General features: G+C 37.1%; 1 protein-coding gene across 3 annotated transcripts; it reads right to left on the bottom strand.

Annotated features, from left to right (window-relative positions):
- Positions 1-12,757: 12,757 nt before the first annotated feature.
- On the bottom strand, positions 12,758-107,527 carry LOC149956054 (anoctamin-5-like). 3 transcript variants are annotated; one of them, XM_090165389.1, is made up of 25 exons: positions 107,367-107,527; positions 61,341-61,748; positions 60,662-60,760; positions 58,697-58,738; positions 55,859-55,894; positions 51,285-51,451; positions 50,389-50,406; positions 45,002-45,114; positions 43,870-43,925; positions 41,749-41,799; positions 40,303-40,502; positions 29,766-29,871; positions 29,640-29,700; positions 28,125-28,207; positions 27,999-28,061; positions 27,438-27,512; positions 25,096-25,260; positions 21,428-21,464; positions 20,189-20,300; positions 20,045-20,099; positions 17,245-17,342; positions 16,281-16,414; positions 16,011-16,216; positions 13,894-14,078; positions 12,758-13,168 (listed from the first exon to the last, which is right to left on the bottom strand). In XM_090165389.1, exons 1-25 carry the CDS (start codon positions 107,376-107,378, stop codon positions 12,844-12,846), a joined length of 2,907 nt encoding a protein of 968 aa, XP_090021515.1. In that variant the 5' UTR covers positions 107,379-107,527; the 3' UTR covers positions 12,758-12,843. The 3 variants fall into 3 exon arrangements, with proteins under 3 accessions (XP_090021515.1, XP_090021513.1, XP_090021514.1); XM_090165387.1 differs by lacking the exon at positions 107,367-107,527 and adding an exon at positions 93,136-93,665; XM_090165388.1 differs by lacking the exons at positions 50,389-50,406; positions 107,367-107,527 and adding an exon at positions 93,136-93,665.
- Between the last annotated feature and the right edge of the window lie 6,652 nt (positions 107,528-114,179).

The following is a 114,179-nucleotide window of genomic DNA, read 5'->3' as shown; positions in this document are numbered from 1 at the left end:
AAATATATCATATATGCCGTTATAGAGCGTAAAAAGACCTTTCTAACCATATATAAGTATATTTGAGTATTTGTGTGTATAACGGCCATAAATGTATTTGAAAAACTGCAAGAAATACGGTTTTAGCGTTTAATCAAATCCGTAATCATGCACATTACATCTTAATAGACAACGTACTACACTTACTACGCGCAATATTACGCAGTATTACAAGGTAATTCACCGTTTTATACAATAATTCACTATACTACAATACTACGCTGTATTACAAAGTAATTTGTAGTAATTATTCGTAATACAAATAGAAGTGTACACCTACTACACGAAGTGTTTACCCCCTCGGTTTCAATATATCTCTGCCATCTATGATGAGGTATGATTAGAGATACGAATCGGTAATTTACCCTGGTAATTTACGCGGTAAATTACCCTGGTAACAGTAATTTACAATTTTCTCAGGTAAATTACGAAAATGGTAATTACCAGGGTAATTTACCATCGTATTCGTGATTCACTGTTTCTCAATTTCTTTGATCTTTCGGGCTAAAATGTACGTAAAATACGTCGCACAAGATTACAAAACTCAAAACCTAACGTTATTCGCGTTTAAGTGTATTTTTGCATCGTTTAATAAAGTAAATTCATTCCAGCAAACACTAAGAGCTAGGCATCGATGCGCCACCTAGATTCGTTTTGGTAGCGAATTTCCAAGGAGTCGAAGGCCGTGTTAGAATAGTTTGATACGTTTAATAGGAAGAATACTTAATTACTTATGTCTAGCCCTGTTTAAGAAAAATCACATTCATGATTCATCTGTCGTCTGCTAAAATGTTAGTTTTATTTTCACTTGGTTATTCCGAACATCTGCGTTAGTTTAGCGTTACTTCGAAGTAGTCTAGCGAAAGAATATAGTATTCTTTCTTTAAAGTTTTATTTGGTAAAAATGGGTAAAAGAGAGAAAGTAGACCTAGTTATTAAGAAATATTTTGAGCAACAAACGGTGAAGCCCGGTAAATGCGATTTGTTTACCCAATAAAAGCGTTTCTTCTTTGTATTCCTTGTTTTAATCATAAAAAAAACCTTTTTTTAAAAAAAATAAAATTAAGGTAATTTACCGCAACACGGTAAATTACGCTGTAAATTACCGCGTAATTTACTGATTTCCTAAATTACGGTAATTTAAGAACTCTAGGTATGATATGTAGCCACTAGGGATGCAACGGATAACCGTAACCAGAACCGAGAAGAACCGAGTAAATTCTAGGAACCGCGGAACCGAAACCGGAATTGATAGTATACAAATTTGATATCCGTATCCGGAACCGGAACCAGAACCTTTGTTTTATATGCTCCAGACGCTGATGGCCGTGATTTATCTTAATCGTTTCACTTAGGGCTTAAAGCCATTTTTAAGCGTTTTATATATTTAACATGCAAGTACGTGTTAAATCGAATTGGAGAAAGCGATACATGTTAGCCCTAACTCTAGATGGCGATAATCGCGACTTGGCCTTTATGATTATACGGGACCCTCAAAACTGTTTCGCGGGAGGACCCCGAACCCATAGCTTCGTCACTGAGGAAGCTACTATTTTTAAAATATAAATTATCAAAAACAAATTTTTCGATTAACTCGTAAAAACAAATTTTTTATTCTAAATAAATAAATGTGATGGATTTTATTTCTCTTTAACTTCATTGGAATGGCTTGTGTATTTAACTTCAATTAATACTAAACACACTGGAACCGTATAGGAACCGGAACTGATCGGTTCTAAATTTTGAAAACCGTAACCGAAACCGGAACCGATAAATTAAAATTTTAAGAACCGGAACCGGAACCGTAACCGGAACCGATAAAGCAAACATTTAGGAACCGGAACCGGAACCGTAACCGGAACCGATAAAGCAAACATTTAGGAACCGGAACCGGATCCGGAACCGAGATAGTCCAAAAAAGTGGAACCGTTGCAACCCTAGTAGCCACCGTACTTGCCACTCACAAAGAAAAGAACGATTATCGTTTAAAGTTCATGTTTAGAGATCAACTTACGAATGTCTTAAGTTGGCCTAAAAGAAAAGACGAATGCTTTGTTCCCCTTAAAGATATACTTTGCCTATTACCTGATCCAGAGCCAACGACCACTTCTGGCAGGTGTTTCATGTTTAACAGTGATTTTCTTAAACGAGCTCAAGAAATATTTGAAACGAAAATTTCAGTATTTAAAAAAATTTCCTAAACCAGATCGAATGCACGACCAAAAAATATTAAATAAATACGACATTTTCTGTATGTTTCTCGTTTTGTCAAATTTTGTTACGTAAAGTATATTATTTATAAGATACTTTCTAAAAAGTACGGAATTGATTAAACGTTAAAACCGTATTTCTTGCAGTTTTTCAAATACAGTTATTGCCGTGACACACTCAAATACTCAAATATACTAATATATGGTTAGAAAGGTCTCTTTACGCTCTATAATGGCATATATGATATATTTATTTTCGTGTTGGGCGTCTTGCGTTATTGTCTCAAAACAAACACCCCCCGAATCTACCTTTTCTTAAAAAAAGACTTGATAACGCAGAAAATATAAAAGATATGTCATGTTTGATTTCGTTTTCGGTTATAACGCTTTGTTTTACATAAACTACGTCAATGTCGTTCAGACTGTAGGTAAAAATAAGTTTTTACAGTGAATTATATAAAAGGGTACGGATTTGATTTAACGCTAAAACCGTATTTCTTGCAGTTTTTCAAAAACAGTTATTGCCGTTATACACACAAATACTCAAATATACCAATATTTGGTTAGAAAGGTCTCTTTACGCTTTATAACGTCAAATATTATATAATTATTTTCGAGTTGGGCGTCTTGCGTTATTGTCTCAAATAAAACACCCCCCGAATCTACGTTTTCTTACAAAAACGACATGATAACGCAGAAAATATAAATTATACGTCACGTTTGATTTCGTATTCGGTTTTATCGGTTTGTTGTACATAAACTACGTCAATTTCGTTGAGATTGTATGTAAAAATAGGATTTTACAGTGAATTATATAAAAGGGTACGGATTTGAGTTTTCAAAGAGATGGTTTTTCAGGGGTGGCGGCCATTTTGATATAAATCAAAAACCACTCATTATTTTAGAGAAATATTTGGAAATCTTTCATATTTTGGCAACTGAAATATGTGTTCCAAATTTGATGAAAATCCGTTGACTCATGGTGGTCGCTTTACCTGATTCTAAATGGAATGACCCTATAGTGAGGACGGTGACGAGAACAAGAACTGATCAAACCCAGTATCGCCTCGGCTATGTATAGAATAAAATCTTGGTCAACAGTGTTGCCGGATTGTGGAATAAGCTTCGTGCGTATTTTAAATTATCTCTGCGCCACAGCTGAAATTTTCAACCGAAAAACATTAATATTCAAAAGTCGTCTGCTATTTCTTCACATATTTAGTTCACGGATATTAAGACAGATGGCGCTATATTTCCTAAGCTCGAAGCGTATAGAGCCATTTGTGTTTTAATTTTCATTACTATTTCTATAAAACACCTACCTTTCCTATTGTAATATTTCGTTCGTTCTCTCGCGCAAAACCAAGCAGCACGGATTTTAAATACTGTTTAAGTTAATTTTTTTTACACTGGTTACCTCGAATTGTTTAAAAGTCCTTTTTTACCTTTCACACGAACCCAAACCTTAATGTTCGCGTTTCCCTGCCGCTTGGTTTTGCGCTTGTTTCAGCATACTTCCAGGGACTAGTAGACTACACTTTGAAGCTATCTGGCGCTCTTTTCACTCATCGTAGGAAAATGGGATAAAAATAGGCATACGTACTTCTCAACTCACCCCCTACAGCTCCTTAAAATTTGTCCATAACCTTTTGGAACACCCTGTATGTAGCTGATTTAATTTTTGAGAAAACTTACCTGTGATATTGCGGCTCCATAGATTGCCGTGTGAAGAACGGAATCATTTTCTTGAACCATGTCTTAAAGGTTTTCAAGAAATGGTTAAGTAAATTATGTAAAAATTTATGTCTAATTTCTATAGAAGAAAACACGCTACAAAATTTTAAATAAGAATTAAAAACGAGTAGTCTATGGATCTAGACCATTTCGACTACTTAAATAAATGAATACTGATATAGTATATTTCCTTTCTTTCCAATATTATGTCATTTAAAGGGAATGTAACCTCAATGCATTCTTTATAGAAGATCCCGTCACAATTTGAGCAAGAATTCACTAGCGCCTAGGGCTCGGCGTTCGGATAAGAAATTTTCCGTTCATTTCTTTTATATCCATATTCGAAAATTATTCGAATAAAAATTTATATGTTGGATAATTAATCGTTTAATAGTCGCGAATAATATCCATAAATAAACAGAAGGAACCCATAGCTCTACTTGGAAAATGCTTTTCGCGGCAGATTTTCGTCTCGAGGTGGCTGACGGTTTTTTTGACGTCACTATGTTAACAAATAATTACCTGGGAGGGGAGCGCGTGCAAAGGGGATTTTTTCTTTTGTAGGCGGAGCCAAAGTCGTTAGAGTTATCTTACCATACGTGATACGGCAGGATAAGCATTCCAAGTAGAGGTATGGATTCATGTAAACAGATAATCGTTTTTTTTTGATTAATTGAAAATTGGGTGTTTAATTTATCCGTTTCCCCGAACTCTGATTGCGCCAGAAATATCTAAAGCCAATGGAGCGTCCAATATTGGAAGTGTTGGGGTTCCATAACAAATACATGCGATTCTATTCACTTTAATATTAACAAAAGATTCTAACTAAAGGAAGATCATTTTCTTGGTAGCGTGATCTAGAATAATGTCAGAACTATTTTGAGTAATACCGAATGTAAATGGAAAAGCATTTCTATTACCAAAATAAATATCCTTCGAAATGCGTACCAGTCGGTCGGTCAATATACCGGTATAATGTAAACAGCGTTTATTATTCGTGCGTGCCAGATCATTACGGTTGGGCGGGTTCTTCATGATCATGGTCCTGACAAAGCCACGTGCGCCGAAATCGAATAATCGATTTTAATAGCCTTTCCAACAGTTTCCCTTTAAAAGTTTTTTTATGACGTTGTCTCCTGCAGCAAATAATTATAGCTGCATGACCCAAATGAGACAATTAAACTGCTTCATTTAAAACGGTGTAATTTAAAATCGAAAATAGCCAACTTTTCTTCGCAATTTCTCGTCAATTAAATTAAGTTTTCGCTAACGCCAGAGAATGTACATCTACAATATTAACGCTTTAACTTGGGTGCTTTTTACTCTTACCTCTTGGTATTGAACCCGCATCTAGATTGTGGACTCGTAGCTAGTGCTTCTAGGGTGATTCTGCGACAGTTCAACCAACCCTTTGAACCCCACCTTTTCCGAAAACCTTTATATTTGGTGCAAGGGTTATTTTGGGTCAGTTAAAACGATTTTGAAACTTTAACGGCGATTGGTTAATCCGTTTTTGAGATACAGTAATGGTCATTTTCCAGTAAATGACCACCACCCCTAAAATTTTTCTTTTCTTTTCTCTGCTCATAAATATCGTAAACACTCGTGCAAGAGCTCATTTTATAGAGTTTCTGCAGCCGAAAGAGAATATGTAGACAATGATTTCATACGTTAATAATTTTCAAAATTTTAAAATTTAAAATTTTGGAATTTTAAAATTTGAAATGTAGCTATTTTTTTAAAATTAAAATTCGGTTTTTTTCGAGTTTGTCACCCTCTAATGCATACGAATCACCTAAAATCTCAAAGTATTATTTTTAGTTCCCGAGATATTGATTTTTGAAATTTACCCCCTACTTCAAAATGTGAACAGATAACGTTTGATTTAAAAAAAATTATTCGTTTTTCTACGTTGGATAGTGGTTTGACACGACGTTTTACTTAGGCAAGACATGCATAATTTTTAATTTATCATCACTTTTTATAAGATAATCAGTGCCGTTGTAGGTAGGGGGTCGATTTTGAATAGCACACACTTATTCCCTTGGAACCCATCAAAAATAATTTCTTCTGGGCCAATGGTAATTATCTGATAAACCAGATGAACGCATAAACAAAGAATTTTTGAGTTCCTAGCCCTCTAATGCGAAAGAATCACGTAAGATTCGAGACAAATAGTTTTAGTTTCCACGATATTGTTTTTTTTTTTTAATTTTAGCCATATTTCAAAATCTCGTATTTTCAGCCCAGCCGCCCAGCGGGTCTGAAGTGTCGCGAAACACTGCTCGGGAGTTGATATTAGTTTGATTTAAATATTTGGGAGAGCTAAATGGCTCGTAGGAGTTGCCCGACTGAAAAAGCTATCCTACGTTAACTTGATTATTCAGTTAGTTGGGATTAGTTATTAGTCGGTTTAAAATAACTACAACGGTTTTTAACTAAATAAAAGGAGTTTAAGTTTTATTTTTCAGAGTTGGAGAGAAGAGACCCTTTTGGGTTGGGAACTCAGTTCGATCTGTCGTATTCAATATACAGAAATCGCGGAGGAGAAGCCTCCGATTTCAAAACGAGGTGTAACACCCCTCGAGAAATCCCCTTTTTTTTTGGAATTTTACAAGTTGGGTTAGAGAGAGAGCTGCCCTAGCTAGCCGCCTACAAATTTAACCTTGCGGAAAGTTTTGGGGCCGCAGCTCTCCGACTAACAATGCACTTTTCCCTTTCGGAAAATTCTATGAATTTTGTTTTACAAGCGGGTTTACGAGCCCTTTTATATTTTACAAGTTTACAAAATTATATTTTACGTTACACAGATATATATATATATATATATATATATATATATATAGAACATTGAGGAATTTTATACAAATTATATTTACGCGAATTATACAAATTTTAAACAATCTTTTAATTCTAGACCTTTAGTTCATTATTTCACATGAAGTAGTGTCGTCTGCTTATTTATCTGCTACGGAAATTTTAGTAATCGCGACAGCGCGTACTTAGAACATGGATCGTAAATGCTCTTTTTGGACTGTAGATAGTGCGTGCCATTTGGAAACGTTTGCACGAACGGTCGGAATAATTACACGTCTATCTGAAGAAGATAAAGTAACTTTAAGTTTCAGAACTTCAATACCTATAACTAAAATTCGTAACATATGCCATCATCACAATGAAGTGCATGTGAAAAAGTATTCCCTTCGGCAATTAAAGTGCGCGAATCCTTTCAAAATTCATGAAGTTGATAGACGGAAATCTCTTAAAATAATTTCCTTAGACTTGTACCAACAATTGAAGCAAGTGGGTGTCGATGTTGTGGTCGGAAAAAAGTTATGCTTCCAGTGTGTAGTGGCTGTTCAAAATAGAGTTAAGGGTGGATCTTCGGCGGACTGTGGCAATGAAACTGAATCATCAATGGAAATAATAGAAACCTCTTCTCAGTCCGAAACTCAGAAAAGTGACACATCAGGTCCATCTTCTTCGGGACTCCAAAGTCAAAGCGATAAAGAAACTGCTACGCTAGTGGTCAACGAAGTATTTCGGCAATTGGAGGAATCGCCGATAAAATCAATTAAAAGTTTATCAGTTTTGAACGCCCAACAGTGGCACACCCAGGAGTTTATACAGGTGTGAAAAAATTGGTTAAGACAATTCTATGTAAATTGTTAATTTGTTGCATTCTGGAGGAAGCCCGGCCTAGTGGCGTAACTAATGTCCTTCGGGCCCGCCCGCGAAACATAGATACCGTTTTTTTCGGAGTGTCTTTCGTAGGCCCATCCTCGCCGCGGGCCCTATAGTCCGTAATTTACGCCACTTACCTGTCTTGTTCTCTGGGTATGCCAATGGTTCGCGTTCTAGTATATTGTATTATTTCTATAACGAAAAAATGTGTTTTAAATTATCAGAAGGGCTCTCAGTAAATCACAAGGTAAACCTCGCAAAGAAAAAACTTATTTCTGGTAAAGAATCCCTTAAACGCAAACTGGAAGAATCTCTAAATATATCTCTGAAAGATGCGGAAATTGACGCTGATGATATTAAAAATAGAGTGATAGAACACAAACTGTATGAAAATGTTCTAAACGAACTGAAAGTTAAGTTTAACGATTCAAAAACATCGTACTCTGAAAAACTTCAAATACTTACTATATCCCCATTTGGAATCCAACGTACAATGACAGAAATTGGAGCAACTCAATATATGGTCAAACGCAGCAGAGAGCTTAAAGCTGAAAAGGGAATCCTTTCACTACCTGAAAAGCAATCAAAAGGACGAATACTTCAAATCTAAAGTCTCCGATTTTTATGAAAATGATGAGAATAGTCGTATGACACCGGGCCAAAAGGAATACGTATCGGTTAGAAACCCAAAAACTGGCGAAAAAGAACATCGGCAAAAAAGACTTCTTCTACTTAACTTGAAAGAACTATACCAGAAGTTCAAAGAAGACGGTAACGATCCTGTTGGGTTTTCATCATTTTGTTCTCTTCGACCACCATGGTGTATATTAGCAGGTCCAAAGGGCACACATTCTGTATGTGTTTGTACTTACCACCAAAATGTCAAATTGATGATATCTTCTTTTCCATCAACACTTCAATTAAAAACCGATTCAGATTTTATGGCTCTTACAGTTTGCGACATTCAAAATAGAAACTGTATGATGAGGGTGTGTAAATATTGTCCCGGGAAACAAGGTTTATTAGAAAATGAACACTTAAATCGGCTATTAGAAGATCATGATGAAATTAAATTCGTGCAATGGGTGTCCACTGACAGCACTAAACTAGTTACCTTGAACGAAAGTAGTGAAGATTTTATAATCAACATGGCTACAAAACTTCTTGAATTAAGTAGACATCACTACACCGCCGAAAACTATTCGTTCGTTATACAAGATGAAGCTCAAGGATTTCATTGGGACAACACGCAGGTCACGGTGCACCCATTCGTTATCTATTTCAATATACTTCCTAAAGGAAAACTAGAGCACAAGAGTTTTTGCGTTATAAGCGACACCAGGGTGCACTCAACTGCTACGGTCTACACCTTTATCTCGAAATTAGTACCAGAAATAAAATATCACGTTCCTGGAGTAAAGAAGCTCATATATTTTACAGATGGTTGCGCTGGTCAATATAAAAACAAGTACAATTTCTCCAATCTTTGTCGCCATAAATTTGACTTCGGTTTGGATGTAGAGTGGCATTTTTTTGCCACTTCACACGGAAAGGGCCCTTGCGATGGAATCGGCGGAACTGTTAAACGAAAAACAGCGAAGACAAGTCTTCAAAGGCCTGTATCTGGGGAAATACTAACTCCAACGGACATGTACAATTTTTGTTTGACAGCTTTTGAAAACATAAAATTTATCTATGTTGCAAACGAAGAAGTTGTCAAAAATACCGAGCTATTGCAAGAACGATTTTCTAAGGCCATCACTATAAAGGGGACGCAACGATTCCACAAGTTTGTCCCTAAATCTGTCACTGAAGTTATGGTAGCACCGTTGTCTGTGGACGACAATCTAAAAAAGGTCAAGGTATCTTGTGATGAAAGCGGAGACACCAGCTTAGATGAGTCGGAAAATCGGAAAATAGGTGATTTTGTTTCATGTTTATACAAAAACCAACTGTACATTGGAGTTATTGAAGATGAGTCAGTAGAGTTCGCGAACTTTTTCATCAAGTATATGCGTCCATCTGGTTTATCAGATAACTACCATTGGCCTAGAAGGAATGATTTTTGTTGGGTTCCAAGGGAAAATGTGCTATTCAATATCGACCCCCCTACCTACAACGGCACTGAATATCTTATAAAATGTGACGATAAATTAAAAATTATGCACGTCTTGCCTAAGTAAAAAGTCGTGTCAAACCACTTTCCAACGTAGAAAAACTAATAAAATATTTTTTAAAAATCAAATGTTATCAATTTATGTTCACATTTTGAAGTACGGGGGTAAATTTCAAAAATCAATATCTCGGGAACTAAAAATAATGCTTTGAGATTTTAGGTTATTCGTATGCATTAGAGGGTGACAAACTCGAAAACAACCGAATTTTAATTTTAAAAAAATAGATACATTTAAAATTTTAAAATTCCAAAATTTAAAATTTAAAATTTAAAATTTTTGAAAATTATTAACGTATGAAATCATTGACTACTTATTCTCTTTCGGCTGCTGAAACTCTATAAAATGAGCTCTTGCCCGATTTTTTACGATATTTATGAGCAGAGAAATGAAAATAACAATTTTAGGGCTGGTGGTCATTTTCGAGAAAATGACCAATGTTGTATCTAAAAAACGGATTAACCAATCGTCGTAAAAGTTTCAAAATCTTTTTCACTGACCCAAAAAAACCCCTGCACCAAATATAAAGGTTTTCGGAAAAGGTGGGGTTCAAAATTTAATTTATTTTGGTTGATCTGTCGTAGAATTACTAATCAATTCTCAGATTGCAGTTGCATGTTATAATGAAGCTACTCTGACGTTTATTAATGTTTAATGCTGACCACTTTATTTATATCAGGTATTGATTTCGAGAATAATCATAACTTCTTTAATAATTTAGCGACATGGATAAAATTTTAATTAAACAGATTAGAGTCACTAGGAATATCGGATTTTCTAGCGAGCGTGCAAATCGTGCTTGCTAATATTGTACTAATTGAGCTCTGTTTTGTGACTTAAGAGAAACGTTTTATATTGATATATTTTGTTAAATTTCTTTGAAAGAAACCTCTATTCCTATCAAACATTAGAAATCATAAAATCTTTAGTATGAGTTAATACTTCTTTCCTAAAATCCTTATAAAATGTTTTGATCCCACGCGTGCATTGCTGACAGAACTCTGACAGTGTGTCAGAATTTATAGCCCGGTGTACCTAGTAACAGAGACCATACCACCGGAGGCTTATCATCATAGTGCCCTACGCCAGCGTCCCCAAGCCCGGACAGGAGACAAATCCAGCATGGGTAGCAGAACCCTACTACTGATGGTCGCACCTTTTACGCACCCCAATCCCCACTTTGCACACAGCACTGGGATTAAGAGTGGATGCTATAGCAACTACAGCCGACACCCTACCTACGGAGGTAAGGAGTCAAACCCTTTGGAGAGAGCTCCTAAAGGGGAACGACGAGCACACAGCTGGCACCGGAGATCCCGGTGTGCCCCAAAAGGCCGGGAAACAGGACCGCCGTGCCCGCATATGGAGGCCCGCCGCCCCACAGCAGGCTACCCAATCCGCCGAGGCGACCAGTTTGCCTGGACCCTCTCCGTTAGCCTGAACCGAAGTTCAGTATCCAGCCCAAACCTGACCGAAGTCGGAGGTGGAGATAGGACCATTTGATCAGAGCTAACATCTCCCAGTGCGCCACCGCCCTTATGGGTTACAAGAGCCGGACCCCGACTCCCCGGTAAAGCCACCATTTATTTCACACCCTAACCCATTTAGGGCCACAGAACTCTGACAACAGATTTGCAGCTTAACCTGTTGCAAATCTTGGTAGCACAAACTCTATAATAGAAGCTTCAATAAAACATCTTCAACAAAATCGCCAAGAATTTATATTTCCAAGAACCAGGACATCCAAGCTACTGTTTGTATAGTGCTTGTTGAATTGATGGAAACTTTTCACCTGTACGGTATACGACGTATATTTTTTTTGCATATTAAAGCTTAGCAAAAACACGACGTTCTGTTAATGGGTGAAAAGTGACCAATATTACTTCTTGGCGATTTCCTTGAAGATGTTTTATTGAAACGTGAATTGAGTATAAGCAAACAGATACTCAAAATACAGGCATACTACGAACTCGAAAACCTCAAGGTAAGTTTTCCGAGGGTTTTTAGTGACCTGTATAGCTAAGTTTTGATACAAAGTTCCACTAACTTATCTGTCTGCTTTCGCTGTATACTATGTCGATATTACACCGGTTCAGCCCGAACCAGAAAACGGATACATGGGAAGTTGTAGAACGTGCAGGTTGATGAGGCAAAGGTACTTCAACGAGTTGCCCATACCCGTTTTAGTATGTTGGTTTAATTTATCTATTATTCGCAAAGAGCAATATTGAGACATTCTTATTAAAAGCAATTAAGAAAAATACATTATCGCATACAATAACAATTAAATTTTTACCATTCTTTGAGATCATGTGGATACCAACAATATAAGGAAACTCGACCGACACAGTCCATGTCTAGAATCTAGTAAATTCAATTATTTTCCGTTTTGACGGTTCGTATAATTTCTTTCATAGCAACATGCATGACGTACTGCTTAGAAATCAATTAACTCTTCAAGCTCTAGTTTCTCTACTGTTTATAATAATCGCCCATTTTAGAAAATGACCTTATAAGTCGTTAAGATTAAAAACTTAAGCATTAGGAGAATTATAACTTTTATAATAATGCTCAGTTTAAACCATATTTTTATTTAATTACTTTAAACGGATTTGCACGCAATTTTCGAAATATATAAAGTTCAATGTTAATAGTTTCGTGACACAGTAAAGTTTCCAAGATTGGACGTATGGCGCAGGAATTAGATACCACACCAATGGTTTTATTAAAGGGCCACAAAATAATTTGAAAAATTCGGCTAACTCCTCCCTTTCCAAAACCTCGTGATAGCAAATACGATCAATAAAATTAGAGCATTTTTCATGTTTTTGTTTCTTCTAAATTTGAACAATTCTGTTGGCACAAAATAAAAACTCTTTAACGCAGGTTATAAATAATATTCATAAATTATGCTTTATTTATACAATAAAATTAAATATACAAGTCGTGTTGTAATAAAATATATTTTAATGTCTGATCAACTTCTTCGAAAGGACGTGGTGTCAAACTGAGTTCTCCTCGTTCATGTGGCTGGAGCTTCCGGGCATCATGGAGTTGTTTTGAGTGGACTCTTTGACGACGGTGCTGCTAACGGTATTCATTTCGGCTTTGTACAGCGCTTCTTGAGCGAGCAGTCGGTGCCTTTGCACCTTCATTTGTACTGAGCGCGGGATGTCCGGTATTAGGTAAGCCATTAATCCCGTCACGAAGAAAATTAGGTGCTCAAATGCCACTACGAAGCTGAGACGAGCCGAAAAGATGTGCCAATACTCCATGGTTAAGTTGTACTTCCTCTGGTGCGAATTTGTTTCGCGGTAGTCTTGATACCTGGAGAACGTGAAACCATAGTTGTAAATTGGGCTCGACATTTGTAGGAACGCTCACGAAACCAGCGCACGTGTTAAAATTTTGATTCTTGCGGTAGGAATATTAGTTTCTACAGAGTTTTCACTCCTAGCGCCGAAAACATGGAATTCCTTGATCCACAATAGCCCTTCTAACACGCTCTCAAATAACAGCAATAGATTTCTACTTCGTAACTTAACTTACGAACACTCTTGGCCCCGTGAATTAACCATACTCAGTAGGGGATTAGCCAATATGCCAAGGGCACGGAGCTTGTCAAAAGGTAGGGTGAGCACGAGACGAGGCTAGAGCAAACGCCAGGGGGCTCCTAATAAAGCTCTAGCCTAAGGGCCCAGGTGGTAGATAATCCACCTTTCCGTTTTTCAAAACACGTGATTCTGTAGCTGCAGATTCAAAATCCAAATGATTCTACAACCATTTAAGGGCCCAGATGGTAGATAATCCACCTTTCCGTTTTTCATAACACGTGATTGTGTAGTTGCAGATTCAAAATCCAAATGATTCTACAACCATTTAAGCACTAGAGGAACCTCTTAAATGTTTACTAAAAATCTGGAAATGGCGCACATGGTTTCGTAGAGTAGGCTGCCTTTCAATTTTTAGAATCTTAATTTTATGGTAGTAGCTGTCCAGGACTTGGGTCAATTAAGCAGCGGGAAATCCAAGGTGGGGAATTAAACGAATACCTGCATATATCAACTGTGACGTTGTCTATTGTTGAAATCTCTGGCTTTGAGTTTTCTGTGAAATCGTCCGTCTGAAAGTACGACATGGAGTGGTTGATGTATCCGTCCAAAGTGCCGTTCGGGCTGTACACGTAACGGTACACCAGTTGAGGAATAAAGTCGCTGGTGTACGCAATCATGAAAGCCTAAATTGATAAATAATTTTACTTAATTTAATTTGAACAGAATGGTACAGGATGCGAGTACCCTAGACCAGGAAATTAAATTTGTATTAACGTGGATTATCTAAGGTTCCAGTGCCACGATTGCGCTTGGAGCAATTGGTTGGGCTTAAACATAGAGAAAAACCACTCACATAGAGTGGAAGGCCCTATGGAAGCGCATGAAACATTAATCCTAACAGGCCAACGTGTTTTCGAGGCGTGAATAAATATTAGTCCGAAGAGCGATGGTGTTGTGTTTACATTGTTTAGAATATAAACTTACTTTTTTTATCCAGATATTGTACAATAACTTTATACCAACTTGTTTATTTCACGCCTCGAAAACAAGACGTTGCGTACGAAAAGTGTGAACCAGTTTCACTGATAGCCTTCCACTCTATATGAGTAGGTTACTCTATGGGCTTAAACTACGTACGATCAAATTGATTGGCTGACTGCCGTCGCTAAGAAACCGCACCGGGGGAAGAAAACACTTCCTCGGCAAATAGACTGAACATTTTGAGAAACTCCTATTCCGTTTTCACTCTCCGTAAAATCACGTATTTACATGTAGTTGTTTTAAAAAAAGACTAAATGGAAATACCTTTATTCGCGACAATACTTAATATCTAATTAGAGCCGAATTTAATGTAGCACAACACGAACGAAACTTTCAGCTAAAAAACCCCGCCCGATTGCATGTTAATCAGTAGGCCACCATAGTCTTACTTATACAGGTTGTTCGAAATTGCGTGATCCGGGCATTTTTCTCAAGAACCAATAATGACCTTCGTCCGTAATAAACCGTAATGTAAATGCTGCTTTACAATCGAGGTCTAAAGCGTTAAAAACTGTGTTCTATTTTAATCGCTGTCTTATAATCGATTTTACCGAACCTTATTTCTAACAATTATTTAAATATTTCAAACCTTAGAAACAACAACATTGTTTTCCTCAATTTAATTTTTTCAATCAATCATTCTCAAGAACAGAAAATTATGCTTATAGTTTTCTGACAAAATAGTTATTGCCTCCTACTGTCAATTTGTGTTTTTTTAAGGCCATATCTTAGCGAAACAACGGAATTTTCCGACCGAACCAACGTAACAAATAGGTTTTCGAGTATGCTGTACAAGTTTTTCATTGAAACTTTTCAACTAGAATTAAAAAAATAAAAAACGTTATTTTTCTGAAATTTACGAAATAACGCCTTCCCTACGTAAAACGTAAATCATGGAAACAGCTAAATAGTTTTTGAGAAAAATGGCCGGATCGCGTAATTTGGAACACCCTGTATATGGGCGCGGCTATAGTTTCCCCTTTAATAATATAAGAACGACATTCTCAGTCTACACCATTGACTTTCCTTTAGCTAGGAAAGATAAAAGACCTGGTAATTTATCCAACAATTCACGATGTGAACATGGTGCTGCCCAAATATTCTCAGGTCCAGTTAATTCATTTCCTAGCTAGTATGAATTCTCGAAATTTAAAGCAAGTGGCGGTTCAATCATTGCCACCTGAATTATGAAAAGGCCTCTGTTATTGGATAGGGCCATGAATATATCCAATTCTTTACTGGAGAGCGTGGTGCCATCTATTTATGGCAAATGAAGCTAAAATTAAAAATAGCCAAATGATAACGTCGTCAGAGAGCCATTGTAGAGTATTATAGTTAGACAAATTATACTCTATTTAGTGGACTTGAAGCCTAAATTATACATCCCATGTAAATATATTGTTTATAACTGCTGTAATTTATGTTATTGACCAATTTACAAACGATCCAATCAACGTTAGGGGTACCTAGAAGTACCGCCTTTTTGATTTCGACGCTAGCGACATCTTTTGAAAAAAGAGCTACTTCACGTCGAGCCGCCACTCGCTTTAAGTTGAACAAAATGAAGAGCTTACGTTACTGATGACGGCACAAATGGAAAGACCTTGTATGATTGCCTGCCAGGCCCCAATGTTTGGCACTCGAGCCGCCAATGGCCTCTGTAACTGCGTCACGTATTTGTAGGCGTCAAGGCGAATCTCTACGACGTTGTTGAGCAAGGCAAATATAGGAGCTAGTGGAAAGGCAGCGACGAACAAGGTCACGAAGCCGTACTGAATGACTGGAAAGCAAAACATATGATTACTAGTACCGGTACCAATCAATTGCGCATTGCGTTAACTAACCCATTTCAAGGTATTCGTCAAACAGTGCTAATCTTCCGCAAGTCTGAAGATTGTAGTCTTGTTCCCATCTGGATTTGGCAATGCGACTATCTTCGTGGCCTCGTCTCCAACTCTTCCACCAATTGTAAAATTTACTGAAATTAGTTTTAAAAGTAAGGCTATAGCTGTAATAGAACGTTACTTTGAAATGCGACGAGTCCGTTGCTAAAAACTTTCAACAGTCTTTTTGAATCAACAATCACGGAAATACGGCTGTTTATATGACTGGGGTAGTAGTACCAATAATGTACTTAGAGACTATGTTTATTTGATCCGTTATAATATTCATAACATAATCATTACATGCGCTATTTAGAAGACAATTAAAGTTATTATTTCATTGTGCACTGCAAAACTTAGAGGTCGGTGATGGTTAACTTTTATTCAATAGATAAAGCTCTCAAAATTATTCGGAAAATGTTTTGATCAAGTAATTTATATTTCTGTATTATCCGATTAATTTTTTGATAAATTTTACGAATAATACATGTTTTTTAAACATTTTCCGAAATATTAACTGGTGAATTTCTTTGTTTACATTTTTTTCCCGAAACAAAATCAATTGAAACATGGATAATGATTAACCAAAGAATATAAAGCCCCAGGAATGGAAGGTGTAGCTCCGTCTAGTGGAACTTTTACGAATCTCGTTTTTAAAGAGAGACCGGGTTGCGTTAACCGTTTCCGGTTACTCTGATTGCTCTGCCGGAAGTTTCTATCTCGGCCAAAACACGCGGCCAAAAATATCAATCCTTCCATTCCTGGGGCTTTATATTCTTTGGATTAACCGTTACCGACCTCTAGCAAAACTGTGGCAACTTTGAAATATTTCAATTTGTCGATTACAAAGATTCCCACCAATGTTTTAAATCCTGCTGAAATTTTAATGCTTCTTAATTCTTTTAAAAACAAAATTACGACTTACGAAGTACTAAATTCCATTATATTGTTTAATATTTGTTTCCCAACCATTATTATTGCAAGTTGGATGCACACTTCATAAAGGCAACCTCCTAAATCGCACTGTAACGAAATAAATAAATTTGTATAACTACAGTGCATAAGTATAAAAGTATAACCGAAGTTAGTCACAAATTTACCAACGCGATGAAACATTATTATTATTTCTGGCTCGCAATGCAATCTCATATTTGCAATAAGAAATGGATCGCTGAAACTTAACTGCATTTAACGCAAAAACGTTCATAAGGTGTTATAATGTTTATATTATGTAAAATATTAAGTGGTTTCAAAGGTTGAAGAAGAAGCCATTTGCAGTAGCTTTAAAATGTTATTTAATGCGAGTAGATATTATAGAAGCTAATAAACTAGTATATCTTTTCAAACGTTTATGTCTGACAGTGTGTCTTGCTACAGACTATCGGCCTAAGCTTTGCCAAGGAGGATATCAAGGAGAGGAAACTCAGTAGATTTTTTGGAAAGTGACTAGTAGACTTACGGACAATACTGACCCCTGGTTAACATGCTGAAAACTATTAGTTTGTCATCTGCTAAATTGGCTGTTAAGAAAGGCTTAAGGGAAATAGGCTGTTAATTGAAAATTAAAGGTTGATATTCTAAACAACGACTCCACTCAGTGGCGTAAATAGGGCCCCCACAGACCCCACAATGCGGGGGGGCGGCGTCAAGGGGTCCCTTTAATTTAAGAACTCTAAGCATTAGTATGCATCGAAGAACGCATAATAAACGCCACTGATTATAGGGACCCCCCAAAAGGGTTTTGCGGGGGGGGGGCGAAGATCTTAGCTACTCCACTGATAGTCTCCACTTAATAAAACCTTTATCGAAAGTAAAAAAACTACAATATACTTTTAAAATGTAAAAACTCAGATTAATGCAGGTAGAAAAACGTTTTCTTATTCTGTACATCAATTTAAATGCAAAATATATCAATGAGCCAAGTCTTACGTGTTAAATAAATGATAAATTATTCCTAACCTCTGTTTGTCTTTTGGAAAGTCAAAAAAATAAATTACTGGCTTTGTTTTACCCTGTGCATTGTCGCAATTTAAAAAGGTGCAAACTTTACCACCGCAATATTTCCAATTTGAGGAAAAACTATTAGTTTGTTGACTTTGGTCAGCCAAAAAATATATTGGTTTTTAGCAGGGTAACCAGAGGGCAGCAGGCAAGGGCGTATTTAAGGGGGGGGGGGGTTTAGGGGTTAACCTCCACCCGAAATGCTGATGACTGGGGGGGCGGTGCCTAATAAAAATCAGTGAAACTTCCGTCAGCACCCCCCCACCCTTGAAATTTTCCCTCAAAACCTCCCCTGAAATAAAATCCTGGATACGCCCTTGGCAGCAGGTTCGCGAATCAAAAATCACTTTACACAGTCCAAAGGCGGAGTTGGCTCTCCCTGCTATCCTCCTTGGCTTTGCCCAGTTATTATCAACATAAGTTTTCATTTATTGTCATGTTTTTCGTGAATACAGAATATGATTAATAAATTAAGCAAGTGAATTTGGTAACCATGGTGATCTATGTATGTAGTTGTTAAATTAGGAGCACGCGGCAATATAAGAAGCTTTTAGATCTTGAAATCGAAACACGTGGATTTAATTGTGAGGTATATAGTCAAATGTCATGGCGGTTGTTTTAAGACGGAGCTTAGATATGACGTATGACAATGACGCGACGAGCAAGGAGATAATAGAGAGGTTAAGGAAAGTTTTCTAGAAGTTTTAAAAAAACGTCGGGAGTACTTCGACGTTCAAGGATAAACATTCTTTAAAATAGGTTAAGCGCGCTCTCAGTTCGCCGGCTAACGCGATCAAGTACTTGGAAATCAAATTTTCATAAATTGCACCCCTTTTGCTAACAGGCGTTACTAAAACAGGCTTTTTGTATGGGTATGAGTATTGTCGAAATACAATTATTTATTTCTACGTGTGCCCGGGTGTACCGAGAATGTCTCTCATTGTATACTCGTCCTTATTTCGCCAAATTTGTGTTAATTATAACAAATAAGCTGCTAGATAATAAGTTGTCATACCAATTTGTTGAGTTGGAAAATTATTATTATCAGTATTTGTATTTAAACACCATATATATATTACCATGATTAACTTATGATATTACGTAAGCTCAACAGAAATATGGCGTCGTCTTGAAGTTGTTAAATTTTCGACTCCAAAGTATAAACGGGAAAAATGAAACGTCTAAAATGTTCACGTGACTCCCGACGTTGTTGTTCAAACTTCTAGAGTGCTCTGCTTAACCTCTCTATTGTTAGTGTCTTAAATTTGTTTTATAAAATAAATGGAACCAAATATATAAATATGAAATGTTGCTCTTACGTCACAAGACAGAGCTATATTAGTATAATCGTAGCACGCGCGATTTGCACGCGCATTAGAAAATCCGAAATTAACTCCTAGACTTTTAAAAGTAAAATACAGTGACGTAAAAGAAACATTAAAACACGAAGGCTAAGTCAATTTACATAAATAACTATTGTCTCCTAGTGTCTTCAAGCTAGGAGTAACAAACACAGCACCCACACAAGGTGAAAGTAGCTAGCCTTTAAACACGCTAACGCAGTGTTGGGTAAAAATTTCATTGGACGAGTCTTTAAGCTGGACGTTTTACGGAAAGGGGGAAGATAATTTCTGACGGCATCAGGCGCTAAAGCGTCCAACCAATGAAAACTTCACGATCATGGCAACTATTGCGGAACAATAAAAAGAGAGTATAGTGCGAACCTGATCCTGACGAAATCCAAATAAGGTAATTGAATCACCCGGATGACCAAAAAACCTGAAATTAGAGAAATTTGCGGTCACATAGATGAAATGAGAAACTATTAATATATATTTATAATATTTAATTAATATAAATGAACGGACCTTCCCTTGAAGAAGGCGATATAAATAAGAGAAGAATATGTGTTGATGAATTGAAATAAAAACATTTTGAAAGTGAAGCTATCTTCATAAGCTCGTTGAGTCCTGGGTTGCTCTAGATTGAAATGCAATTAAATAAAGTTATGACCAAGAATGTATTTATTTATACTCAGGGAGAATGAATATGTCGAGACTATCGACGGACACGTTGAGCCCCTAAGCCCGTCACGCTAAGGGGGGCGGGGAAGGAGGCGGTCTTATTTTTTGCGTCCTCGCAGCAGCGTTAATCGCGTTGAACAACGTAATTTTTAAGAACCAATGAGATTAAAGCGGAGGAGCATACCGGGGGGCCCAACGGGTGGAATTGGAGAAACGCTAAAAATAATCTCGACATATTCATTCTCCCTGAGTATAAATAAATACATTCTTGTTATGACCGAAAAGTGTAAAGAAGAAGTAAATGAAAATACAGAATTAAAATAAATGGATCTGAAGGTTGATATATCAATGTTTTGGAATAACGATTTCATAAATTTTTTAATTCAATGTTTAAAAATTTAAGCAGAATTTGATCAATTTAATTGTTGGCTAATAATGTGTATTACAATTTTGGTAAAATATTTTCGCACTTTAACACAAAGATGTACCATTAGAAAGTTCAAATCATTGAGTTGGGAATAAATAAGGAAAAATGGTAAAGCGCGTGTATCTCGGGTGGTAAAGGTGGAAAAGTTATGAAATTGTTTATGGTGATACGTGTCATAGTACTACTTAAAACCTGATATGCCATTTTTCCCTATGGAGAAAAACGAAAAATCATTTAAAACGTCAAGTAAAAAACATATCTCGGTGTGGTTCCATATCAGGTTTTAAGTAGCACTGTGACACGTATTACCATAAAAAAATTCATAACTTTACCACCTTTACCACGCGAGCTACACGGGATTTACCATTTTTTATTACTAAAGTTGCGCAGATGCGGTGCAACGTAGAATATAATATTTTAAGAACACAATCAAACTAAGATTCGCGCGTCCTCGGCAACAAGGGCGTTTTTTGCTTATAAAAGTTTTTCCAGTCGGTTTTTTTGAAAAATAAAATTTAGGTAGTCGAGAGTATAGTTCAAGGCACGTGTATATCAATTTTCAGAGCTGTATACCAATTTCGAACAATTCGGGTATATTTTGTAACCATGCGCTCTCACTATTAACTTATGTCTGTTAGAAATGTGAAAATTGTTACCCCAATCGGTGAGCTTAATGGCGAGACGACGGTACACCTACAAAACACACAATATCATTACTATTAATTAAATTTATTTACATATCCTTAAGTATATCAATATAAATGTAAAATATATTAAGGTCTACGAATATTTTTCCTTTCGAGGTTTGGGGTGCTTTGTCAAGTTTCTACGCCCATTTCAACCTCCGCTGGAGGTACTCCGAATGCCCATTCTCATAAACCATGATGGGTTGAATGAAATCGTACAGAGTTACATCATACGCAAAGAACCCGTTGCCGGGGAATAAATTTGCTTTTCGCCTAAGTGCCTTTTTCGGAAATTGGCATTATGTCAGTTCATTAGCCCCCTAAAATTTTTATAGTGCCCCACTGGTTTCAGTCGATGACTACGAACCCTGTAGAAACCCTTTTATACGTCTGATTTACTACCGCATTAACATTTTGACCCATTTCTCTTTACCGACTGTTAAACTCAAATTGCGCGTTGACGTGAATTTATTCTGAAAAACCAATTTGAAATTTGCCGGTCAAACTATATAACCTGTTGACGATTGGCTCATAAATCTAGAGCTCTTACACTCTTAAAAATTGGAGTGTAGTTAAACACCTGTTTTTTTGGTCCAAATTTGTTCCGCCTTTACACTATTGAGTGCAGAGGCGTAGGAACCGGAGGGGGGGGGGCAATGCCCCTCCCTAGAATTTTGTTGGGAGGGGCAACTAATGTTATTGCTCCCTCCAACATTTTGGTCAGTTGAAATTTTCAAAAGGCTCAAATTATCATTTTAAAAGCATATACAGTTTATAGAACCTCCACTGTGTTTAAATTTCAGTTTTTTCCCGCCAATTTACATAGTAGTAAAAAGTACACATGCATTCGGAGAAGCTACACCCCATTAAAAATTCAAAACCATTCTCCAGACCACTTTACATTTCTCTTTGCCCCCTCCAACTTCTAGAACGTTCCTTCGCCCCTGATTGAGTGTGTTTTACTACTACAATGTAGCACCATAACCAAAATAAATATTAATTAGGCTACTTGAAAAGTAAACTAAAACCCCCTTTTCACAGCGTTTGGTAGCAATTTATCAATTTCAATTTAACTATTAAAGGAAAAGTCCAGGTTGGGTAAAACTTGGATCTATTTGAAAGATCATGTTTAAATATACTCAAAAATATCAGTCGTAAAATTGTATCTTTTTTTAATGACGATAAATTAATTTTTAAACGAGCGAAATTTACCGCCAAGCGATCTGCCATTTTTTGTTTCGGGGTGATGTTTTAGGACTTTAATCAAGCGCTGTTCGCGCTATAACAGCGCTCTGTTCCCTGCGCGCGCTTGCTCCGCGTGCGGTCTGCGGAGGGAAGACGAAAGAAAATGGCAGCTCGCTTGGCGGGTAAATTTCAGTCGTTTAAAAATTAATTTCTCGTCATTAAAAAAAGATACAATTTTACGACTGATATTTTTGAGCTCATTTAAAATAGACCCAAGTTTTACCCAACCTGGACTTTTCCTTTAAGTATTTAACACCTTTTAAGGGGTATGAGAGGTATTTACATCCTTTGTTTTTTAAATGAGTAATTCTGCGTAAAACAAGAGTTATTCGATAACTTCAAAGCTGTAAAACAATATTTTCCGTTACTTTTAAAGACGTGCATGTACAACTTTTATCTGATTTAACAGTGTTAAATTTAAATGTAAGTTATTTAAAAAAGATCTCTTATCAAAATAGTGCATCCCATTTTTTAAAGTACGTTTTCACATTTTAGAAACACTTAACAGTACTCTAAATTAAAAGGTGTATTGTATACATATACACCCAAGAAACACCATATCTAGATTTAATAATGTGTAAATTTCGTGTGTTCGAAAACAACACTTTTACTACATTTTCAAACTTTTCTATTTTTAAGAGTGTAGTAGCGACGTTAGACGATTCCGCGAAAAACACAAATTAGCGCCAAAGGGGTAGAATTCTCCGGGATTTACTAATTTGCTGAATTTCTGGACGTCTGGATCGCTGAATTTTGAAGGATTCCTCCTACATAGAAACTACTATCTTATAAACCGTCTGGACCAAATTGACTAATTTGCTGAATTTCTGGACCCGAATTTTTAACTTTATTTTCGAATAGTTTCTTTAATTTTCAAACCGTCTGTACCAAATTGACTAATTTGTTGAAGTGCTGAATTTCTGGACCCGAATTTTTAACTTTATTTTCGAATAGTTTCTTTAATTTTCAAACCGTCTGTACCAAATTGACTAATTTGCTGAAGTGCTGAATTTCTGGACCCGAATTTTTACTTTATTTTCGAATAGTTTCTTTAATTTTTAAACCGTCTGTACCAAATTGACTAATTTGCTGAAGTGCTGAATTTCTGGACCCGAATTTTTACTTTATTTTCGAATAGTTTCTTTAATTTTTAAACCATCTGGACGAAATTTAGTAGTTTGTTACCGTCTGAACCAAATAGTGTAATTTGCTGAAGTGCTGAGTTTCTGGACCGGAAAATTAAAGAAACTATTCGAAAATAAAGGAAAATTTTTCGGTCCAGAAATTCCGCTCTGCAGCAAATAAGTCAATAGATGTTTCTATAAATTAACGTGGCCTTCTTGTTTTAACTTAGCTACTACGTCACTGCTTTAACTTCGGTAACATTAAGAGCGCGCGCTTAAGGCGCGAGAAACCTCGGATTTTCACGTGCGCGTGAAAACCGCGTGTGTCAAAACTATTCGTATAAAGCTATGACATCATGACGTAAGAGCTACGTAAAACACGTTCGGCAAGCGTAGATGAATTTATAGAAAGGCTAATTTTGTCCAGACGGTTTATAAGATAGTAGTTTCTATGTAGGAGGAATCCTTCAAAATTCAGCGGTCCAGACGTCCGGAAATTCCACAAATTAGTCAATCCCGAATTCTCCATGGTCCCCATCGGCGCCGGCCATTCTCGAAGTTGCGCAAAATAGCTCTCGCAACCTTCGAATCGTTTGCTGGATGGATCCGAAATGAATAATAATGTCAGATTGGACCTATCCAGAGCCCTGCTAGAAAATGTTGTTGAGTTGAAATAAATAATCGTTAAGAATTCTTAAATGTTTTGTTCACCAACGACCCCAAGACCCGCCACCCTTACCGATTTCTAAGACCTTCAAAAATCTACTATTTCGGTTTCAAAAGTTGAGTGGCGGAGTGGTTAAAATTTTCGCCTCGCAGCAAGAGGAGCCGTAATCGATCCCAACTTGTGGCAATTGGTGAAAACTTGGAACAACTCCTTCCGCGTAGAGTTTGCCAATTCTCTCTTCACTGGTTAAAGGGGTTTTACCACGAGTTGTTCGGTTTCCCCTTTCCATAAAAACTTGTGGAGGTTAGCTGTAATAAAGAGCACGAAGGGCTTGCCACCACCCTCCTCCGCAATGTAACCCAGCCACCCGATTTAAATGGCTTTTAAAGTCGCTTGATGACTTGGGACTAGATTAGATTTCGTGGGTCAACGCAGTGGCGTAAATAGCGCCCCCGCAGACCCCACGTCGTGGGGGGGGGGGCGAGAACTAGGGGGTCCCCAAACGTTCATGATTAAAATCGGTGCTATTTAAAAGGGTCAAGAGTCGTTTTTCGCGGGCGGCCCCCGGAGTTCCTAGTTACGCCACTGGGTCAAGGCTATACCTCGTCCATGATCATGATGATGATGAGATTGAGAGTGGCCGCCGTGACGGACGTGATGGGTTTCGTGAGACTCCTCCACTCGTCGCTGTCGATGGCGTACAGCGTCGTGGCCACGATTATTCGGTACACGATTACTCCAAATACCGCTGCACCCACGACGAACAGCTATTCCAATGAAAAAATCAGTTAGGGCGTAAATATCTAATAAGAAGTTTCAATATACCCAGGCGTAATTTTAGAGAATATACCTAGTCGATACTACTAGCGGGAAAACGAAACATTATCAGCGTATTTAAAACCAAATAATCGGAATCTGGCAACACTGCTACATTGTATTGGCCGACTGATAATGATTTTGTCTGGCAGCGCTGTTACCCTATGTAACATAATTACTCATACGTATGCCACTAGCTCTATTTCTTCACGAATGGTTTGATTCACAGATATTGCGTCAATCGTATCGTACGTAATATTTGACGTCATCGAATCTCAAATGCCGATTATGCCGTCGCATAATTAGCTCTAGGTCTGAAAAACCGACGGCTATTATTTTAGCTAACAAACTTGTTTGAACAACCAAGGCTTAGGAGCTAAAATGAATGAGCTACAACATAGTGTCAAGTGCTGTTAATGCAATTAATATGCAAATTAATGAAGTTTTCGGAGACTCAGGTTCTAAAATAAATTTGCAATGTCAAATAAAAGAAGCAGGTTTATTGGGAAAAATAGTTTCAATTCAGTTTGAGCTTTTCTGGGTTGGAGCCCTTGCAGATTCTTTTGAGCCTAGACCTAACTCTTCTACGCTGGTGGAATATCTTACTTCGACGACTTGTTCCATTTTCATCAAACTTTCCTTTTACTAAACTACTCATTATTTAACTTCATTTTCTCAAACCGACCGATTTTATGAATTTCAATAAAGCTACATTGGGCTGAATAAAATTCCTTCTCAATTTAGAGGTTTTCCATTAAATACATATGTCAATAGTGTGACTCCCAAAATTACTAGGATGAATAAAAAGTTAAAATCTAACGTAATCCACCTTTTTACTGGTTCGTGGTGAAACAAACCACAAGTGAATATTTTTGAATGAAATAAAGGTACAGTGGCATACTTATGAGGAAATTGGTTACACGTGCTGTTACTACACACACAAAATGGAGGAAACTTGCGTCGCCGGAATAATTACTGAAACTGGTTGGTCTCTTTTTCGACCTTTATTGAGAATGATTGACTAAGACTAGGCATATTTTTTTGGATGAGCCTATCATGCTTGAGACAATAGTGGAATACCAGTATAAAGAATTAGGTACGTATAAAACGCCAAGTTGCCAACCTTTGGGGTGGTTCCTTAGAACGAATCCGGGGAAAAAAAACATGTCTATCTTTTCTTAGCTAAGTCGGAATCACAGTACAAAATATTTTCGGTTGGTCGGTGGACAGATAGCCTAGCTAGACAAACGAATTGACTTTGAGTCAAACCAAGTCAATAAGGTTCGACTTTCAATTTATTGGCTGGTTTTCATTTTTCAAAAGAGTTAAAACGACGACATTCAATGCAAACGGAGTACAGAGTAAATTTCCACCCCTCTCATCCTGTACTTAATTTATTGACGAGTGACAACTGATTGACATCTCTGACACCTTATTTGACAGCTCTGACACCTTATTTGACAGCTCTGACACCTTACTTGACAGCTCTGACACCTTACTTGACAGCTCTGATAACTTAATTGATAGTTCTGATGCTCATTATCGATATTCTATTCAAAAACAGTCCGAGCCGTCGGTCAAGCTGTCCACGTTGTAACTCCTCAAGAAATCGACAAGCTCAGTTTTGCGGGGTCAAAATCCACGCACGAGAAAATAAAATCTCTGTTCACAGCCTAGCACGCGTCATAATGTATTTTTCTCTAAAACGTTTGAATGTGCCGAAGTTGAGTTAGGAGATACGAAAACATTCGCGTTGACCCATTTTCAAGAGTTACTGGAACTCGTTAATATGGAACTACAGATATTCTCAACCACTCCCTCACATACTTCGTTGCCTAATTTCTTCTGCTTTCGATTTTTGGCGTCAATTTTCCACACAGACGATCGCCATCTATGTTTACGTTTTCTGATTAAAAAGCGAACGAACTTTTTCCACGAAGTATGCGAGGATAGTACCAAAGACTAATTAGATGCTATTGCCTCATATTCTTAGTAGATTGACTTAACCCTTGGTTTTATTGCAGAGTCATTTAGTCAAGGTATAATAGGGGAAAACACCGGGAAATTAAACCATAAATAAATTAAAAATTAAGATAATTAAGTATTTTCCGTGTTCTTAAATTCTTACCATAAAGACGACGACCGAATTTGCTGCGAGAAATTTCCCTATTTTAGTCCAAAATGGAAGATACGGCTCGAACGTCTGAAACGAGCATTTGACATTTTAGTTTTATTCTATATTTTTTAAAGCAAGTGTCGGCTCGAAGTGAAGTAGCTCTTTTTTCAAAAGATGTCGCTATTGTCGACATCAAAACAAGATAGTTAAGCCACATTTTTACCCAAAAGGCGTATACTTATAGGTACCCCTCGCGTTGATTGGATCGTTTGTAAATTGGTCAATAACATAAATTAATGTAATTTTAAACAATATTTTTACATGGGATATATAATTTAGGTTAAAGTCCACTAAATAGAGTATAAGTTGTCTAAATATAATTATCTATAATGGCTCACTGACGACGTTATCATAAATAGATGGCACCACGCTCTCCAGTAAAGTCTCGTTTTTCGAAGAATCGGATAGAGTCATAGCCATCTCTAATAACAGGGGTATTTTCATAATACAGGTGGCAATGATAGAGCCGCCACTTGCTTTAATTAAACAAATTGAAAGGAATGGGTTGATTACCATGGTAACTGGATTGATTCTATAGGTGAATACTTGAGCTTCATATTCTGGCCTAACGACTTCCTAAAAGACGCAACTTAAGTGAAGTTAACCGAACGAAAACGTACAATTGGTGATTGCTCTTACTTGGCTTAGTTCGAATGTGCCCAGATTCCATTCCCAGGCTAGGCGTGCTTGCCGGCGCTTCCAGAGTTCCATGAACATAGTTGCTACGTGCGAACAAAGTCATACCAATGTCTGAGGTTACTCACATTTATTCATTAGATAATGATGTTAAGGTGGAATCAAAAATATAAGCCTAAGTAACGAAATATCAATAAGTATGACACTTGTAGCCTTGTTCATACAATTATGTATTTTATACACCTTTTTATGCACCAATTTTTAGAGCTCGGGAAACTTTATTTAACCGGCCAAATTTCAATTAATCATAAAAAATTCGATTAACTGTTAATTTATGAATAATATTCGCGACTATTATACGATTTAATATGCATCAAATAATAATAATAATAATAATAATAATAATCAGCTAGGCTAATACCCAAGGCACCAACTTAGTCCTAAGTCATCAAGCGACTTTTGAAGCCTTCAATTCAGGTGGCCGGGTTACAATGCGTAGGAGGGTGGTGGCAAGCCCTGCAAGCCACACGATCGAGCCAACAGCTCCCTACACTATCTATTACCGTTAACCTCAACAAGGTTTTATTCGGTTGATTTTCGGATATGGATATAAATGACATTAACGGAAAATTTATTATCCGAACGCTCAGCCCTACAAAAATCGTCTATAGAAAATCTATAGAAATATATAGAGGTTTATATAAACCTCTAATTTATATAGATTTCCTATTGACGATTTTTGTACGGGTAGGAATTTTGTAACTTTTGTCAAACCTCTACTTGCGATGGACCTGAGACTGGAGACAAAAAGTGTTGTCGATCTATGCTCTCATCAGAAACATCACTGAGCATAACTGTTCTCATCATTTAGAACTTTTTTAGTTTCCGATTTCAAGGCCATTATGCATATCTGATGACCATCCGAAATACAGAAAAACCAGCTAACGAGATCATGTTTTGAAGTCGCGTTTTTTAGATATCGCCTCCATGTTTTAAAATACCGTTGACTAAAATTAGAAACCTGTGACGAACCGACCTCATCAAATCAAAATAAAAAAAACACTGATTCCCAACCTCTTTTCGTTACTGTACGTAACGTAGGCCCATTTGTTATAGCGTTTTCTATTTGATTGCTCAAGATTCGCTCTGAATCTATCTCTGACGTCATAGATCTCACCTCAATCGACTAGGGTAAAACCGCAAATGGAATATTCCATGAACATATTCCCGCGCTTTGTTGTTTTTCGTCTGCTAGTAATTTAAATTTTCGCGTCTAGGTCTGCCATTTTGCCAAAAAATCTAAAAATCGGCAGATCGGTTTTGGGCGATCTCGGAGCACCCGAGAGCGCGAAATTGAAGACGTGAAACTTGATCGGAGCAGATTCGAGCACGAAAATGGAACATAAAATGTTGATCAGAGCGATCAAGAGGGCTCGAGAGCAGTCAAATGGAAAACGCTATTAATTATTTAACGGTGTGATTCTATTAACGTGTATATTTAAAAGTCAAAATACTGACCCCATAACGACATGAATGCGGCGAAGAAGACTGTAGCCGGGTTGTCCACTACATGAACTACCTGTTTGTATGAAAGTTTCAATTCAGTTTCGACCGTTACAATTTTAAGCGAGGTTTAGTTCCTACTTCACTGTACGAACAGGCTGCTTTGAGTTTCCAATATTCGCACTTCTTATCACATAAAGGACACATTATTAAGTTTCCAGAAAGCGCAGGATCACAGATTTCTCGTCTGGAAATACCAAAAAATATTGTGCGAAAAAGCCCCGCAAAAACTATTAAAATCTTAAAACAACCAACTATGTAAAAACTTAGGTCGAATTAATATGTTTGGAATATTCCACCATTCACATACTCTAGTTTTTCTCTGTCACAAGTTAGGGGAAGTTTTAGTTTTCACCGGGGGGTTTTCAATCGCGTAACTTAGGAACCAATAAGCCTTTCTATAAAGTCATTACGCTTGCCGAAGTCTTGCTTTAATGTATCGCTTTCGTCACGAGATAAGTAGGAATTCAGTTCAGTTTTTAAGGTTAGATCTTCATAAAAAGGGCGACTCGTCGAATTTTAATTCGTGCCTTGTTCAACTTGTTAAAATGTTCCACGCGCTCTTTAATATTTTAGCGTAAAAGGCTCGCGCATTTTGTTTTATTTCAGAGAGCACGCGCGAAATCGCTCGAGCCCATTTACGCTAAAACATCAAGACGTGTTGAAGATAAAAAGCGTTATCGGCTTTTCTCGTTTAGTTTTTTTAATAGGTTAAAAAATATTTATTGTAAATAAGATATATTTTTAATCACTAATCTTATCTTACTATTTTTTAACCTTAAGTGTATATATATTCGCTTACAGCGTTTATTATTGCCGTCACTCCTAATATGTCGTTCATCTTGTAAAATACTCATTCTTAATAAACGTTTGTTTTTTTTTTTAAATCACTACGTTATGATTTTCTTACTAGTTTCATTAGTTAGTTAGTGTGGGGTAGCTTTGCTGATTAACATTGGATTTAAAACTCCAATAGGTTATGGGCCCAGCACGCTCCCACTGCGCCACTACTATGCTGATGATCTAGTCTGCTGTATCCCGGTTTCAGTTACCATCACCGTAATCCGTATCCTGTCAACAGTTCCCGAAAGCCACCATGGATAGCCTACTTCGCCAAGACGTCGAGAAGCTATCAGGTCCGGAGAATTGGAGGAGTTGGAAAAGACAAATAGTCGACATCCTCACCGTTCGAGACGTATACGAGATGCTTACTGGCGAATGGATTGAACCTACGGAACCGGTACCTGGAGCAACAGCAGCAGAGAAGTCCGAATACACTTCAAACAAGAAGAAGTACCGAGTGGCGTTCAGCACGGTCCGTGGTATCCTCTGGTCAACCTTATCCAAGAAGGTCCAAAACATGATTACCAATTGCGAGACACCAAAGGAAATGTGGGACAAGCTGCTCGAAATCTTCGAGCAGAAGTCTTCAAATCGTCTTCGAAAGCTTCTGGCGCAGCTCATGCGAACTACGAAGTCACCGGACGTCGACATGGGCACCCACATTGCCCAGATGTGTTCTCTCTGGACAGATATCTTGTCAACGGCACAGACAGAGAAGAACGTTACATTCGACGACTGCATCCTGATTGCCTGCATCTTCGAGTCTCTACCTCAGGATGAGTATCGAGAATTCGGTATGCTCTGGGACACGCTGCCAACCGAAAAACAGACGGTCGCCGAGTTGGAACGTTTATTGATTGGCCGTGGAACTCGAGAAGGTGACTCGTTCAGAGATTCATCTGGTCTGATGGCGAAACGCAATGCCGGAGGTCTTCGCAGTCACTCATCAAACGAGACGAAAGGTATGGGACGTAAGCCAAAATGCACCAATTGCCGAAAGTTTGGTCACATAGCAGAAGACTGCCGAGGACAAAGGAAAACTCCGAGAAGGACGAGCGTTGACGAAAGTAATCGCACCAGCATCGGGGGTCTGATCGCAGCAAACGGTCTCGTTGCTTGCTCATCGTCTGAAGCAGCATGGTACTTTGACTCTGGTGCTACACAGCATATCACGAACGACGCCACAAAGTTCCTAAACTTCCGCAAGTTCGCTACTCCAGCAACTCTTCAGATTGGAAACAAGCCGCAGATGACAGCGGATGGTGAAGGAGACATAAGGATTCAGTTCCGGATCGGAAAGAAACTCTATCAAGAGGTAGTCCACAATGTCTGGCACATCCATGACTTTACCTGCAATGTTTTCTCGCTAAAAAGCGCAATGAAGAGAACAAGAATCTAGAGTTCAAGGTCACAGCAAATTCTTGCGGTCTCTATGAAGTTGTCGGAGGCAAAAGGAACCTTTGTGTACCTGGCAAGGTCGAGAGTCTGTATCGTCTGGATATTAAAGTCATGCAGCCATCATGCTCCGCTCACATCGCAGCAGATCCGAGAAATGACCGGAAAGCAGATCTCCAAGTCTGGCATGAACGCATGGGTCATCAGGATAAACGGCATGTAGCAGCGACGTTACGGAGACTCGGATACGAAGTTCTAAACCAGACGTCTGACAAGCTCTGTGAAGGGTGCATCTACGGCAAGATGACTAGGCACAGTTTCGGCACTCGTTTGGAGAAGGCTACGAAACCAGGTGAAAGGATCCATTCAGATCTCTGGGGACCATCACCGACACCGTCCATGAAAGGGAAAAAATACTACCTCCTATTCAAAGACGAGTATTCCAGCGTTCGAGCCGTATTTTTCTTAACGAAGAAATCCGAAGTTGTCAACTGTTTCAAAGAATTCCTTGCCTTTTGCCGAACCCGCAATCACGAAGTACAAGAGCTGGTCACGGATAATGGAACTGAATATGTCAACGAAGAGTTCCGTCAATGGACGTCTCAAGAAGGGCTACATCACCGCAAGTCCATGCCATACACGCCTGAACAGAACGGGGTCGCTGAACGAGAAAATCGTACGATTATGGAGTCTGTAAGGGCCATGTTGCATTCCAGATCGGACTTACCACCGAAACTCTGGGCTGAAGCGGTGAACACAGCCGTCTATGTCCTGAACCGAACAGCACCTACATGCATTGCTGGGAAGACGCCGTTTGAATTGTGGACAGGGAAGACAAACCCATCGATCCAGCATCTGCGTGTCTTTGGCACTGAGTGCTTTGTCCACATACCAAAAGAGAAGCGAAAGAAGCTGTCTCGGAGTCGTATAAAGGTTTCCTGGTTGGCTATGAAGACAATGCAGACGGTTATCGAGTTTATGTTCCAGAGCTGGACGACGTACTAAGATCTCGAGATGTCAAATTCAATCCCGAGACGTGCGTTCCTGATTCCTGGATTCCTGTCTCTGGGGAGTCCTCCAGCCAGGGCGAGCAATTGACCGACGATTTCGTTTGCAAAAACCGACCTACCAGAGCCACCAACTCATCAAAAGACGGACCAACCAGAGCCACTAATGTACCATCGGGCATGCCATCCAGAGCTGCCGACTACTCAAACGACGAGACAACCAAATCCGTCGAAGCGTCGGAAGACATGGCTACCGGACACAATGAGGGAACAGTCTCTGACGAAATGTCAGACAACCGCTCTGAGAAGAGTGGTCCGGTACTCAGAGATCGTTCAACGCTCAAGAGAGTTCAGCTATGCCATACCTGTCATCCAACAAATAAAGCCTTCCTGATCTGCGACACATTACCACAGACTGCTAGCGAAGCACGTTCCAGTAACGAGTCCACAGAATGGCAGGAGGCAATGGCAGACGAGCTTACAGCAATGAAGAAACACAACGTCTACGAAATGGTCGATCCTCCACTTGGTCGAAAAATCATTGGAAACCGTTGGATTTTTCGTACGAAGCATGATGAAGATGGTACAGTTAACAAGTACAAAGCTAGACTCGTAGCTAAAGGCTTTACGCAACGAGAGGGTGTCGATTACGACGAGACTTTCGCTCCGGTCGCTCGATTCGAGACTCTACGAATATTCTTCAGCCTAGTCGCCCAGAAAAAACTTCATCTACGGCAATTCGACGTGAAGACGGCTTTTCTGCATGGCAAGCTATCTGAAGAAATATACCTACGTCAACCCGAAGGTTTCAACGATGGCAGCGGACAAGTCTGGAAGTTACGGAAAAGTCTTTATGGTCTCAAGCAATCCCCACGGTGTTGGAATGAACGAGTCGACAAGTCCTTACGTGACCATGGTTTCAAAAAGGCTGATGGAGACCGTTGCCTGTACATGCTGTCCACCAACGCCATTTTCTTGGTTCTCGTCCTCTACGTCGATGATGGTCTTATTGCTAGAAATACTACCGAAGCTGTAGACGAGTTCCTTTCCAACTTCAGTGATGAATTTGAAATCATCACAGGAAGAGCGTCAACCTATCTTGGGCTGAAAATTGATACGTTGAAAGACGGGTCTATATTTCTACACCAGAGCGCCTATGTCGAAAAAATCCTGGAGAGGTTTAACATGCAGAACTGCAAACCAGTAAAAACTCCCAACAGCAGTCCAGACACTACCGATCAGAGCAGAGAGTTTTTCGAGTCAACGACCATATATGCCTCGGCCATTGGAAGTCTCAGATACGCAGCGACAGGAACACGACCTGACATCGAATACGCAGTCAATCGAGCGTCCCAAGCAATGGCGAATCCAAAGGTCGCTGACAGGAATGGAGTTAAACGAATTTTTCGTTATCTCAGAGGGACCAAGTCACTGGGTCTCTTATTCAAGTCCGAGAATTCCATGAAAACCATCCCCTACAGCGACGCTGATTACGGTGGTTGTGAGAAAACAAGACGTTCAACGTCTGGGATCGTATGCCTAATTGGCTCAACTCCAGTTACTTGGGCGAGCAGAAAGCAACAATCTGTTGCTTTGTCAACCACGGAGGCTGAACTGGTAGCTGCCACTGAAGCGGCGAAAGATGTCGTCTGGATTGAACGAATCAAGTCTTTCCTGGGTCTCAACGTAGACGATGATGTACCCGTACTCCCGAGTCGACAATGCAGGGGCCATTAAACTCATCAGAAATCCTGAGTTCCATCGCCGAACGAAACATATCAGTATTCGTCAGTACTACATTCGTGAACTGGTCGAAGAGGGCGTCATCGACGTTATGTACGTCCCGAGTGAAGAACAGCTGGCCGACATTTTCACTAAGCCACTACCTAAAGAAGTCTTCACCCGCCACCGTCAGAATCTCAGTTTACGGCAGTACGAGAAAGTCGTCAACGAGGGCGAGTGTTGAAGATAAAAAGCTTTATCGGCTTTTCTCGTTTAGTTTTTTTAATAGGTTCAAAAATATTTATTGTAAATAAGATATATTTTTAATCACTAATCTTATCTTACTATTTTTTAACCTTAAGTGTATATATATTCGCTTACAGCGTTTATTATTGCCGTCACTCCTAATATGTCGTTCATCTTGTAAAGTACTCATTCTTAATAAACGTTTGTTTTTTTTAAAATCACTACGTTATGATTTTCTTACTAGTTTCATTAGTTAGTTAGTGTGGGGTAGCTTTGCTGATTAACATTGGATTTAAAACTCCAATAAGACGCCTACGTGAAACGTTAAGCAACAATAACAAGTTGAATATGACATTATGATAGCGTCTATTGGCTATCAAAGTGAAACGTCACTTCTACGTCACGAGTGACGCGCCCAATACATCTAAACAAGAGGGCCAATGTTACTTTATAGAAAGGCCAATTAGATATCGGGCCGATTTAGTTTGCACGTAAATTACCACAGAATCGTTGAGGGTGGAGCTGCGTAATAGATTGTTTGCAGAACAAGAAGGGGCGGAGCTACCAGAATTTGAACCCGAGATTTGGCCTAAGAATAAACGAAAATTTATTCAGATTAACAAAAGATCTACGGCCTGCACCCCGTTTCCATCATGATTCGCGGAAAGTTTTAATTTTCGCGTGCTTGAAAATAAACTTTTAAATCTCGCGCCGATGGCTAGTAAGCCTAACCCCGGTATGGATGATAAAATTAGCGAATAAGTAGATTAGGCCTAGTCCATAAAGAAAAGGGATAAAAAAGCTAAACCCTAAACAATATTGAAGAAATTTAAAAACTTACTAATAGCTCGTACCAATAGGTCTTCGAGCGAACATAAAGACGCGAAACTCGGATCAAATAGATCTTCGAGTGGAAAACTAAATAAAAATTTAATAAAATAGCCAGAAATTCCAACTGTAGACCGGTTTCGTCCTATTTGGGACTCGTCAGTACCGTGCGGGAAATCTGGCTGGCGACTGTTAACTGGGGTGACGGAAGTATAACAGCTAGTCTTGTTGTCCGTACAATTTCCCTTTTGTAAAACGTAACCAGCTCGATATTCGAAATATTTCAAATTAATTATTTAAAACAATCATATTTAATTATTATTTAGGTCAGTAAATGGCCAGCTAGCTTAGAAGGAACCCTTAGGTGTTAATTTGGAAATCGGTATTATTCGTTGAATCACGGCCAACTTTGATTGTCGATCGCTGTCGCGCCATAGCGGCCATCCCAATCGTCTAAATTTTGCAAGTATTATTTTTCCCGCCAGGGGATATTTTGTCGTCTTTACGAACTAACATTTTTCTTTACTAACGTTGTGATCTGTGGAAAGTAGGCCTAGCTGTCCATATTAAATGAAAGTTTGTTTTTCTTTAAAATAAATTATTACTTTTAATGAATGAAAAGTTAAATTTTTAAAACAAGTTCATTTTTTAAATTTCACTCTAGAGTTAAATTCTTAAATGAGATATGACAACTGAAAATGGGTAACTAATTTGTTTCTCAGCTAACTTTAATTAAAGTTTGTAGACTTTTCTAGATATTGGCTTGTTTACAATCTCTCTAACCTTTTCATGTTTTGCAGAAATTGTGTGGGTTAAATTATCAATAGCAGCAGGAATTAATGTTTGACAGACTTTTTTTGCAATGAGTTTGGAATGGTTTGGATTGTGACAAACAAATACCGGGCAAAGTTCAAGTTTTGGTAAAACACATTCCTCAATTTTAGAGAAAACCTTTGGAGAGTCACAAATGTAGGAATATGCGCTTTGCACGAAATTTACATTTGTGGAAATTACAGACACAAATGGTTGGTTAGGTTTTCAATACAGTCATTACAAAACTCTTCCTTTTCCAATTGTTTCAAAACATATCCAGCTACATATTCTCTACTTGCTAGGTTAATTGTAGCCCTCTGAGTTTCAGGATGTATTAAAAGAGCATCTAAAATTCTTAGACATTCTTTTGCGATGACATCTTTGCTTGATGAATTGGACGGTCCTGAATCAGTCTTAGAGACAACACAGTCATCTCTGTAACTGGTTTATTGAAGTTAAACTGTTAGCTCCTACATTTTATGAGCTTACTGATGATGTAATGGTACCCTTTTTAAGTATGTTTATATGTATGTGTGTATATATAAAATGTTTGTAAAAATACTGATTATTGTGTACCCGAGGATGCTCTGTTCGCCAAAACCCACCGGATATTGGTTAGGCAGAAACACCCCCAGCAATTGTAAGCTTCACACACAACCAAATGAACGTTTAGAACGAACAGGTCGGAATCGGGCTCACACTAAAAAGATAATTTTCAAATCGTAAATAAAGTTTTAGCAAAAGTGGATAGATATCTATCCACTTTTGGTTTTAGTAGGCATCAAAATCTTGTCTTTCTTCAACTGAAATTTAAATCGCCAATAAGATACATGTAGCTTCCCGGAAAAGTTTAGTTTTTATTTTACCGTCGGTAACAAATAATAATACTTAGCTCTCCCAAACCCGGTAAATATCACTAAAAATTCTACAAACAACAACATTAGCTTTTGCTATTTTTGGGTCTCTGATGGGTGGTAACAATTTTGTTTATGTTTTCACCAAAGTCAATCAGAAGAGACCTGTTCTTTAGTATCTTGATTGACGAAAAATCCTCAGATTTCCTATGTTAACCGACAAAGAACGTTTCTAGTTATTTTTAGAATATGACCTCTACTAGTACGAAATATATCTTTGCGATAGAGGTCAGACTACCTTATAGCAATTCTATATTTATGGTAGAAATAAATACTTTCATGCTATAACTTATCAAATGATTTTTTTAAACTATGATTTTTCCAATGTATTTATTTTAATTCATTAAAGTTATATATAAACAGCATTTTTGAGAAAAATAAATATTGCAGCCAAAACATTACATATTAGTCCTATAAAGCCATTGTTTAATTTACCTTTAGGAAACGCGTGTTTTTCTTATTTTACAGTTAATATTTTAAAACTTATAATATTACCTTTCTTTTATACCTTTCAAATGAAAAAAGTCGTCAACTGGTCGCAAAACTAACACATTCAAATATGGCGTTTCCTAACCTCAACGCGTCTTCTTTAATTTTAATACGTTAAATTATTTCATATACTGTTTATTATACTTGAATATAATAAAAAAATATTAAATTTTTACTTACTGCAGCTTATTTTGTGAAAAAAGATTATGTTAATCACGAAATAACTACTTTATTGTGATTAAGTTTAAATCGCCCGCCTTTGGCTTTTTAATACAGAAGTAGATTTTCGTTCGTAAAAGCGCCCCTAGCGCTATCACTAGGAACTAATTTACTCACGCAGTTTTGCGAAAGATAGGAAACAAACGGGATGGCCGCTATGGCGCGACAGCGAGCGACAATCAAAGTTGGCCGTGGTTGAATTGACGGATTTTGAAATGACGTTTTAGCGCGCGACACTACCGGTACATGTCTTGGGCACACAACCTTCTTTGCGTGCTTTTTTGACCATAACATGTAGAGGTATTTTCACGCGCAAAATGAATTTTAAAAGCCGTCAATAGCTCTTTCTATAAAATAATATATACGCGCACATGTATAAAAAGTGTTATTTTTTGGAGCGCGCGCTTCCTAATTTTTCCGTGTAGAGGGTCTCGTGCGTTTTTAAAAGTATAAAAAGTGCCAGATTTCCCGCACGGTACTGCTAAGGAGTCCCAAATAGGACGAAACCGGTCTACCGTTGGACTTTCTGGCTATTTTATTGAATTTTTATTTAGTTTTCCACTCGAAGATCTATTTGGTCCGAGTTTCGCGTCTTTGTGTTCGCTCGAAGACCTATTGGTACGAGCTATTAGTAAGTTTTTAAATTTCTTCAATATTGTTTAGGATTTAGCTTTTTTATCCATTTTCTTTATGGACTAATCTACTTATTCGCTAATTTTATCATCCTTTGCAATGCAGTCCATAGCCGTGGTTCCTTTTAACTTAACCCCGGTATGGCTGTCTCGACGCTTCTGAAAACCACAGTCTTCAACAATCGTACTCGACTGAAAGTCTTCTAATTCGACTCCAAATACGTTATTCTTCGCCTTTCAACTTTTCCTTCTCGACTGCAACCTACTCCAACTCGAATTTTCCCTCACTCGACCCGAACATGGAAGCGAGTCTTCATAATCAGAATCTACGATTCCACTTCTTATTTTGCAATAACTAAACTTTATATATTGTTCATATCTTACATCAATTTTTCATTTTTATTGTATAAAAAAATCTGATTTATTGTGTATATTGTTTTTTCACCATATTGTAATTCTTTGTGTTTAATTTTACTTTCCGACTACATTCGGTCTTAAATAATAATCCTGATGTGAACAAAAATTCTAGACTAGTGCATACCTTGGAGGAATAAAACAAGTATACAGGAGTTGCGGAGAGCTGCGAAATCGGTTTCGTCAGTGACCGTGAACTCGCGCGAGACGGAGGGATTCAAAAGCGACTAGCGCCAACTGCATACGGAATTTTGCAACTATTCTCATTTTATAGCATTGTTTTCTCGTTGTCTGGTTTGTTTTATTCCTCCAAGCAAATACGAGTCATTTTGCAAAAAGGCGCAAAGAATTTAGAAATGTTTCAAAACAAACCAGACGACGCGAAAACAATGATATAAAACGATAATAGTTGCAAAATTCCGAATGCAGTTGGCGCTAGTCGCGTTTGAACCCTTCCGTCTCGCGCGAGTTCACGGTCACTGACGAAACCGATTTCGCAGCTCTCCGCAACTCCTGTATACTGGTTTTATTCTTCCAAGTGCATACTAAGTAAATAAAAATAATTTACAACGATTATCGGTACACTATAAACGCTTCACAAAGTCATTAGACTTTAGCCAAATGATGAGGACTTTCGACATTTTACATATTATGCCTGAAAAAATTCAGCCCGGTAACAATTTTCCGAAGTGAAACTACAGAGCTACTTTAATAAATATATTCAAAAATTCAGCCCGGTAGCAATTTTCCGAAGTGAACCTACAGAGCTACTTTAATAAATATATTCAAAAATTCAGCCCGGTAGCAATTTTCCGAAGTGAAACCCCAGAGCTATTTTAATAAATATATTCAAAAATTCAGCCCGGTAGCAATTTTCCGAAGTGAAACTACAGAGCTACTTTAATAAATATATTCAAAAATTCAGCCCGGTAGCAATTTTCCGAAGTGAAACTTCAGAGCTACTTTAATAAATATATTCAAAAATTCAGCGCGGTAGCAATTTTCCGAAGTGAAACCCCAGAGCTACTTTAATAAATATATTATTGGTATAAATAAAACATGATTGAAACAACTAAATGCAAGTGGGTGAACTCACGTCGAAGCGTTCGTGGTCATAGTAGCGACGCCGTAGAGCATGATGAAAAATCCGAGCAGAGCCGCTGGGATCAACATGACGGTATAAAAGCCCAACCAGGCGAAATACAGGCCTATTTTCTCGCCGAAGTATCTCCTGATCATGAACAGTGGCTGTTTCTTGTACCAACAGGCGGGACGAGCCCACTGCGTGTACAGAACCTGATAGAAACACGCCAATTAAACACATAATAATAATAATACAATTTTACCGTTGTTGACCTTGTGCCACGTAAATAATCTTAATAAAATAACACGACTTCATGGCTTAAAACAATTTATTCTAGTGAAAATTGTTGGTCTTATCCTAGGGTCAAATTATTTTTGTAACTGATACTTGATTGAATATTGGCATAAGTTTGACCATAAGTGACATAAGACCCAAAAGTATGTCAACTCTACCTTTGCGTCCGTTAAAATATTTACTGAGAGCTAGTCTCACAATAGACTACATAACCTACTAGTTGGAATAGTACTAGCAACGGTATATTTAGTCTATGGTCTGTCGGGATTTCATCTCTTCGATTTATTCTCCCGAAGACATACGTTCTAAAACGCCTCACTCGGCGGCGCTGAAGTGGAGGAAATTTCCAATTTTGATGACGTAATTTCAACCCCCTCTCCCACTCCCTCTTTTTACTTCGCGACAAGCTCTCATTAAACATTATACCGTACTGACACACTTTTGGGTCTTATGTCGCTTTTGGTTTGACGAAATACATTATCCCTGTAATCGATTTGGAAATGTGGGTTTAATCAAAAACCAAAATGTTTTTAGGTTGCCATTTTCCAAGAAAGCTAAAATGGATTCAGTGGGAATAGTATCAAAATGGGTTTTACTAGGTAACTTAGGGTCCATCAAAATTCATGTTAGAAACATGCAATATTTGAATTAAGGTGAATTGAAAAATTAAGTGGATTTACACGATAATGTGTAAGTATTTGTTTTCAGTGGGTTCAACATGATGAGGTATGTTTTGGAGATTTCAAATAAGCCTTTCAATATTTATAGAATACTTCTGTAAAATATTCCTACTAAAACGTGTTTCATAACAACGATTCAAAGGTCAATTTAAAATTACAGTTTGAATATTTTATAAACATAGCTAAAAATATTTGTATTTCACTTCAATATTTAAAACCAAAACATAACTCAAAATATTCGTACGAAACTTATATTTCACATGTAACGTTATTTTAAAATAATCCTTTGAATATTTTATTATTATTATAAAATATTTGAACTAATATATTTCATCTTAACAATGTGTAAGCCAATTTGAAATAAGCATTTCAATATTTTTTAAATATAACTATAAATTATCCGTAATAAAATTTCTTGGAAAGCCAATTTAAAATAAGCCTTCCAATATTTTAAAAGCTCGAGTACAAAATATTCGATACGAACGTGTCTTTCATTTGGGTTTTCCGTTGTTTTGGCTTCTTTTCCCCATGGACCCTGAAATAATCGAAAGTGTGCATTAAATTTCCCACTAATTACTCAACCGCTGCTTACGTTATTATAAAGACCCTCATCTTTAATTTTCATAAATTCTGGGAATTAAACTTCTTTAAATATTAAATGGACCAGTCATGTCTCCTGATGGACGTTATTCTTATTTCCTGGAAGTAGAGGATTTTGGAGGATGATTAATAAAATTTGCGGACCAAACGATATTCCAACGGTGTTTCCATGCATTTTTGGCTCTAATTTATTTATTTAACCCTAACAAAATTACGGCAACCCTGTTTTCCAGTAATTGAAAAATAGTTTTGCCAAACATCTTTTGATTTAAAAGAACGATAAGTGCATGAAAACCCTGTTAAAATATCGACTGCTTCCCCAATTCTATTTATCAGCTTCCAAAATCCGCCACTTCGAGGAAATACGAATAATATCCTATTTGTTATAATGCACTTTGCAACGTCATATCTTATTTTGGTTCTCGACTCTTGAAAGTTGAAACCTTGCTGTTGCCTAGGTAACGGGGTTCAGATACGAGATAGCCTAGTCTCTTGCATTCAACTTGGTTTTACAAAAATTATCATTAATTACATTTTTTTAATTTTATTTCGACTTTAGACATAAACACGTATAAGCAGAACTGAATAAACTGAAGTTATGATAGAGCTGTTATGTAAGTGGCATTTTTCTTTAACTTTCTCGACATTCAAAGAAATCCCGTACACTTTCCAAGAAATCCGGACATTTTTTCAAAATCTCGAAATCGGGCACGACACCCAGAAATATGACATGAAAACGAGAAATTGAGAAATCCAGCGAGAAATCGGGAAATTGCAAAATCCCGAAATCCGGCACGAAATCGGGAAATTGCAAAATCCCGAAATCCGGCACGAAATCGGGAAATTGCAAAATCCCGAAATCCGGCACGAAATCGGGAAATTGCAAAATCCCGAAATCCGGCACGAAATCGGGAAATTGCAAAATCCCGAAATCCGGCACGAAATCGGGAAATTGCAAAATCCCGAAATCCGGCACGAAATCGGGAAATTGCAAAATCCCGAAATCCGGCACGAAATCGGGAAATTGCAAAATCCCGAAATCCGGCACGAAATCGGGAAATTGCAAAATCCCGAAATCCGGCACGAAATCGGGAAATTGCAAAATCCCGAAATCCGGCACGAAATCGGGAAATTGCAAAATCCCGAAATCCGGCACGAAATCGGGAAATTGCAAAATCCCGAAATCCGGCACGAAATCGGGAAATTGCAAAATCCCGAAATCCGACACGAAATCGGGAAATTGCAAAATCCCGAAATCCGACACGAAATCGGGAAATTGCAAAATCCCGAAATCCGACACGAAATCGGGAAATTGCAAAATCCCGAAATCCGACACGAAATCTGGAAATTGCAAAATCCCGAAATCCGACACGAAATCGGGAAATTGCAAAATCCCGAAATCCGACACGAAATCGGGAAATTGCAAAATCCCGAAATCCGACACGAAATCGGGAAATTGCAAAATCCCGAAATCCGGCACGAAATCGGGAAATTGCAAAATCCCGAAATCCGACACGAAATCGGGAAATTGCAAAATCCCGAAATCCGACACGAAATCGGGAAATTGCAAAATCCCGAAATCCGACACGAAATCGGGAAATTGCAAAATCCCGAAATCCGACACGAAATCGGGAAATTGCAAAATCCCGAAATCCGACACGAAATCGAGAAATTGCAAAATCCCGATATCTCGAAATCCAGCGACAAATCCCGAAATCCGACACGAAATCGGGAAATTGCGAAATCCCGAAATCCGACACAAAATCAAAAAATTGTGAAATCCCGAAATCCGACAAGAAATCGAGAAATTGCGAAATCTTAAAATCCGGCGAGAAATCCCGAAATCCGACAAGAAATCGAGAAATGGCGAAATCCCAAAATCCAACACAAAATCGAAAAATATATTCGATAACTTTGATCCATTACCGTCTGGTATAGGTTAATATTTTATCTTTAAGGTATGCGGGTTTTCTATCGTTTAAGTTTGAGAATAAATTTTAATTACGTCATGTAATGGAAAAGCAGCCTTGTAAACGTCCTCCGCCAACAGTCTAATAACGCCTGTAAAAATCATCTTTTAATTTCGTGCATTTCAATCAAGGTCTTAATAAGAACCCATAGAAGTAAATAGGAACTATGAAAATATTAAATACTGGAACCATGCTGGAACCATGAAGTTATATTTCTCAAACTCTGGGAATTGACTGCCGCCCTCTTGTGCCTAAATTTACACACCAGTCAAGGAAAATTAAATCATAATTTATTAATATTATTTATTGTTATTATCTTCATTTTTGTAATTATAAATAATTATTGTTCAGTCTGAGATTTTAATATAAATAACTATCTTCCCATTTTTTAATTTCCAATCAGAGTGAGGAAAAATAAATCCTTCTTTTGTATGGTCCAGATGGCGCTACAGACAAATATTTAGGGCTTCTCCATTGTGAAAAGTATTAGGTCATGGCAGCAGGGGATGGTGTTCTTAGTTACTGCTACGCGTTCTTAATAAGAATTATAAGAAAACCCGCAGAAAGGTAGAAAAGTCCGTAAAAGTGTCAAAAAAAGCTGCGAAAATACAAATAGAGGGATAATGGTGGAGAATAAAATATACGAAAAGTTAAAGTTAATAAGAATAATAATTATAAGCTAGGCTAATACCCTAGGCCCAAAGCCATCCATTAATTCGGGTGTCCGGTTTGCTATGCGTAGGAGGGTGGTAGCGAGCCCTTCATGCCACGCGAGACAACTGTACAGCTCCCTACACTCACTATCACCGTTAACCGAAAAACTCGGGGGAAAAGTACATTTTGGCAAAGATAATATAGAACTCCGTGAGCTATCTGATTGACGGTTTTGTAACTAAACGTTTACCCACTTCCGGCGCGTGACCTCCGTAAAATCAGCCTCCATCGGTCGCTGTACTGTCCTATCACGGCCAACTTTGATGACGCGCTAGTGCGCGAACAGCCCGTCATCAAAGTTGGCCGTGGCCTTATCTAGCTGGTTACCTTGGTAACTACGGAATCAGGAAGTGGGTAACCGCTATTAACTACGCGCGAGGCAGGTTTTTCGAATCTAGGGTACGAGGTTTATATTATCTTCGATTTTGAAAAACCCCCACCCAATATACTGACCTCCGGATTTGGCTCTTTCGTCTATTTCGTAGGACGTTCTCATCAAAATCTCCCAAACAATTCGACTCCTTTGCGCAGGCGTGAAAAATCGGTCTCGATCGGATACCATAAATCTAACGACAAAATACGTCATTAACGAATAATCTTTTGGATTGAAACGTGACACAGTGAGCCCCCTACAAAAACCCCTCCCCGGTAATGCATGATTGTATTTACAATTCTTTTTGGTTATTATAATATTAAAATATAATATAATAAAATATTTTTTTTGTAATTTGTGCATCCCTCCAACCCCCGAACCGTAATCCTGGCTACGTTATGTAGATACTTTTCACTTCCTCTGGGATTTCGGAGTAGTGTAAGAAGAGTAGCCCTATGACGTCATTTTACTTCGATGGATTTAGTCAGGATATAAAAGTTTTTCAAAAATGGCTGACTGTGGCCATTTTATCAGAACAACGAATAGTTTAATTTGGAATAAAGCCGGAAAAACGAATAGTTTAATCTGGAAAAAAGCCAGAAAAACGAAAAGTTTAATTCGGAATAAAGCCAGAAAAACGAATGGTTTAATCTGGAAAAAAATCCAGAAAAACGAAAAGTTTAATTCGGAATAAAGCCAGAAAAACGAATGGTTTAATTTGGAAAAAAGCCAGAAAAACGAAAATTTTAATTCGGAATAAAGCCAGAACAACGAATAGTTTAATTAGGAAAAAAGCCAGAAAAACGAATGGTTTAATCTGGAAAAAAAGCCAGAAAAACGAAAAGTTTAATTCGGAATAAAGCCAGAAAAACGAATGGTTTAATCTGGAAAAAAGCCAGAAAAACGAAAAGTTTAATTCGGAATAAAGCCAGAACAACGAATAGTTTAATTTGGAAAAGAAACCAGAAAAACGATGGGTTTAATCTGGAAAAAAAGCCAGAAAAACGAAAAGTTTAATTCGGAATAAAGCCAGAAAAACGAATGGTTTAATCTGGAAAAAAGCCAGAAAAACGAAAAGTTTAATTCGGAATAAAGCCAGAAAAACGAATGGTTTAATTTGGAAAAAAGCCAGAAAAACGAAAAGTTTAATTCGGAATAAAGCCAGAACAACGAATAGTTTAATTTGAAAAAAAGCCAGAAAAACGAATGGTTTAATCTGGAAAAAAAAGCCAGAAAAACGAAAAGTTTAATTCGGAATAAAGCCAGAAAAACGAATGGTTTAATCTGGAAAAAAGCCAGAAAAACGAAAAGTTTAATTCGGAATAAAGCCAGAAAAACGAATGGTTTAATTTGGAAAAAAGCCAGAAAAACGAAAATTTTAATTCGGAATAAAGCCAGAACAACGAATAGTTTAATTTGGAAAAAAGCCAGAAAAACGAATGGTTTAATCTGGAAAAAAAGCCAGAAAAACGAAAAGTTTAATTCGGAATAAAGCCAGAAAAACGAATGGTTTAATCTGGAAAAAAGCCAGAAAAACGAAAAGTTTAATTCGGAATAAAGCCAGAACAACGAATAGTTTAATTTGGAAAAAAAACCAGAAAAACGATGGGTTTAATCTGGAAAAAAAGCCAGAAAAACGAAAAGTTTAATTCGGAATAAAGCCAGAAAAACGAATGGTTTAATCTGGAAAAAAGCCAGAAAAACGAAAAGTTTAATTCGGAATAAAGCCAGAAAAACGAATGGTTTAATTTGGAAAAAAGCCAGAAAAACGAAAAGTTTAATTCGGAATAAAGCCAGAACAACGAATAGTTTAATTTGAAAAAAAGCCAGAAAAACGAATGGTTTAATCTGGAAAAAAAAGCCAGAAAAACGAAAAGTTTAATTCGGAATAAAGCCAGAAAAACGAATGGTTTAATCTGGAAAAAAGCCAGAAAAACGAAAAGTTTAATTCGGAATAAAGCCAGAACAACGAATAGTTTAATTTGGAAAAAAGCCAGAAAAACGAATGGTTTAATCTGGAAAAAAAGCCAGAAAAACGAAAAGTTTAATTCGGAATAAAGCCAGAAAAACGAATGGTTTAATTTGGAAAAAAGCCAGAAAAACGAAAATTTTAATTCGGAATAAAGCCAGAACAACGAATAGTTTAATTTGGAAAAAAGCCAGAAAAACGAATGGTTTAATCTGGAAAAAAAGCCAGAAAAACGAAAAGTTTAATTCGGAATAAAGCCAGAAAAACGAATGGTTTAATCTGGAAAAAAGCCAGAAAAACGAAAAGTTTAATTCGGAATAAAGCCAGAACAACGAATAGTTTAATTTGGAAAAAAGCCAGAAAAACGAATGGTTTAATCTGGAAAAAAAGCCAGAAAAACGAAAAGTTTAATTCGGAATAAAGCCAGAAAAACGAATGGTTTAATCTGGAAAAAAGCCAGAAAAACGAAAAGTTTAATTCGGAATAAAGCCAGAAAAACGAATGGTTTAATTTGGAAAAAAGCCAGAAAAACGAGTAGTTTAATTCGGAATAAAGCCAGTAAAACGAAAAGTTTAATTTGAAATAAAGCCAGAACAACGAATAGTTTAATTTAGTTTAAAAGGTGTACACCTTTTGTTCCAGTACAAATGAAAAGTATCCACCTGCGGTCGCTTCTATCGCGACTTAACAAGTAATAAGTTTCCAAAGTCCCTCGACTGGTTTGGTGAAGAAATCGCGTCTGCTTTGGTGTCTTTTTCGCACGCTTCTGGAGTCGGTCTGAGCGCGTTCTTTTCCAAATGATCCCCGTCGCGTGCATCAATTCCTATTTACGGGAGTGGAAAAATCCGAGTTTCACATTTCATCTTTTTCTCGCGATGCATTTATTGATTTCCCCCTCAAACCCAATCGCTACAAAAGGGGAGGTCTCTAGTTCTAAGGAAAAATGGATAACCGCCTAAAATACATACATCTTCCTACGGCAGAGAAAAGGCTCATTCTTGTCGTTATCTCGGCAAATAAACAGAGATTCCGGTAACGTCTTCACTTTGGGGGCGGAAACCCTTACTTAATCATATTTCCTTTTCAAAATATTCCGTCCATAGTCTTATCATAGAAAGTGACTGCTTATTTTTTTTGGAATCTCCTTTCACATCGTACAAATAACTACTGGTTACGAAATTCGTGTTTGCATTACGTAAAGTAATGTCTACGAATCTAGGGTTTCGAAAACGAAATATAATGCTTACACAATAAGGGTTTGTATCACGTTAGATAATGCTTAAGAAATAAGGGTTTTTATAATGTAATGTAATGCTTGCGAAATTTTGATTTGAATTTGATTTGTAACACGTAAAGTAATGCTTTCGAAACTTTGATTTGCAACGCGTAAAGTAATGCTTACGAAACTTTGATTTGCAACGCGTAAAGTAATGCTTACGAAATTTGGATTTGAAACACGTAAAGTAATGCTTACGAAATTTTGATTTGAAACACGTAAAGTAATGCTTACGAAATTTTGATTTGCAACACGTAAAGTAATGCTTACGAAATTTTGATTTGCAACGCGTAAAGTAATGCTTACGAAACTTTGATTTGCAACGCGTAAAGTTATGCTTACGAAATTTTGATTTGCAACACGTAAAGTAATGCTTACGAAATTTTGATTTGCAACGAGTCAAGTAATGCTTACGAAATTTTGATTTGCAACGCGTAAAGTAATGCTTACGAAATTAGGGTTTCCAACACGTAAAGTAATGCTTACGAAATTTTGATTTGCAACGCGTAAAGTAATGCTTACGAAATTTTGATTTGCAACGAGTCAAGTAATGCTTATAGTGAGAGCGCATGGTTACAAAATATACCCGGATTGTTCGAAATTGGTATACAGCTCTGAAAATTGATATACACGTGCCTTGAACTATACTCTCGACTACCTAAATTTAATTTTTCAAAAAAAGACTAGAAAAACTTTTATAAGCAAAAAATGCCCTTGTTTCCGAGGACGCGCGCATCTTAGTTTACCTTGTTTAAAAAGTTATATGATCTAAGCTGCTCCGCATCTCCGCAACTTTAGGAATAAAAAATGGTAAATCACGTGTAGCTCGCGTGGTAAAGGTGGTAAAGTTATGAATTTTTTAATGGTAATACGTGTCACAGTGCTACTTAAAACCTGATATGGAACCACATCGACGTATTTTTTTTACCTGACGTTTTTTACCATTTTTAATTTTCTCCATAGGGAAAAATGGTAAATCGCGTGTATCTCGGGTGGTAAAGGTGGAAAAGTTATGAAATTTTTTATGGTGATACGTGTCACAGTACTTCTTAAAACCTATATATTAATTTCGAACAATTTATCACCATGCGCTCTCACTATTACGAAATTTTGATTTGCAACGCGTAAAGTAATGCTTACGAAATTAGAGTTTGGAACACGTGACTTACCTGCTACAAAATTAGTGTTTGGAACACGTGACCTACCGACTACAAAATTATTGTTTGGAACACGTGACCTAACGTCTACAAAATTAGTGTTTGGAACACGTGATCTAACGGTTACGAAATTAGAGTTTGGACTTATAAGTACGTTTAGTAGATGTATAATAAAAAACAAGTAAACAGTCATTAAAATTTCGAAAGGAATTTAAACGGGGAATATATCAAATCGAAAACTGTGAGGCATCTGAAATCTGCTTGGGTACAATGAATTCAGATGCGTATAAACTAATCTGATAATATGAGGATAAATTGATATCAGTTTTTATCAGATTTATCACAATTATTTTCACGGTACAAATAACGCAACTGTTATCTGAAAATCGTCTGGGAGCACTACCTTCGAGGCCTCGAAACTATTTTGTTTACTTTTATTAATATATATTACAGGAATATTCTGTCTATCAGTGTAAAATGTAAATATTCCATAAAAAGTCTCAAACCATATTTTTACATTCAGATTTTCGGCCTGCATTATGTGTTCTTGTAGAACGAATTATAAAAAATCAGGGGGGACTTCCGAAGGCACAGGTTTTAAGCAAATAGCATAACAAGTAGCGGTTTAGGGAAATGGATTCGTATCTCGAAAGAATGATACACTTCTGGTAAAACAACTATATATTTATAAATATCTATATATATTTTAAGCAAATAGCATTACAAGTAGCGGTTTAGGGAAATGGATTCGTATCTCGAAAGAATGATATACTTCTGGTAAAACCACTATATATTTATATACGAGATACGAATCCATTTCCCTAAACCGCTACTTGTAATGCTATTTGCTTAAAATATATATATATATATATATATATATATATATATATATATATATATATATATATATATATATATATATATATATATATATATATATATATATATATATTTGACGACACGCATAGAAAAATTATTTTCTTTCGTAATGAGGGTCATTACCAAATTTTTGAAATGGCGTTTCTTTATCAACAGTTACGGTTTAAAAAATATCGAGCTACTTACTCGTTGTCGGAATTTTTCCTGGAAAGCATGACGAATAGAAAATTTAAAGAGGTCAAGGGTTAAAATATTGGGTATCAGAAATACCTGAACATATATTTCTGAGCATATAATACATTCTATTTTTAAACTATCATCAGAAAACCATTACCAAGAAATGAAATTGGATCCAATCACAACAAGTATCATTTTAATATGGTAATGGTATAATATGTACAGTTGGAAGCCAAAAACGTCGGCAGATTAAGGGGCCTCTTAGGGGTCGTTTTGGTAGTGGTCTTCAAAGGATATAAAAGTTCTGTTTGCCGATTTTACGTTGTGATATGAGAATAGCGTGCATTTGATGACCTTCAGCTCGATGAGCAATGGATCTCAGGGGCGCGTAACCCATGTCGATCTCGCAAATCGACCGAGCTGTTTTCATCAAGCCATTTAATAATACCGGCAATTGCCACAATCATAATTACCTTTCAACCCAATATCCGATGCACGATTTAATTTGTGCTGTTCATTGTTAAATAGTTTAAAAGTTTTTTTTACATATTGAAGTATTCGTAATTATTCGCGAGTCAATTATACGATGCAGAAAGTTTCATTGTCATCTTAATTATGTGCTAAACTGAAAAGGCTTAGTATATCTTCCCTTTCTATGGTATTTTACGTTATTATTAGAATCAGTTAAATTTTCATATAAAGTTCAAAGAGGGAGTATTTGAAAACCACTTCCATTTTAAACTGGAAAATACTCTAAGTTGAGAATTGTGAATAGCAATAAATTGAACGGGTATTTTTTCCCTCGAATTTCATTGCCAATAAAATTGTAAATTTTCCAAAAGGAAAATATTAGGTAAGATATCGCCATTAACCTACTCTGATAATAAAAATGGTTATTATCGTACTGCTTTTCGTTTTCACGGGTAAAGTTCGCCGAGACAAAGTTCGGGTTCTCCGTCGTCATGCTCTTGTCCAGGTCGAATGGGTTGCGACAATTGAAGCACCACAAATCCGTCAACTGGAACTCGTCGGGATCCGCTTCGTCAGGTGTCGACGTTTCTTTGCCATCCCCCTGAAATAATCCAGTTCATCAAGAAACGATTTCTTTCAACTCAATGCCCAATCAGCAAACAATTTATGCCAAAAATAATACAGATCTCGTACCCTAGATTCTAAATCTTTGTCTTTCGCATAGTCAATAGCGTTTACAGAGTTCCGGTTGGGACTCCGAAAACATTAGCTCCATAGTTATATTACCCAGGGATCGTACGGGGACCCCGACCCCGGGGTTTTTAAAAAAAAGTCGGGGTTTATTTTTTCGAAAAAACAAATATTATCGTTTTCTAAACGTCTAGACTAATAAAAAAAACTGATGCAGACAGCCAGTGTTCGTTGCGCTTGCTCGAAAAGGAGTCTGGGCAATACTCATTATTTTTAGGGTAGGATTGGTATATGATTGTCACCGGCACAGCCGTTCACTCCGGTTCTCTTTAAATTATTGTAGTTATTGGCAGTCGACACATCGGGACCGTCGGGTGCAACTGTTTTTGGACTTTTTTTAAAATAATCTTTAAGGAACATCGGCACAGTATATAATACCATGGCGCCTAAATTATCTGTAATTACATATTAATATTTACATTCAAAATTTAATTATTGTTAATAATTACAAATGCAAACTATCCCCGACCCCGACCCCGACCCCGACCCTGTTTTCCGGGGTTTTTATCTCCCCGTCCCCGACCCCATCCCCGACTAAAATCTCTCCCCGTACGATCCCTAATATTACCATGGTAACCAACTATACATTATCTTTGCTTTTTAAAGCTAGTGGCGTTTCTATCATTGCCAGGACCTGCAAGTCACTGTTTATATAATGCTTGTTAAAATAATGGAAATGTTTCACCTTTACGGTAGCAACAAGCGTTCCCTTTTAACCAGGTGGCTTTTTCGACATATTAAGGCTTGGAAAAACCCGACGTTCCGTTTACAGGTGAAAAGTTTCCATTATTTCCACAAGCACTTTATAAACAACATGTTGCGGGTCCTGGTTCTTGTAAATATTACTTCTTGGCGATTTCCTTGGAGGATGATTTATTTAAACGCCTATTACCGGTAGCCTGTATTTTCATTTTTTAATTTGAGTTGCTATTCATCTTGTATATTTTCTACGAATAAACATCGTGTTCAAGAAATCGCTTCCCTTTTCTTTCGCCTCAAATAAAGACCGCAAATCCAACAGGACTGAATGAAAACAGCCAAGCGTAAGATTAAGCAGAAACGTGTCGCCGAAGCTTGACTTGTCCAGTGTCTGTTTTCCGCTAAAACGTCGACCATGTCTACGATATTTAAAACATCTAAAAGTTAAAAGGCCTTTTATTTATTTTATTCGAAGATCGTTAAGCCAAAGTATCTCATAAGGATTTTTAAAAGGATTTTCCTCCGAATAATTTCGCATTCCATTTATTTTTAAGCCCCGTTTTCATGGTCGATTTTATCGGGAAAATCACAACAGAAGCGGAAGCGATTTGATTTTTTCCATTGCTTCTAACTTTTTTGTGTAATTGAATTGAGAGCGCAAAAATTTAGTTGATTTTCATCGCTTAAAGGCTGTATAGCTCTAGCAGTCAAGATCAAGCTTCCGTCAAAACTCACTCGTGGCGCTACAGTCTAGACCGTAGTAACAAAATCCTAATATCCCATCTTTCTGCTAAGCGTTTTGAAACATTGTGGGAAATATACGCTAGCGGTACGATTTTATTCTACGTTCTAAACTCTAGCGCCACGAGTGAGTAATGGTGGAAGTTTGACCTTCCCTGCCGGGGCTTTACTCCCTTTTAGCGCAAAATCGCTTAGCAGAATGAATTGGATATTTTCCGCTCAATCATCGATTTTACGCTTGACGTCATGGCACGTGTGCCTTAAATAGCCAATAGTGTCGCGGTAAATGTGCTCTGCTACACATATTCATCACCAATAAATGTCGTGTTCGCGGAATCGCCTGCATTTCTTTCACCAATGCACCAGGTCGAAATATTTTCCATGAAAATAGCGAAGCGTAAAATTAAACAGAAAAATGACGTAAACGTAATCCGCTTGACATTATTCCGTTTCTGTTAAAGCAAAAGGCGGCTTTATCATTGCCACCTGTATTATGAAAAAGCCCCTGTTATTATAGATGGCCATGAATCTATCAAATTCTTCGAGAAACGCGACTTTAGCGGAGAGCGTGGTGCCATCTATTTATGGCAAAGGAAGCTTTAACCTAAATTATATATCCCGTGTAAAAATATTGTTTATAATTCATGTTATTGACCAATTTACAAACGATCCAATCACGGCGAGGGGTACCTATAAATACCGCCTTTTTTATGTCAACGCTAGCGACATCTATTGAAAAAAAAGCTACTTCACGTCGAGCCGCCACTTGCTCCAAGGCTAAAATTTTCCACAAAGAAAATTAGACCATGAAAACAAAGCTTTATAGCGATGTTGGCTAGGCTAGAACTAAAGTGGTTTAAATTTCCCTGTATTTTCGTGAAAAAGGCTTGGGCTGTTGCAATGTTGTTTATAAACAAGTTGCCTAAGCCGTAATTGTAGTTCCCCATCGACATAGAAATATATTTAATGACAATATATCTGGTCCCTATTAGGCCATATTAAACTTGTGATCGCGAATGGTTTTAATTTCCTATCTATTGATGTATCACTTATATTTATCGCCTTATTTATGGCTTCAGGGACAGAGGTGGGCGCGCTCTGAGCTCCAAAGGGTGCGAGAGCTATTTTTGAGAGCGAGCTCCCCTCTCCGGCAAAAAAAGAGAAGAGCGCGAGTCGAGCTCCAGTCTCAGACCAAAAAGGGTACGAGTGTGAGCGCAAGCGCCGCCATCTAGCTCAATATAAAAGAGCGTGAGCTCGGAAAATTTTGTTTTTACCCATCTCTGTTCAGAGATAACAAATGCCCAAACTGAGGGGTCCGCAAGGATCCAAACGGGTCTCGCGATCGAAAGAGATTTTCAAACCCGATGTATCAACGTATCGTTTATATTTGCTGCCTCAGAGGTTACTAACAAATCAAGGTCCCAAAGTTAGGGGCCATGTGGGTCCAAACGGCTATCGCGATCTAGATAGATTTTAATTTTTAATCTATTGATGCATCATTAACACGTCACAGGGTGGACAACACCGCATAAAGAAGAAAATACTCTAACCGAAGTTTTTGAGATACCTGGTTTTGGAAATAAGGTATCTCTTAATCCAGGGTTGGCACAATTTTGCCAAGGGTGGAAAAACCGGCTGGAAAAAAACTAGATTTTTCTGTGGTTTTTTCCACCTATTGTTTTCCTGTTAAAAACCCTTTGGAAAATCGTACTTCCATGGTTTTTTCCACCTGAAGTTGCAAAATTCAATAAAAAAATAAATAATAAAAGCAGTATATTCTTCTATTCTATTCACTTTTCTTCTGCCCTTTTTTCATCTCACTTAATAGATATATCAATGATTAATTTAGCATTAAAAGAGTTTTTTTTTCACTTTTTACCAACCTTTCCCACATGCCCCGGCAAAAACCTGTTTTTGCCGGGTTTTCGCCAACTCTGTCTTAATCTGTCACCGCATCAAAATTAAGAAAACAGCAGCTAATAAATAGGATTTGTATTATTATTTGGAAACTGGTTTAAGCTGCTTTTCTCCAAAACTGGAAATTTCACATTGGTTATGCGCTAATTTAATCTGTTTGTAACTCAGTCACGTTATTAAGTAGTTACAGTAAACGTTTATTAAAATCTTCATAATTATGTCTTCACCGCAGTTAGGGTGGTGGTCACAACTTTTTTTCAAAGTTTTCACATTTCTAAAGCACCTTTTCAACGCTCATTGGTAGCGAGTAAAAATGTTTTTAAATCCGATTCCGTTGCAAGAACTTACTTTTACTGCTTAAACTTGGCAATCTCGTGAAACTGGAAATTGTCCGCTCCTAAGCGTTATTTTCATAACAACAATAATAATAATAAGCTAGGCTAATACCCAAGGAACCACCTTAGACCCAAGTCATCCAGTGAAGTTTAATGCCATTAATTCAGGTGGCTGGGTTACAATGCGTAGGAGGGTAGTCGTGGTGGAAAGCTAGGAGTAACAAACACAGCACCCCACACAAGGAGAACGCAACCCGTCAAAAATCGTGCATATTCTTGCGTACATTTTTCATTGGTTAGACGCTTCAGCGCCTGCTGCCGTCGGAACCTTGGGGGAAAAACGTTCGTCCAATGAAATTTGTACACAACAGTGCGTTAGCGTGTTTAAAGCCTATCTGCATTCTCCTTGTGTTTGTTGCTTCTAGATGGCAAGTAGCGAAAGCGGATTTTGAAATTTTTTACCCGCTACTAGCAATCATGAAAGGGGTGCTTTGGCATATCGAATCCCAAGTTCACCAAACTAAATTTGTAATTTACTCTGACAATATAAGAACGGAACTACTTACCCAAGCGGTTGTTGATCCTCGCCTATCCGGACCTTGCTGCAAAACAAAATTAGCATATTGAAAAAAATTAGAATGTTAGGATGAAATAATACGAATATATGTATTGTTATACTCTATACAGTACCAACTTTTATTTATTTCACTTAACTAGTCATGGTAACTATGGTGATTTGAATTTAAAAGTAGTCCAATTAATACCAAACCTAAACGGACTTATTTATTTAATCTCATGAAAAATAACTAAGGCTAACAACATGAAAAACATTACAGTATCCAAGATCGTTTCCGGCAGAATAAACTTGTGGTCAATGACATGACCCAGGAATCCATACCTCTACTTGGAATGCTTATCCTGGTGTATCGCGTATGGTAAGATCACTCTGACGGCTTTGGCCCCGCCTACGAGAGAAAAAATCCCCTCTGCGCGCGCTCCCCTCTCACGTTGTTGTTTGTTAAGTTAACATAGTGACGTCAAAAAAACCCTCAGCCACATCGAGAAGAAAATCTGCCGCGATAAGCATTCCAAGTAGAGATATGGATTCCTGCATGGCCCTATAATTCAAATATGAGGTCGATTGAGGTGCCAAAATTCAGGTGGCCGAGTTACAATGCGTAGGAGGGTGTTGGCGAGCCTTTCATGCCACGCGAACCAACAGCTCCCTACACCCACTACCGCCTTTAACCTCTACACGTTTTTATGGAAAATGGGAACCGAAAAACTCTAGGGAAAACCACTCAGTTTCATATTCCTGTAATCGATGTACAAAATTAGTTAGCCCCTCACTTTAAACTAAATCCTGAAATTTATTTAATATCTTTGCGTAAACTGTACTAGAATTTGGACTTTTTTAAGGGTGGATCTAAGCGAAGACAATTTACACCTGGACTGCAATGAAGGTAGGCAGGGCCGGATTAGGCCGACTTTCGCCCGGGGGCAATTTCCGAGTGGGCGCCCACTGGGACCCGAGGAGCGAAGGGGGGGGGGGTTCCAAACTTAGCATTTCGTTTATGTTCTGAAACCGCTTGGATACCAATTGAAGTAGCGTGTTTAATCATTTGGAGAGTTGGCAAATCGAGGCCCACTTGGCAAAACGGCGAGGACCATATTTGCTTAGTATTCGTTATCTAAAAGACTGACTGACGTCACATTAATAAAAATTCGCCACAAATGGAAACCTAAGGTGCATTTTGTAGTTCGGTTTTCAAAATACCAAACACTTATATCTTAATCCAAACCCTACAAAGTTGATTTCAAAATGTCAGGAAATGATTTTTTCGATGCGCTTTACATTAACATAAGTATTATTTCTATCACGGAAAATATTGCAATAAGCTTAGAGAAAATCCAATTCTAGAAGTCGAAGAATACGGTAAAAAGGCAAAGGTAGATAACCGTAGAATGTTTCTCATTATTTCCTAAAAATATTTCTTTGTATAATAAAGATAATATATTTTTTACAATAAAAATACATTGATATATATTTTTTGTATACCACTTAGGGGCCCATTATCTGACTGTTGTCTGTTGACTCACTGAAACTGTATTACTTGTTACCGATCTTAATGTCCAATAACCGTAATTAACTTAACAATTACCTAATAAATATTGAATGGCCATTTAACACGCGATATATTTAAAAATTGCATTAAAAAGTTTAGGTTGAGCTCGGAATTAAATAAACCTTTAAAGTTTTTAAATTATGATTAAAAGTTTACTTACATTTGCAAATCCAAATCCAAATAACCAACAATTATATTATATTATAACATTAACTGTTATAAAAAGTTTAATAAATAACAATCAAAATAAAACAAGGGCTAACATTTACAGCGACGAGTAGACGATTCCCAGATGACGTCACTAACAGTAGGGAAGTATAACCCGAGGAGAGACGCGATTGCCGTGGATGGTGCTGGGTGTCGGAACATTAGTGCCTCAACGCGTATTTGCTCGTTGGAGTCGTTGCTGTTATGCTAGCCTATAATCAAAACGGGGATACGTTCTTCCCTCTCAGTCACTAAAACCAAGAATGTATTGAAGTTACTAAGAATATTGGACTACAGGATTCTGATTCCCATCCTCGCAGCCTTTGTAGCTTAAATTCATCTGCTTTCCCATTCAAGTTTGCTATATGGTATAACCTTGAATGCCCCTTAAATGCAGACGAACTTTCTCCACAAAAGCTGTGAGGATGGTACCAAGAGTTTTATTGCTATGCTGAAATATTCTTAGTAACTTCAATATATTCTTGCTAAAACTGACTTTTAAAAAAGACTTTATCGCGCCAAAATAAAGTGTGTAACAATGCCATTATTCAAATTTCAAACGGGTAAATTTTATATTTAGATGTTTTTGTGTTTTCCTAAATCGCTATGGGTATAACAAGATTTCTTCAGCGCCCCTATTTGGATGGCGCCCGGGGGCAATTGCCCCCTCTGCCCCCCCCCCTTAATCCGGCCCTGAAGGTAGGCGTTGTTGTTAGGCTAGTGTCGCTGCTACTCCAACGCCACCATCGTTATTTAGACGCAACTCTCGTCCACAAGAGAATTCGGGCTGACCAATTTTCGCCAGTTATTAACGAACCGTTCGCCTCCTAACGAAGGGGGATAAAAAAGGGTAGTTGCTGCGTGTTTGTGGATTACTATCGCGGATTTTCTCCACTTGGTGGTGTTTTGTAGCGGACACTCTGAAATCGGAGTTATAACGTTGGCATTGTAGTCCAGGTGTAAAAGGTCTTAGATCTAAGTATCATTGATACGATACCATGTGTGAAAAGCAAATGTACACTGAGAAATGACCTCCAAATGACAATATTAAGAGGGTTAGTAATTACTTACCCATGTGGCTGTAGATTGCCTCCTGCTAACAATCTCGTCTATCTTTCAACGACAGCATGAATTAAAGAATTTAATTTTAGCTTATTTTACTATATAATCTAATGAAAATATTATTTACCATGGCAAACCAAACAGTAAATAATTTTGAGCGACCAAAATTTGTGTTTGATCATAACTTACCGTTTTATACTAGTCAATGAAGTAACCTGGAAAAATGAAGCTTTCCCTTAAATCCGCCCGAAGTTCAGTTTGCATTACTCCCACTACAGACTATTCCACTTTTGGTTATTTTGTTTAATCATTTTTAAACATCTACTACTAAGAAAGTACTTTACCCTTCGTAAGTCGTAACCATCCGAACTTCACTAAATCGGTTAAATGCTAGATAATTAGTGGGTTTCAAGTGTCTGACCCTACTTGCCAGGGGCGTAAGAACGTTTGAGAGGCTAGAGTGGACAAGGAAACTGGCGGTAAGATTTATAAATTTTTCCTTTTGAAATATTTTAGATGGTTTAAAACTGCTAATTAACACAAAAATATTATGAAAATTTTAGGTATATTTTTATCCAAAACCAAAATTTATTCAAAACAGATAATAAAATTATCGGAGGTGTCAAGGTTTCTCGTACGAGGTTAGTTTTGGCAACCGTAAACCCTTAATACATTTATTTATTTAATTTTAAGTTTTAAACCGACCAAAAAGAAAGAGGGGGTAATTTCATTATTACGAAAGAGAAGAGGACACCTTTGTTCGAACATGGATTGAAACTTTTTGCCGTTTTTGATATCGTTGATAAACAGAACGAAGTGAAATTTGTTTTTTAAATCACAAGGATATACTGTATACCTCTATAATGTAAAAGAAGTCCGACCAACCTCCAATTTTGTGATTTTTTTTCTGATTGGCTGACAAACGCGTGTCGTCAGAAACGGGTAGCTCACGTGATGTGAAGGGAAAAAGTAGTTATTTTTTAAAATATTAAATGGCCGACTTACATGTCGCAAAAGTGATCTGTTCAAGTAAATTTAATTACGCGGGGTAAAAGATTTAAATCTCTCTAGCCTTTAGCCAACCCCGGAGAGCTCTCGGGACTATGTTTTTTGGAGTAAATTGGATTAAAAAGTGTGTACTTCCGCCTTTTTGAGGTTGGTCGGACTGCCATTACACTAGAGAACCCTTGTGGTACAATTCCCCTTCATCTCCTTATTCTTCAGGATCAGAATCCGGCAAATGTGGCACTTGATTTTAGTACCGACCCTGATCTATCTTTAGAATGTACTAAACTAGTGAATGCAAATTTTGCGCTGAGAGTCAAGCGAGAGGTAGCTTCTATAATTATGTGGGATTGGCTTTATAGCATAGCTACTCATTTTACAGGCTGACCACTGAAAAACCCCAAAATATTTATATAAATATATGAAATTAAACAGTCGATTTATATATGAGAATATAGGAGTATTATCTTTGATAATATAGGAACATAAAGGAAATTTAAATTTTTTTAATTTAAAAGGAACTTCTTTTAAGCAGACGACGATATTCTTAATTACATTCAATGCAGTTCCTTAGAGAACAAGTTTACATTTTATCAAACGGATTTGGTACATCTGTATTACGAAAAGCGAACTAGGCACGAGGGGAAATCGAAAAAACCGCGCGAAATACAAAATAATGTCTAATTATAGGAAAAATGGTTAAATTATAGGAAAATAAAGGAAAGCATTGAAATATAGGAAAAATTATAAAATAAAGGAAGAATGGAATATAATCATTTAGACTATTTTGAACACAAGACGAGTGTAACGTTAAATGGAAAAATTAAATTTTCCTAGAGTTAATGCAAAATAAAAGAGTGGAACTGGAACTCGATAAAGCATTTGGAGAGTTAATGCAAAATAAAAGAGTAGAACTGGAACTCGATAAAGCATTTGGTCTTAAAGTTTTGAAGTAGGGCTTTGGCTTACCTTTAATGGCTTTTTCATATTAAGAAACTCGGCATATTTGGTTAATACTCTCCAAGGTGCGTACAGTTTGGCAAAATACGTTTTCCCATCTTGAGATAACTACCAAAAGAGAGGTTCGTATATTAACTGGGTATCATGGTTTGAATTGAAATTCAAAATATTATGATTTCAATTTAAAGCAAGTGGCGGTTTTACGTGAAGTAGCTCTTATTTCAATAGATGTCGCTAGCATCTAAATGAAAAAGGCAATACTTATTGGTTGATTGGATCATTTGTAAATTGACCAACATATTTTTACACGGGATACATATAAGAGGTTAAAGTCCACTAAGTAGAGTTTAAGTTGTCTAACTATAATACTCTACAATGACTCTCTGACGAGGTTATCATTTGGCTGTTTTGAATTTTAGCTTCCTTTGCCATAAATAGATGGCACCACGCTCTACAGTAAAGTCGCAGCCTTTTCCTCGGTCTTTGCATAATACAGGTGGAAATGATAGAGCCGCCACTTGCTTTAACTTAGAACACTCAGGGCTGGATTAAGACCTTGCGGGACCCTAGGCCCAAGCTAGTGACGAGCGAGCGAAGCAATCGACCCCCCCCCCTAGCTACGCCACTGGGTCTTACGCAAAGAACGCGTTGGAGTTGTTATATTCCCTTTAAAGAGCGTAATATTCACCGATTTGTGTTCGATTTCGACTTCGAGTCCTTCCTTCTTCAAGTGCTCGACGAAGAACTTCCTTTTCTCTTCTTTCCGGATGAGATCGTCGGCCCACGCCAACATGAAGTCGATCCGGCGCTTGCCGTCTCTGAAGAAGATGGCGTTTGGGCCGTCGGTGAGCAGGTCTTCGTCGCTGCCCCGCCTCGGATAAGGGGGCCCCGCGCCCATGCTGGACACGACGCCTGCGGACGACGAAGATCGCGGGTACGGCGAGGAATTGATCACTTTAATCGGCGAAGGTTGATACGCGGCCGGCAGCGAAGTCGCATTGAGGATCTCCGGACGAGCTGAGGAAGGAGACTGATTCTCTGAGGATCCAAAGATGGCGCCTGCTGCTGGGACCGTTAATTCGCGCCTGCTGTCAGTCTGTTAATTAAATGAAAGACATCATTCAGATATTTTCATAACGACGCAGTCATAGTGGCTTCCGCTTTCAAATTAACATATCATTCACTTCTACATTTACAATACATAGAACTTTCCGATTGACGGTTTTGTAACGAGGCGTTTACCCACATCCGGCACCTGACCTCCGAAAAATCCGCCTTCATAGGTTGCTGTAGGCAGGGGCATAGGAACGTTCTAGAAGTTGGAGGGGGCAAAGATAAACGAAAAGGGGTCTAAAGAATGGTTTTGAATTTTTAATGGAGTGTAGCTTCTCCAAGTGCATGTGTAATTTTTACTTCTATGTGAATTGGTGGGAAAAGACTGAAAATTAAACACAGTTGTGGTTCTATAAGCTTTATATGCGTTTAAAATGAGCATTTGATCCTTTTGAAGATTTCAACAGACCAAAAATTTGGAGCGGGCAATAACATTAGTTGCCCCCCCCCCCCCCGGTTCCTACGCCCCTGCTGTAGGGCGCTATCTATGGGTACGTTCAGTGGCTCTTAAAAAAAGGCATCGATGCGCATCGGGGGGGGGGGGGGGAAATCTACTGTACGACTTTTCGCGTTTCCGGTTTTGACGTCACGATGCCTATCGATGGCGCATCGAACACATCGACTAGAGGAGTCGATTTTTCCGATGCCCATCGGTGTTTTTGTTGTTTTCTCTGAGCACGCGGTTGGAAAGCACGTTGGAAATGCTTCGTAATGCTCATCGATGGCATCTTTTTTTTAATAAAACACGTGCAATAACTAAAATTTCGTTAGTACGATCTGACACTTAAAGATGTCGTTATCATTTGACGGAATCGATTTTAAAATGGAACGTACAGTAGTTTCTGACGTCACGATGTTCATCGGTGAAATCATGGGAGACCAAAATTCCGTACAATTGACACTGACGTCGGCATCGATTTTTAAGCACTGAACGTATCCACTTGTTTACCAGGGTAATTTTGAAGGGAATTTTCTCGGAGTTCCAGCAGGAAGTTGGTAAATGTTATGGATTACGTTCGAGGCATTGATTTCGAATCAATACGAGGTCTATTTTATATTTTATTTATCCTATTCATAGTTCTTTAGTTCTTTAGTTCTTTTATTGCTCAACAAGAGGTCTAAGACCCATCACGTTAAGACAGTGGACAATACAAATTATACATATACAGAGAAAAAATATATACAGTTTGTATGTACAGGAAAACAGTACAATGTGAGGGAGAAACAAGGGAAATAAAACAAAATAAAGGAGTTATATTACATTATTACATGTAAACGAGTTAAATATGAAGTTCTAGGAACTCAGTTAGCTCCTTGCGGAACTGTTTGGGGTTGGGAATGGACTTTAGGAAGTCCGGGAGAGAGTTCCAGTCACGGACCGAAGAGGGGAGGAAGGAGTGCCTGCGGACGGAGAGTCGAAAGCCAGGAAGAATGAGAGCCGCGGATTTCATCCCGCGCGGAGCACGACGCCAAGACGAGATGGCGGACGTAAGCGGGGCCAGGGCTCCGTTGGAGCGGTGAATAACACTGTTTACTATTGCGAGGCGTTTGACATGGAATGTGGCAGTTCATCCGTGCTACAAGGACAGGGACAGAGGGCATCCAGTGACCGTAGTATTTTTATTTATTTATTTAGCCTCATTTAGGCTTAGAACACTAAAGTCAAAGGTGGTCATCCTTCAGAGGATCGCAACATTCTTTGCTCCTAGACGCAGATGGAATTACACGAGTTTGACCTTCGTCTATTAGTGAAAACAATAAAATATATTCGTTCTCACACTTAAGTTCTTGGATAACTTATATTGTTCTTCACAAAAGTACAAAACTAATTTAGTTTCGCGTAAAATCAAGTATTTAGATAGTAAAACACAGCGAAGGAGGTAATGGAAGACAAGGCTTAACAGGGTTGGTGGATTAAACCATGGTTTAAATCATGGTTTGAACCCAGTGATTTTGTTTTTTTTTTATTCCAAAATGTTTGTACATTTTCTAACCGAAATGATTACATTCCTAAAACATTTACAAGGTGACCACAGTTCTTATATTTTCAATACCTTACTATAAATTCCTTTAGTTTTTCTCATGTAGTATAATATAACCCGAAAAAATTACGTCCTATATTTAACTTTATTTTATCTACTGTTTTTCGATCAGAAACCTTATTTTTGTTTATAGTTTTTCCTACATTTTCCTTTAATTCGCTTGAAAATTTCCTATTTTTTCTATAAAATTTTCGAGGCATTTTCCTGGTCACCCTGCATTGATACCAAATCAAAAATGAAACTAAAACATAAACTTCGTTCTGGTGAGACTTGTAAAAAACGAAACTAAAACTTTGTTCTGGTCACGTGACCAGAATTAGATTAGATCTAATTCTGATAATACTCATATTAGTTTCAGGGCCGGCGGATCGTGTTAATCTCGGGTGGGTAGTCAGAAGAAGGGGGGGGGGCGGATTTATTGGGTTATCCTACATTAAAAGATAGGCCTATATAATACTAATTAAGAGAAATTGATAGAGGTAAAAACTAAAAAAATTTAGTATTATTCAAATTTATTATTACATAGTATTAATTGCGCAATGCAAAAACTGTACTGCGCTTTGCATTTTCGGAAATGAACTGATTCAACAATTTTTCCAAATATTTTGACGCGTGATTTCATATAGCTATTAAAATTCATATGGCTACGTGTAACGATGTTTGAAGGATCTGAGTACTAATATTTAAACTCAATCATATAGAAAGGTAGAGACAACGTCATAAAACGTAGTACTGACAACTGTGGGTACTTTTACTACCCCAATTTGTGGTAGAAGACTTCGTTCCTTAAAATTAGGCACCGATTATTTAAATTACAATTATTTAAAAAATAAATTGAGACTTTATGGCTTTGGTGTCAAATAAGCAGTTTAGGGAGAATCAGTTATTTATTTTTTGAACACTTACATTAGAGCCCACTACTAACCAAATAATCAACTCAATATCATATATGTAATATACATTTAGTATCGTTTACCTTCTAAAATTTATAGTGTATGCATATGCACTTATAATTCCTACTTCACAACGGGAGGTAGCTAATAACTATTTTATATAAATGTTTGATACAAAGAGACTAATGACGACAAACATTAACGTTTAAATACACTTATGAAAATTATGCTTTTGTCATTTTATGTATTTTTACATTTTGATTTTGATGATTTACTTTAATCTATTTCAATCGGGGCAGTGCCGCGTGCATAGTTTTCAACAGCACCGATATTTAAAGCATGAGATAAAGATAGTGTTGTATTTAACTTCCGCATCACTTCCCGATAGAAGTCAGTCTTTACCGTATTTTCAGAAATAGAAAGGGGATGGACGCGAAGGAAATGAAAAGACTTGTCAAAGGTCTATGCTTAAGTTGTGATTTGCCCTTTTGGGAAGACTGCATTTTACTATTCACGCTTGTCTCATTAGAATTAAAAACTAATATTTAATAACCTATTTTACAAATTTACTTCTGCAGTTTTTATACTGAATGAATTAACTTAATCAAGGAGGGGATAGGAAAAATACGTAGTCCCTGGAAAATTGTGGAAACCTAGCTATTCTGTGACAATGGCCGTGGCTCTATCCCCATAGTACCGACTTTGATGACATCAATTCCGGGTGGGTAAAATACCCACCCGGAATTTCTTCTACTTCTACCCACCATAGCCACATTATCCGCCAGCCCTGATTAGTTTTTAGTTGATATGTATGCACGGTTAAACAAAAGCGAAAAATTGATTAAAAGTAAATAAAGCAGTGTTTTAAAAAACCTGGTTTAAACAAAAAAAACTTGTTTTTTTGGTATTTATTAAAAAAACGGTTTTTTTCCAACCTTAAAGCTTAATATCGATCGCGGGCAAATTTGATCGTAACACGTCGAGATCGAAAATCTTAGCTGTAAACCACGCCCTTTTCGAACAACATCTACAGTATAACGTTTTGATGGAAACTACTCGCCACAAACTGTTCAGCTAAGTGTGTGATCGAAAATGATTGGAATCGGCAATTTCCAGCATATGCTACCAGAAGCCAGATAATAAGATGAAATGCAAATGACAGGGACAAATATCTGGTCACGAAAACTGTCCCATCACCTTTCCCCCTCCGCCACTTTTCGCAATCGATCTCTTAAAGTTATTTCGTTGAAAATAGTCTTTTTACAGCTTCCCCCAAAACTTCAAGGATTTCTAATCATAGTGCCTTCAAATATTTACTTTACTGTCAGCTTTATGAAGCTAACGTCGTAAATGTACACAAAACTGACAAAACAAAACCACACTAGTCTATAAGGCATAGGATAATCAAACCAAAAAAAACTTTAATTTGCTGGTTGTACCTATGGGAAAAGACCTTGGAATAAGGCGATTCCGTATAAAACTGTCATAATCATATTTTGTAACAATATAAGATTTCCGATATTTTTTACTTTGAAATTTCCAAAGACATAAATAATGTAGGGACGATCTAAAAAAAATCTATTCAATAAGAAATGGGTCAAGAGAAAAAATATATTTTTGGAAATGCAGAGCAGAGGGTCAGTATATGAGCTCGCGTCTACGATTATGGTCGAACTATCCTTGAAAGCTTTACAAGATATCGCTTTTATTGAGCGTGTCTCGAAGATAGATTAGCGAGTGTACGCTATCATGGATATAAATAAAGGTCTGTCCCTGTACACTGATCGCTTCTAAAGGTCACTTATTGAATTCCTTGTGGACTAACCGTCTTCTCATATTCATTCGGCCATACTCTGCAAATTGGTAAATACCACCTCAGCAATATTGAAAACATTTTCATCGAGGATCAAATTGGTATCCCTTTGAAAAATTCACGGAAAATTGCTAATTAAATCGCACCATTAAATTAAAAAAAATAGAGTGAATTGCATCTGTGTTGTGATTTCTACATTATAAAGCAAGTGTCGGCTCGACGTCAAGTAGCTCTTTTTTCAACAGATGTCGCTAAAAGGCGGGTATTTATAGGTACCCCTCGCGTTGATTGGATCGTTTGTAAATTCGCCCATAAACTTAAATTACAGCAATTATAAACAATATTTTAACACAAGGTATGTAATTGAGTTTAAAGTCCACTAAATAGAGTATTAGTTGTCTAACAATAATATTCTACAATGGCTCTCTGACAGGGCCGGATTAAGACTTTATGGGGCCCTAGGCCAAAGTTAATTTTGGTGCCCCTTTCCATAGCGAGCGAAGCGAGCTAGGCGCTCCCTCAATTTAAAATTGAGAAATGGAAGGAAAATTCATTTTGCTGCCAGATTTAGTATGTCGTCAGGGGCTAGACGGCAGTCCGTCAGAGAATGTGACAATCAAACATTTTTGGTTCATAGGGGTGGACGCATTTACTAAATTTACCCTGGAAAATATTTTGTGAAAAGCAAATGATTTTTTTCGAACCCTCTAGGTGCCCCTTGAAGGCTTGGTGCCCTAGGCCCAGGCCTAGTCGGCCTATTGGTTAATCCGACCCTGCTCTCTGACGACGTTATCATTTCGCTATTTTGAATTTTAGCTTCCTTTGCCATAAATAGATGGCACCACGCCAGAGATGGGCAAAAAATCATTTGGCGAATAACGAATAAATTACTAAATAACAAAATATCTGATCATATTTATTCGTCGATTGACAGGGCTAAATATTTTAGGTATAGTTATTTGGCAATTAAACAAATATTTTGCCGTGGTCTTATTTGATAAATAATTTAAAACATAATATTTTCGATTATTATCTGGAAAATAATATTTTACGAATATTTCATGATCATTCATTTGTTAAATTGTTTTTTTACAAAATATTTTCAGTCATTTATTTCGCGAAATAAAAAATGGAAATATTTTCTTTAATTTAAATAACGAATAAGGATTTTAGTTAATCGAGTAAACGCAAGGTTAAAAAAAATGCTTATCGCACTATAAGGAGTAAACTGTTGCGGGATATTTGACTTCCTGATAATGGCAACTTTTAACGCTAATGCCACCGACAAAGCACCTCCAGTTAGAAGCTTTGGAGGCAGTGGCGTAATGAAAAATTTCGAGCCCCCCGCAGGATATCAAAAGGCCCCTTTATAAAAAAAATGTATTTGTTATAAAGTATTAGTAGTGTCGTAGTAAATGGAATGCAATATATAATATATCTATTTAAATTAAAAACCGCGAATTTCATTTATTAAAATTTGAAAATTAAAATATTATATTCAAAAGCTACCTTTAGATATTTTTTTACGATTTCTACCGTAGGATATTGAGTGAGATTGAATTTCAGTATTAGTTAAAGCCTGTCTTTTGTTCGTCCCGTAACCCATTTTTCTCCATTTTTACAAGTTTTTCTTGTAAAAATACTTAAAACGAAAGGGCCCCCTAGTTTGTGAAAATTAAACCCGCCCCCCCCCCGCGTTCGCGGGGTCTGCAGGTCCTTAGTTACGCCACTGTTTTAACGATGCTACGGAAATTATGGGGTCGGTGGTATTAGATTAATGTTTTTATTAATTTACTGCCCTTCCGTACTTTTTGCCTTGGGTAAATGATACCCCTAGCTACCCTGGCACCCGGGGCGGTCAGTCCTCCCCCTTATTCCGCCACTGCTACAATCCTTTTCTCGTGATCTACGAATTTCAATCTTGGAATGTCATATTATCGCGTGAAAACCAAATTCACGTATCTTCGTAAGGTTTGTGTATATAGTAAAGGCAAATGATGCTTTCAAGTAAAAATTAGTAGCATTAATTAAATAATTAATTAATAGCTACAGTGGCGTAGCTATAGGGCCGGCGCTAGAACAGGCGAGCGAGGCGAGCGTTTAGGGCCTCGCACTTAGCGACACGTTTTGTGGTCCCCACACCTAAGGGAACTTTTAGGGGTCCCCTTACTTAGCGGCACTTATTGAGGTCCGGCACTTTTTGGGGTTCCCGTACTTTGCGGCACTTATTCGGGCCTCTCATTTATTCCTTCGCAAAACATGTGTGTTGTGAGAAGGGGCCTCGCTCACATGTCGCTGCCTCCCCTCCGACCGGTCTGCTGTACCTTCGCTGTGCCATTAAATAGTGACCACCATTGCTGGGTAATATTGATACTCTTTGTTAAAATAAAAATGGTGTCGACAATTGTATTTCGTCTCTGACACCAGAATTAACTTTAAGTCTTTGGAATTTGTATTGCATTTTCTTACAAATTGGCCATATATTCAGTTATTTTCCTTGAGTCTAGCCCTGTCAAATAAAAATAATTCGTTATCTACAAAATAAAAAATAAACGGAAGCTATTTTTGACGATCTATTTGTTAACTACGCCAACCCGAAATATCTGATGACAAAATATTTCAGTCTTCTTTATTTGCAAAATACATTTATTTCAAATGATTTAATAAAACAGATATTTTGACCTTTTTATTTATAAACTTATTTTATTAAAAAATATTTTCCTACATTTATTTAAAATATTTTTCTCTAAATAAATTAATTGTAACGTTATTTATAAATAACAACTGACAAGAAAAAATTTATTCATTATTCGCCAAATGATTTTTTGCCCATCTCTGCACCACGCTCTCCAGTAAAGTCGATGAATCGGTTATTTTCCTGGCCATCTCTAATAACAGGGGCTTTTTTAGAATACAGGTGGCAATGATAGAGCCGACAGTTGCTTTAAATCCCTAAAATTTCATTCGTGCCTAAAAATGGTCGTCTTAGCATAATTAGGCGCGGTATGACCAGAAATACATGAACCGAAATTATCAGCGAGTGCTTTTTTCGGGGATACCTTTTCTTTGTACGCCAGGGGGAGGGTAGAAAATTTACCTTCGTTTATTTCGTCCCGCCCGACCGCGGGGAAAATATCCGAGTGCACCACGGGTAACTAGTTCGCCATCTAGTGAGGTAAAATGTATCGTTTATCTCAGAAAAAATTACGGGAAACGTCGTCTGTCAGCCGAGGCTTAGTGTATGTAAGCTAAACGTCTGTTAGTTAATAATAATGGAAAACGTACAGAAATTAATTCGTTATTTGTCCGTTTATTTTGAAAATAAGAGAGTTATTTTTAGTATTATTAAAGTCTGAAAATGTATGTAAATATCTTTTAGAGCTTCTGAAGTATACTCAATGCCGTTGACATTTTTAGTCATTGCAAAGTATCTCTTAACTGTAAAATCATCTATACTCGACATTTTGAAGGTTTTCGTATGAAATTTTAACAACTTATAAAAGGAAAGTTCTCGTGGTTTTTAATTTTTAACACAGACTAGAAATGAGGCACGCGAAGCACCTTTGTAGTTTGTGTTAACTCAAAGGTTTACCTAGGCAACACCAGGTGGCGTATTCAAACGCTCAGCCCGGAGAAGGAGATTCTCGTTTTTGGAGGATGACATACCGCGTTTAAGAAGGGGAAAACAGAGAATTTGGATCTAGCGTATAGAAGAATACACTCTTTATGAAGTAATTGTTCAACGGAGATAGCACAGCTTGATGAAGAAGCGTATAATGATATGAAACTGGTTTATTTACATATGTACAAGGTTACATGAGAACTAGGGGCCGGACACTTGCTATTATTTTGTATGGGATTTCTGGATTTAGTAGAGATTTTGGCGATTTTATCATTACTTTTTGAAGTGATTTTGGGATTTCAATGTTAATTTACCATAGAGAGAGTTAAAAGATTTTGCGATTTTAGACAAAGTGTACGGGATTTTGGTAAATGTCCGACCCCTCGCATGATAACGAGAAAATGAAACTGAACCAACTAACAACAGTTACAGGCGATTATATATGCAATGTTTTAAAAAACGTATTATCCCGATAATCTTGCAGGGTAGATATAATACGGGTCAAGAGTCCTCATCGTATTAAACTTTAACTTTTAGAAACGTTTACTGTGCGCCGCCATTATCGTACAGACAACCAACGAGCAAGCAAGCCCTCTACCGCAGAAATATCATCCCCCCAAAACCGGTTTTTTCCACACCCTACCCGTAGACTGTAAGGTAATGGCGGTCGATTGGGAAGGCGCGTTTAAGAGTCTATAGGTCGCTGATAATTCGGTTCATGTATTTCTGTTATGACGGAATGATTTCGGTCTTCATAGTCTCGCTACGTGTTGCCTTGATATCGCGTCCAAACCTAATCATTTTCACGCCAACAACTATGTGGTAGAGTCAAATTCTTCATCTTACATCATCTTGAGGATAATGATTATGTTGAAACGATCCAAGGTCACCGTGGTCATTTTTAGGGAACCAATGATATGCCACGGGCTGATTTCATTTCTTCTAGAGGGTAATGAACCTACTTTAGAGCTTGAATAGGATTTAGAGTAACGTTTATATAGATAAAGTTTAAGTCTGGCTAATTATTTCTAGTAGGATGTTCAAGTTTCCGGATTTTACAATTATTTCACTAATTGGTGAACACTTCCTTATTTCTGGCCACGGTGCTTTATGAAATTGGTTTTCAGTATCAGCGGAACATAAATTCGATAAAATTCTATTTAACGTTCGTATGTAAAACATATTGCGAGTGTAAAGATTTTGGGATATTATTTAGGATTAGCAAAACGAAGAGTTTGTAATTGAGAAATAGTTTATATAAATACAATAAACTAAAAACTTTAAATTCCGCAAAATTATTTTATTGGAAACATTTAAAAGCCAACCTAAATTGGATATGCATATTTCAATGTTCGATTGCATTCTGCTAATTACCGAAAACAATGCACGAGCTAATAAAAGTTGAGTTTAGTCTTTCGAACACACACAAATATTTTACACCTCAAATTAATCGATATTTTATACAACTGTTTATTAATTTTTTTTGCGGAAAATGTTCGATAAAAATGGAAACCAGAAAAAAATAACTTTGCTGCTAAGTCTTTCGCTTTGCTATTTTCATGGAAAATATTTAGTCTTGCTGGATTTGCGATCTTTTGTTTATTTGATGTGAAACACAATGGAGGCGATTACTCGAAGCCGGCGTTTATTCGTAGAAAATAAATAAGAGGAATAGCAACTCTCTAGGTTTGACAAGGCCTAAAAATGTATCTTCCGCTTCTAACGATTTTGGCTCATCAAAAATAAAAGCTGGTTTAATAAAAGTATGGGTATAAAGTGCCCTAAAGCTAGGGGTTTGTGTGGTCATCCGTCGGGGACTTCGGTCTCCAGTCTCCGATACTGTTGACCTGGAGACCGGAATTCCAAAGGCCCACCGGAGACTGGAGCTATTGATACCGGAAATCTCTAAAGCCACGTAAAATAGGACACCGTATCTGCAGTCCGCAATGAAGATTCTACCTACTACACTAGACTGGAGTACTCGAGACCGCAGGCCAGAATTTCCAGTGGAGACTGGAGATCAGAGGCTAGAATTTCCAGTGAAGAATGGAGACCGGAGGCCAGAATTTCCTGTGGAGACTGGAGATCAGAGGCTTTCATTTCCAGTGAAGAATGGAGACCGGAGGCCAGAATTTCCAGTGGATACTGGAGATCAGAGGCTTTCATTTCCAGTGAAGAATGGAGACCGGAGGCCAGAATTTCCAGTGGAGACTGGAGATCAAAGGCTAGAATTTCCAGTGAAGAATGGAGACCGGAGGCCAAAATTTCCAGTGGAGACTGGAGGACTGGAGACTGGAGGCCGGAGGCCAGACTGGCCAATGATGACTGGAGGACTGGAGACTGGAGGCCGGAGGCCAGACTGACCAATAATTACTGGAGGACTGGAGACCGGAGGCCAGACCGACCAATGAAGACTGGAGGACTGGAGACCGGAGGCAAGACCGAACAATCAAGACTGGAGAACTTGAGACCGGAGGCCAGACCGACCAATGAAGACTGGAGGACTGGAGACTATAGAGGCCAGACCGACCAATGAAGACTGGAGTACTGGAGACTATAGAGGCCAGACCGACCAATGAAGACCGGAGGACTGGAGACTGTAGGCCAGACTGACCAATGATGACTAGAAGACTGGAAACCGGAGGCCAGACCTACCAATGAAGACTGGAGGACTGGAGACAAGACTGACCAATGAAGACTGGAGGACTGGAGACCGGTGTACAAAAGTCTTGCTGACCTATGCTTCACGTTAATACATATTTCAATAATAATTAATAGGCATAAATCGCTCAAGTTGATATTCCTCTTTTATATGATCCATGGTATAATGTTGATAAATATGCACATTTGCCCCAATACTATTGGCTATTTATGGTACACGTGACATGATGCCAAACGTAAAAGTAGAAAATATTCAATTCATTCTGATCGCTTGATTTGGAACTATGTTTTTTTTTACAATTCTTAATTTGGTTTTCCAAGGAGAATTTTATACCACGTGATAACCTTATTCTCCTTGGTGTAACCCTGTGGTGGAATTTCGCTCTCATTCGCGAATTTTTCCTTTTTCTTAGCTCACCACCAACGAACCGAGATTTTAGGCTTAGCTTAATTTAATTTTTATCGAGAAAAGAACTGAGTTAGTTTCCGAGAATTGGACGTTGATATTTTCGATTTAACCATGTTTTCTAAAAAATTATTTGCCAATTGAATATTTTTAATTATGGGACCGCTAGCGTCACACACTTGGCCCAGTCTCCCATAACAATTTCCCAATCATTATACCCGGTCCGGACAGAATATGTATCTTTGTTTTATTACATATATTTGTTTAAAGATCCACTTTCCTCAGCCATTTTCGCGACTAAAGAAAGCGTGGATTCTGCTATCGCATAAAGGCCCATTTTCATGCTCGCTGGTAGCGGATAAAAATTGTTAAAATTCGCATCCGCCACTCGCAAGCGTGAAAATAAAGCTAAAATATCTGTTTGAAACAGATCGGCGCGGAAAGTGAAAAAGTGTGTAGCGGAAGCGGATTTTGTTGATTTTTACCCGCTACCAGCGAGCATGAAAATGGGGCTTTAGAACCGCGAGAGGCGCATTTATACAACATATAAGCGGAAAATATGGTTCTACTTTTTTACAGAGGGAAAGGCTATGGCAGATAGCGTATGCGCAGTCGTTCTTTTTATCTACTAGATAATTTACCCCCCTGCGTGGCCACTTGCGTTGCCCTTAAAGCAATGAAAATACACGAATTTTTTTTTGAGCTCTCAATACCAAGAAAATTAAAAAGTTGGTAGCTGAAATTGAAAAAAATAAATGTATTTCCGCTTCAATTGTGTTTTCTCCGCTCAAAATCGACCGCGAAAACGTAGCTTTCGCGGCTGTTTTGGGATTAAAGAAAGGAAATAGGGTACCGCCATGAAGCCATATTGGGCGAAGTACGGCGTTTCTAAAATTAAATTTGTACGGTGTTCTCTACCCTTTTGTTGTTTATCTACGAATGTGACCCTGTTTTAAGACGAAAGTGCCATCAACAATATAGTCCGTAAGGGCTAGATTCACCTTTCTTTATAGACAGATTTGTGCAATATATCTCTTACAAAGTTGGCCCTTTCATGAGCTATGAATGCACTAATAGAGATTGCCGCCCTTAAACCATGTATGAAGAAAAATGCTGGGTTGTAACTTGTTCAAAATGCATAATGCAAATATTTTGCTTTTACATTTTGCATTTTGAGTTTCTAGGAAACTATTTTTCATTTTACATTTTGCATTTTGTGGGTTTGATATGTAGAAAAACGTTTTCAAAATGTTTTTTCTTTGGTACCATCATAGCAGCTCATGTAGCGAAAGTTGGTCTACAGTTTACTCCCAAGTAATCATAGATGGCGATACTCAGCTACTCACTTACTCAGAAGCAAACGAACATTTGTACAGTGCCACCGCTTTATTTCCCACGCTGGCGCCGAGAATGGTTTTGAAATATCTTAATTAGTAATTAATTATTAATAATTAATTAATTCTTAATTAATAATTAATTATTAATAATTACAAACTAACTGTGGTAACTAATTAATTAATAATTAGTTGGCACAATTTGTAGAGTAAAAAGTAATGAGTGAATTTATAAAAACATTTTGCATTTTGAAAAGCCATTTTCAAAATGCATTTTGTATTTTTATTTTGAGCTGCCAAAACCTTTTTACATTTTGTATTTAGAAAAAGGAATTTTCAAAATGCCTTTTGTATTTTGCATTTTGAGTTATGGAGAAAGTATTTTGAATTTTGCATTTTACATTTTGAGTTAAGAAGAAAGTTTTTTACATTTTGAGTTATGGAGAAAGTATTTTACATTTTGCATTTTGAGTTATGGAGAAAGTATTTTGCATTTTAGTTATGAAGAAAGTATTTTGCATTTTACATTTTGAATTTTGCATTTTGAGTTATGGAGAAAGTATTTTGCATTTGGAGTTTTGAAAAAAAAAAAAGCATTTTGAACAACCCTGGAAAAATGTTTGCGGGTGCCTACGTTTGCGAAAGTATCAGGTATAATCATGAATGTATAATATTAATTTCAACCATGAATATCAAAGTGCTTTAGGTAGTCTAGCCTCAGTCGCTTAGTTATTATGTGGTTGGTCACGCGTCGATGCTCAACAATTATATTTAAGGGCAACGTTTTGAAATTTGACTAGCTTTCAGTGCCAAGGCTTAGCTTGAAATTTAGTTTATAAAATTTAAATACACATCTTTTTGATTGAACGAAAATAGGTAAGAATATTAATTATAGATTCCTTTATTCTTTCAAATATTTAAGCTCTATTTTTTTTAAAATACCAACCAAAACATTGGTTGAATGTTTTGCACATGAAGCCGTGGAAGAATACGACGAATCGCGACTCAAAAATTAATAAAAATTGATATTTGTGGATCTTAAATTAAATTTGCACGTGAAAATACGCCTCCATGTTAGGGTATAAAATCCAGTAAATAAACCTGCTATACCTCATGATGTAAAGGTAGTGTCGCGCACAATGACGTCATTTTGAAATCGGTCAATATCTTAAGATATACAGGGTGTTTCAAAAATTATGCAAAACATTTTTCGGAGTTGTAGGGGGTGAGGTGAGAAGTATGCCGGTTTTTTCCCTATTTTTATACGATGAGTTGAAAGAGCGCCAGAGAGCTTCAAAGTGTCCCCTACTAGACCCTGGAAGTAGGCTGCAACAAGCGCAAAACCAAGCAGCAGCGAAATGCGAACATTAAGGTTTGGGTTCGTGTGATAGGTAAAAACTGAAATTGTAAACAAATCGAGGTAACCACCGTAAAAAGATAACTTAAACAGTATTTAAAGACCCTGCTGCTTGGTTTTGAAACACCCTGTATTATAAACGTCTTTTATATTTTGAAAAATTTCATTTTTTGTATAACTTTGATGTATGCTTGAAAAGCGCTTTCGAAGATATACAGGATTTTTAATTTTTAATTCGTCAATCATCTACCGTTAAACCTTATTGGCGAACGCACTTGCTTTCGTTTTATCAGAAATTTATGAAATGAGAAGAATGTAGTTATGTCTTTAAAAAGGAACATGTACCTTCACAATGGGCGATAATTTCCCTCCAAACTGTGGATGTGTACACCACACAACGGTTGAAAATTTACCTCCTGTATTACTCCGCCTGAGAATGTAAAATGTAGAAATTACACGCAGTATTTATAAATCATATTTTAGCTTCTCTAAGTCATTATACATGTATAATGCATTTCGACCCACTTCTATCGTAAGAGATATATTACATAATCGCTGTTGTAGCTAAGCATCGAAAGACAGTTCAGTTGCTTTAAATCAAAGCAACGACTAAATTCAAATAGCCGAAACATGGCAAGCACTACTCACATCTCGTTCCAAGGACACCACTCTCGACAACATCCCCGGAAGCTTTGATTTACATCCAAACAGCACGTTCTCTTAATTAAGTCATAATTAGACGCTTGAAAGACATATCACGCGTCCTGATACAGAAATAATTTTAAGAGAGAGAGAGACCATCGTGAAAGATATAAGTAGAATGGTCCTAGACGGTGGATTAAGGTCGGTTTGTCGCGAAACGTCGAGGCACTCTAGAGAGCTATTAAGGAAGGATGTTCCCTCGAGAAATTTGGAAGCAATTTGCGGTTGTCGCCTCATTCATCGCTACTGAAGAGTCGCGGCCAGCGCGGATCATCGATTAAACGACAATATTTGTTCCAAGGAAATGAAATGCAAACTAGCGCGGCAACACGCGATGCACTTAACCTAGAGACCCGGCTCCGTCAATACGAGCTCAATCGTCCGCGACATCGAAACCGAAATATATTCGATCGATCGATCGGTGAACACGGGAAAGGACGATCTGATCGCCTATTTTAATATACTTTAATTACCTTCATATCTTTCGCAACACGTTCCGTCCTTGAAAGTTTACCGTTAACGATATGGCCAACTCGACTGACATACCCTCCTTCTCCAAACACTCGGAAACTCTCACCGCTTTAGCGTTTACCACGATTATATCCTAAATCTTATAAGCCGTTTTATCGTGCTCGCTAGAAGCGGGGAAAATCCGTTTCCGCTTGCAACGATTTTCACTTTCCTCGTCGTTCTCTTTCAAACAGTTGTTCCCGTTTCCGTTGTATTTGCTTAAGTTTTTTAAAACCGTTACCAGCCAGAGTGAAATTTAGGCTTTAGAGGCTAAGAGGTATTCACCATCCTAATCTGTTCATGTTATTTACATGTTCAACCACGGGTATACAGCTACTCTTCAAAATACCAAAAGAATCAATGTTAAAAATATACATCATACATAAGAATATTTTAATTTATTGGTATTCAATTCAGAGCATCAAGAAATTATTATAATATTCTGTAAAAATCAAAAATGATTAAAAAATCTCCATCTCTCAAAAATGGCAATGCGCATGCGGAGAAGGGGCGGATATCGAAATATCAAACTATCGATTGTGTAGGTTCAATTTTAAGTAGTGGCAGTCTGTTACGCAGGGCCGGAGCTAGGAATTCCAGGCCCCAGGTAAGCGTTCTCAGGCCCCGGCCCACCACCCAAATTGTTTTACTCCAAAATTTGTTTTTTTGGAAATAGTCAGAAAAGTTTAGTTAGGCACCCGGGCCCGGGGTACTTTTGCCCCGCTTAACCCCCCTAACGCCGGCCCACAGTGTTACGCTATATCCCGTATTTTAGTCAAATCCTGAACTAAATGCCTAAACATAAAATATTTGTTAATTTTTTATGTTGAAGACTTAAATTGGCACCATCGACCGTGTGTCGAAGCATTTCATTAAAATCACTTACGTCGGCAATACAGACCGCCACGTTTTTAATTTGACCGATACTATCGATAGTTTGATATTTCGATAGCAGCCCCTTATGCACACACGCACTGTCATTTCGGACGGATCATGATTTTTTGTTCATTTTTTATTTTTACAGAATAGCTATTTTTGCTTTAATTTTGCGCCAATTTTCCCCAAGTCATCTAGCGATATTTAATGCCTTTAAATCAGGTAGGAGAGTGGTGGTAAGCCTTTCACGCCCCGCTAGTCAACTAACTATTGTCGTTAGCCTCAAATTTCTAAGGAAACGAAGGAAACGGGAAACCAATGAGGCAATTCAACGCAGAAGGAGGAGTAGTTCCGAGTTTTCACCCAGTGCAACAAGGTGTATTAAATCATTTTCGAACCATTAATTTTTACCGTGTCACCAACTGTTAAAAAGGAAAAATATGGTTTTATAACTAAGTATTCATATAATGTATTCAGTCATCGGAGAAATACAATACAATACAATACATTTTGAAGCTGATGCGGTGTACGCGTCCGTTCGAACCTAATTTATGCTACATTATTTGCTTTATGGAAACTTATCCGGTAAGAGGTACATTATGTACTTTTGGCAACGTATAATTTTGGGTTTAAAATCATTAGATTTTCAAAATTTATTCCAAAGATGTGTCAAAAATTTGGCAAATTTAATTTCGACTTTGATCGAAATTTGCAATTCAATATCCTGTTACAACTTTATTCCTAATTGGTTAAAAATTATTTAATCCAACGAGAATGGGATACAGGGGAATTAAAACCTTGTTTGAGAGCTACTAGCCGGGCTCCACCTGCTGTGAGGCGTTACTGCCAACAACATCGTAAAGTAATATTTATATACTTTTGATAAATTCGGGTTTCAGTATCCTTACTTTTTCCAAATGCCCTTTATTTCTATGGCATACTTAAAAATTCACGATTTTACGTCATGCGTTGAACTGATGCTGGGTTGATTAAACTTTCATAGGATCAGTGTCATGCCGATTCCTTAACTCTATCAAATATTTAACGGTAATATCAATAAAATTGAGAAATAGACCGTAATTATTATAAATACAGAAATGGATGTATCGATATCTGATGTTAGGGAACGTCAAATTGTAACGTGGCACCCTGAGGCCTTTGAATTAATCGTGTCAATTGCAGGCTAAGCTATCTCATGAAACTTCATCTAATGACTTGGGGTAGCTCGGGGCTCCCCAGTCGCGCTGAGACACGTCCGTATGTTCCGCCATTATATCCAGCCAATTTTAGACGTATCAGGCAGTTGTCTCCTATTATGGAAAGTTTAAAATCTGTCAGCAGGGATTCATAACCACTTCCGAAAAATATTCAATGTGGGTAAATTTTTCTTTTTAGAGTTTGAATTTTTCGATTTATATTACAATTCTCATTTTCAGCTAGTCGTTTTAATTTCGATTTGAACGGTACAAATGAAATGAAATATGTGGAAGAAACGGTAAGGGGTTTAATAAATTTAAATATTTTAATTTCATCTTTAGCTTTAAAACTTGCATGTTGGAGTAAATAGCTATGAACTTTAATTCTTTATAGTTATAAAAGATTAAAAATGAAGCAAACTTTTATAATGAAAGCTAGTCAAATTTCTAACCGTTGCCCTTAAATATAATTTTTGAGTGTCGACGCGGGACCAACGTCAAAATAACTAAGCGACTGAGGCTAGACTACCTAAAGCAGTTCGATATTCATGGTTGAAATGAATATTATACATTTATAATTATACCTGATACCTTCGCAAACGTAGGCGCTCGCAAACATTTTTCCAGGTTTGTTCAAAATGCTTTTTTTTTTCAAATTCCAAATGCAAAATACTTTCTCCATAACTCAAAATGCAAAATGTAAAATGAAAAATACTTTCTTCATAACTCAAGATGCAAAACGTAAAATGCAAAATACTTTCTCCGTAACTCAAAATGCAAAATACTTTCTTCATAACTCAAAATGCAAAACGTAAAATGCAAAATACTTTCTCCATAACTCAAAATGCAAAATGTAAAATGCAAAATACTTTCTCCATAACTCAAAATACAAAATGCAAAATACTTTCTCCATAACTCAACATGCAAAATGTAAAATGCAAAATATATTCTCCATAACTCATAATGTAAAATGCAAAATACTTTCTTAAAATATTTAAAATTAATGATTATAAAAGATTAAGTCTTAAATATTTTAATAAAGATCAACGGAAAAGTAAATAAATTAATTAAACAATAGAACAATGGCCATTCCAAAAAAGCAGTACTTATAACTTAGCCGGTGCAAGAGAAAGTACAAAACTTAACACAATCATATGACATTACAACAGCAAAAAAAGCCGTAATATTAGTTCCACATCGGTCAAATGTATGGGCCCCAAAGGCCATCACCTCACGAATCGACGTATCATTTACATCTGTGGTCTCAGTGGTTTCCGAGAAATCAAATTCCCAAATTTAAGGGCCCTCGAGGGCTCCAATGGGTATGGTGATTGAGATCAAATTTAACCACCCATAAATGGAGGTATCGTTCATATTTGTCTCCTCAGTGTTCGCTGATCAATCAAAGGCCCAAAGTTATGGGCCCCCGAGGGGTAAAATTGGTATCACGCCTGAAAGTGTGTTTCAAAAACCATTCATGAACGTATCGTTCATATTCTTCGCGTCAGTGGTGATAGAACCATTTTTAAATTTAAATGATCATTACCCAAACTGAATTGGTGTACCTGGTTTTTTTAAACAACATAGCGAAATGCAAACGCGTTAATTGACATTATTTTTTACTCAAACTGAATTTTTTGAGATACCTGGTTTAATAAATAAGGTAACAACTGCTACCTATACCACCGCAACTAACTCGCAAGCCATACCCAGCGCCTCCGAACCGAGAAAGAAGTGCAGTCATTTATATTTAATAAAAGTCGTACTTATGTATATTTTTTTCCCTTGTTTCCGGCTATGATGGAGTCGCAGAATATATTGAAAATTAATTTCCAAAACATTGGACGGCCCAAAAATTGGTTCAATATTATCGACAGAGACGATTGTTTTCTTACGTCTGGCAACGCTGCCCTCTGTAGTGATTTTGCGCAAGCGCATTGAGAAACCAACGGAGGCAAGAGCAGAACCAGCAGAGACGTTCCATAACGATTTTAGAAATATATCTGTGGCCGTGAGCGTCAGTTTGCCATCACGCGCGCGGAGACGCCGGAGATCGAAACCCGCTGACTCCAGTTTAAAAAAAATGTATACTCACTCGGCGCCATCTCAACTGCTGTCGCGGCATTGGACGACTTCTATTATTACTACTACTTTAATACTACTACTACTACTACTACTATTATTATTATTACTACTACTACTACTACTACTACTATTATTATATTTGGTTTCGCTACATCCACTTCTTTTCATTTTATGATCAACTAAAATTTACTCCAATCATACGTTACTCCCATAGAGTCCAAAACATTTAGAATCGTAATTGGAAATTTTACAGTTCTCTGATAATATGTATATTTTCAATAATGTTATCAAAAAAATCGTCATTAAACATTTTAATTTTTTTATCATATCATATTTATAGTTATGAAATATATTGAATAACAAAATGAACTGTTCAAAATTCATATTAATAATAAACTCATTAAAGTTCTGTCATTATACATTCGTTTTGGTTTTGATATTGACCACGGTCCTAGGTTTGGCGTTATCCCTTTTCAATACGGTCTAGTTTGGCTTTTTTTTAATTATCCACCCCTTTTTCTATTTTAGCTACCAATTACCGTAATTTATTGATATAAATAAAGATGTAATGCTATAAGACCAGATAAAAAATTCCTAGAAATTATATTGATTTCTGGTAATAATAAGTTACGTTATTCGAATCTGCGAATTATTTCGAAAAAGGAGGAAGTACCTGAAATCGAAGAGTAGATTTCGACCCGCCTTTGACCTTACTTTGAAAATTTAAAAAATACAAAAGTTAGTATTTTAAATTTCAAATGAAATATGAAATTGCTTTTATACTCAATAGGGGGTAATGACACGTCATCAGAGAGTAACTTTATAAATGCGACGAACGGCGACCGAATGACGTATTTAACCCCCCCCCCCCCCCCACAGCTCTCCCTTGAAAGTCCCTTTAAACCAACGCCTGATATCAGAGTATGGTGACGGTGCTACGAAACTTATCTACTCAAAGGAAACTACGTGAGCTGATCACGTGACACAATAATAAATATATTTCAAACCTATGCCAGCAGACGGAGCGCCAGACGCGTTGCCAATTGGATATATTGAAATCGAAATTGAGTTAAAATGACCAAGGAGCGTTTTTTTGATGAACGCCTCTCAAATTGAAATGCACTTTCTGTAGATTCCTACACAAAAAAGAGCTTCATTTCGCCCAAACAAGATATTAGAAATCCGATCTTTGGGAAAGGCAAATTGTTTTTGTACATCCCAACCCGGAAAGAATTTTACGTATTAGTTTCAAGTCTACGGGTATCCGAATATGTTAATTGAGAAACTGGAGCTCTTGAAGCTTTTACTCGATTGCAGAATATCTGGATTTTTACTTTGAACTTTATCATTTATATTAAAAATTCTAATTTTTTTTTACACTAATTTACATAACATGTATAGCATTTATTATGGCAAAGTCTTCAGTGTTCTGCGGTGGTAAATGTCAGGTATCAAATAATATGGCAAAAAGTGGTAAATACCGACATGGCGAATAATACTTTTACTGGCTAAAATATGCCAATTAGTGGCAAATAATAGATTTTAATAAAAATAAAAACATACCAAAGAAAAAAACATATTTGTGCTATTTTAGACAAATATACTTTATTAGTTGCCAGGTTTTGGGCTAGAAACTCATTTATAGCCCAATCTAGTTATTTCTTTTGGCTTTTTTTCAACGATTTTCCTGAGTTTGAATTCGTCTGCTATATATCTTTAAGGTGTTTTTAATGGTTCTTTTGTGAAAAACTGAAACATTATATCACATGTAAGTAATGCTACATATCTGAAAGATATTATTTAAATCGTTTAAATGCATTTACTTTTTATTAGTCACTATTTGCCACTTTTTGCCATATTTACCACTTTTTGCCACTGACATGGACTTTATTCTAAAAAATAATACTGCATAAAATTTAATAATTGAAGACTGCAAATTTAAATTTTTTGATGAAATATAGATTCAAATTTCGATGTAACAGTTATGTAGTAAACACTTTTTGTAATTAAAAACCCTTAACGTTTGTTAATCTATATAAACCGTTTCAATGGAAGGCTGGCTCCATCTATCTTTTATTAAAGCCAAGGCCATTATTTTGTCGAATTTATTCGCCAATCCCACACATATATGGCTTGGTTGAATTTTCATAAATATTTGTTGTCAGTAATAATGCTTCTGGAATAATTTAATTCGGATTTGAATATTTGAATCTCTAAGTAATAGTAGGTCTACTTGGAATGACTAGGCGATCCGTTGCCACGGTGAAGCGAAAGCGGATCGTGGAACGAGTGCATAACTGAACGGGCTGGTCTCACGCTAAGAGCCCGAGCTCGATTTGAGACCGAGGCCAGGCTTTATTATGAGAATGATACGAGCCCGAGACGAAACCAAAACGTTGTAGTCATTTAATTTGGGCACGAGATGAGACCATTATACTAAAGTGTATTTTTGTGAGCTCGAGATGTGACCATTAAAATATATTAAATTGCGGTGAGCCTGAGCTGAGACCAATATAATATAATGTATTACTACGAGAACGAGCTGAAACCAAAGAATTGTTGGCGAGCTAAAGCTGAGAGTCTGATACCTTATTATTGTCACGAGCACGATATGAGACCATTTAATAATAATAATAATAATAATAATCAGCTAGGCTAATATCCAAGGCACCACCTTAGGCCTAAGTCATCATGCGACTTTTTAAGCCCTTAATTCAGGTGGCCGGGTTTTCAGAGTCCATTATGAGTCCGTTTTTGCACGATTATGTTTCCCTAGAGACTGGAATGAGCCCCGCAAGTTATTCAAATTCTTACGCGACTGAGACTATAGCCCTTGTGAGTAACAGAAATAAGTACGAGCTCGAGACGAGCTCCAATGTTTAGGGGTAGGATTATTGAGTCCAAGACGAGCTCTTGTATTTGGGGAAAAAAATTATGAGCCCGAAAAGAGCTCTCGTGTTTTTGGGGAAACATTGTGAGACCGAGACGAGACTAAGGCCAATCAAAACGTTTGGTGAGACTGAGCCCGAGACCATGTCTTGGTGTGCAACTTTGGGCGAGTGTAAGACGTGAAGCGGTTTACAAATTCATTGGCTCCCTGCCGTCGCTAAGGAGACGCGCTACGGAAAGAAAATAGACTTACCAGAAAATGAATTTAAGAAACCCGATGAGTTCTAGATTTCTAGTTCCCCGTAAAATTACGCATTTAGATAGTATGAGAACTTCTATTCGAGACAAGGCTTAATGTCGACTAGGAGCCGAGTTTAACTTAGCACATCGAGGGAAATTTCCGCTGTAAATCAAGCCCGTTTCTATGATAATTATCAAGAATTTCCAAGTGTATACATATATGTAGTTTCCTGGTAATAGATATTTCGGGGATTTGCATGCAATTCTCAAGGAATTGTACCCAACTCTCAAACCGCCAAAAGCGAGTCAAAAGTAGGATATTGGATGGTGTATCGGCGAATTTCATGTTTTTTTTTCGCTAGAAGCGTGGGGAGAAAAGTTTGTAGAAGCGTCTATTTCCATCGCCTGTCCCTCGGGAGTGGCTCCGATCTTAGCGGCCAAGACTATTCGTTCAAAGAAGATTGTGCTAAGCCCGAGGCGAAACCACTCGCTGCGGAAACTTGGAAAAAACTCATATACTGTGACAAACCGGGTGCAGATTTTTCGGAGTGTTAAATGCGGATTTGAAATAAAGTCACTACCCTCACCATCAAGGGGCGTAGCGACTAACGAAGCTTGTTTAATTGAGGGCAGGGTAAAACTATATTGTCGCCAACTGCAGCCGCCAGGGGGTTCTCACGAAGCTTTCCAATTTCGCCAACTGAAACACTTCATTCTATAATACGAGAGTAAATATCAAACCCCGACTAACATGAGTTGTTGTTTACGGGAAACTCCAGAAAGATGTAAGCGTTGAAAGGTGTATGGACTCGTGAACTTATAGCGAAAATAACCATTTTGGATATCGATTTGGAAATTCCTTAACTATCTACCTATAACCTAGAACTGCCATCTTCAAAAATTTCAGAATCGTGCTTTATCTCTTTTTAACAGTGGCTACTTGAAAACTACATTTCAGGGAACGGCTTGAATCCCCCAGATCTTCTTTTTGATCTTTCACGTTGAATTAGGGCTTCTAACGGTGATCTGGTATCTGTTGCTTTCCAAGATTAACTGGATTATTTTTAATCCGATACCTTTAGCGGATAACATATTTTGTTACTCTAACGGCAGTACGCGGATACGCTTTGCGCTTGTCTAACCATGGATAGTAGATTTTAGAGGATCGGTAAAAAGCCTGGTTTTTAGCCCCCGTAAACCAATCACACTAAGGGAGTCGTCCAAGGTTATTTGAAACAAGTTGGCGAGCCAAAATATACCTCTCCTCGGAAGAGTTTTTAATTTTCAGTGAAGCGTAACTGTATCCGTGGTTCTGCGGTAGAACGCTCAAGTGTCGTTCAAGAGGGCTAGGGTTCGAATCCCGGCCGATTAAGATGTTATACTACACCCAATGACAAAAAGAGGGCGCTTTTGGAAAAACCTTTTCCCTGATTCTAAGAAACTGCGTACGCAGTGATTACCCTTTGCCTCGAAAATGCGAAAGCGTTCGCAGGCCTGACAGACCCACCCACAAACAGACAGACAGACACGGTGGTTGTATAACCCCTCCTAGGGTACAAAGTCCCCTCGGAGAGGTAAAAAACAAGTATCGCTAAGAGTGGACGATACTGAAAAAAGATAAACACAAAGTACATTTTTACGCCAAAAGGTATTTTTTCACGTTTTCATAGATTAAATATGATATACTAAATATCAGTTGATAGTTTTTATTGAATTAAAAAACCAAAATTACAAATTCCTAAAGTATAAAGCGAAAACAATTACGTAACAATATCAACCGCATTAGATTGCCATTTTGAAATTTTAAGATCACGTGGTACAAACGACCTTGCAAGACTCCCTCTGAGTCTCTCGAGCTGATTGATAAGCGGGGAGAAATAAAATGCACTGTGGAAGGTTATCGAAAACCTGTCCTCTTAATTTACTGTCCATGGTCTGACAAACCTAAATGATTTTCACGGCTTGATCTGCTTTTTAAATTGAATCTTTAATCCGCGATAACTGCGGATATTCTATTTTAGTGTATCTTTATATTGGCTTGGTGGAACTAGGCCAATTTTTTGTTGCCATACAAAAATTTTAAAGGATAAAAAACATTTAACTAGATGTCTAAAGGTAGACAGCATGAAGACCGATGTCTACGCGCTTATCTGAGGAAAAACTTTTTACTATATCTGCGGTCTCGTCGGTAACCGAAACCAAATAAAATAACCCGATAGCCGCGGGTCAGATACAAAAGGGTACAAGTAGCCAGAGAAATCAGGATGTTTATCGGAAATATATCTGATATGAGATATAGTAGAGGTCGGGGATGGTTAACTTTTATTCAATAGATAAAGCTATCAAAATTATTCGTAAAACGTTTTGATCAAGTAATTTATATTTCTGTATTATCCGATAAATTTTTTGGTAAATTTGTAAAATTAATCGAAAAAACGACGTTTTTTTCGATAAAAAGTTCAAATTTTACGAATAATACATATTTTTTAATAATTTTTTCGAAATCTTAACCGGTAAATTGGTTTTTTTACATTTTTTCCCAAAAAAAATCAATTTAATCATGGATAATGATTAACCGTTGCCGACCTCTAAGATATAGTAATCAGTTTGCCTTATTCAGATAATCGTTAGAAGCCATACGTCGAATGAAAGCAGGGGCACCTAGTCTAAAATTTTAATTCCTTATAGGAAAAAAAACGAATTTTTTTAAATTATTGGATAGGACACAAAAAGTATTTATATATCATAATATAGAACTTAAACTCTGTTTATCTATATATTATTTTCGAAATTTTTCATTTTATATAAATTTTTCGCCAATATTATTCGTATAATTCTATAATTGCATATTATTATCTATAATATGGGAAAAGTTCACATTATTACAATGCTTTTTCGTTAATACTAAGAATTCGAAGGTCTTGCAATATTTAAATAATACTGTTATCTAAATGACATTCGGGTAATTACACGATTCATACTCGATAAAGGCAGAATTCAACTTAACCTTTTTATTGATTTAACTACCAGTAATAGGAAGCTTTATGGGGTAAATCAAGCAAGGTTGGCAAAAACCCGACAACAACAGGTTTTTGCCGGAACATGTGGGAAAAACTGGTAAAAACCGGAAAAAATGAAAAAACTCTTTTCATGCTAAATTAATCATTTCTTTATCTATTAAGTGACTAATTTGGTCATTGCAAATAGGAGAAATGAAAAAAGGCCAGAAGAAGAGTGAATAGAATAGAAGAATATACTGCTTTTATTATTTATTTTTTATTGAATTTTGCCACTAGAGTTGGAAAAAACCTTGGAAGTACGATTTTCCACACGGTTTTTAACAGGAAAACAATAGGTGGAAAAATCTAGTTTATTCCACCAGGTTTTTCCCTAGAAAAAACCGCGGTTTTTGCCACCCTTGGCAAAATTGTGCCAACACTGAAATCAAGGTTATTTAACAACAAAAAGTTTTGTTTTTTTTTATTTGTAATTTTTTGGCTAGATTTGGCGTAGTTATTGCACATTTTATTTAATTTTTCCCATGTCGTCCAATAGCTTCCTATAAAAGCATATTTTTTTAGATTTTTCGCGCTTCTCGCGTTGCATTTACGTACATACAAAAATTACTAAGCTGGAAAGAATTTAGTCGAAACTTAATAAACTACATTCCCTTCCACAATCAAATGTTTCCACCCGCATAAAGATCTGAATCTTTATTCTTCTCAAATTTACATTTACATTTCTCTATATTTTACAAATAATCTCCCATATCATATCATTAAAATCGACGTTTCATTTTTTTCCTATAAACATTATAGGGCTTTTGTGTGGTCACATTGATAAACTCCAGTGGCTTTGATATACAGGGTGTCCACTAAAAATGCTCCACTGCTAATAATTATAAATCTAATTTTGCTAGGAATTTAATATTTTCTGGTCGCATAGCCGGAGCATGGGGTCATTTGTTGGGAGAAAATTCAATGACCTCGAAGACATGCTTCAAGGTCATTCAAAATTTATCTCCAGAACCGTTTAATTTAAACACACGGTTCCAATTAGAAAAATGTGCGGCTCGTATTGATTAAATTAGGTTGGTTTGAAGCAATTTGTATCTAAAAAGTGAGGGCGCAGACTTTTGAAATTGGAACCGAGCTTCTAAACCCAACGGAATGACCTTGAAGGTCCACAGAACTTCCGTAGCCAAAGACCCTTTACCAGGGTGAGTTGGTCGTTAAATTTTTAATGCCGTAGCACAAGTACTTTATTATTAATAAATTATTAATTCACTTAAAAGTGATATCTTAAGCAGTAATGACCTTGGTGTTTTTATATTAATTTTCTTGGCTTCCTATTGATCAATTCACATCGGTGTTAAGCCATTGAGAACCAAAATGTGACGGTGCACATTTTTCTAAATTTAACGGTTCTCGAGAGAAATTTTGAATTACATTGAAGACATTTTTCAAAGTCATTGAATTTTATCTCATCAAATGACCCCCAGCGCCGACTTTGCGATCTGAAAATATAAAATTCCAAGCAAAAATAGATTTTGCATTTTTAGCAGTGGAGCATTTTTTAGTGGTCACAGTGGATGATAAAAATATGGAAGTTGCAAATAACATAATCATAACCCACTCACATAGAGTGGAAGGCCCTATGGAAGCGTATGAAACATTAATCTTAACGGGCTAACTTGTTTTCGAGACGTTAATAAATATAGTCCGAAGAGCGATGGTGTTGGTTTTACATTTTTTAAAGTATAAGTTTCGCTGATAGCCTTCGACTCTATGTGAGTGGGTTACTCTATGTAACATAATATTACAAAAAAGGAACACTTTGGAAAACACCATCTTATAGATTTAAGAAATTTCATGAAATTTGGTTTTGGATTAATTGTTAGGATCGCCGGGGGGGGGCGAAGGGCTAATCAGTTAGTTAAATTCCTTAAACCAATTACACCGAGTACAGCCTTTGGTAGTAACTAATCTATAAACGCTTATGCATAATCACTTTAGTACCGTCAAAACTACAGGGTTGTACACTTTTAAGTGATAAGCCTATAATAGGAAGGAGGTGGAAATTAACATGAAATTCATAATAAAGGGTTAGGTCTAAAATGATTGAGAATGTAACTTAAAGTTTTCTTTCGAACAAAACAATTTTTATAGGTGTATATTTATATAATAGTTATCAATATTTAATTGTACTACTTCCATGAGCATTCTTAAAACACTCTTTAGGGTATTTCTGGGTCATAATCTTTTTAAAATCTTAGACTTATTAAATACTAGGAGCAAAAAACAAAACTAGGGGCGTTGTGTTTGTTGCTCCTAGTTAAATATGATTTATAAAAAATGTCTTAAGAATGCATTCATAACAATTATATTTTTTTGATAATTTTAAGAAACGCTACGAAATCTATTTTCCTTAAAAATATCATTTTCCAAAATTTTGTTTCTTAAATAGTCTATAGATTTATTTATTTTCAGAATTATCAAGTATTTTTGTTCATAAGTAAAATTTCTAAGGTCGCCATTGAACTTTGGAAATTTTGTTAAGAACATTGAAAACTTTTTGCTTGAACGATATAAGCAAGTTGCAAATAACAATGTTTTATTAAAAAAAGTTATCCAAAGTTTCTTTGACACTTTTCTTCCAAGCGTGTGGTTCTGTCACGTGACAAATAAAGCAAAATCAAATACAGCTCGCTACTGGGCTATTGTTCGAAAATTTTCTTAGGAAACGGAAGTTTAAATTACAGCTAGATGGCAGTTTCCAACCTCCGAGAAAGATCGATTAGGCCTCGGGGCTTTCCCAAATTTCAATCCTTTTCCAGATCCAGAAGAGTGGTCAACAAATCCTAGCAATCCTCGTTTAAAATAATCTATAGATTATCTTCGACAAAGCTATCTTGTAGCTGAAACTAAAACCAAAAGTAAAACTTATCCCAGAGTGGAAGGATACGCCACTGCTCAGGGAGAGTCACGAAAATCAATGGAGGGGTACAAAAAAAAGGTTAAGCAACAATTTGAAGGAGTTGTAGGGGTGAGTTGAGAAGTATGTCGGTTTTTTCCTATTTCCCTATGATGAGTGAAAAGAGCGCTAGAGAGCTTCAAAGTGTGGACTACTAGCCCCTGGAAGTGGGTTGCAACAAGCGCAAAACCAAGCAGCAGGGACTTTAAATACTGTTTAAGTTCACTTTTTTTTAAAATAAATTTTATATATTTATTTCACCAATATTTACAAAATTTACAAAGAATAGAGGTAATCCTCTTTTACACTGGTTACCTCGATTTGTTTACAAAATCCTTTTTTACCTATCACATGAGCCCAAACCTTAATGTTCGTTTTTCTCTGCTGCTTGGTTTTATGTTTGTTGCAACTCACTTCCAGGGGCTAGTAGGCCACACTTTGAAGCTCTCTGGCGCTCTTTTACTCACTACAGCTCCTTAACATTTTTGCATAACCTTTTGAAACACCCTGTATTTAGCTAAAATTACAACACTAAGAGATTCTAACAGAAAAGTAAAAACTTTATAGTGTATTTAAAAAATTACATTAAATCATTGAAATCCAATGGATTTAAATCAGCCAACCCTGGATGGTTCGTACATAATATGTAATGTACGGGTAATGGACCAACTAATTTCAGGCGTCCTCTCATCACATATCCGACAATCTTTATCCCTGGCCAAAATATTGCTATACATCACAAATGACATTATTTGGAAAAGATTGCAAATACAAGAGTTAAACAATTCTACCCGATAACGTTTGTGAAAAATACCAGCAATTTATCACCAACTCGATACTGTTTGGTAATACTTAAATACATTTGGTAATACTCCATTGTTGTTGGTAATGCACCATTCTATTTGGTAATAACACTATAATACTTGGTTTAAATAAAAAAATTAAGTATTTTTAAGTAAACTCTATGCATTGGAATACACGATAAATTTGTGTAATACATTGAGAATATTTGGTATTGCACTGATAATTCTTGGTAATTCACGACAGTATTTTGTAACACATGAGTATTGTCCGTAATACATGATACTACGAGATATTATTTTGTAATACAAACCAAAGTGTACACCGGAATACTAACGGTTAGCCCCTCGATTTTACCAGATTAACAACCAAACACTACAAATAAGGTCAATCTTTTGAAATGTTGTCGTTTTTTTTGGTCTCATGGAAACTTCTTACAGATAATAGAACCACGAGTGTTTGGTGTGGAACACCCACCCTTCTAATATTCGCCGCTCCATTATATGGTTGAAAATTAGCAAAGCTACTTTCTAGCTTTTAAAAATAGATGTTCACTTTCACAAGTTTAAAAGCTCGAAATTGAATTAAAAATATAGGAATATATGAGAGAATCTCAAGTTTTGAGAAACATTTTTTATATTATTTATTATTATTATTATTATTTTGAAAGCCCCGAAAACTATTTTAAGTAAATATTACAAGCAATTATTTTTAAAAAATATATTAAAGAAAAGGGGGGATGAGAGTTATGACGCGCCCTCCTAAACGACGCCACTGAGCGATTTTCAAAAATTAACATAAATGCGCCACACTTTTAGTAAAAAAATGCCATTGAGCGTAAATTTTTTAGTTAATTAGTTAAAAAACCATTTTCCGAAAAGTGAAATTTCATCACCCATTTTCACCCCCTTAAACGGACCTGCCAAAGTTATAACATTGGTTTTATTTTTTGTTAATGACCCTTATATTATAAACTAGAGTTAAATCGCTTTTTATAGAGCATCAAAGCGGAATTACAATTTCGCCTTTACTATTATAGACATACATGCAATAATATTTTATGGAAACACGTATTAAAATAAAAATTAAGAGGATTAAAATACTTTCAAGACTGAAGATTTATGAATATATTGTCGAGAGCTATTTGCACGAGCATATTGAATTTCGAAACACATAACAGGCAACCTCCTAATTTTAGCGCAAAACACACATTCAAAAGAAAACGGAAAGATTTGTACGCATTAAAAACAACCTTCCTATGATTATGAAATAATAATAATAATGATTTCCAATAAAAAAACCGCTACAGTTATTTATTATACTGTCTACATTGTGACTAGAATTTCGTGCTACGCATTTAAAGTTCCCGAAATTGGCTTAATCCTTTCAGCTAACGCGGTCAAGAAAACATTAAACTCACGTACTTTCTAGCAAACCAATAATGTTAAAGAATATACGCGTACGATGCAACTGTTGAAATTAATTTCAATCGATAAATTCAACAGAGGTTGCTATACGCGAATGTAGATTATAACATACAGGCGGATATATTTCAAATCCTTCCCTCTTATCACTCTAAGAAATTACCGTAACTGAACTGTAATTTAACTGGAAAATTTATAGTAAAATGACCGTATCAATTTTTGCTGTAAAATCAACGGTTTAATTACTGTTATTTATTTAACGGTAAGTGCACGTGGAAATTAACAGTGAAAATACCGTTATTTATCCATCGGTAAGTTCATATTAAAACTAACGGTTAAATTGTTGTAATTTTTTAACGGTTATTTCATATTTAAATTAACGGTTAAATATTTATTACCGTTACTATAGTAAAAATTCAAACGGGAATTCCTAAAGGTAACGCTAATATAAACGACTCTAATATACGCTTAACATCGTAAAATGCCGTGACTAGTTGCAGAGTCTTAAATGATCTATCCGCGAGTAAAATTCAACACACATTTTACCTGAACGGCAACGGACGTTTTCCGTTTGATCCGTCTTCCTTCGGATGGTCCGTTTTGAAAATTGGAGAAATGGTCCGTCTGTCCGCGAGGATCGAGATTGCAGAATTTCCCGGAGCGAATTAGTGTGGATTTTCGGTAGTCGCGCGTCGAAGGTGGCGGACCCAGAAAATCGTTGGAAGAGTGAGAGAAAGAGTCTTCGTCGGGGATGCTGGCGCCTCCCTTCGAGGATCCGTCGCTATCATCCACCGATTCGATCGAAAAATTGCTCTTTGAGGAGAGTCGCCTACGCAGTTTGCTTCCCCGTCCCCGCTGATGGCTAGAGCTCATGGAAGGCTGGCTCCGTTTCCGCTCGGCGTCGGGCCCGGACGCCCGCTCCGAGGGCCTCTTCTCCGGGGCCCCGCGGGATGATGGAGCTTCGGCGGAAGAAGGCGACGATTTCCCCGAACAGAATGAGAACGTATCTGGAGCGTTCGCGGCGGCAGCTGGGGCGGTGGCTGGGGCGGTCGGGCTCTCGTTCGACGTGCCTCTGGATCTGATCAGCGCGGAGGCGGGAGGAGAGGGGATCGAAAACAGGAAGTCGAGCCTTCGATTGCCCCTGGACGGAAGTAGTTTTTCTTCCAACCGCGATAATTCATCGTCGTCGGTTGCTACCTCGTCGCCGAGAGGGATGACCGCTGAGGCGTTGTCGAAGGATGGCCTGTTGCTCTTGGACGCTGTTGAGACCAAACCCCGTAGATTACAGGCCGACGAGTTAGTCATCGCTCGGCCAACGTTGTTCTTGATTACCATGAAACGACTGGTTCCGAAACCCGATCGAATGAATACGCGACGGTTATCGGCTGATTTCGCTTAATTTTAACTAAATATTAACTTTAAATACACTTTCAACGTCCCGAAACTTGCCATTAAGTCATTAAACAAACTATAAATATTTCGGAAGCTTCTCCGTTATTGGACGACCCGCTATTAAATGTTGATTAAGCGTTTTAGCGAAATAATCGATCGAATCCCCTTTTCATATATTATTACGGCCGTTCTATAAATTTTAAATCGCCAATGTTTACGAAAGCACACTTTATAAGTCGTCGGGAAAAAGTCACCCGAAAGTGTTATTAACGAGAAAACTCGTTTATATCTTCGACGGGCGATCGATAGCTCTTTCCAACCTATAAATTACCATTTTAAATTCGCCGCCGATTTTGGTAGAAGAGTAAGAAAACGCCGGCTGACTTAGGTTGAACCGGTGTCCAATAAAAACCAGTATCTTTTCGCGTAAGAAGGGTGACAAGGGCGGTTCCATTAACCGGGTTCTCACTTAAGTCACACTTCTCTCCTTTTTTTGGATTATCGATTGCCCGGAGTCGAGCGGCAGTTTAGAGTAAGCGCGACAGATATACGGGTCACCAGTTAATTGGTATACTCCAGGCGATATCCGCGGTTTTCTAAGCCGATTTTTAGCAGCCGGTCCATTACGGGTGAGAGACCAGTGTCTTTCTCGATTGAACGCGTTGGGGTAGCAACGAGGAACCCTTAAGCCGCGCACTTTCTTCGTTCGAATGTCCCTCGAGGAATGGTCGTGCCAATGGAAGCTCTCCAAGATAGATATACTTTTTATACAATCAGCTTTAATATCGAAGCGGCTTTTGGTAAATCGCTCTCCCAAGACTTTATTCGATCCGTCGTGGGGTATTTTACGGCACGACGATATCGAGAAAAACATTTTGATTGGGTAAAGCTTTCAATAGGGGGAACATGTGTCTGTATATTGAATACGGTGAATGCTTGTTTACAATTTATTTATTGCCCGCGGGTCGATTGTAGGACGTTTATTTTCGGAACCTCCTTCGATTATTTGAGATGTGCTACTGCCAGATGCATTTGCGCATTTTGACGGTGTATCGGTACCTCTATTGTGCCATTCAAATTTCAAAACGTCGCATTCCCTATAGAGAATAGAGCTCGGGGAAATGGATAAATTAACCGCCAAAATTTCAATTCAACATAAAAATTCGATTAACGGTTTATTTATGGATATTATTCGCGACTATTATACGCTTTAATATGCCACAAATAAGTTTTTATTCGGATAATTTTCGGATATGGATACATAAGAAATGATCGGAAAGTTTCTTATCCGAACGCCGAGCCCTAATAGAGAAGATATAGTAAGTGTTTCATTTACTGCATCCAAGAAGGGACAGGAAATTCAGGAAAATGATTGCAGTGGCGTAACCAGATAAGCCTCCAAAATATTTTGTTTGATTACAAAACTCGATTTGATTCACCGGATCCCTTTTAATCGCTTACAAAGGAAGAAATATTATTCAAAAACCTAGTGTGGCAACTAGAATGGAATGTTATTTTTTATAACAATTTATAGTGACGGCCAAAGGCCTTAGACACCAAACGGGAAGGTTATTGTCTTTGAACACTCATTCGAATGGACGCCAATTACTTATTATGATTGCATCGATAAAATCGATGAGCCATTATGAAACTCAGAAATCGTATGAACTTAATTTGGACGTGTTTAAAAATATAAAACTGCATGGGGGTCAAACAATGTGAAGTTTCAGAGGGACTGTTTACACTAATGTATGATTTAGTAGATTTGGAGATGACTGATATCTAGATAAGTTTCAGTTTTGTGTCAACGCCAATGTGTTTAGTTAAAATGGTGTAAATAAACTTACTAATGTCATCATAAATGATTTTCTTAGTGTTTTAGTTTTCCTTTTTAAGCCTAAGGGTGTTTCAAAAGGTTATGCAAAAAATTTAAGGAGTTGTAGGGGGTGAGTTGAGAAGTATGACTGTCTTTTCCCATTTTCCTACGATGAGTTTAAAGAGCGCCAGAGAGCTTCAAAGTGTGGCCTACTAGCCCCTGGAAGTAGGCTGCAACAAGCACAAACCGAGCAACAGGGAAACGCGAACATTAAGGTTTGGGTTCGTGTAATAGGTAAAAAAGGAATTTGTAAACAAATCGAGGTAACCAGCGTAAAAAGTAAACTTAAACAGTATTTAAAGTCCCTGCTGCTTGGTTTTGCGCTTGTTGCAGCCTACTTCCAGGGGCATGTAGGCCACACTTTGAAGCTCTCTGACACCCTTTTAAATCATCGTAGGAAAATGGAAAAAAACAGGCATACTTCTCAACTAACCCCATGCAACTCCTTAAAATTGTTGCATAACCTTTTGAAACATCATGTATACAGTAATCCTTTATTGGGGTGGCATAGATAAAAACATTTACCCACAGTATGGAAAATCACGCCAAATTTAATACTGAATTCATCTAGAAGAAACGACTGTTTAGTATCATTACTTATATATAATTAACGAGCATTACAAATGACTTCCTGCTGACCCCGGAAATCGATCCAGGCTTATATAAAAAATAGCCATCTTCGAACCTGAAAAATACCCGAAAACACCCGCTACGATCGTTCCAATTTATTTTCGGAGTGTAATTCATCCGTAATGATTCTAAACAGTCGTTTCTTCTAGACGAAATCACTGTTAAATCTTAGACCAAGAAACACAGGGACGTCGCACGGTAGATATTTCGCGCCCGAAGCTTCGTGGCGGCTGCCTATTTCCTATTCATCTCGCACTGTGTCGCTAGTAGCGAAGGTGAGTCAATTTTTATTGGCTATTTGAGTCACGTGCACAGCCCTACAATCTGTCAGCACGTGGCCTGCAACAGTATGGCTCCAAAAAATTAAATTTCTGGTATGTTTTTTAATATTTGTGTCCCTAAAATATTAAAAAAATATAAAATAATTTAAAAATATATAACTCTTAGCTGATTATTTTTTTTCAAGTTCTTTAAAAAACGCATTTTTATCTCTCACGGATGGCGCCTATTGACTATCTGTATCACCTAACGCTCCTCTCCCTACCGCGGCCGCAACAAAGCTCCACCGAAAAATCAAGCGTTGGGTATGCTATGAGCGAGACGTCTCTGTGTTTCTTGGTCTAAGGTTAAATGGCATCAAAGGAAGGGAAAACATACTGGGCAGAATCTGTTCAAACAGCACCGTGACACGGCAGCTAGTCACCTTTAGCGTTGTACGGAAGCGCCACACGCGGACTTTCTTTGAACCAGATCATGCCACATTTGCCTCCTTTCGCCCGCGTAACGTTGTAGATTTAGCAGATTCTGCCACTTAGTTTTCCCCGCCTCGCATTTGTTGCCTTTTTTATTTTCAGACATATGACCAAAGCTACGACGTGGTACTACTCTGAACTCTGTTTTATCGTTTTGGAAAAGAATCGTATTATTTTTGGACGCGGAAGGCTTGCGTGGGGAATTGCGCCTCGGAGATTTGGAGCGATATTCCCCAATCCATTTGTATGAACTTTCCCGAATTGACACGAAAAGGCACGTTTCGAGAGAGCCTCGTAAGACCGCCCAATTGATCCATTTTCCAATAGAGCCTGGTTCCCGAAAGCTAGAATATTAAAATGCTCATTAATGCGAAAGATTTCCTATTACTTGGCAAATCGATTAATATTTACCAATCTCGCATTGATAATAGTCCAAATTCTACGCGGGTTAATATTTTAGTATGTCCTGGATGCGTATAATTTTGCCGTATTCCTAAGTCTATGAACTGAATCGTTTATTTCTAAATATTTTTGAGCAAATAATCGAAAATCCCTACTGACATTGTTCTAGCACAGACTTTATTATACCTAAAGGAACGGGTTATCCACTCGGTTATCCAGCTAAAAATTTGGCGCGAGAAGAGTTCGTTTGCGACCAACTTAGCGGGGCGAAAACTAGTTAGCAGTCTCTTAAAAAACATGGCGGCTCTATCAAAAAAAAGTTTAAAAAAAAAAGGTTTGTAAAAATGCTTCTAGATGGCAGCACCTTCCGGGACTTAAAGCGAAGGGCGAATTGTCTGTCATCTATTGGCTTCCCAAAACCACTAGTTTAATAAGTTAATATTCACGTGATTCCGAAAAACCAATCAACGTGAGAAGTTCCCAATTGCCACACCTTTTAGGGTAGATTTCGATGCTTACTCAACTTTCTTTGGATTATTACGCTAACGACATCTAGTGCGAGCGAATGCAACTAGACGCGATCCGCCACTTGCTTTAAATAAAGGCGTTTCAAGGTCATCGCGTATGCTATTTAATTTTTGAAAAAAAAGCCTTGAAGTCCGTATATCACATCTCCCCTCTTTCAGTGACCACCCATGGGCTTAAAGTCAAACTGGACAAAATTCGTTCCTTTAGGTATAATAAAGTCCGTGGTTCTACCTTCAAGATTGAATATGTCTTATTTTAATGAAACTGTCTGTAAATTTCGTTCAGTATCAGATTCTATCAAAAAATATTTAAATATAGTATTCGGATCCAAATAACTACGAACCGTGGTCTAAGGTGGTACAGTTGTACCAGGGTCCGGTGGGCCGATCCTAATATCAAATGTCTAATGCCTTTAAATTATTTGAATTGATTTGTAAATTATTTCAATTGATTCTATATAAACTTAAATTTAGTTTAGTTTCTCTGAACTATGTTTTTCGTCGTATATCCTACTTTATAAATAATTTCGTATTCTGTCATATTCGTGTGCAATTCAATCAAATGACACAGATTATTGATTAGGCCTACTACCCGCATAATTTTAAGTTATTTCAGACGTCAATAATTTTCTTCACCCAAGCTAGCATTTTCTTTCAGAAATATTTCAGGGGAGGGGTTCAAACTAGTGTTCGTACGGGGACCGCGACCCCGAAAACATCCGACTCCCCCGACCCCGACCCCTGTACCGAAGATAAAAAATAAAGCCTGGGGTGTTCAAGGTTGGGAGGTGTTATGTTTCGGGGTTAATTTTCGGGAATGTAAGTTTGAAGTTTGAACCTTTGAATTGGTAACGAGCTTATTTATTTGGTAATTGTTTTTGCTATAAACCTTCTTCCACGAAATTATTTGGTTCTTTTAGTTACAATAAAGCCAGTGTTATTTTTTTCGGCGGTGGTGTTACCTGATCCAAACTATTTTTTTTCGGGAAGAGCTTAACCCCGACCCCGACCCCGAAAATCCCCCGACAATTTCCCCCGACCTTTTTTTCGGGAAGAGCTTAACCCCGACCCCGACCCCAAAAACCCCCCGACAATTTCCCCCGACCTTTTTTTCGGGAAGAGCTTAACCCCGACCCCGACCCCGAAAACCCCCGACAATTTCCCCCGACCTTTTTTTCGGGAAGAGCTTAACCTCGACCCCGACCCCGAAAACCCCCCGACAATTTCCCCCGACCTTTTTTTCGGGAAGAGCTTAACCCCGACCCCGACCCCGAAAACCCCCCGACAATTTCCCCCGACCTTTTTTTCGGGAAGAGCTTAACCCCGACCCCGACCCAGAAAACCCCCGACAATTTCCCCCGACCTTTTTTTCGGGAAGAGCTTAACCCCGACCCCGACCCCGAAAACCCCCGACAATTTCCCCCGACCTTTTTTTCGGGAAGAGCTTAACCCCGACCCCGACCCAGAAAACCCCCGACAATTTCCCCCGACCTTTTTTTCGGGAAGATCTTAACCCGACCCCGACCCCGAAAACCCCCCGACAATTTCCCCCGACCTTTTTTTCGGGAAGAGCTTAACCCCGACCCCGACCCCGAAAACCCCCCGACAATTTTCCCCGACCTTTTTTTTGGGGAGAGCTTAACCGCAACCCCGACCCCAAAAACCCCCCGAAAACCCCCGACAATTTTCCCCGACCCCAACCCCGACTTAATTTTGACCCCGTACGAAAAATCGTATTCTATAGCGCCTATCGTCTCTAGCTTCTGTTAAACCGGTGTTGGTCCATTTGATCGAAAAATATGTGATCGACAGTCAATCATTATACGTTGCAATTGATCGAAATTCCATTTGATCGAATCCCATTTGTCATTTGTTTCATAAGATCGAACCTTCAAATGATCGAATACTATTTGATCGAATTCAAAAGTATTTATAGTACCAGTTGGTATGTTTTTATTTTACCGAATGTCAATATGAAGTGCAGAAGGAATAATGATGGAATAATTCATTGCTTAAGTGCAGAAGGAATAACGATGGAATAATTCATTGCTTAAGTGCAGAAGGAATAATGATGGAATAATTCATTGCTTAAGTGCAGAAGGAATAATGATGGAATAATTCATTGCTTTAACTGTATTAAGCCACAAAGATGAAGAGATTTTTACTTTATACACTATATGATGGAATTTTTTATGACATCGACGATAACGGCCCTTTGTTTTTGATATATATAAATAGGGTTAGGTTAGGTTAGGTTAGGTTGATGTACGCGCGTATGCACCGTTGCCTTTTCGATTTACTCCCAAAAACTAGTAGTTTTACCCTACAGTAGCTTTCAATCAAATTTCGTTCGATCAAATGCCATTCGATCAAATGGAAATTCGATCAAATGGGACCCGTTCGATCATTTGGGACCCGTTCGATCATCTGGGAATCGATCAAATAGACTCAAACCGTTAAACCTGATGGTAGAAATGTGAAATTCGTTGCTCCAAGTTCACACTACGGTAAACTCGATTTCGTAATACACTTTCTTTTCACCCCCCTCTACTAAATGATGCTGAGTTTTCGCATATACATTTATTACTACAAAATATGTCAATTTATATTAATTAATTAATTTAATATTAATATTATCAATTATTTTTGTGCCGCCACGTAGAAACGTTGTGGATTGAGGAGATGCAGCTTCAATATCGATTTTGGCGCCCCTTCCAACATAATAGGAAAAATCCATAAAAAATCCATTTTCACTCTGTTTAACAAATTTGGATCGACTAGAGGCCATAAACAATGACGCTACTAAATGTATGCTCCGCTGTCTAAATGACAACGAACGAAACCTGTAATAATATTAGTAGATCTTGTGGTTGCTAAATTATCGCTCATGAGGTATCTACAATAATTTGTATTCCAAAAATATTAGTGTTTCCAAAAGCGACATAAGACCCAAAAGTGTCTCCATTCTACCTTTGCGCCCTTTAATATATAATAATAATAATAATAATAATAATAATAATAATAATAATAATAATAATAATAATAATCAGCTAGGCTAATACCCAAGGCACCACCTTAGGCCTAAGAGACTACGTAGCCTACTAGTTGGAATAGCACTGGCAACGTTATACCATAAGCGACATATAAGACCTAAAAGTGTGTCAGAAAGGTAAATCGTTCAGTGGGAGCTTGTTGCACTGAGGGATGGGGGGGGGGGGCAAGACTAGAGTGACCCCAGCGCCGCCAAGTGAGGCATTTTAGAACGTATGTCTACGGGCGAGAAAATCGCGCCAGACCATAGACTAAATATAACGTTGCTAGTACTATTCCAACTAGTAGGTTATGTAGTCTCTAGCTAGATGTTTTAGCCAGCGTTAAGGTAGACTTGACACACTTTTGGGTCTAATGGCGCTTTTGGTTATACACGGTGCCCAGAATGGCTCTGACCAAGGGCGTATCCAGGATTGTATTTCAGGGGGGGTTTTGAGGGAAAATTTCAAGGGGGGGGGGTGCTGACGGAAGTTTCACTGATTTTTATTAGGCACCCCCCTCCCCGGTCATCAGCATTCGGGGGACCCCCAACCCCCCCCCCCCCCTTAAATACGCCCTTGGCTCTGACTGGGCATTTTTCGGAAACTATTTTCCGATTTTTCATAAAATTTTAATGTAAAGCGTTCCCATATAAAAAGTAATAACCTAAACATTTCGCCACTCTAACTCTTATAGTTTTGGAGATAAATGTCCAGTCAAAGCAATCCCGGACACAATAGGTGGATTACCCGGACATATTTAGTCTATGGTCTAGCTCGAATTTCTCTATTGGATAAAGTTCGATTTACTTGCCCGTAGACATACGTTCTAAAATGCCTCACTTGGCGGCGCTGAAGGGTATAAATTTTCTAATTTTGATGACGTATTTTAAACTCCCACGCCCTCTTTTTACCACGCGAGTGACGCGACAAGCTCCCATTAAACCATAGATAAAATAACTTCGTATATAGATAGGAAACTTCAATGGGGCAAACTGACTTTCACCAGATTCCCCTGACATCTAGTGACTGAGCCAGTTGGCTGTGTTCTCAAGAGCGTAGAAAGTATATAGAAATTAAAGTCGGCGTATTTGCTAATAAACTTATTTATATAGGTAAATACCTTCAAATGATTTGTAGGGACTACAGCGCTTTCCTAAACAGCATTTTGTCAAAATAGCGTTTTGTCATAACAGCGTGTCTTTATACATCGTTTCCCAAAACAACAAATTGTTCATACGGCGCTTTGTCATAGCGGTGGTTCTCAAAACCGTATTTTGTCGAAACAGCGTTTCCCAAAACGGCGCTGCTTTCTATAGCACTAATAATATAGGCCTATTGTAATACATATTTTTCTGAAATTTCGGCAAATTTCATTACCTAATGGTTTCTGCTGATAGTTAGTATTGCAAACTTACCTAACCTAACCTAACCCCAGAAGTTCATACGATTGTTATACATTTTCCATCGTCAATTCATATAAATTTTAAGAAACCGCTGTCTTGACCAAAACCGCTGTTTCAAAATCGCTAATTTGAGAAATGCTATATTCAGAAACGCTGTTTATGGAAAAAGCTGTTTTGACAAACCGCTCTACTGAGAAACGCTTAACCAAAAAACGCTGACTAAACAAAACGCTCTTTCGACAAACCGCGGTATTGAGAAACGCTATTTCAACAACCGCTGTTTTACAAAGCGCCGTTGCAACAAAATGCTGTTTTGAAAAACGCGCTTTTGAAAACGCTATTTTAACAATTGCTATTTTGGTCAAGCGCTCTATTCCCTACCTCAAGCTGTAAATTTTCTTAATAGCTCAAGCCATTAAGTTTATTTATGTGTACTTGGTAAGTAGCCTAAGTCTAGATAAAGTTTTTATACGTCTAAGAAAAATAGACAGTTTCGGCAACGCTTTAAAATGGCATTTACGCTAACATCTACTAACGTTGGGGATATTGTTAGACGTTCGAGAGATGAAACTGGCTAATGACTAGACCGACCAAATGTAACCTTCTTCAGCAACGACCTCGCAAATAACTTTATCTGACTTTGGTATTGATGAACTCGAGGGACATTAGTGGTCTATCAACTGATCTTTCAGTTGTATACTAATGGATTAAAATTACTATTTTCGGGGATCTGATTCCGTACGGGGTTTTTATGTACATGAATTTTTCTATTATCGTGGGCCAAATCCCACGCATAACTGAACGGGCTCGTCTTACGCCCGAGTTTGATTTGAGACCGAGCCCTGGTTTTATTATGAGATTGATACGAGCCCGAGACGAAACCAAAACGTTGTAGTCATTTAATTTGAGCACAAGTGTATTTTTGTGAGCTCGAGATGAGACCATTAAAATATGTTAAATTGCTGTGAGCCTGAGCTGAGACCAATATAATATAATGTATTACTACGAGAACGAGCTGAAACCAAAGAATTGTTGGCGAGCTATAGAGCTGAAAGTTTGATACCTTATTATTGTCACGAGCACGATATGAGACCATTTCAGTTTTCAGAGTCCATTATGAGTCCGTTTTTGCACGATTATGTTTCCCTATAGACTGGAATGAGCCCCGCAAGTTATTCAAATTCTTACGCAACTGAGACTAGCCCTTGTGAGTAACAGAAATAAGTACGAGCTCGAGGCGAGCTCAATGTTTAGGGGAAGGATTATTGAGTCCAACACAAGCTCTTGTATTTGGGAAAAAAATTATGACCCGGAAACGAGCTCCAATTTAACTGTTATCTTACAACTCATTTCCCTTGTTTCGCATATTGTCGCATCGAGGTTGCATTCGATCGCAAATGAATTTTTTTTTAATTTATAGAGAGGGGGTGGGGGGCTAGCTTAATGGACCCCATGTTTGCCACTTTATTATTGTGCCAATTTTCGATTTTTGTCTTCCACCCTAGCCCACAAAAGACTTGGTGGTTTTTGAGAATCACTCCACTCACGGTAATAGACGGTAAAATAAATTGCAAGGGCATCGCGGCCTCCAAAGGTTTTTGAATTTTGGGGTAGGCAAAAAGGGGAACTTTTTGTTTCGGCATGGTTTGTTGAGACTAAGAAAATTGCTGAGTCACTTTTTCCGTTTTTCACGTCTATGATGCTTCATTCAATTAATAACTTGCATTTTAACCTACTTTAGTGCAAAATTTCGAGTTAAACAAGCATGTAAGGAAATCTAGAATGTTATGAATAAAAACATTTAATCTAAATAACATTGACCAATGTATGAAAAAGGATTGAGCAGATGACCTTGGATAAAGGTGGGGTGGCGGAGTGGTTAGCACTTTCACCTCGAAGCAAGAGGAGCCAGGTTCAAATCCAGCTTGTAGCATTGGGTGAAAACTCGGAACCACTCCTGCGTAGAGTTTGCATGTTATCTCCACACTGGTTAAAGGTGTTTTCCCCCGAGTTCTATGGTTTCCTCTTTCCATAAAACTTGTAGAGTTTAATGGTAATAGTTAGTGTAGGGAGCTGTTGGTTCACGTGGCCACCACCCTCCTATGCATTGTAACCCGGCCACCTGTTTAAGGCCTAACTGGTGGCCAATAAGATACTTTCAAATATATGAGCTTGTCTAGTGTTTTTGGGGAAACATTCTGAGACCGAGACAAGATTAAGGCCAATCAAAACGTTTTATGAGACTGAGCCCGAGACCAGGTCTTGGCGTGCAGCTCTGATCCCACGAGGCTGCAACCAAATTTTCCTTTTCAAGATTTTAACAAACGTTTTGTAGTTTTTCAGCCACTACCTCTTCTTGAGTTTAAAGTTACTACATTTTCCCCCAGCAACTCCCCTTTTATGTCATGAGTTCATGAATCTAAAATACAAAACCTTGCAAAGACCGAAGAATAAAGGGGCTCCATAGGATTCCGAATAAAATACTCCATATGGTTAGATACATTAGTTTATCCCCTATAAGCAGGGTTTGAAAAAATAACATTTTTTTTATAAAAACCAAAAAAAACACACATTTTCTTTGGATTGAACCACGTTTTTTTGTTTAAACCATGTTTTTTTATTTTTTTTATTTATTTTTTGCTTTTGTTTAACCGTGCATACATATAACCAATCAACTAAAAATAAATAAATATGAGTATTATTGCAAGTCTCACGTGACCAGAACGAAGTTTTAGTTTTAGTTTCATTTTAGATTTTGTATAAATGCAGGGAGACCAGGAAAATGCCTCGAAAATTTTATAGAAAAAATAGGAAATTTTCAAGCGAATTAAAGTAAAATATAGGAAAAACCATAAGCAAAAATAAAGATTCTTACCGAAAAACAGTAGATAAAATAAAGTTAAATATGAGATGAAGAAGGGTACACGACGACCGAATGTTTTCGGGTGATATACTACATGAGAAAACCTAAGGAATTTTTAGGAAGGTATTGAAAGATGTGGTCACCTTGTAAATTGTTTAGAAATGTAATCATTTCGGTAAGAAAATGTACAAACATTTTGGAATATTTTTTAGTTAATTAAAAAAACAAAATAACTTGGTTTAAACCATGGCTTAAGGCAGTGTTGGTTAAACCAGCCAACACTGCCTATAAATATGACCTCGTGTTACTATAATCGTTGTTTAAAACTAGAACCGAAAATATAATTCTATGACACAGCTGAGCACGATGGAGCTTAATTCAACCAAAGACAATAGGCCTTTCTATAAAGTAACATTGGCCTTCTTATTTAGATGTAGGGCAAAGTGACCTTATTTGGACCACGACCAATTCTGAACCACCTTTTTAAAACTCTTATAAAAAATCATAGGTTATAGCTCGAACATTTATTTTGAGTTTTAAATAATCCGCCAAACCTCTTCGTTCTTGTAATAAATAATGTTTCCAAATAGATGGCAGTAAATATGTAGAAAACTCAATATTATTCAACCAACCGAATTTGTTAAAAGCCGTCATGCGCACCTTGGTAATTAAAAACCAGTGTTGAGTTCCCGCCAAATTTTTAGACAGAACTTTCACTTCGAGCTCCAGAAAACCTTGAATTTTAATGCATTTCGTGATAGTAATTTAATGTTACATCGTATTTCACGTTTACGTAAGTAATTTAGTTTATTATTAAAAATAGTTCTAAGTTTAAAAAAATATAATTCTTTTAAAAAAAATCGTTTTTAAGAAACTATTCGATTTGCCCTATTCTGAACCTACCCTCGACCTATTGTGAACCAATGTAGTCCTATTTCGGACCTAGCAATTGACCACATCTGGACCACTGTATAAACCATTTCTGGACCGGTTCAGAAATGGTTTATATTTGAAAAATGCGGGATATTTAAATATATTTAAATGAAACTAGTCAAAACAGAGGTAAGTCCAGAATTATATTTGTAGTACGATTAAATTTGTATTAATATCTCAAGTAAATGTTGCATTTGTTTAAAAAAATGTTTCCGTGCAGTTTTATTTTTAATACGTAGGCCTATGCCTATTTAAAATATTTGACCTAATTTTAACTGTTTTTAAATAGACCTTTGTCTAGAAGTAGGCCTATAGTTTAAAATTTTGGTTCATTAATAGAAATCTACCGGTCCACTTTAGGTCACCCCGTGGTCCACATTAGGTCGCCCCCCGGTTCACTTTAGGGCATGTGGCCCACAAATGGTTAAATTGCATATATTGAGAAAAATTAAAAATTAAAAAAAGTTTCAAGGACGTCCTTTTTTTAAACTAGAATTTCAAAAACGCAACAGTTAAAACAATAGTTATAAAAAAAATTGTTTCTATTTTTACGAATATTACCTTTTAAAATTGAACTTTTCAAGCGCAACAAAAAAGGTGGTCCAGAATTGGTCACTTTGCCCTATCTCAATCGAAATTATAGTGCCCAACATTTTCGGTGGGAAATTCAAACCACAGCGTGTCTAACGAAATATGGACATAAGGACACTGAGCACTTGTCTGTGTGACACTGTGAGTCACGTGGTTTCGCGTCCTGTCAACTCAAGTGACGAGATGACGTCGGTAGGTCAGCATGTTTACCGGAAATTATAACGAAATAATTATCACTGCGGGTCGTTAGTTTCTTGCCTCATATTTTAAAAGAAGTAACCGTATAATAAAAAAATCGAAAACTATTTTAATTAAATGACGTCGGTCAACACTGGCTCAAGGGGAATTTGACGAATGAATTAAAAAGCTCACTGACCTTTGTATTCATTATCCGAGGAAATGTTCATAACATTCGAACTGCCGATTTATGTTCCCTTTCTTCACTGAGAAGTTCGTTCTTGTAGAAATAAATGCCTACCGCAATACGTTCGTGGCTCTTTTTTGTAGAAGTTCAAAACGAACCGCACACTCTTCGCCCACGAACGGATCATTTTCATTTGTTGTGCCTCCAGAATTTCGCCGCAGCTGTTCTTAGTTGTCAAACAATTTCCAATAAAGCAGGTGGGTTTTGCTCAGTGATCCATTAAATTGAGAAAACACCTTTCAATAGGTGCTTTCATATCTAGGAAGATGCGGCCAGACTATTTTACGCGATACGTCTACGTTGCTGGTATTGGAAAAGTATTTACTTAAATTTTACAGCTAAAATATAAACATGTACCACTCAGAAAATTAGGAAAGAATGTAGTTGTTTCTAATTAAGAGAATGGCTAAAGCCCAGTTCACACTATACAATTAATTGGGCCATTTAATAGGCGAAACTATCAAGTAAATTTGGTCTTAACCAACTTGTTGAAATGGGAAAACAAAATCACGTGACTACCTTTTCACAACCAACTTCGATTCGGTAACTCGTGTTCATAGTTGGCCATGCGACGTTAAAGAAAAAATTATTCCTTCCAGATACTGCAGACAGCTAATTAACTTACACTTTTCTATTACAAAATGTTTTAAATAATAATAATAAATAGATCATTTAGACGAATCGATCAAAATTTAAACCACCATTAGCAAAATAAAATGAATAATAATTCGAATTTCTTAGGATAGATGGCGCTGCGGTTCTCCACAAAGTCAGGTGATTACCATCTTTTCAGCCCCAATGGACTTTATAGTTTCGCCTATTGAAACCAACTAATTGTAAGCAAGAAAATTGAATAGTGTGAACTAGTGATGTAAGTCGGTTAAATACCCAGTGGGTAGGGTATTTTTAAATAGGTATTTACCCGGGTATTTACCCCATGCACGGGCATGGGGTAAATACCCAAAACTAGGGTTTTTATGATTAGGGCGTTAGTTAGTATCGGGTCGAGTGGAGCTATCTGTTATCCTCCTTGTCTACATCTTTTGCTTGGTTTGGGCTTATTAGGTAGGGAAATTTGGGCAAACTACATTTTTAAAAGCAGTTTTATATTAGTCAATTTTATTTCTAGCCTGGGAGTTATTCAAAGATAAAAATAAAGGTGTTGCTTTCATATATATTGCTGTAAGGAATACAAACATTCTAATGTCAACAAAATGACAAAGTATATCAGGAAATGTTTTAATGGCCCACATGAAATGAATAAAATCCTTAATTGCTCATGTTACTGTTAGTGTTAAGCCTGGTAATAAAATAGTCATGATGAGGAGTCTGAGGAGAGGCAGGGGCAGCAGAGACTGAACTTTCAAGTGATCATCCAGATAATGAATAAATAATATTTAATAGTTATCTCATATGTAATGTTACTATGTAAAATTTGCAAAAAAAAGTAAAAAAACCATAATTAATATTTAATATGAGAATAACTTGATGTGTTTGTGAGTTTTTCAATTACCATATTCTTAATTGAATAAATTAAAAAATATTTAACAAAGAAATTAAAGGTGTTTATAAACACCTGGGTATTTATGTATTTTGGGTATTTACCCGGGTAAGTACCCAAGGTATTTAGGTGGTTTGGAGGCGCTGGCGAGTGGCGATGGCTCGCGAGTTTGTTGCGGTGCTATAGGTCGTCGTTGCTAAGTTATTTCTAAAACCAGGTATCTCAACAAATTCGGTTTGAGTAAAAAATAATGACAATTAACGCGTTCTTATTTCTAAAACCAAGTATCTCGAAAAACGCGAGTTTACTGGAGAGCGTGGTGCCATTTATTTATGGCAAAGGAAGCTAAAATTTAAAATAGCCATTGTACAAGAGCCATTGTAGAGTATTATATTTAGACAACTTATACTCTAGTTAGTGGAGTTTAACCTAAATTATATATCCCATGTAAAAATATTGTTTAAGATAACTTTAATTTATGTTATTGACCAATATATGGCAGTCTCCGCACTATTTTTCTTCCCAAAAATATACGGGAACCTGCGTTGGTACATGTAGAGCCTAGCGCTGCCGATCCAACGCCGCCGTCGCCAATATTTTCTCTGGCGCCGAACCGCCGCCGCCGAGTCATTTCTTTTTCACCGTGCCGAATTTGTTTTGAGATTTTCTACGTAACTTCATTTCCTTCAAAAAGATTTTGAGGTTTTTAAAATGGGGGAGAAACTTTCACTTTACGCCGCCGCCGCCGAAAAATATCGGCTCCGGGTGATTTTCAATTATCAAATCGGCGCTAGGCACTAGCTGGTACATGTTTCAAGCAAATAAAATTAGCCAGATAGATGGATGAACATTTATCTCGTAACAGATATGTATAAATCGGGTACAGTCAAAATATCATTTGACTCGGAATAAAATTTTGCAAAGCAACTCTCAAAAGTTTTGCCAATAGTACGAAAAAAGGTTAGAATGATCAGATGAGATAATTACACGTATGTCTAAAACTTTGATCTATTTCAGGTATTTTGACAATTACTCTAAAATAGTTAGACATTTTCTGCCAGCGCCATCTGGTGAATATTTAAGTATTTCCAGAAAATTAAAAAAAATTGTATTCTGTAAAGATAGTTTTTCAAGAGAATACCAAGTAAAAAAAAGAGATTAATAAAATATGAAAGTTGATTTTAAAAGGAAATAATTTAAATCAAATTATAAATAAATTAAGTTAGTTATTTCATTATTTTTCTATTAAAGATATAATTTTATAACCGTAGTTGGTTAATTTAAATTCGATATATATAAATCATATCTAAATTTCAATGGTGGATTTTTAGAAATGGTCAAAATAGGTTAAATAACAAATCGAAGCCAACAAGTATTATAAAGTAATTAAATTTAATTTTTATAAAATTTAAATAGCTTACTTTTTGGTTATGTCAATTTGGCAGGAAAAGAGCCATCAATTATTTACAAATTCAAAAATAACATAAAAAAACGTTTTCAAAATATCTAGACTAATTTCATTTTAAAAAAATCGCCGCCAAAAATTCAGATCAGGATGGTATTTTGCAAATATTTCTTTTTATACTCTAGTAAATAACTTTAATTATAACCGACCGGTTTCATTAAATACGGTTGAAATACTTAAAACATTTCAACGGACACAACCATATATTCTTTTAAACTAGTCGTTTATAATTATAGTTATTTTCTGGAATACAAAAAGCTTTTCTCGAACTTTTTCTACATGTATTTTCCTGGTGTTCCTCAAATGCTCGAGCGAAATATTATTTTCCCGAACCAATTATTAAAACTTCTACATAAGCAAATTATGAGGTAAATCATTAAATTAAAGAATTTCCAAGCCTAGTGGCTCTGTCACGCGTTAATACGGCACTGTGTGCTGTGAATAAGTGAACAAAGGTACATGTAGTCTCCAAACCACATTCTGTTAAGCTTCTTCGATTTGTCTTCACACGCTCCTGTACATGAAGCAATGGAAGTGGCATGCAGATCAGAGGTTTCTTCACTTCTGAGCTGTCCAAATGCTTTCCGAAGATACCTTAAAATAAATTGATTTGAAATAATTTAACGGCACACACTTTTAGGATAATCCAATTGTCAAATGCAAAGGAAATAGCTTTCCGTTGCCAGTTCTGTTTGAATAGTGCATCGATTTTCTGCCGAAATATTTTCTAGTAAGCCGATAAGACATTGGCGCCATCTTCGTGAATTCTACGATACCACGAAATTTAAATATTGTAAATAACGCGTTTATCCGAGTGATTGTTATCAAAACAAAAGCCTGGCGCTTCGGAACGTTTCGGTTTTCTGGGCTTGCAGCTTCAATATTGATTCCTGCCCGAGGTGATATGATTTTTCTCAGTCACTCTGGTATGGAACAATACGCAGAGGTATTCCTTGATTCTAATTGATTTTAGTACCTCGCGAAGTTTTATCGACCATCGGCCAGAAAAAATGACGCAAATCAACGTAGTTACTACAACTACACGGTTAGAAACAAGATGTCACGGACATTTGAGTAGACACAATTAAGAATATCTTACTTATTAAATTTAAATTTGAACAAATTTTCAAACACTTTGTGCACTAACTGCGCAACTTTTTAAGGCCAATTAGTTTGCCCACGGAATTTGTCCAACTAATTGGCAATTAATTAAGCAGTTTGAACAATAAACTGTGGTACACTTTTTGGGGGAACAACACGCAGCTTTAAGCTAGTTAATTAATCTATGCGTTATCACTTAGCTGATAGACCTTTTATTAATATAAAAATGACCTTGGAAAATAAATTGAAAATTTGGGTGGTTACGTTAAAAAAAAGCTTTTCTCGTCTGAAGAACGAGATCTTACGCTTGGTACTTGGATAAGTACTATGAATTAAAATAAGGTTAGTCAATAGCCCCAGGACACTCGGTAAACTGACGCTTTGGGAAATAACTCGATAAAAGAAATTTTCATTCCAATTATCCTCTTAATTGATACGGTGCCAATGATTTCATAGAAACGCTCCCAGGCCATACAGAAAAACACCAACAAATCTTATCTAAAATTCATCAACTAATTTTGATGGATAATGAAAATCAAATTTAATATTTAATTTTAAAATTCCGGTTTTACTAACTACCAAAGTACCAATTGCACCTCCGTTTCTGTGGCGTTTGTAAAAGCTAATGGTTCAATAGCGTAATATATCCAAATCTGCGATTAAAAATACAGTGGTTTGTTACATTAACGTTATTGCCACCCTGTTTAAAATATACATAAAATATTTCCAAAACCGGTTGGTACGTTGAATATGAAATTGTAACTTGTATATTACCAGAAGTATATAAAATATATTTTTCTACAGACGTAGCTATCTTACTAATGTTATTCGTTTGAAATATGTCGAAGCCTGCGTAGATACATATTTCATTTTAATGGCCTAGATGGACATTTATCTCCATAAATCATAATCATTGCCAGCTTTATCGAACAAGGAAAGACTATGTACCAGCGTCTAAGCAAAACCAAAGGTTAATTGCTTAGACGCACTATAAAGATAATACGCGGAAAATATAAACTGTCTTGACAACTGAATAGGAAACCGGTACGAAAAGGAAATTTTAGCAGAAACATAAGTTATCTATTTCAATATGAATTTAAACCCTTCATTTTTATACTTGTTTGGATTGTTGTCAATGGTTTGCTTCGTGGAATCGCGGCTGCTTTGCTTTGGTGCGAACGAGCGGTTTCACGATGGAAAGTCATGCGGGAATCCTTGTGAAAGTGACTATTGCTGGAAAATAACTCGTCTATTTTGCTTGGACTTTTGTCGACCTAAATGCATCTGCAAAAACAATTTTTGTAGAAATGCCAAAGACGTTTGCGTAAAGAAATGATCAAAATTATTCTTTAAAGACAATGACGAAGAATGCGTAATATGTCCATTACAAAAATGTCTGAAAAATTGTGAATCACTTAAGTCATACTTAATTTCTTAAATAAAAGTGAATTATTTAAGGTACTGGAATTTAATAATATTTAATTCGAAACATTTTACTATATTAAATACTTTATATAGTTTCCAACCTGTTAAGTTGCAGTATAATATAAATATGTTACTGACAATTTTATTCGTTTGAAACATACCTTGGCAGACGAAAATCCAGCTTGACCTCTAAGTAAACTGAAAAAGGTAATTAATTATAATACGCTAGCCACTGTGTATGTTATATGGAGTTGTTTCATTTTCTATACTGGAATCAATGTTACCTGATATTGCGAGTAATGAAAAAGGATGGTCGTCTTAGCCTTCGATAGCGAGGGGTAGTAATCAGCTGTACAAATCGTTGGTAATCACGATAAAAAAATTCCTGAAAATCACCGAAATATAGTGAAAAATCCATGGCAATCACAGAAAAATTGGGTTATATCGCTGACAATCACAGAAATATTGTGAGAAATCACTAGAAATCATCGAAATATTGTGATAAATCCCTGGCAATCACAGAAAAAGTATGATAAATCACTGACAATCACAATAATATTGTGAGAAATCACTAAAAATCACCAAAATATTGTGAGAAATCCCTGGCAATCACAGAAAAAGTATGATAAATCACTGACAATCACAATAATATTGTGAGAAATCACTAAAAATCACCAAAATATTGTGAGAAATCCCTGGCAATCACAGAAAAAGTATGATTAATCACTAACAATCACAATAATATTGTGAGAAATCACTAAAAATCACCAAAATATTGTGAGAAATCCCTGGCAATCACAGAAAAATTGGGTTATATCGCTGACAATCACAGAAATATTGTGAGAAATCACTAGAAATCATCGAAATATTGTGAGAAATCCCTGGCAATCACAGGAAAAGTATGATAAATCACTGACAATCACAATAATATTGTGAGAAATCACTAAAAATCACCAAAATATTGTGAGAAATCCCTGGCAATCACAGAAAAAGTATGATAAATCACTGACAATCACAATAATATTGTGAGAAATCACTAAAAATCACCAAAATATTGTGAGAAATCCCTGGCAATCACAGAAAAAGTATGATTAATCACTAACAATCACAATAATATTGTGAGAAATCACTAAAAATCACCAAAATATTGTGAGAAATCCCTGGCAATCACAGAAAAATTGGGTTATATCGCTGACAATCACAGAAATATTGTGAGAAATCACTAGAAATCATCGAAATATTGTGAGAAATCCCTGGCAATCACAGGAAAAGT

This window comes from Leiobunum rupestre, chromosome 2, assembly GCF_980474605.1.
Source record: "Leiobunum rupestre chromosome 2, qqLeiRupe1.1.hap1, whole genome shotgun sequence".
Lineage (NCBI taxonomy): Eukaryota > Metazoa > Arthropoda > Arachnida > Opiliones > Sclerosomatidae > Leiobunum > Leiobunum rupestre.
This window is presented reverse-complemented; position numbering and strand designations above follow the sequence as displayed.

Coding starts and splice junctions, on each gene's coding strand:
- LOC149956054 (XM_090165387.1), bottom strand. CDS start 93,462: ATGAGCTCTAGCCATCAGCGGGGACGGGGAAGCAAACTGCGTAGGCGA. Junction 21,465..25,095: donor TCATCATGATCATGGACGAG/GTATAGCCTTGA, acceptor TGTGTTTTGTAG/GTGTACCGTCGTCTCGCCAT. Junction 14,079..16,010: donor TTTGTGCCGTCATCAGTAAC/GTAAGCTCTTCA, acceptor TTATCAATTTAG/GCTTTCATGATTGCGTACAC.